We start from the raw sequence: 144,179 nt of genomic DNA on the forward strand, positions 1-144,179 counted from the left end.
ATTAAGCGAGACCTCCATGCACACCAACGAATGCCCTAAAGTGTTCTCGCAGTCAGTCCCACTAAGAAAGACTTCAGTCTCGCCATTCCTACAGAAAAATCTAGAAGGTAACATCCATGACTCATGCACATATCCTTCACCTAGAGCTTCATATCTGCGTGCTTAATGGTGTTGTAAACAGTATTGGAAGTGAAATGTCAAAATTGCCAGAGAGATAAATCCGTGGGTTATGCATTTCGTTGAAGGTATTTCTGCAACAGTAAATGGTAGTTTCTCCAAATTCTCTATGTGTAACATAGCGTATGTCGCGTCTTTTCTTGCCCTGATGGTTTGCCGTTTAGTGGCATAAAGGTGTCTCCATGGAACAAGACCAGCATGAACTGTCTGAAGAGTCCAGATCAGTAACAAAATTGATCTAAGTTGTGACTGTCCGTGTTGTAAAGAAGACATATCTTTCTGTATGATGTATATTGCAGATGACACAATGTTACCTAGAGAGTATATCCTAGAGGACAATGTAGTCATACCATTACCAACTACAGCTAGAGCCCTTTCTAAATTAGCCCTGTCAATTTTGCGCAGTCCCTCAGCAGCCTCCTATTGGGAAACTTTACACACTTCATTGTATATTGCATACAAGAAGCGATTTTGACATGGTTTTTGAGGACCTTGTAAAACGTCCTATAGTCCCATGCCATCAGAAAGAAGGGACCTGTGTTGTTTCGCTGGGACAATTTTAAGGTTTTTAGCCAATCAAGGCACAACTTCCCAACACAGTAAGTTGTTACCACCCCCGAGTTTTGCGTCTGCGCGTAACATGGGTTGGGCCTGTTGATCTTAAACCCTGTTGTGTCACCCAGGTAACTTACATGACATTCGCTAGTGTCTAACAGCCACACTAATCACCCCCCCCCCGATTGGTCCCAGAAGAATGGTATGAACCATTGTGAAGCATGGTGTGTAATATTTCCTCAGTGTAATTTGTGAACCGCTGCCAGTTCACAAAACATGCAAATGTGCGAATTTCTGGTGTATTTAAACATTTTATTTTGGCCAGGACAAGACACGATGTTTGCTGCACAGTTTTGGTCAGGAAGATCAATTGATGTGGTATCTGGCATGCCCTAAATAATGCCTCGTTCCCCTGAACCTGCCCATCTTTAGTTCTCCACATTGATTTTAAATCAACTGTGTTCCTCCAAAAGTCAAACCCTTGTGCAGACAACTGGAAAAGAAAAGATTCAGAATATATCAGCTTTGTATCAGTGATTATATTCTTCTTTGCTGGTGATGGTTTGAGCCTATAAAAATAAAACACTGGGTCAGCTGGATTGTGCGCATAGAACTATGCAAACGTCTGTGCCAACATTTGTAAGCTACCACGAGGTGGTATAGGGCAGTGTACCCTTTGTATGTAATTAAATACTGAACATGGAGTACATGTTTAATGCAAGAAGTGGTGGCCATAATGCTGAAAACAGAATATCTCATCATAATCAGGCCCGGGCGGAGCAAGCATAGTGCCTCTACGCGGAGTTCCACAGAGTTGGATAAAAACTCCATGGAACTCTGCTCTGCTCCCTCCTCCCTCCCAAAGTAATAATAATGTTAAAAAAAGGCACTTACCTGCCGTGGCTGCCTCCTCCTCGCTATGGCCACTCGCAAGATGTACAACGTAGGGGTTATCAAAGAAGAAGGCCGGCGAGGACAAGGAAGGAGAGCGGCCATGGCGAGGAGGATGCAGCCATGGCAGGTAAGTGCCTTTTTTCTTACATTATAATTACTTTGGGAGGGTGGCGGACCGGCTAACTCTGCTCCGCCACAGAGTCGGAGTTTTGCGCAAATTCCACGTTCGTAACGGAACGCGGAGTATGCAAAACTCTGTAAACTCTGCTGGCGTAGTGTTGTTACCTGCTCGGGGTTAATCATAATAAGTCGTACCATCATACATTTCCTCAGAGTTAAAACCTGCAGAATACTCAAGATCTAGCATTTCATGCATTGTATCTATGTCCCAGTCATCGGATACAGTACTAGCTATGATTATGTCATTTAAAGAAATGCAGACTATATATGGTATTTGCAGAAGGTCAGTTGGACCAACTATATCATACGATACTCTATCCCAAACAATTCCATCGGGATTCGTGACAACAGAAATGTTCACCAGGAAAAGGTCTCCATTCAGAAGCAGAAAAAGAAGACTGTCAGAAAACCAGTCCAAAGAACAAGGAAAAGTAATTAAACTGTAATCCATAGGTATAGCCATGGAAGAACAAAGTATGTCTTCTTCAGCCAAAAGTAGAAAACACACAATCAACCTCGAAGAGGTAGAGGTGGGGGTGGGTCAGATGAACTTGAAGAGAAATCATCCAAGTCGACAAATTAGCCGGAGGCTGTTTGATCTATTTTTGGCAGCTCTGCAGGTTTTGTAGAATTTGGAGTTGACTCGAATTGTGGTACATTGATATAGACACCATCCGTGTCGGGTTTCTGAATAGAAATCTGTGTTTCTGCACAAGTTGTTTGTATAGTAGTTGCTGATGTAGCAGGTAGAATATATTCTTCATTGCTAGCTATCCCCAGCTGGGGAATAGAACCTTCCTCGCTGATCAAAGCTTCCAACGGGACCTCCTGTGTAGTAGTGAGATGGAACATGTAACTTCTTGGGATCCTACGTGGCCTGCTGTGTAGAACAGACCACATAATGTGATTTGATGAGATCAGCTGACACAAACCTCTTGTTTTTGCAACCAGCAAGAGGCGGTAAAAGTACAGTTCTGGTACCTTCAACAGACAGGACAGGTACAGGCTCTGTATGATGGCCCAAATTCTTTCTTGTCCACTATTTTCTCCCAGACCAGTTTACCGATCTTGGGGATCCAACCAGGAGCTGCTGTTGCTTCCTTCACTTCTTCAGTGGCGGTGCATTTTACTAAGAAATTGCTTTGTGCGTCCCTGCAATACAGTCAATTGTTCATTGATGTCAAAAGGTGTTTCTGCCGCCACTGTGCTGACACTGTCAAGGTCAGGTACCCGCATCTTAATCCCAGAAAGGATTTCATAGGGAGTCCGACCACCCAGACATTTTCTAGGCAGATTGTTGAAGGCTCTCTGGGCCCCAATTAGGTGATGGACCCAACTACAACCTGAGCCTAATATCCTTTCTGTTAAAGACTGCTTTAAGTCCCGGTTTTTCCTCTGCACTACTGAACTTCTCTTAGGATGATAGGGCGAAGAATACCGCATGGTCACACTCAATTTTCCCATGGTGTCTTTGTCAGGCTTAGAGGTGAACGCCGGACCCTGTTCCGAATGCAATGTGTCAACTGTGTATGTAAAGACTTGGAGATCTTTTTAACAGTTTGGGCATTAGCCGATCGCTGTGGCCAAATCCCTTGGATTCGAAGCAGGAATCCACTGCAACCAAGATGTATTTGTAAGCTCCATCCGACTGTATGGGGCCACAGTGATCCAGAAAAATGCAGGCGAGGGGCTTGTTTGTTTTTTAAAGCTTTATTAAACAATTTTCAAAAATAACGATAAAGAAGTAAAGAAAAAGAAAAAATAAGGTCAGTGAGATCATGGATTTTGCATATGATTACAGCTTGACATAGTTGCATTATTAAGCATTGATACATATCAAAGTAATTGATGATTGACATTATACGGAGGCAGAAGAATAAACGTTGGAAAAAGCAAGAGGTTTAAGATCCTATGTAGATTGAAATGCTGGTGTCTTGGCTAGAGTGACACGAGGATAGTGCGGTGATAGGTTTTTGGGAAGTTGGCACTGGGGAGTGCGTGTCTAGGGAAAGTAAATAAGAGCTGAGAGGCTGCCAAATATCTTTTGGTCAGGCAGAGGGGTTGTAGTGTGGAGTAGACCTCGTTTGTTACGTCGCAATACGGCATGCTTTGCAGCCAAGCTGTACTGGTGGGGCGTACAGCATCTCAGTGGATGGCAATCTCTCTTTTTGCTAATAATAAAGCAATTGCGGTGGATCTGCAGTAACTTGGTGGAATGGCCCAGCAATACTAAACATGGAGAGGGGTCTAAGGTTAAGGAAATCATCTGAGAAAGTATGTTGAACACTGCAGTCTAGTATGCGGCAATGGTAGGACAGTTCCAAGTTAGATGTGCAAAGTCTGCTCTTGTGGACCAACACTTAAGACAGAGGGATGACCTAGAAGGGTCAATCTTAGCGAGTTCCATAGGAGTAACATAGGATCTATATAAAAAGCGAAAATGAAGCAATTTATGGCGATGATTGGGGATACCTGTTTAGTCTGTGTGCAACAATAGGACCAGTCTTTGTTGATGATGGGATGGCCCAGATCTTCCTCTCAGCACCGTCACACCCTGCTACCGTGGGTATGTTTTATGTTTAAAACGTTTTTATTGAAACAAAACAAACCATGGGGAAGGGGGATAGGAGGTTAGGATACATAGAATACAATCAAAGAAAAAGGGGTGCAACTCCAGAGGGTTGGCAATGGATAGCTCGGTGGGCCAGGGGAAAAACACAGTAAATGCAAGGCTAGAAATACAATCTGTGGAATCCCCGCATGCATATCCGACACCCCAAATCTAAGCATGAAAACCAGCAGCAACTCAACAAAGCACAATCCCCCCCTCCCCATCCCCCATCCCCCCAGTAACGAAAAAACAACACCCCACTCCCCCCGTCCTATGGTCCCGCACCAGATTAATCCTCACCAAGAAGCCCCGCACCCCCCCCACCCCCCGGGAGGCCCCCGTCTCACATGTGAACTAGTCCGCTGGGGTCACCGGCGGCGTCAACCTAAGAAGCCTAAGATACCTCGGGCAGGTGAGCTCCCGGAATTCAGTGGACAGCAGCGCTAGAAAGGGTTGCCACAGCTCTTCAAATTGGTCTATCTCCCCCGCAACCGTAAGCGACAGCTTCTCCATCCCCAGCACATGCCAAAGCCTATGCAACCAACCCGTGATGGAGGGGACGGTGGCGGTGCGCCAGTGGATAAGAATGTTCTGAACCGCAGACCCCAGCGCAATCGTGATCTGCCTACCCCTGCGGGACTTCAGTGGGTACATTAGGTCATTGGGGAGGCCCAGCAGGACATACGCCGGGAGGCGCGGCAGCTCTATCCCAAAGTGCTTATCCACCTCGTCCAAAACTTCCTTCCAGTAGGCGGTCAGCGCTGGGCAATCCCAAAGAATGTGTGAGAGGGTACCTTCCTGCCCGCAGCCCCGCCAGCACCCCTTGTCAGTGTGTTTATGCATTTCGTACAGTCTCTCCGGGGTGTAGTACCAATATGTGGACACCTTAGTAAAGGTCTCCGTAAGGCCCGTGTGGTATGCAGAGTGCCGCGCCCGATACGCAATTTTATCCCATTCCTTGTGGCTGAGTGTCCTACCCAATTCCCTGTGCCAGCGCTCCCTCCCCGGGTTGTAATAGTGAAACGGCGGGGGTTGTAGGTACTTGTACAGATCGGTAATTAGCTTGGGGTCGGAGGTCCGAGTAGCCAGCCACCTCTCATACGGTGTAATTTGACGGGCGGCGGTGGCACGCACCTGGGGCTGGAGGGCCCAATGCCGAACCTGCATGTAGCGCAATCTGTCCAGCTCCGTCAGGCCGAACTCCTGGCGGAGTTGCTGAAAAGGAACCACTCCCTCCGGGCCATAGATCTGGAAAAGTGCCCTGCAGCCTGCCTGCACCCAGTGGGAGAAAACCCCCGGCTCCATCCCTGGGGAGAAGTCCGGGTTGCCCACTATGGGCGTGAGCGGCGAAGGGAAGGTGGTGAGGCCCCGAGCCTCACAGACTGCATCCCACACACGCAGGGGGACCCGCGTGACAAAAGAAGCGTAAAGATTAGGGGGGCGATGCGCGCGGCGCAAGAATGGAACCTCTTGTAAGGTGCGGCCCGCCACTGCCTGGTCTTGAAAGAGCCAGTGTTTGTCGGACTCCCACCTGCTCCATTCCACCAGATATCGCAGCTGTGCCGCCTGAAAGTACTTACGGAGGTCCGGGATACCGAGACCCCCCGCCTCCGGAGCAAGCGTGGAGAGGACCCTCTTCATTCGGGGCTTGCGGCCCTGCCAGACAAAGCGGGAGATGTCCGCCTGCATTTGATGTATCCAGCCCACCGGGGGCTGGAGAGGTAGGGCCCGAAAAAGATACAGTATCTGGGGCAACACCGTCATCTTAACCGCCGCGATTCGCCCCAGCCAGGACAGTAGGCCCTTGCTCCAGCGACCAAGCTCCTCCTTGATCTTCCTACTGAGGGAAGCATAATTGGCCGTAACCATCTCCGGCAATGTGGGCGCCAGCAGAATCCCCAGGTATGGCACCGTGGACGAGGACCACTGCATGGGGAAGAGCCGCTGAAGGTCCCTCCTGGTATCCGCAGCCAGGGACACGTCTAACGCCATCGACTTGCTCATATTCATTTTGAAACCGGCCACACATGCAAAGGCGTCCAGTTCCCGGAGGCAAGCAGGCAGCGACCTCCTAGGGTCGTCCAAGGTCAACAGGACATCGTCCGCGTAGAGACTGACAGTGTGGACATACTGGCCCATCCGGACCCCAGTAGCATCCGGGTTATTGCGAATCCTCTGAGCAAACGGCTCCATGTAGAGGGCAAACAAAAGCGGCGAGAGGGGGCAGCCCTGCCGCGTGCCGCGTTCGATAGCAAATCCACCGGAACTACACCCGTTGACCCGCACCGACGCTGAAGGATGCTTATAGCAGTTGAATACCATGGTGCGGAACTTATCACCGATTCCCAATTTCTTGAGGACCAGCTCGAGATACGGCCAGTGAACTCTGTCGAAGGCCTTCTCCGCATCAACAGACAGCAACATCCGCTCCCCCGGGATCCGCGAGGCCTTCTCCAGAACATGCGTCACCCGCTTGGTGTTGTCAACCGTCTGTCTGCCTGGTACGAAGCCAGCCTGGTCCGCCTCCACCAATCCGGGGAGGTGTGGACCCAGCCTGGACGCTAGAATCCCTGTGTACAACTTGAGGTCGACATTTAAAAGCGAGATGGGTCGATACGAACCGCAGAGGGCCCGGTCCTTCCCAGGTTTCGGGATTACCGCGACCGTCGCCCTCAGGAGATCCGGTGGGATGGCTCCCGGTTCGGAAAAGGAATTAAATAGCCGAGTAAGGACAGGGGCCACAGCCGTGCAGAAAGTCTTGTAGAACAGAGACGTGTACCCGTCCGGGCCCGGAGCCTTACCATGCTTCAGCCGCGCAATAGCGGAAATCACTTCTTCAACGTGGATATCCCGCTCCAGGTGGTCCGCCTGAACCGGATCCAGCACCGGAAGGGTCACCGACTCCAAGTAGCCTTCGGCATCCCGTGGCGAGGAGGGCTCTTCAGCATACAGCGCCTCGTAGAAGCCGCGGAAAGATTCCGCTACCTCCGCATCCCCAGAGACGACCCCCCCGTCCGTGTCCACCAGTTCTCTCACAACGCTACGCTGTTGCGTGACCCGGAGCCGGTGTGCTAGGAGCCTGCCACATTTGTCCCCCCCAGTGTAGTAGGCATGTTTCAAGCGCAGGGCTGCATACTCCGCCCTGTCAAGATCCAGTGCCGACAGGAGCTTCCTCGCTGCCTTCAACTGCCTCCACACCCTTGGCGCCCCCGTACGGCGGTGGACCTGCTCAAGCTCCCGAACCTGAGCTGTCAGCTCGTCCCTCTTCCGTTGCCGCTCCCTATTTTCGGCTGCGGAGATAGATATAAATTCCCCCCGGAGGACTGCCTTCAATGCCGCCCACTGTGTCGCCTGCGAAGTGTCGGTGTTGCTATTGTGAGTGAGGTAGTCTTGTATGACCTCCCCAATGCGCTGCACCACCGACTTTTTGTGTAAAAGGGTATCCCGGAGGCGCCACACCCCCCGAGAGGGGGCGTGGGTATGTTTTAGAGCCATGCAGGAGCAGTAAAGCTTAGTGATCCAGTGTGACCCATCTCGGTTTGTTATCAAAAGGGTGAGTGGAGGGAAGCCTTCGGGGGGCAAAGGGGTAGGAAGGTATGCGGGACCGCAAAGTAGTCAATTAAAAACAAATTTGTCCATATATGTAATGTCTAGGGAATATAGAAAATCGAAACCTCGTGTCCCACAAAGTTTCTGCCATGCCCAACAGGTGGTAGGGAGAGTTTGAATGTCCATTGGGTCCAATTTAAGGCCCTGTGGTAATAGAGCATTTAAGGGTATGGGCTCTGCTAGATCTATTCTGCTTTAATGTAAGGCAGACGGGCATCTGGATGAAACCAATAATATGCAAAGTGAGTTTGGCCTACCAAGAGATAAATACGCGATCATATGGGAGAGTGAGGGTTTCCCAGACGACCCGGGATCTACAGCCTGCTCATACTAGTTTTAGGATTGTGTCGATTTTACTTATTTGAATAGTTACAACATGTTCATTCGCCTACATCCAACGGCTTGCGATGAGAGAAGGAAAGCGAGACAGTGAAGGAAGAAACCAAAGTAAAAAATTTACAGATATTCAAGATAGGCAGTGTAACCAAACCATGCTCAGGCATATGATACCCCGAACAACTATTGTCCTTCACCCACCATGTGGAAGTGCTATGGGTTGGGCTCCGTACCTGTCATCAGACATAGCACCTGCAAGTATATTGGGCAGGAGAGCTCTCTAAAAGTGGTAGACAAGTATTTCAAACAGGTCCCCCACATTTTACTCAAAGTTATGTAGTGTATGGTCTACAACCGCCCCATACTGAGCAGGTCCCAGAGTTTGTGTGTCCAATCTGCATGTGTGGGTATGATACCTGTGCTCCATTTTGACAGCAAAACCTGCTTTGTGGTGCACAGTGCCAGGGTTATGGCCCTCCCCCTAGCAAGTGTAATGGGTATGTGAGGGTGTTGGGAAGTCCCAACAAAATATAGCTGGGGAAGCGGGTGGTTCAATTTAGGGCAGTGCCACAATAAATGGGATAGTGTGCTGGAACGATTGCAGTGGCGCCAACATCTGTCATCACTTCCCTTCTTCCACTTAACCAGATGGGAGGGTCTATAATACCAGTAGTGGGCAATTTTAAGGAGAGTCTCCCTGCCTGAGGCGCTACAAGCCGAGGTGTGAGTCCGCCACAAGATGTCTGACCATTCATTGTTGAAAATTGACGCTCGCACTCTAGCTCCCACCGTGTCCTAGCTAGGGAAATCAGAGATTTAGTCGAGGTGTTCAAGAGGGCATAAATGTCCGACAGCAGACGCCGACCATCCCGCCTCGATAGAAGCCATCTCTCAAAGGGGGTGAGTGGCCTGCTAACATGTGGGCATATAGACGGATGGGTTACCCAATGGTGAATAGCAACATAATGCCAGTGTTTGGACTCCGGCAGTCCAAAGTCCAAATGTACCTGCGGAAACTCTAGCAGAACCCGTACATCAAACAGATCCGACATGCATTTGCAGTTCGCCTCTTGCCACTGACAGTATGCCGTGCTATGCATTGCTGGAGGGAAATCTGCATTCCCTATGATTGGCGTGAGGGGCGAAATGGGGTTTGAGAGTTGCTTAGATACACTAAGTTCATCCCAAGCCCCAACCGTGGCCCGAACCACTGGAGAGACATATACTCCCAGCAGACGGTTTCTTCGTGGGAGCAATGGAATCTTCCAAATATGAATTCCCGCCACCGCCAAGGAAGCACCAGTGTGTCTCTGTATATAGGACGTTGCCATTCCAACAAAAATCGCAGCTGAGCCGCTTGGTGGTAGCGCAGGAGGTGAGGTATGCCGAGTCCACCCTTGGCCACTGGGAGATACGCACAGTCTCGTGCCATTCTGGCGCGCTTGCCACCCCAAATGAAGGACTCCATGGAGTGTTGTAGTTTGGTCAACACGTAGGGAGGCGGTTGCAGCAGCATTGCCTGCATGCAGTATAAGATCTTAGGTAATAGGGACATTTTTATAGCAGCTGTTAGCCCAACAAAGAAATCGGACCCCCATGCCAGGATTGAATCAGTGAGCGTGCTGTATCTACCAGGGATGCATAGTTGTGTGTCACAAATCTCTCTATAGTTGGGAATAATTGAATGCTCAGATAGGAGATTCAGGGAGCCATTAATGCGTACAAGTACCACCGGGTCCGAATAGCTGTCCCATATCAACTTATGGAACCGGGGTCCCAAGCCAACAGCCTCCAGGACCATCTGTAGGAAAGGCCAATGCACTTGATCAAACGCTTTCTCAACATCGATTGAGAGAAGCATTGTGGGAACCTGGGATCCTGTAGTTTTATCTATTAGGTGGAATGTGCGCTTAGTGTTATCACCGCAAGTGCGCCAGGGGATAAAGCCTGAATGATCAGGGTTCACTAACCGGGGCATAAGGTGCCCCAGTCTATTAGCTAGAATCCCGGTAAATATCTTCGCATCCACATTTAATAAGGATATGTGGCGGTAGAAGGAGCAGAGCTGAGGGTCCTTCCTGGGTTTGGGTAAAACCGTGATGATGGCCGACTTCATGGTCTCTGTAAGCGCACCCTGGGTCCTAAAGGAGTTGTACAGCCGGGCCAGCACAGGCGACAACTGCGCAGCAAATATTTTGTAGAATGCAGCTGTAAACCCATCCTGGCCAGGAGCCTTGCCTGACTTAAGCTTCCCTATTGCTTCGAGGACCTACTGCGCCATGATATCTGAGTGCTGCTGTACATTCCGTAAGTTTTGTTATGGGAGCCTGTTCCAGGTATGTGAACATTCTGGATGAAGGAGGGGTTCTGCGCTGTAAAGCTGGGCATAAAACCAACCGATTTCCGCTGCAATGTCCGTGTCTTGGGTTAGGAAGTGCTGGGCATGACCTAATATACGAGGGATGCGCTGTGTGTGAATCTTCGTATGCAGCCTATGTGCCAGAAGTCTTCTGGTTTTGTTGCCCCCTCCCCCCCCTAGTATTTTTGTTTTGTGTGGAGCAGGGTGTATTCCGCTCGATCCATATCCTGTTTTCTAGCTATGGTAAGTTGCTGCTGTATCCTATAAGTGCCTACCTGCCTTGTGACTCTTCCAACTCACTTTCCCACGTCCCCAATTCTAAACGTTTCGCTCTCCTCTCCCTATTAAGCCGTGCCACTTAAGTCCCCCTCACCACCGCCTTAAGGGCGTCCTAGGGAGTTACCATCAGAGTGTTGGGCATATCTCCAAGTTTTCTGTGATCGCCCTCTTCACCTCCTCAGTTATAGTAATTTAGGATTAAGGCACCACATCTAGATCTCGGGCAGTTATTGTGCTGGTGCAGGTCAATCGTGATAGGGGAGTGGTCTGATGTGGAGGCTACCTCAATGTCTGCATGGATCACCTCTGGCAGGAAGTAAGTGGATGCTAAGAAATTGGCAATTCTTGCATAAGACTGGTGTACTGCAGAGAAGAAGGAATAGGCCCTTGTGGTGAGGTTCAATGACCTCCACACATCAGAAAGCCCTGCATCTGAGAGCCATTGAAGTCCCTGCTGAGAAAATGCTCCTGTTGGGCCCGCTCTTTAGGGGGATCAATCTAAGTGAGCGTTGGGCAACAGGTTAAAATCTCCACCTATCAGGACTTTAACGTCCGGGGAGGTAAGAACAGTCCCAACAGCCTGGCGAATAAAGAGCTCTTGGTGGTCCTTGGGGGCATAGAGACATGCAATTGTGAAAGTGTGTTGATGGAGGGATATTCACATAGTGAGCCTGCGGCCCGTGATTTCAGAGTGTACCTGTAGGACCTGCCCCTGCAAGTGAGTAGACACTAAAATCCCCACCCCTCCCCGCCTTCTTTCCAGGACCCGAAGACCAGTATTGACGAACAAACCACTTAGAACACATTCCGCCCAAGTTCTTTTTGGGCAAGTGCGTCTCTTGTAGAAGACATATGTTGCACTGGGCATGCCTTCAGTTGGGACAATAGTGCTATTTTCTTCGCTGGGGGATTAAATCCCCTGACATTAAGGCTAACTATCTTCACCATGAGCAAAGGGGGAGAGAGTCAGCCATGGAAGCCTGCTGGGGGATGAGGTGCACCAGCATTGCCAATAAATATGTTGAGATGAAACAGTGTCACATATCAATAGAGCATGGAAACAAATGTAGAAGAGACATAAACAACCAAGACACCAACTGGTGTAAAATAGTGAATAATGTAGATTGGGTCCATGTCGTTGGTCATCCGCGTCGGACAGCAGAGGGGTATAGAGTTTGCGGGTTACCTCCGCTGCACCCTTTCAGACATACTCCAAAACAGGACAGATTTAGAGTTCATGCAGAAGTACCATTGTTGGCAGGGACATCCGGAGGGCCATTGTAGGCAGACACTAGAGATCCACCATCGTCCGAGTCAGATGGGGTCGCTGAGGGACTCCCATCTGTGACCAGATCACTCATCTTCTTGTTCCGGGGACTGGACCTGCCAAGTGAGGTGCTGCAGAAGGGCTGATTTCTTTTTAAGGCTCTCCATTGTGGTTGGCTTGCACAGCCTTTTTTGGGACCGGGATTTAGATTGCTTCCGTGGATCTAGCCACTGGGAGGGTGCCGGGGAACCCCAGAATCACACAGGATCGTCCTGCTCCAGGTCCAGTCCCAGGGTCGTCGCCACCTCCGACAGGGTGCGAACTATGTGTGTCTCTCTCTCCCAAACAAAGACAAGACGGAAGGGGTGGCCCCACCTGTAGCGGACCCCTTTATCTCTCAAAAATGTGGTCACTGACTTAATGGTTTGATGGCATTGTAACGTGATAAAGGAGAGATCCTGGTAAAGGCGCACTTTGATCCCCGCAAGGAGGGTATGGGGTTGATCGCATACCTTGTCCATAATGAGTTCCTTCTGGTGGAAGTTGTGGAGACATGTAAGGATGTCCTTTGGGGTTCTGGGCACCCCAGAGGAGTGGCCTGCCATATGCATGCGATCAAGGAGGAGTTCCTTCTCCGCCACCTCTGGAGTGATATGGCAGAAGAGCTGAATCTTCCAGTCTGCCCGCATCTGAGCTAATGTTAGATCTGTGAGATCTGTTTTGCAAGTCCTCCAGATAATAATTGAGATAAGTGTTGCGGTCTTTAAGTTCAAGGATGTCGCTGCAGCATGCTTCCAGCTCTTCCTCCCTAGCATTGCCGCTCTTGTCCACGGTGTACACTTGCTGCTCCAGTTCGCCCATCTTGCGCCGAAGATCCTTTACTTCCTTCATAATTTACATCTTTAGAGTAACTGTGTCATCTCACAAGGTGCTGAAGAGGGATTCTATGAAGCCGTGTGTTACCGGGGCCTCTTCATCTGTGTCCTGGCCCTTGACTGGCTTCAGCAGGGAGCGACTAGGTGAGTCTGATTCCTCAGTCGACTCCGCCCGCTTGAGGGAGTTCTTGGTGAATAAATCCTTAACAGTGAAATCCTTCTTCGTTATGGTGGACGTCATTTTGCTTGCCCCCAATAACTCTAGTGAAATATGTCAAAGAGCCAGGTGGTGCTCCCCCCTCACCAGTGAGAAATCGAGATCCTCCTGTGCGGTCAGAGTGTCCAGGTACCAACAAAGTATCCCGCTCCTGTCCCGAGGCCACCAAGCAGAAAGAAACAGCTGGACTATGGGGCACATGCATCAAATTCCACATTTACGATTACCAAATAGAGATTGTTAAGGAATCGCTATTTGGTAATCGCAAATGCCTATGCATGTAGGAATCACACAAAAATTTGCCATTTCTTAACATTAGCTAGTAGCGATTCAGAAATTGCGAATCACTATTAGCTAATGTGACTCCATTCATGCCTATGGGCCTATAGGCCTATAGGCTCATAGGAATGAATGGTAATCCATTCACAAATTGCGGTTACCAAATTGCAAATCCAAGGGTTCCTGGGGGCCTAATGCCCCCCTGAAGCACCCCGCCAAAAAAGGTAAGTGTGCACATGTGAAGCACACACATGCCTTTAAGGGCATGTGTGGGCTACATGTTACTTTGAAAAATGCATTTTTCAAAGCATGCACAAATTACCAACAACTTGAAGTTGATGGTAATTAGCATTCCCTAAATGCACAGTATGAATTTAGGAAAGGCCCCCACACCAGCGTGACATGGGGGTAGGGATGCCTGCGCTCTCTCCGTGAGCCCCCACAGGCAACAAGCCAAATGCCCAGGATCACTGTATGGGCTAACACCAGGAGGGCACTCCCGTAGTCGCTCTGCCTACCTGCGGCTCACTGCATGTAGGATCAGGCCGTCATCTCCACCGCCGCCATGGACGCAGGTAGGCCACGCTCTCCTCTCCTGTCTGCCGGGGCCCGCGATCCACCTCTCTTGATCCCCCTCAGTAGCAGGCCGCTTCCCCCTTCGTGGTGAGCCCAGCTCCGTTCTCCCCGGGTTCTGCCAAGTGGCACCCCTTTGGTTCGATCTTCGCCGGTGTCCGGGTCTCCCCACGCAGTCAGACATCACAGCAGGTTTTCCAGGCCTCGACCACTGACAAAACAGTGCCGCCCCCGACCGGGGTCGGAACACTCAGCCTTCAGGGGCGGAAAGACGCCTCTCCATCCAGGACTCTGGTAGGCAGGCCCGCGGCCTACACCGCTCCGTCCGTGGCGTACTCCCTCAAGGCGTCTCATCGTTACACCTCATCGAGCTGCAGAGGCCTGCGTCTCACTTCCTGGCAGCGACAATGACGACCAGTGCCCCTCCTCATGGCCTCTCGACTCCTGCGCCCATGGACCGGTCCAGGCCCCCAGACCTGCCGTTCCTTGAGTGGGTGCGGCGGGAACCATTTTGGACAAGCCCCCCTCATAATAGTTTTAAAAGAAGGCTAACACTGTAAAGAACACATTTTTTAGAGGAATAGATATATTTACGAATAGGTACAAGAAACGAGGGAGGACAGTCATCTTTACAAGGCCAACAAGGAGAGGGGACGTTGTATTCAACGGTCAACTTATGTTGAGAGTCTATCCATGGCAGGACCTTAAAGTTTAAGCTAATTATTTTTTCTTGTTTCTATGTAAAGCAATACCTAAATATGTGGTGATATCAGCGCTCCATTTAAAAAGATATTCACAAGTGGGGGGCTGTAAGCATCACTAAGAAAAAACAGCTCTTACTTTGCCCAATTGAGGCACAAACCTTAGAGGCCACCAAAACTGACAATCTCCCGGACTACAGGGGTCAAGTTGTCTGAGGGGTGCCTGATAAACAACAGTATGTCATAAGCATACATGGACAAGAAGAGTGGCCCGAATTTAAATTGAAAACCTTGGTGCATGCGGTACTCTTGAAAATGATATATTGAGGGACCCATGGCTATGATTAATAATAGAGGTGAAAGCAGGCAACCCTGCCTGGTGCCTCAGGCTATAGAAAAGGATTCACAAATGGAGCCATTGATTCAGATGCAAGCTATGGGGTTCCAGTAGAATAAATAAATGATAGCGCTGAATCTTAGAGGAATACCGAGCTTTTGTAATGTCGCGTGGAGAAAAGGCCATTCGAGAGAATACAATGCATTCTCGGGATCCAAAAGTGCAACCACCGCAGGTGTTTCAGGAGAAACCCTGTTCAGAATGAAAAAGACAGCGCAAAGATTAAGTGAGGTGGATCTATGTGGTATGAACCCAGTTTGCATGGGAGAAATTATTTGCTCAAGCAGTAACTTAAGTCTATTAGCCATAGCTTTGGCTAGAATTATATTCTCAAAGTTTAGTAAGGAAAGCAGCCTGTATGATGAAAAGAGTAGGGTCCTTAATGATAATAATAATAATAATAATAGCATTTGTAGAGCTCAACAGCTACCTAAAGCAGAGGTGTCCTGGCGCTTCGCGGTCAACAGCAGGTGAGGGAGGTCCAACCGAGAAACTAGCATTGGCTGAAGAGCGAAGTCTTGAAGGTCTTTCTGAACTCACGTTCGGACTTGATCAGGTGCATATGGGAAGGCAGGGAGTTCCAGAGTCTGGCCATCTCCACAGTGAAGGGCCTGCCTCCCATAAGGGACTTAGCAAAACGAGGTAAACAGAGCAGGTGCTGGGAGTTAGAGCTCAGCGTGCATTCTTGTTGGTATAGGCAGAGCCTATGCTTAAGATAGCCCGGGCCACCATTTTGCAAAACCCGAAAGGCCAAAGTCAGGGACTTAAACTCTATCCTTTTAGCTACAGGTAGACAGTGAAGTTTTCTGATGTGCGGAGAGATGTGGTGATGGAACGGGACTCGATGAATTAATCTCGCTGCCGCATTCTGTACCATCTGTGGTCTATTACTCAGATAGGCAGGCAGCCCAAGGTAAAGACAGTTTGCGTAGTCCAGCTGAGATGTCACAGTAGCGTGGACTATGATCCTGCGACAATCCTCTGGCAATAGATGCAAGAATTTCCTCAAACTTCGCATTTTCCCACAGCATGAGGCTGATATATGATGGACTTGGGCCGAGAAAGAGAGGTCTGTCTCCCATTTGACACCCAGGTTTTTCGCAGTGTTTCTTGGTAAAGGTGGCAGCCCCATTTCTACTGGCCACCAAAGTCTGGTGGGGGAGGAGATGTTTGGCCAAAGAAGAAGACCTCCATCTTGTTTTGTTAAGTTTTAAGCTGCTATTATTCAGCCAGCGTAAAATGTCCTTCAAACACCCCTAAATCCAGTAAAAGAATCAGCAGAGTGATCCTTAAAAGAGAACACCAGCTGAGTGTCATCCACATAGGAGACTGCCTTCACTTCCCAAGAAGCAATGTGAAAGAAGAGTTGCACCAGATAGGTGTTGAAGGGCAATGGGCTCAGGGCCGAGCCCTGAGGCACTCCGCACCACAGTGGCATGTGTTCTGATTGATGGGGTTGGAGAAAGACCCTTTCAGAGTGGTCTTTAAGATAAGACTGGATCCAGGAGCGTACTACCCCCTGTAAGCCCAGCTGTTTGAGTCTGTCCAGTAGCACTTGGTGCGCAACCATGTCAAATGCAGCGGACAGATCTAAAAGGACCAGCATCGCTGAAGCCCCTGTGTCTACCGTCATTCTTACAGAATCCACCTCCTCCACCAGTGCAGTCTCTGTGCTAATCCTGACTGGAAAGCGGACGAAGTGTCATGCAGGATGTCATGATCTTCTATAAAATTGGCGAGTTGGCGTTGCACAAGTTTTTATAGCATCTTCGTGAGTGCTAGCAGTAGTGACATTGGGAGGTAGTTGCTAAGCTCCATCGGGTCAGCGTTCGGCTTTTTTAATAGGGGCAGTAACAAAGCATGTTTCCAAATATCTTGGAAAATGCCAGTGGAAAGCGAGGTATTCCAAATGTGATTTAAAACAGGGTAAATCAAATGAGCCAATGTCCTGAACAACTTCGGGGGCATGAATCCTCAGGCGAACCAGACTTGCATTTCATGATTTTAGCCAGTGATTCCTGCTGGGAAATAGGGAGAAAATTTGAGAGGGTGCCCTTAGTATTTAGGATTTCCTGTGATTGTGGCTTAGCCATCTCATCCCCTGCCATAAATGTGGCATATACCTTCTGTATTATGTCCTCAAAGAAGTCCGATAGGTTCATACACAGAGAGGGGGAAGGCTGTATATTACCCTCCAGCGCAGAAGGCTTGGTGAAGGAGCTGACTATCCTAAAGATCTCTTTACCAGAGTTTTCTGCGCTATTAATGCGCTTCTCAAAGTATTCCCTTCTAGCCTCCCTCATCAGTTTGCGGAGCTTTTTCAAGGCTTCCTTATAGGCCAGTTTAGCCGCCGCACTATAATCTTTCCTCCAGAGGCGCTCCATCCTTTTGCACCTGCTCTTTTCTGCTCTGAGGTCAGCCGAAAACCAGGAGGCAGATGGGGATTCTCTCGGTGACCAAACTGATTTCACAGGTGCCACTGTGTCCAGGGCGGTACAAATCCATGTATCAAGTGCGGACGAATCGTTGTTGGGATTGCTAGTTAACTGAGGCAAATTCACTGATAGCACTGAACCTAGGTTCTCAGCTGCTAACTTTTTCCAGTTCCTTTTTAACATAGTGCATATACCTCCACTTGGTGGAGTTTTCTCCAGGTTGAAAGAGAAGGGGATCAGGCAGTGGTCAGTCTAGACCAAATACCGGGGGGCCTCTGCTACCATGGATGGAATGTTCGAAAAAAATTAAATCTAAAATATGACCTGCACTGTGAATGGGAGCCTGTGTTAGGTTGGCACCATTAAGGGACATAGTTAGCTGAGAGGCCTGGGTACAGCTAGGATCACCTATGTGAAGATTAAAATCTGCTAAGGCCGTAAAGTTAGCGTATTGCAATGATCTCTGACCAATGAAATTGCATAGTTCGGGGGTAAAGCTGTGTGGGCAGTCAGGTGGTCGGTATATCCATAACCCAGCGAAGGAGAGAGTTGGAGAGATCTTTATACAGAAATGTAGGTCCTCCATAATACCCAAATTTCTCAATTCCGTTGTAGAGATCTCCCACGATTTCTTCAAAATGATAGCAACCCCACCCCCTCTTTTGTCGCAGTCCCTGTTGGCACAGTTGATTCGGAAGCCCGGGGGGAGGTGGGGGGTGGGGGGGGAAGATAGCCAGGGTCAGTGTCGGCTTAGATTCCTCCTTAAGCCACGTTTCTGTCAGGAACATCACATCTCAGTTATTGTCCGACAGTGATAACCAGATATCGTCTGCATGTTTGGGGAGTGATCTGTAATTGATCAGTCAGGCTCTAATTCTGCCTGCCAACAACCTCTGAGCACCGGGAGTCGTGCCCTTGCTCCGGGTTGTCCCTATCCGTGACTCTAAGGCGAAATTGCAAGCCTTGTAGTGGTATGGGAAACCAGTACTCACTAGGTTAGTGCCCTGGTCTCCCAAACACTGGCTCCCCCTTAAGGCCAGGATGGAATCACAAGGACAGGTAATCAGTTTACCACTACCTATTTGAGCAGCGTAGCTGGAGCTGGCCGCTAACGGGACGCGGACGGGCTTGTCCCTGGCACGCCTTCGGTTCTGGGTATGAGTAGCAAGGAGATCGTAGCTTCATGCACAGTAGTGGAAAGGACCCCTCTGTCTAAGGCTTCAGTATGGACTTCTAGCAAATGGGGAATAGGGAATCAAGATGTTTTTATATGCTTTATAAAAGGCGCCTGTATGGCCATCACGGCCAGGGGCTTTCATGCCATCCAAGGAGTCAATCGCCTTTGCAATTTCCTCAGCAGTAAAATGTTCATTTAAAAATTGAGAATGGCTAGTAGTAAGCCAGACCATGGCATCCTCTTCAGGGTAAGTTTGGCGTGCTGTGGAATACGACGACAAACAAGTACTATATAAAGATTTATAGTAAGAGACAATCTCATGGATTATATCTTCATTGGTTGTGACTCTGGTACCATCTTCGAGATTAAGTTCAGATATGTGCCCGAGTCATGGGGAGGACGCAGAAGGTGCACCAGAGTTCATCCAAAGCATTCGCCCTCACCGTATCTATGGGCCGCAGATTATTTACTAAGAAAAGTGACCTCTCTTTAGGCAAGATCACAAAATTCCTCTAGAATAACAGAAATTTGATGCAAAGATGATGGGGAGGGATGAGGAGTATTCTCCCTATCAATGTCCGTGAGCTGGGTTCCACTTGTGATAAACTATTAGGAAGATCACACAGTATCCCAGCGTGTTTCGAAATGTAGATCATGTGAATGTATGCCTTGAGGGCATCCCAGAGTGTAGCATAATGACTAACAGTCCCAGTGTTTATCTCAAAATAATCAATTATGGCATCTCGGAGTTCAGAACTAAAGACCGTGTCCAGCAGGGCAGTCGTGGGGAAGGTCCAGAGACTCTCCCAGCCCCCACCATATGGAAGGGTGAGCAGTAGCCTATCCCGGTGCATGGCCAGAAGTGTGTGTGGTAATACCTATATGTCCCAAAGCCAGGGGCTACTGTCCACTGACAGAAACCAGTAATCCAGTCATGTCCACACTGCGTGTGGGGCAGAGTGAAAAGTGTAGCCTGGAATAGTGGGACGACGAAAGCGGCAAATGTCTTTGCGGGTATGTGTGTAAACCATATCCTGAAGTATACATAAGAAGCAGGGTTTGCCTCCTGTACAAGAGCTGGAGGAATCCAAGGCGGGGTCCAGAAGTAAATTCAAGTCGCCACCTATTAGAATGACATCAGTGTCAGTCTTATCTAAAAGAGCGGATATATTTTGGGGAAAAAGGAGGTATTTGAGGCAGATATGTTTAAGAAAATGAGTTTCCTCCCTAGCATCGTCCCTGTCACCTGAAGGTAGCGGCCCTGGTCTTCTGCAATGGTGTTATGGAGTATGAAGGGAAAGCTTTTATGTATAAGTATGCTGACTCACCTGGAGCAGGAGCTGTAACTGGCAAAGTAACTATGTGGGCCCTATGCCATTGCAAATGTGGGGGGATGATTGTGGAGGGAGATGTGTTTCCTGAAGAAATGCAATCTTGACATTGTGTCAGTTGAGATATGATAACACCAGTTTGCACTTTCAAGCATTATTAAGTCCACTGACATTCCAGGTAAGGAGTGTCAAATCTCCAAGTCGCCTAGTGTCTCTCATCAATGAAGAGTAAGATAGTGTCAATCCTGCCAAGTCTTACAAAGGAATTACCAATTGGCCTCGTCCAGTCTACTATAAAGAAAGAAAATGAAAGGAAAAGGAAGCATAGAGCAATAACAATCACCATGAAACCCAGAGAGACCAACCCTCCACCCACACTAGGTGAAGAGGACCAAGCGAATCCCTGCAGAACCCAAACTAGTGACAAAAATCCCAAAAATGAAAAACAAGAAATCATCCTTTGGGGGCGAGCAACGCTTCAGAACTCATTGCCCAATTCGGAGGGTAATAAGTAACCATTTAATGATGGTAAAAATAGAGAGAAGGGGTTACATGTGGAAGGAAAATGGAAGAGAAGTAGACAATGGAGTAATGACAGCATTATTGTATAGATACAGCCGCCTGTAACGATGACTGTAAGATGCAGCCACATCGGAACAGCTCAGCCGGGAGGAAAACGATCAGCACTGGCTGAAACATTAAGGTTCGGAGAAGAATGTTAACAAGGGGCTTGTTTGATATTAATACGGGTGTCTGTGGTGGGTGTGCTATGGTGGCACTCTTCATCTGCTGGTAGATGTCACAAGACTGAGGGCCAGATGTACGACCTGCCAATTAGCGAGTCGCAAATTGCATCGCATTTGCGACTCGCTAATTGGGGTGCACAACAGTGTCTGAGACACTGTTTGCGATTCCTAATGGGGTTGCAAATTGCATACCTAATGCATATTAATGAGGCTGTTGCAATTTGCAACCCCATTGTGAATGGGGTCCCGCTTCGCTCCTGGTTGCCTGTGTTGCTGAAGTATAGAATTATCGCTGCCCTAGGAGGAGGAATAACTGTTGTCGCTGCTGTTGCCACCAGTATAAACGCCACTGAAAACCTTGCGGAACCCGCTGGTGCGGGTCCCGCTTCGTCCCTGGCTGCCATTGTCTGCGGACTTACCGTTGTCCTAGAGGGGCTGCATCTGTTGTTGGTGCTACTGCTTGCTGGAAGTGACGCTGCTGGGAGGAAGGGCGCCGCACGGGACTCCAGCTACCAGGAGCCCGTGGGGTTTTGCAGCTGTGTTCCTCCCCGCCCACCTGCATCAACGCCTTAAAAAACCTCGCGGAACCCGCTGGCGGGGGTCCCGCTTCGCTCCTGGTTGCCTGTGTTGCTGAAGTATAGAATTATCGCTGCCCTAGGAGGAGGAATAACTGTTGTCGCTGCTGTTGCCACCAGTATAAACGCCACTGAAAACCTCGCGGAACCCGCTGGTGCGGGTCCCGCTTCGTCCCTGGCTGCCATTGTCTGCGGACTTACCGTTGTCCTAGAGGGGCTGCATCTGTTATTGATGCTACTGCTTGCTGGAAGTGACGCTGCTGGGAGGAAGGGCGCCGCACGGGACTCCAGCTACCAGAAGCCCGTGGGGTTTTGCAGCTGTGTTCCTCCCCGCCCACCTGCATCAACGCCTTAAAAAACCTCGCGGAACCCGCTGGCGCGGGTCCCGCTTCGCTCCTGGTTGCCTGTGTTGCTGAAGTATAGAATTATCGCTGCCCTAGGAGGAGGAATAACTGTTGTCGCTGCTGTTGCCACCAGTATAAACGCCACTGAAAACCTCGCGGAACCCGCTGGTGCGGGTCCCGCTTCGTCCCTGGCTGCCATTGTCTGCGGACTTACCGTTGTCCTAGAGGGGCTGCATCTGTTGTTGGTGCTACTGCTTGCTGGAAGTGACGCTGCTGGGAGGAAGGGCGCCGCACGGGACTCCAGCTACCAGGAGCCTGTGGTGTTTTGCAGCTGTGTTCCTCCCCACCCACTTCCCAACTGGTTGACGCCCCTTTAAGTTTCAGCTGGTACCCGCTGCACGGGACGTGCGCGGGACGTGCCGGACGAAGCCCGGACAAAGGGCGGGCCGTCTACGGCCGTCAGAGGCCGGAAGAGGCTGGGCTGGGCCACTTGCTGTGCACTTCGTGTTAATTGTCACCGGGTTGGTGAGTGGCCCACACATCTTGAACTGTAGCCTAGGCTGTTTTTCTGTACTATATTTAAAAATGCCAAAATGGAGAACTGGGGATAAGGTGGTGGGCACCTTGGACGCATTTTTAGTACGAGCTGAATCCTTGCTGGTCCACGAAATCGAGGCTACTGAGAGGAGACTTTCTCTGGACCCCAGATTGCTAGGGGGGGGTTTCACCTGCTGCTCCCCTATATGTTCCCAGTCCGCCACCCAGAGTCACTGAATCTATCGACCAGTCCCGGCACTCCACTCATAGCCTAGTTTCCACTTCATTTGACCAACTCTCCACTTCTATCACCCAGAGTAAACAGGTCAGTCCCGTTAGGGTTAAGACTAGGGGGATGAAAGCGGTGGGAAAAACTGCCAAGGATCCACTGAACAAACCAAAGAAGGGCCGCAGTACTATTAAAACTAAAGCTAATGCTACTGCCACCAAAGTTCCGACTGAAGCCCCTGTCTGTGGTGGTTCTAATACTCTAACGTACGAAATGCACCCTAGTGATCCTTCTGTTGTAAACTGTTCATTGACCAAAAGGGATTTCATCACCTTACTAGAGGAAAACTTAGCAATTATCCTCGAGCCGCTCTACAAACGCTTGGATGTGGTAGTCCAAAGGTTAGCTAAGATAGAGGAGGCATGTGATCGAGTAACCGCAGTGTCTACGTCACAGCCTACCATGCAAGCTATAGTAGGGGCTTCTTCTTCGGTGAGGGCTGATGATATTCGTAGCGTACAGACTGGGGTTACTTCATGCCCAAATGGAGTGGGGGATGTGGCAAGGAAAGAGGGGGAAGCAAGGTCCATTGTACCTACAGTAAGTTCTAATGTAGAAGTACTATCAAATCAAATACCTTTGCCTCTTATGAACCCCCGAGGGCAGGTTGCCAACACTAATTTGGGTGATCATTTTAAGCATCCCTTTCTTCACCTGCCCTCCCCAAGCGACTCCATTATTTTGGCAAATGTTCCCCCCCTACCAGTAGATAGCCAAGAGCACTGGTCGTCCCTTAGAAATAAGGCCCTACACAACCTGAATAAAAAGACTGGCATTGGCGATAGGTTGTACAGGGACTTCAAAATGGCTAGACGGATAGACTGGGTAGGCCACTCAGATAAAACCTTAGCTGGGGATTGTGTGGTCTTAAGTTTTAGGTCACCTGAACTGGTCCGTCACATATTCGAGATTGTTGTTAATACCCCTAATGACTGGCTGTCTATTAGCATTCTACCACTAGGCTATTTTTATAAACAGGATTTGGCAAGGCAACAAAGGGGTATCCGAACCTATAGGGGGACCGCATATAGACCAGAACAACGATTCGAGTCTATTAATCGTTTTGAGGTCCTGTCCTCTTTAGAAGACATTGATTGACAGAGGTTGGGTGTTTCAGGATACTCTGTGGAAGGTGGTATTGGTATTATTGTAGAGCCTGCATCAGCTAGTCCACTTAATTGCCCAGAGTCTGATGCTCAATCTAGGGTAATCACTCCGTCGCAAATGATCCCAGGTAGCCCTCTTGTTGAGTCATTAATTTCTGCTGGAAGCCCGATTAACATAGGTTCGAGGGAATCCATGGCTATTGCCTCCTGGAATATTGCTGGGCTGGAATCCAAGGTTGGAATAGCAGACTGGTTATTATTAATTAATGAAGTCGACATCTGGGCATTTCAAGAAACATGGGCTGTGGAGAACATCTTTCACGTTGGATACCTGAATTTCTCAAAACCTGCAATCAGGGGACACAGGGGAAGACCTGTGGGGGGGTTTGACGTTTTGGGTTAGGCAAACCAAGGGGGTCACCGTAGATGTGATTCCCATCCACAACCCGGATATCTTGGCAATTAAAGTCATATTCCAGAACGGCCCCAACTTATTCCTGTTTAATATATATGCTAGGGGCCAAGCGGGTGGCAAGAGTTCACAGGTCATCACAGCATTAGAAACCTCTTTAGTGGAAGGCCCCTTCAACAACAACTTGATTATTATGGGGGATTTCAACACATGTTTTGAACCCCTGGATAGCGATGATGGCAGATTGAGTGAGGAGGAGGATGCTTTCTGGGGCGTGCCTCAGTTGAATCTACAACCCATAAAGAAATGGACTGAGGTAGCGCTGCAGGTAAAAGGCATGTGTTTGGAATGGGGCCTTAGGGCAGTAAATGGCAGGACCAAATCTGATGCCCTGGGTGTAGCGACGTTTGATAACGGTCGCACCAAAAGCAGGATCGACCATATTTTAGTGAAATTGGAAATCTGGCACACCGTGCTAGATATGGTCGTACAAATTCGCGTTGAAAGCGACCATAAACCTCTGGTCCTGACATTGGATATTCAAGGTTTTAACCCTATGGTTAGCGGGAACACAATTAGTTGTGGTGCCCCGATAATTTTGGGTAATGACTTCAGGCGGGTTAAATGGGCTAAGGTGGCACTCGATGAGACAAAGGTGCTAGAAATTAGGGCCCTGGTAAAAAGAGCACTAGGAGAAATTAACCAATGTAGTTCACAAGAGACCCTTAATGACAAACTGCCATTGATCCACTTGGATCTTATAAATAGGTTAAAGACTTATTTTATTAACTCTAAGCCTATAAGGAACAACCGGAAGCTGGAACCTACTTCCTGGTACAATGAGCTTTGTAGGTCCACACATAAAGCCCTCTTGTCTGCTATTAAATCCAGGATTCACTCATCGATTAAGCAGGCCCGGATTTTGTACAAATCCACTCTAAAGCAGGCTAAAAGAGAGTGGGACGAGGGACGTTGGAAGGACCTGCTGGAAGCCTGCAAAGGCAGGAACATGTCCCACTTTTGGGACTTAATAAAGTGGGGGAATGAACATAGGTCACCAGTTCCAAACAATAATGTGGAACCACATCGTTGGGTTGCTCATTTTGAGGCCCAATACCAGCAGGGCCTAGAACAAGTGTCCACAGTCCCACCTATATCCATAGAGGTTCCTTTATGGTTTAGTACCAAGGAGGTTGAGGTGGTCCTGAAGAACATCCCGAGTGGCAAAGCTCCTGGTCCTGACTGCATCCCAGCGGATTTATTCAGGCAGGATGGTGATCTTTGGGTCCCATATATAACAAATCTGTTGAACTCACTGGCAGGGGGAACTCCATTCCCCGATTCCTGGTCCGGTGCAGAAATAATCCCGATTTTTAAAAAGGGAGATCGTTCTGCACCGGGCTATTACAGGTCAATTAGCCTCATCGATGCGCTGCAAAAAATTATTGCCCGTGTTATCCTTGGTAGAATCCAAAGTTGGATGGATGACAAAAAGATATTATCAATCCTCCAAGTTGGGTTTCGGGCCCACATGGGGACATTGGACCAGGTTTTTAAGTTTGTTCTACTTTATTGGAAGGAGGTCCTCTTGGGTAAGGGGCTTATCTTTGCAGCATTTGTGGACCTAAAATCCGCATTTGATCTTGTCCCCAGACCCAAACTATGGGATGTTTTACTTAAGTTAGGGATGCCCAAGGAACTAGTTGAATTTGTGATCAAGCTTCATAGCTCCAATTATGCACAGGTTCGTTGGGGGAATCCAGGAGAGGTTACCGAAAGATTCAAGGTTGAGAAAGGAGTCCGTCAGGGGTGTGTCCTGGCCCCAACATTGTTTTCGCTGTTTATTAATGGGGTCGTACAGTACTTTGATGATTACCCCACCGATGCACCAAAGCTGGCTGGCCAAAGGGTGCCCCTGCTCATGTTCGCTGATGATACCTTGATATTATCTAAAACACGGCAGCGTCTGCAGCGGGCTTTATCTCGCTTTGAGGCCTTTTGCAGCGAACATGAGCTAGGGGTTAATGTGGAGAAAACAAAACTTATGGTACTCCATGGGACAGGAGATGTTTCGGCTAAAGTTTTTATGGGTGGGAAGCCATTAGAGCAGGCCAAGGTTTTTACTTATTTAGGTATTACCCTCGGCGAAAAGATGAGTTGGTCCCCTCAGGTGAAGCTTTTGGCCTTGAAACATTCACAGCTAGCAGGAGCCCTATTAAGGGAACATAGGCTCTCTCTAAACAAACCACTGGCCCCAGCAATTAAGCTGTATTCTTTGAAAATAATTCCTGCTACTTTATATGGTGCTGAAATTTGGGGTTATAGTAATCTGTCCGATTTAGTTCAGGCCCAAAATAAATTTTTAAGATCAATTGTGGGCCTTCCATGATCGACTCCACGAATCCCTCTACTGTTTGACCTCGGTTGTAACCCCATCGAGGATATTGTAAAGTTAAAAATGTTGTACTTCTGGAGAAGGTTGTGGTCCACCCCGGAATTACATCACTTCGCTAAGGCCTTACTTGAAGTAAGGGGTTTGGACCACCTAAACAAGATTTTATGGCTAAAAACTATTAAAAGCCTTCTCATCGATATGGGTATGAGGGACTTCTGGATGTCCCCTGAAACGGCTGCTGTACCTACAAAAATAGATCTAAGAGCAGCATATTGGAGCTTAGTAAAATCTAGAAGATACTCCACATTGGTAGGCTCTCCATTGACTAGAGTTTTTTGGGATCTCAAAGATGAACCATCTCTCGAAACCTATTGGGATCTGATTTCCAAACCTAGAGATCGTAGGCTGTATCATCAGTTCAGGGTAGAAACGCTCCCACTAAGGAAATTTACCAGTAAATGGAAAACTTGCATGGGAGACAGGTGTCCTTTTTGCCCTGATTATATTGAAAATGTAAGCCACCTTCTCTATGTTTGCCCAGCCTATCACTTACCTAGGAGTATATGGCTTAAACCGTTGAGTAGAACACTTGGCACAACTTCCGCTTTAACTGCAAAAAGGCTGCTAAAAATTGGTGACAATGAAACAATCATTGTAGGGGTAGCCAAATTCTTAAGCTGGTCTTGGGCTATTCGTGAAAGGAATGGAGGACTGTAGTAACTTTCCTATTTTATTCTTTTAGACGGATTTTATGGATATTTTAAACCACTTAAATGAATTGTTGTTGTGTAGGATCTAAAATATTTTGTGATATCTAAGTCATGGTTGTGGTATTTTATACTGTTTTATTGTACATTTATGTCTTTTAAGATGAATAATCATAATAAAGACTTTTTTGAATGAATGATGAATGAATGGTTGGCACTTCCAGGGATGGTGGCCTGTTGGGGTCAGCAGACCTCCATTTCTGGGACTGCTTTTAAATAAAGCAGGTTTTTTTTAAATCCAGCCCGTTTTCCTTAAAGGAAAACGGGCTGTATTTACAAAATAAAAATGAAACTTTTCAGTTTCATTTTTTAAGGACAGGCAGTGGTCTCTGGGACCACTGCCTGCCCTTAAAAAATATTTGTGCATGCATTCACAAAAGGGAAGGGGTCCCCTGGAGACCCCTTCCCGTTTGCTAGTGCTTTACCACCCTTCTGAGAAGGGTAGTAAACTGCAAATGTTTGTGGTCGCAAAACATTCTTACATGGGTGTTTGAGTCGCTATTAGGAAGGGACGCCTTGGCATGCCCCTTCCTAATAGCGAGTCACTAACCCTATTTTGCGAGTCGCTAATTGATTAGCGACTCGCAAAATAGGGTTAGTACATTGGCCTGACATTTTTTGCGGTCGCAAAGGGGCTGAAATCCCCTTTGCGGCCGCAAAATTCGGTCGTACATCTGGCCCAAAGTCCCTAGTCTTTTTATAAAGACCTGGCCACCAATAGCGTTGCTGCACTAGTGAAATTGTAGCTGCCATCCCTGCATGTGCTGATGCCACGCCTTGATTTGTTGCTAAATTTAAACCTAACCTGCGATCTGAATTTGGTATTACCCGATCCTCCACTCTGGGAATACGAGCAAATGGTATGTTTTGTGCACTTAACTGGTAGGAGTACTTTGCTGGAAAGCCTTTCGACAGGTGTGTGTCATCGCGCGCAGCATTGACAGTCCCCATGCTGTCTCTATCTATCCTCGTACTGGAACGAGTGATCGCAGCAACAGCAGTAGTTTGCACTTTTGCTTTTGCTGCTTCCTCAGCCTGGAATTCGCTGCAATGTGTATTCCTACATGTTGATGACTCAAGATGTGAATCACATGAGTCTGTGGTAAGCAATCTTTCAGCTTAGCCACTTGTACCCAAAGCACTTTGTGCTTTAAAGTGTACCCTTAGGAATCTCTCAATCCATTCTGCTCTAAATCCATTCTGGCTCCAGTAGTGTAGATACTCATTGTAAGACTGGACACAATAATAGAAATCACACACTATAAGTGTGGGGAATCTGGGATTTGCATTTAGAAGTGCCGGAATTAGAGCTCTCAGTTCAGCCAGCTGCGCTGTGCAGTCACCAAGTGAGTGTGTGTAGGTTTTCTCAGGGTGGAATTGTCCATACTGCATGCAACCTTTCAGGGTGGCGCACGCTGCTGAGTATTGGTGCTTTTTACCTACCGCAGGCTGGGCAGAACCATCAGTATAGTCATACGGATAAAGAGGCATAACTTCATTAGATAGAGGATATTTATTTTCGTACTGCAGGTATGCTTGTGTTTGTAATGTAGAGTCAAATCTGTAGTCTACATCTGTTGCATTGAGAGAGTGAGCCCACTGTATCCATCGTGGATGTAATGCTTTTGCGAACACTGGCTTTCGTGACAGCCTCTAAGGCCGGCACTGGAGTCACAACGATTATTCATTTCCCCTGAGCCAAAGCTCTCTCTCTCACTACAGCAGTCTGTACCGCCGTCAGGATTTTTTCTGTGGGTGCAAAACACAACTCAGCACTGGTGTATAAATGCAATTTATATGCAATTAGTACAGTGTCATCTTCATTGAATGTAACACAGGTTTACCCTGATGCCCCTGCAATTATTCGGATCACCAGGTTTGTTGTCTTTACACATGTGTGTACGGGGATGATTACGACTACAGAGGTCCATGGAACCACCGTAACCTTGGTGGCGGTCTGAGCTTTTGCGCTCTGGTCGTCCAACCACAGTATTACAAGTGCAGCGGTGGGACTGGCACAGGACCGCCGCAGCTGCTGGGGATCATGGATCCTGCAGCGGTAGCACAGCAGTCTGAGGCTCCAATATGCTGAAGGGAACGAGATGAACGTGGATCAGTATCTCGATACCTGTTAGGCGTTCTACTATTACCGCAGTTCTGCAAATTATATCACTTTTCAGTGGTCTCCTGTTGAGGAGATCCACCGCATGACTTAGTCTTTTCTTTATGTTTCTTATTATCCCACTTCTTCTAGTTGAAGATTTGGGCGCAAGCTAAGAGTTATCCTTTTCAGAATTACCCTTAATTTGTGGTTTGTTAAGTCTGGCTTCCAAATTATCTCTACCCACTGTTGAGTTTGCTTCCTCAATAATTTTAGGTAACTCGCGTGCTTGCTGTCCCGGAGCCAAATCCTATAGGCGATGGTGTATAGCCAATGCTGCTGCTTCCCCTTTAATATCACTCAACATAATGGCGGATACTGCTGCAAAATTGCCTATCAGTTTCATCACCAAATCCAGGGCAGGGGCTACCCCGTACTCATTTTGGATCTGTTTATTCACTTCTGGTAAAAACTAATGAGGGGTACCATGAGTTCTCGTATAAACAGCAGCAAAGACTGTTCCCCATGTGGTGCAGTCTTCTACTTCGGGAGCCATCCCCACTGGCAAGCATATTGTAAGAATTCTGTGGTTTTCCTGGGGTCCCGTATGGGGAAACACTGCTTCAAGCTGGCTTGTTATTTGTGCAATCCAGAATGGAAATTCCTCCTGTCTGGTGGGAATTTTACCCATAACAGCATTTGTACTCTGGGGACTAATGCCTGGTGTAGCCCATTGTGGTAGTGCAGCTTGAGCAGTCCTCACAGGATTGACTGTCATTGATCGCATGACGAACTGGGTCAGGTATCTATATATTTCAACTAGACCCATATATAGTCTTCGTACCTGTGCTGCTGTCAGATTTGCTACGTAGAGGTGTGGTGTGTTAACAGCTAAGACTGGCCATGTAGCTCCCTCGTTACTAAAGGGACCTAGTCTGACTTCTTCTGTAGTATGTGGTAAATCCCCTTCAAACCAGTTTCTGTGTTCTTGGTACGTTAATAGTATCTCAAGTGCTTCCTAAGCTGTATAGTGATTTGGATCATCATCGGCAGTGTGATTGTGAAACAGTTTTGTTTGGTAGTCTGCTTCTGGAAATGTAACCCATGAGTAGAATACCTCTATTCTAAATGCTTTGTGAGCCTCATCCACGAGGGTAACGTCCCCACCAGCAAGAATGAGATCATGTTGTAGCAGTTTCTGAGTAACTGCATGTCTGCAGGTTTCAGGAATGCTCAGTGCCATATGAGTATGTGGAATTTAGAGAGGGTACCACTATGAGGTAATCCTTTGAAAGGTTCAAGCTTAAGCAACCTACAGCCGATACACAGGGTTAACTTACTCAGGTGAGAAGGATTTTTCCCTAACACTAAAAATGTCTCCTGTTAATAGGTGAGTAGGGGTCTTCGGTATACATAAGCGAACTATTCAGGCGATCCATTAAATAAAAACCCAAGCTAATACTTTGGTGGCGCGTTTTAACTCACCAGTAAAAGTGTGCGTTGTTGGATAACATAAATGTCAGGATTGTGCCAGACTGATTCGTACACACCCTCAGAATATGTTGGCCTGTAGTCCTACTAACCCACAGTGCACCATCCACACCCCTAAACTTATAGGGTGACAAATGTCTGCGCAACTTTAGAACATGGTAACCCTGATCCCCCAAGGAAATCATGGTAACAGATCTAGAACCTTAGAACCTTTTCATTTGGACTCTCATCAATACCCAAAGAAATACACAAGAAATACTTAGCAAGGTGTTTCAATATTTATTGAAGTATCGTGATTCTTGTATAAAATATGTGTGCTGCGATAATTAGTAGAATGAAACAGGTCAACGTATAGCAATATATGAACAGTGAAAAGGATGAACAATTTGACCACTGTGCTAAGACAGTGAATATGTGTGGGCATATATGTGCTGTGTATAGTGTACACCTACCTAGCGCTCCCTAACCTAGTCTTGCCTAGGATGGGTGATCTGCCAAATCCCTGCCAGGTGGGCTAATTGCCCATTACCTGTGAGTAAGTTTCATCAGGCTGTCTCAGACTGTCCATCTTGGTGTAAAGCTGGACATCCCTCGTGTGGGTAAACAGGAATCAGCTGAGCTGGAATTCTGGCATACAGTGACCTTGCAGCATCAGCTGAGTGCCCCTCCATATATAAAGAAGTGGTTCGGTATATATAATAAACAGAACTTATGTGGCCATGTCGCAACCCCTATCAGACCACAATTGTTTATTCTAGTTGGTTAGTGTCATTGCCTACCGGTCAATAACAACATTTGCGCAGTGAACTTTATCTCTTGTACTGAATTTTTAAGGTGACGTGATAGTGTACCTACGAAGTAGAAGTGCAAGCAATGCCGATTCAGAGAATGTTATTTTGCATTGTCGTGCACGCAAATGTATGTCAAATGTCATTGTGTGTAAAGAGATGGCAACTTAAGAAACGTGAACATGTAAATGGTGGTGTTCATTACCAGGTCTATCCTGATCACGTGACAACAGATTGCAGTCTTATTGGACTGGGAGTGGTTCCCAAAGCGCTGCCATTAAGGTGGTGGAAGGCTACTGCCTTCACAGGAGTCTTTTGCTCTATTGTGTGTCTTTTGCTTTTCCACCAGGAGTTAAGCAGCACAAGTGTGGTGGTAGCAGCATACCATGTAGTGATCAGAAGTAGAGAACAGGACCTTTTCACCCTGTGTCACTGGAGTGAGGCCTACTGGCTGACTCACATTGTTAAAAGTTCTATTGTAGTGTGCTTAACTCACCCTTGGCCTCCATCAGGTAGATGTGAAGTGCTGCATAGCGCAGGAGTGGTGACTCTGCATTGGTTGTATGCGTGCCTTGGAAGGGTACAGTACAAGGATGGTGCAGTACTGTGCAGTACATGTGTGGTTAGTACATGTGCTGGGTGTATGATTGTCTGGGAGGAATACATTACATGACTTCAGGGATGTAGTGCTGTGCAGTGCATGAGTGTATGTGTGCTTGCCTGGAGTACAACACATGAAGGGTGAAGTGTTGGCAGTGCATATATAGTGAATGTGTGTGCTGGCAGTATGAGTTTTTCTAAAGAGAACTCCCCGGTGGAATATAGGAGAGCTTCAGTGCTGAACAGTAGGGGTAAACGGGTTGTGTGTGCTGAATGCATGTTTACATGGGGGGTACAATACATAGGGGCAGTACTGCTGAAAAGAAAGTGTGCAATGAATACACACTGAGTAAAAGTGCCTACCATGGTACATTGGATGGAGGACTGTGGGTTCTATTTTGGGAAGTCTAGGCCTGCCTGGTAAACTCAAGAGGATGGTGTTGTTGCATTTAAATGTCGCATTTCATTGCCTGTGTAGAGTTAGTAATAAAATACTACTTTTTCTTATATAAACTAATATTTGGCTGGATATTGATTTATTGTTCGTTCTGTTTGCATTTTGAGTTTAGAGTCGTGTTCACTGACCTGTATCTACATCCCTACCGAGGAAGCCTTAGCTGCTTGACCACAGAGACCACAAAGAGTAAAGTGCAGAAGGGTTACCTGGCCCAGTTGAGTGAGATCCATAGTAGGTTGGGCCCCGGGATATCAAGAGTAAAAGGCCTCAAACACCAGGGATGGGCCCTGTAGCCCCTGCCTGCCCTGTGGCCCTCTGACAGGGGTTCTGACACATGGTAAAGAAGGATCAGGAAGGGAAGTTTCAAAATTGGTCCTTAAGCCTGATATGAGTCGAGATATCAAGATGATTCGTTCAAGGGGGAAGATGTTAGGTAAACATTAAAGTCCACTGACTTACTATGGGACCTTCCTAAAGGTTAAACTCTTAAAATGAGCTGCACAAAGATCTTTTCAGTTTGTGATACAGAAAAAAATGCCTAGCAGTGTGACACATTAATTACTCATTGTCCTTTCTTGAAAATAATTCTGTCTTGTTTTTGTATGTACACACGTTTTTTGACAATATTATCAATTGCTTGGTTCTCCTTGTTGGCAAGATTTGCTCTTAATATTTTTTTTAAATATATGCATAAAAAAATAAATGCATGAACCTGCGTGGAAACATGTTGTTCATCCTCCATCTGAGGAGATCCATATTATGTGGAAAACATTCGAGAGAAAATGAACATAATAGCAACTATGCGGCTGTGGCAGGCTCCAGACCATTGGAGGAAGTACTATTGTGCTGAAGAAGACGTGGAAGCATACACTCATACAAACATGGGTGAAAAAGACAGGTATATCTGTCATAAAAAAAGAAAATAAATCAAACTACAGATTCGTGGAGGTCTGCCCTAGTTTCGATCACTAATTGTATTTTAGATTGTATGTATTAAGTCAAAACGACCCAAGTCACTGTAAAGCATACCCCAGGGTAATGGAAACAGAAATAGTGAAGTGAAGATCCTGATATGAAATGCGTTCCTGAAATGTCAGTCTCCCCCTTCCTCTGACTGCTCAAGATAATGAATCTTGATGTATGTGATGCTGCACCTCGCCTTCAGCTCAGAATGGATTACTACCAACACGCTCCATTATCTAGAAAGCAGAGCCCACAGTACTGAGGGATACTGCCTCAGAAATAACGCTGTGATGTCAGAAGGCCGGCTTTCAGAAGAACAAAAGGGGCCTTGGTATGAAAGGAATAATTCTGCCCAGCCTACTGTCTAATTGCCAAGGATGTTGCCTCTCAATGCACATCACCTTTAGCTGAACTGGAGCCCCCACCTCCAGCTGACACACACCTGTGCGCAAAATGTCATCTTTCATTACAGCGCCAACAATAACAAGAAGAAAACAGTACCTGAATAGGGGCACGCAACGAAAAGACCCTAATAATGCCATTAATCAGTACTTGGTCCATGCTTCAGACAAAAGAAGAAGTGCAGCTGCAGGTGTTGTCCAATTAGGAGGCAGCAAATGAGAGTGACAATGAGCAGGCTCCAAATCCCTTGACTTCAGTGGAGGCATCAAGCACAAGCACTGACCTCACCCTCATTGGAACCTCAGTTATGTGAAAATATTCAGAGGTGAGAGAGTGGGATTTTCTGTATTTCAGTGCTCAGGTACAATCATTAATGAAACCCCGCCACTGGTCTTATGGACTTTTGTTGGTCGACAAAAAGAAATGAAGAGCAATCATCTACATAACAATAAAACATTAAAGACTTTCAGTTTAGTCAATAAAGAGAATTAAGGGGTTTTCTTTTGCAAATCTTTTTAGTCTTCCGTCCTTTCATTCATTATGTATTATTCTTTAGAATTCAGCATTAAGAGTTAATATAATCCATCAATCAATATTTTATTATAAAATGGAACAATATGTTTGTTAGAATCACAGTCAATGTAGTAATAATACAGCATGCATGTTCCATAAAAGAAAACCCCTAGTCTAAATAAGCTGGCATAATGAGAGAAAAAGATGCCAGTTCAGTTACCCATAAAGGGTACTGATGCGAGAAATCAGTGTGGTAGCATAAAACCTTTGCATTATAAGCTGGAAAGTATTCTCATCTCGAAGATATCAGCAGACAATTCACGCAAAAAAATCTAAGTAAGGCAGCCTCTCGTGAAGAAAGGCTTCAGGAACTCAAAAGACGAGCCTCCGGTCAGAGAATTAGGAAAGGAATCCGCTAGCTACTCTAGGAACAAGCACTAATATAAACTAGCAAATTCACTGTTGCAACATTATTTTCTTTCTTCTCCTTCATCCTCCAATAGAATCTCAGCAAACTCCTGGAAATAAGCAAACTCCTAATTTTCTCAGGTTACAATAAGCTTTCAGACATTGAACCTTGAAAAGTTACATCATTGATGACTTGTTTTACAAGCAATCTTCTCATGAATCATTTTTCCGATCTCTCAGTGAGAACTCGCTATCAGTTGTCTAATAAATAACAAATGACTATTCACTAGCTAACAGAAGACTTCTGGAAAAGTACAGCATTAGAAAAAGAAAAGAAAAACATTGTGCGCAAAAAACGATTCAATGAGAAAAACAGTTCGTTCAGTGTTAAGACATTATTTTTCATTCATGGCACAGTTAAATCAGCCTCTTTATTTGTTTGAAGGCTTACAACATTTAAGTATCATATTTGCCAACTATCCTGTTTTTGCAGGGACAGTTCCAGCTAGTTGGAGATTGTCCCCGGTAATATTGTTGCAGAAACTGTTGCTCTTTATTACACACAGGTACGCAAACAAGAGCTTTCTATCTCCAACAGCCCTGTGCTGCAAAGTGTCCCAGAAATTATTTTTCAAATATCCTGTATTTGTAAAGCTCGAACTACTCACCCATAAGGGTCTCAAGGTGCTTGGGGCTGTCAGGGAGATTGAGGGGCCCATTATGATGTTGTGACATTTGCCACCGCCAAGCTGGCGACCTTCACGACAACGTAACGAGTGAAACCCCCACCATATTACTATGGCGGGGGGTTTTGTAGCGGACGCAAAGTACGTCTGCCGCTTTTCCGCCGGGCGGCAATCGTGCCGGCCTGGCGGAATTGGCCCCTAATACGGTGGCGGTGCCGGCACCGCCATCCATTTAAGGATGTATTTCTGTTAAGGCCTTTCCACGGCGGCGAGGCGGTGAATTGCTCTGGGGGTCCGTTGCAGGCTCCCATGTGATGAGGGGCCTGCACTTTGGGGTAGCTATGGTACCCCCTACATTGCCATGCACAAGGTGGCAGGCACTGCGCGGGGTGCCTGCCGCGTTGTGCATGGGAATGCACGTCATTTGGACATTGCGGCGGGTGCTGCTGGGGGCAGCAACCGCCACAATGTTAACTTGCGGAATGCAACCGCCAGGGTGGAGGTCGCATCCTAATCAGGGCTGCAGGACCGCCTCATATCTGGCGGCCGGCCCCGTTTCCACTGGGATGGCGGGCTAATCAACCCCTAAGTGAGCTACAACCCAGAATCACATGATGCTGAGCTCCCGCCCTCGCTGGGACAAACCGTGAACCTTATGCTCCAGAGTCAACCGCCCTGGCCACTGTGCCACACCTTTCCCACTCCCAGATGTTGGCAACTATGAAGAATAATTACTACAAATCCTGCATTAACTTTAGCATATGATTTACTTAAATGTGAACTTTGCACATTATTAAAGTAAGCATTTGTGGTTATTGAATAAAATTCGTATCTGCAGTGGTGTGCCACAGCTTATTGTGGACGTCAATTAACTCGGTGTCGTATGCGAGCTAGTGTGGGCTCTTTACAAAGCGCGAACTAGAACCGAAGGGCTCAGAGGAGCGCTATACATGAGCACCAGTTGCATTACAGATAGATACATTAATTCTTAGGCACGGGGATATTAAGTGATTTACTCAGAATCCCAGGATGTTTGAGTCTCCCGCCACACACGAAACTGGTTCCCTACCTTCAAGGCCACCCGCTCTAACCGTTATGCCACACCCTATCGTTTGTTTGAGTTGGCCGCAGCTCGAATTAATAGTCATTCCAGTTTACTTGATTTCAAAGCTTTCAGTTGGAGTAAAGAAAATACGTAAAAGGTCACCGGCATGAAAAAACAGCCATACTGCGTGACCGAAACCACTTACATGTGAAAACGGAGCATATATTGACCAATAAAACGAGGACGCGCAGTGACCAATCGCCAGCTGCGTGAATTGACCAATCACAGAGTTACTTACATTTGTTTCCCAGGAACTGTATGTTACAGCTGGTCCATCTGTTCTGCACACAGAGGGGCTGTCCTTAGTACTGTGCAGAGATATCTTAGTCTGTGCCCAGTTGCAGAACACCCTAGGAGATAACCAGGAGACAGAATGGCAGCGGCAGAGGCTCAGAAAGTGCTTGTGTACGGTGGAAGAGGAGCTCTGGGATCTAAATGTGTGGACTATTTCCGATCGAGGAACTGGGTAAAATGCTTAACACCATCAGTAACAGGCTGTATCTGTTTCTCATTTAATCGTAACCATCTGCTGCATGCCATTGATTAGTTGGAAAGTAGAGCGCGCGGCTGAGGGTCAGCATTGGAAATCTATAAACATTTAAATGCAGATTAGATTTGCAAATTTGTCATATCTCTCCCAGTGGCAATTCTTTTGCTCTCAGTGTTTAGAAGCAGCTCGGAATCATGCGTGTATGTTTCATATGTGTATTACTGAAAGTAAGTAACAACGATACTTCACATTGGCGTATTTTTTTCTCGTTTGCCCCGTTCGTTTCTTTCCATGTTTTATATTGTTTACAAAGTATTATTCTTTACTATTTCAGTTTTATATATGTAACTCCGTTTTCAGTTTTGTGGCATTGTTTAAACGTTTTATATAGACCCGCATGTCTGAGGGAGGTGTATGCGTTGGCAGGTCTGTGACTGATTTGCTGCGCGTGCTCTTGATAGTGTCACAGCGAGACTTGGCGTCTCTCACTCTTTCGGGGTGGATGGGTCGCACCTGTTCACCCACTGACCCAATATACAGAAATATTTATTGTGAGCCTTTCGGATTAGTGGCCTCTTGTACTTGAAATTCACTGTGTTTCTGCTAAAAGTCTTTTTTTTTTTGTTCGAAATCTTCATGAGACATTGAGATACAGCTCTGTTAGTAATAACCTGGACTTTGAATTCGTCACGGACACTCTAACAGAGGTCGGTTCATCAGAGGAGATTGAACCATCGTTACACAATTATGACTACACCTTGTTGTAAAAGTAAAAACAACATTCAGCTCTTTTACAACTGATATGAAAGGGAAACTAATCTCACTTTGAAAATATATTTCCAAAAGGACTAGCTTAGCATTTACAGCACTAACGTTAAATATTCTTCGTAAAAAAGACTTTTTACTTGCATTGATGACAATCCTCCTCAAAATAGAAATGTAAAGTTTGCCTTGATTTATTTAAACAGTCACATACATACATTAAACATACGGTAGTTGTGTTGAGTCTTACATCGGAAACGTTTTTTCTGACTTGTTAGAATTCACTTTCAATATTCTTGTAACATAAGCGACGTTGCATTTTATTCCATATAATTTATGGTCTTACTTTTGCGTTTACACCCAAACTGCTTCAATCTATGGTCTTTTACGCATACTTTTTTGTATCTTTGATTTGGCCTTTATTTTTTTTAATTTTACATGAATTAACATTGCAGCGGTAACGAGATCAGACATAGGAAGCAGACAAGGGGAGAACACCCCAGTTCATAATGAGCAAATTCAAGCCATGCCCCGGGAAAGAACCACAGGAGCACGACATTCAGTGACAAACACCCACACCCCGTGATCCGATCCAAAGATGAGCCAATTTTGGGGGCCATCGCTGTCCTTACTGCTCAGTGCAGACCAGGGGACATGAGCTCGTCCCCCAGCTCCCGCCACACAATGATATCCTCCTCCACGTTTTCATCCGCCTGTCAAGCTTCATCTTCTGCTGACCACCATTCAGCTACATCCTGCTCTTACTTCTAAAGGAGCCACTATATGGCAGACATGTAGAAGACCTGTATCTGCATAGTACAATTGGTTTCACATTATGCATAATGAAAGTCTATCAATAAGTCACCTGTACAAGCAGCTGTAGTTCAGGAGGTCTGGTAAAAAGCAGATATGTCTGCTTTCCTGTAATGAACGGCACCACTGCAATGAACATACTGCCTTAAGCATATAAGAAAGCGCGGACAAGTTAGTTTTACTGTTCATTGTTTAAAACGTAATAAATCTGATCAATGACTTGCCTTTCTCCCTGGCTGTTGACCTTGGGAGAGGTACTAAGAGGTCACAACTAAACTGTAATACATACGTTTATTCTCACAGGCAAATAGAAATGTCACGATTAGCTTGTAGTTACAAAGTGTTTTTTTTAATGCAGTTCTTGCAGAATTACTTACGTTGCGCATATATTTATTTCGAGCAGTTTGTGACAATGTAGGACATGATCTAAATCCCACCGATCTGAAAGATAGACCATTAAATATTCTGTTTCCAACCACGGTGCCCGGTCGTCAAAACAAAGAACATAAAAAAACACTGCTTTAAATCTCACTGCTGGCGAATATTTCTGCACTGTAAACTGTTTGAAGGTTACATATTTTGAGATGCTTTTCTCATTCAATTTAAGAGCAAAACGTGTATTTTTTAGTAGGCAGTGAATATTAAGAGTAATGGCTATCTTTTTCTTGTTTGCCAGTGGGTTGCTTCCATCGACATGGTAGAAAATAAAGACGCCAGCGCGAATATCATTGTGAAAATGTCAGACTCTTTTACCGAGCAGACAGACCAGGTAACGTAGTTTTGATTACAATTTGGACTGCAACGATTGTTTATTATATTTTTTGTATTTGTGCTAAACGTATTGCCATGTGAACAGTATGGTTGCTTCAGGCATGCTGCACGCTGCAGAGTGTTACCATCAAGTGTAATTCTTATTTTACATCCATACATTTAAATAGTCGGCCATAGCTGTGCACTGAGGCATGTTGTAAACTGGCTTCGATATGAAGAGAAACCTTCCGATTTAGGTGCATGGGTGCCTTTTGACTCGCAGTATCGTGTTCCTATAACTAAGATTAACTTATTGTTTATTATATTGAACGTATTATCGTCATTCACGACTATTTGAGAAGATATGACTTTGCTTTACATCAAAATATTCTGCCCAGATATTGTGTAGACACAGTTTCCTCTTGGAAAAAACTTATAACCAAATAACATGTAAATGTGCATCAAAATGTGACGTGGTGGGCTAAATACAGACTGTGGCTTGATTGTAGGTGAGGGGGAACTTGTGTCTTAATTGACTACATTGTATGATCCCTGGCATAGCACGTGCTCAGGTTTTGAGTCAGTCCCTGGATTTACAAATACGTAGAGTATTTACAAAGGTCCTAGGCTATATGTTGGTATTATTTGCAAACTAAATGTAAACCAGGCATGCACCTGCTTTATTTGGAAGTCTTCCTTAGTCCTACAATGTACGGTTTTACTATAGCTCTGGTGTTCAAATCTGCAGTACCCAACATGATTGTATAATTGCTTGTTACATCTTCAAGGTGACAGCAGATGTCGGGAACCTTCTAGGTGAGCAGAAGGTGGATGCCATCTTGTGCGTTGCAGGAGGATGGGCAGGTGGCTCCGCAAAGGCAAAATGTAAGTCTTTTCTTAACACCATCAATGTTGTGGTGGCAGATTTGCAAAGAAGCAAATAGAAATGGAGATCTGGGGTATGACTTCACGCTCCTTGTTGGTGCTTCAACAAAGTGAGCATGTTTGGGAAAGTAATGCCACGCTTTATTGCCCGTGTACATTAGTCTCCACACTACTGTATGCCATAAATGGAATTTGAGAAACTCGCTCGTTTTTCAGAAAGATCTTTGATTTGTGCCTGGGAAAATTGTGATAAGTACTTAGGTAAACTATTCTTGATGAACAAGTAGTGAAATGTGTGTGCAGCTGGAGTCTCCTTGTACGTACTGTATGCAACTCACGGCCACTGAGGGCACAGTTTAAAGTCCTTGGCAATCAAGTGAGGTGATGGTTATGCTTGGGTGGGTCAGGTGTAATTGGTGCAAAAAGTGAAGGAAGGCGCAGAACATGTTGCATTGCAATACTTTAACTTGTAGATCAAGAGAAACTAAGTAATTAGCATCATCCTTTCATTCAGAAATACGTTATAGACAAGTAGATCATTAAACATATTTACTTTTCAGCTTGATACATAATTTAGGTGTAACTTATTGTTTCCTACTAAGCACAATATGGCCACCCATCATTTGGCAATCCTGTCCATGTGGTCGTGTCGGGCTTCATTGCTAGCAGTACTGGAACGGGTACACTACCTGGTCCATGTGTTCAGGCATGACATATCAGTGTAGGTCCAAATGCCTCCATTCTGGTATGTGGGCCAAAAACCCTCTTCATCCATCTCCAAGTGAAATGCATCCACTAGGTGGATTTGTGGCCTACTCTGAAGTTTACATCTAGCATTCCCTGTCGCAGCAGGGTGGCATAAGGAAAATCACAACTACTGCTATTAAGAAAGCCTGGTACATACCCACGTATGGGGTCATATGCTTAGAGAAACTTGTCCTCAATTGTACCCTGGTGGCTTTTTCAAACTAGGGAGGTAATTACTCTCCTTCTGTGCAGCACCCCAGGCCTCCCTGAATGTCTGTTTGTCCCAGACGTGTACGAAGCTACTCGGGGAAGTGAGAAAATAAATATTTATATACAACCTCTTATGCGAGCAGGTGTTGGAATAGGGACATCAGGCGAAGCTATCGGGTCTACTTAAGATTCCAGCTAATGCCAATTGATCATTACTGAGAAAAACAAAGGTTTCAGGCTGTTGATGTGGGCCAAAGTGTTGGGGAAATATCCCCCTATGTTGAAGCGTGTGCTCTGCTCAATGTCCAATAAGTTACCCCAGGAGTTAATAGCCTTAGTAGAAACTTACTGCATGTCGCTCTCTTGTTGCTCACTAGTCTACTGACGTTAAGGTCCTGCAATTCCTCTTCATCTTTAGTGCTTCTGTGCCTGGGAAAGGTTGGATCTAATTCATGGATGGCCTCTGGGAATCTGCCCACGAGTTGCTTCACTTATTCTAGGGTTTGGCCTCCAGCTCTTGGGAAACACAGAATCAGGTTGGGATTTCTGCACTAAACGATTATTGCTCCTTTCTGGGGCATTGCCTGATTCCCAACACTTATGCCAGTCACTGCATGGCTAGGGCAGTGGCTCTGTGGCTCTGCATTGTCTGCAGTTCCCAAAGCCCCATTCTGTTCTCCTCAGGTATGAGCTTTACAATTTAACACATTCATCTGTTTAGTCAACAAATATGATCACAACACCCCCCATGTATACAGGAACCCAGTACGGTTCACTGTTTTTGCATCTCCCCTTTTTACTGGATATACTTTGCTTCCTTTCAGGCCTCCAGACGTGTCCGTTTTGTATTTGTAAAGCGAGACATTCATCCAGAGGATATCACGGCGCTGTGCTAGGACTGCTGGTGTGTAGCTGAGTGGTTCATCAGTTTGGCCGTTATTTATTTTTCAGAGAACAGATGAGTCTTAAGTTTTTTTCTGAAGACAAGATAGTCGTCTTTGAGGCGGAGTTCTTGTGGTAGGTCATTCTAATGTTTTGCTGCCAGGTATGAAAAGCTGCGACCCCCTGTTCTTGTTTTCTTAATGCGTTTTGTTCTTGCTAGAGCTAGGGACCGCGATCTTAAGCACCCTGTGGGTACATAAAATTCAACTTTCTCCTGTAGGATGAAAGGCCCCCGTTGGTGCAGGGCCTTTTGTGTGTGTAGCTGAGCAGCTTAAATTTCGCTCTTTGGTGCATTGGCAGCCAATGAAGTAGTTTCAGGCACTCGGACGATGAACTGAGTCTGTCTTTTTTACATACCATTTTGGCTGCGGCATTTTGCACCACCTGTAGTCGTGTGAAAAGGTAGTCTGCCATGCCCACAAATAATGCATTACCATAATCCAGTCTGCTGGTAAGTAATGCCTGCGTGACAGTTCTACAATCTTGCGGGATCCAAGGAAATAGCCTTCTTAGAAGCTTCAGCATCGCAAAGCTTCTTCCACACAGAACCCGCACATGGTCCTGCATGGATAGGGTATTTTCCATGAGACCCCACACATTTTTTGTGCATTGCTTTGGAGCTGGGGCATCCCCCAGTGCCTGGGGCCACCAGGTGGAGTTCCAGACAAGTTTGGCTCCTCCAAAGAGTAACATTTCGTATTTCCCTGCATTTAATTTAAGACAGTGTTCTGCCATCCAGATTGTCTCTTGTAGATGGCAGTTATTTAGTTTTAGTCTTGCGTTCTCATGCTGTTCTTCAATGGTTATCAGCAGTTGAGTTTCATCATCATAGGAGTAAATATCAAAGCCCCACTTCTCACTGCTTTTTGCCAGAGATGACACATGGACATTAAAAAGTGTGGGGCTCAGGGATGCCTCCTGTGCAACACCATAACTGATGGGTTTTGGTTATATGAGAACTCTCCCATTTGTACTCTGTATTATATTATTCAAGAAGGAGCTCAGCCATTGAAGGGCTTTAGCATAAACTCCTTTTCCATGAAGAATCTCCAGTAGGCGATTTTGTGAGACAGTGTCGAACGCCGCCGCTAGGTCTAATGAAATCAAGGCGGCGGCTGTCCCTCGATCAACCAGGGATCTTGTATTGTCTGACACGGCTAGGAGAGTTGCTTCTGTGCTATTGGTGGCTCTAAAGCCAGTTTGGGAGGGGGCTAGTAGATCGTTTGACTTGCGATAGTTTGACAGCTGTCTATTAACCAATTTTTCCATAATTTTGGAGAGGTACGGCGGTTGGGAAATAGGTCGGTAATTTGGCGGATTACGCACGTCTGTTCCTGCTTTCTTCAGAAGGGGGGTTACTACAGCCTGTTTCCATGTTTCTGGGAATACTGTGGTATCCAGCAAGTTATTGAATAGCTGGGTAACATATGGGCAGATTATAGGTATGAACTGGGCATAGACAAAGGGCCTCATGTAGGTAAATAAATTTTACCGGTTCTTAAATACCGAGCCGTACCGAATCGGTAAATTAGAATCGGTAAGTTATATGTAGGTAAAAATTCGGTAACAGTTACCGATTCGGTAACATTCGGTAATCATGAATCGGAATTCACCGAATCGGTAAATACCGAGGTGGTATTTACCGAATCGGAAAATACCGAGGTGGTATTTACCGAATCGGAAAATACCGAGGTGGTATTTACCGAATCGGAAAATACCGAATCGGTATGTACGGATTCGGTAAATAAAATCACATGACTTGACGAAACAGCTAATCCTGTGCAACGACAGCCCACCCAACCAGGAAGTGCCCACACCCAGGCAGGTGTACATAATTAGCCGAAGTGGCCACACCCAGGCAGGTGTACATAATTAGCTGACCCTGGAGAGGCTTGGAGTGCAGAGGAGAGGCAGGGAGCCGTTGCATGTGCGAGCGGGTAAACGAACAGCATGTCCAGCCAGAGAACACAGAAAGACGGAGGGGAAAGGAGGAGGAAGCTGAAATTTAGCCCCAAGGAACTCCAGGTGCTGGTGGAGGAGGTGGTGAAGCAGCACCAGAAGCTGTTTGGAAGGCAATCCCTGCAAGTGCCTGAGGCGGAAAAGCGCAACATATGGCTGGCCATCCAGGCGCAGGTCAATGCTGTGGGAGTGACCCACAGGGACATTGAGGTCCTCAAAAAGCGCTGGTATGACCTGAGGATTGTAACCAAGAGGAAGATGGGCGACTTCCAGAAGGAGGCCAGCCAGACCGGAGGTGGAACCAACAGGGCACCTGCCCTCACCGAACTGGAGGAGCTGGTGGCGGCCACAATCGAGCAAGAGAGCGTCGTGGGTCTTGGGGACGCCGACAGCTCTGCCAGAGCCGCAACACACCAAGGTAAGACGAAAGCACAGCAATGTAGCCCCCCCTACCCCTATCCCACATCCCCCATTGTGAAACGAGAATCACACTGCAGTCCACACATGTCAGTGCAGACAGGCAATGCATTCCGGGAGATGTAGTCAGGGCAACACTAACCATGACGTAAATGTTACAGGGCAACAAGGCATGTCACGCACTCGAGGCACAAGGAGACAGAGGACATATTGGAATGTGAAATGATTGATTGTGACGCTTGCAATGCAGCCCTTCGGGGACACTGAGCCAATGTTGTATTTCTGTCCACAGATGTGACATCATGCAGGACAGGGCATGCTGCAGGAGAGACGGCACACCGGCCACAAATATCACCTCTAGCCAGCACAAGTTCAGACCAGGGAGCAGGCCCACTGGCAGCCGCACCACCAACACAGCCAGCCTCGCCGCACCCAGAGCCAGCATCACCTCACCGAGAGCCAGCATCACCTCACCGAGAGCCAGCATCACCACAACCAGAGCCAGCATCGCCACTCATGTTCGAATCACCGGCCACATCTCCGCTTGCAGGTGTGAGAATGAGGAGGCGTCCAGCAGCCAGGCTACGAGCCTTAGACACCTCGTCAGACGACAGCATGGGCCCAGAAGACCGCACCGGGCCCCAGGAAGGGAGCCATGCCACTGTGCCCCACACCTCACAGGCAGCACAGACGGGAGCAAGAGGGCGCCGCAGGTCGCGTGTCCAGAGTCCACCAGCACCCACTGACGGCCATGGTGTCTTCTTGGGGCTCGAGGGCCAAATGTTGAAACAACAGCGCCTGCAATCAAAGGCAGTCATGTCAGTCCAGAGGCACATGCGGGTGATGAAGACAACATTAGTCAACATGGACAATAACATTAGCGGCATGGCTGCGGGCATTCGGGACATGTCCCAGTCAATCCAGCAGTTGTGCAGCAAATTAGATGCTGACATCGAAGCACGGCGCCGGGAACGCCAGAGAAGGGACACTACCAGCAGGGCACTCAACCGTCTGGCAACTGCGACTTCTCTACTGTGCCGGCGCTCTGTGACGATGCAGGAGGGCCTAACACAGTGCTGCAGCGACCTGTCTCGGGGGATGGTGCAGGTGACAAGTGCACTAGGGGTGCTATTGACTAGTCGGGCGTCGACAACTGCTGCAGGGGATGCTGCGGAGAGCATCGACACCAGCAGCAGCATCACACCCCCCGTCCCAGAAGCACGCAGGAGCAGCAGGCGGCTTGGGGTTGGCTCTAGTGAGGATGCACAGGCCGTGCAATCCACCACTGCAGCGCGTATGCGCAAACATTGATGTAGCCCTGCTAAGCCACTTCCCATTGGGTGACGTAACCCTGGACATACTCCTTGTATAGATGGTATATTGCCTGATTGGCCTGTTCATGTGTTCATGGCGTGGTGCCACATTAAAACTACGTCAGGACTTCTCACAACTCGCTGTGTCCTCTCACTTACTCAGAAATAGTTGCATGTGATCTCTGCCCGTCTCTCTCTCCCATCGATTGCAGTTGGCACTCTAGCTGCGTTGCCCTCTGGCTGGCCTGACTCATCCTCGTTGTCCTCAAAATATGTTAGTTCCACATCTGTACCTTTTTTCGTGGCAAGGTTGTGCAGCATTGCACAAGTGGCAATAATCTTGCAGCAGGTGATGGGTTTGTACTGGCGTGCGCCTCCGCTCTTGTGCAGGCAGCGGAACCTGCTCTTCAGTAGTCCAAACGTGCGCTCCACCACATTGCGTGTTGTTTTATGTGCCACGTTGTATCGTCTCTCACTCTGGGTTGCTGGGTGTAGGTAGGGAGTGAGGATGAATGACCGGCATGCATATGCACTGTCGCCTGGATGAGTAAAAGGGAACCATCAGTAACATGCCTCTATACACTATGATTTGCAGGTTTCAAGGGGCGTCACTGTTACTTACCTAGCAGGTATCCCTCTCCGAATTCTCCGGCACTCAGTCGTGTGTAGATCCCACTATTCTGGAAGATGTAAGAGTCGTGGGTGCTCCCAGGAAACTTTGCAACAATATCTGTGATGATGTTCCCTGCATCACAGATCACCTGCACATTGATGGAGTGGGTGGACTTCCTGTTCCTGTAGATGTGCTCTGTATCAGCTGGTGGACAGATTGGGATGTGTGTACCATCAATACAGCCGATGACATGGGGGAACTGTGCCATGTGATAAAAGTCTGTTTTTGTTTTCTGCAGTGCAGCCTGTGTGTTTGGGAAGCTTATGTAGTGGTGCATTCTCTGCATCATGGCATCCAGGAACTTCCTGAAGAAACGTGACAGGCAACTCTGGGATACCCCACCCACCGCAGCTGTCACCACCTGATAACTGCCGGATGCCAACAGATGTAGGCTGCAGAGCACCTGCACATGTGGGGGTATGGCGTGCGCCCTTCTTATTGGATGGTCCAGGAGTGGGTGTAGGTCCCTGATTAAGTCCATGATGGTTTCGGGGTGTAGCCTGTACCTCTCATGTATCTCTGCATCAGTCAGCTGGAATAGTGTGATGCGCTGTCTGTAGATTTGTTCCTCCCGTCGCCACACCCTCAGTCCTGCTGCCTGTAGACGTAGGCGCCTTGCAATGACGTACATGGCGGCCATGTTGTCCACGCTGTTGCATTTTGGGATTGCCTATATGCATTGTTGATGGTTACCACCTGCTTTCAATCCGTGTTAATTACCGACTCTTATTTACCGATTTTCCTGGATTTCTTAATTACCGAGTGCTCCTACATGTCATTTTAAATTTTACCACTTCATATTTACCACTTCATGTTTACCGAATCGTTAATTATGTATTCGGTAAATCTGATTCGGTATTTTGGAATTCGGTAAATATGAATCGGTATTTACCGCCTCATATTTACGGAAAAGTGGTTTTTGGACTCCTACATCTCACTTGTCTGAATACCGGTCGGTAACGGCATATTTACCGAAAATCGGCCGTTACCGACCGGTATTTGGCTACCTACATGAGGCCCAAAGTGAGGAAAGGGGTCGAGGGGAGACCCCGACTTAACTTCCCCCGTTGTTTTTGCACCTTCTACCTCTGTGAATGGGGAGAAGTTGCCCATGCAAGCAGATGCATTGGAGGCGGGGTTGAAGTTTCACGGTTGATTGCTAGCAGCGAGGGTCTGGTGTTAAATGTGGAATATATTTTACTAATTTTGTCTGAGAAGAACTCGCTGATTTATTCACAGCCTTCTTCTGAGGTTGACAGAGTTTGGGATAGGCTAACTGGGTTGCATAGCTCCCTTACTATTTTGTACAGCTCCTTGCTTGAGTTGCAGTTCTCATTAATTCTTCTAGAAAAATAGGACTTCTTAGCTTTCTTAACGGCGTTATTGTAGTTCCTCAGCTCTGTCTTGTATGCCTGTCTCTCCAGTAATGCTTTGTGGTTTGGCACTTTCTTTTGAGTGCCTTGAGTTCATGTGCATACCACTTTCCTTGTTGAGATTTGTTCGACACCTTTAATGGCAGCTTAGGTGCAAGTAAAACTAGGGTTTTAATGATTTCTTTTTCGAGATTCGCTGTTTCCCTATTGGCTTGGAGCATACTTAAGGCCTCTGGGTTCTTGGGGGGGAAAATGGGACCGAAAGGAATCTTTGGTGACTAACCTCCATGCTCGCCTTGTCCCCTGTTAGCACCTCGAGGGCTTAGTAGGATGTGCTGGGAGCGTGAGTACGAAGGATAGAAGTGAGTGATCTGTCCAGGAAAGGGGTTTGATATCCTGGATAAAGATTGAGTCAAAGTTTGAAAAAAGCAGATCCAAAGTATGCCCTGCAATATGCGTGGGACCTGTGACCCACTGCTTTAGCTGAAGAATCTGCATATTGTTCTCCAGGTGCAAGGCTGCAGAGTTGTTGTTTTTCTTGAAATGGATGTTAAAATCCCCTATGACCAAATAATGTTTATATTTCAGGCAGGGGGGGAATAATTGAGTTAGTAAATGGGCGCTGAGTTCAGATTGATGCCCCGGGGACTGTAAATTTCAGCTCCTCCGAGCAATATGTGACCCTCTGTGGCCACTTGAAATGATAATACCTCATGCTTCCCTGCTTGTGCCACTGCAACATGGAGGCAGGTGAGGTAGTTTTTAAAGAGTACAGCCAGACCCCCCTGCTTTCTGTCCCTGCCTATCTTGTTTTAAAATGTTGTAGTCTGTAGGTAGGGCCGTAGCAATGACCGGAGAGTTACTTTCATCCAGCCATGTTTCCATTATAAAAAACAGATCAGGGCGCATTTCGTTTATGGTGTCCCAGATATTGAGGGAGTGTTTGGGTACAGAGCGGGCATTGAAGTAAATGCATCTCAGTTTGTACAGGTCATCCTTTTCTCTAGAAGGCCGCTCCGACTGTGTCAAACTGCACCATTTACAATTCAGGCATGACAATGGGCCTTCCGTGTGCCCGGGATGAGCTTTGATACAATACGTTTCATCGCCTACGTCCTGACCTGCAAGTGCTAAGTGTGTCTCTCTTGAGTAAACTTGAGTGGGGGCTGTGTCAAGAGGAGCAGGGGTCCTGGCCCCGGCCTGGCCAGGCGCGTACGGGCGCAGACTGGCTTGCCTTTGGTGCTGGCCCATCAGTATTATATAGAGAGGCGAGCGTGAAGTCCCTCTACCCTCTCTCCAACCGGAAGTGCTTCGTGGCAATCCTTGACCCTACTAGCCACGCCCTCCACACAAACGGCACTTCCGCCGCGATGGACCGGGGCAGGCGATCAGAAAGGGTAAGTGCAAATAACAAATTTGTTAAAAACAGTTTTTAAAGTGCCCGTTCAGCCTCCCCTGTAAAAACGTCGTATTTGTAGTTTAAAACACAAGGGGCTTAAAACGGACTAAAATACAATCATATCAATTCGGTAGCGTAAATTAGCGTAGTTTAAAAAACAATGAGCACACCGACAGTCTCACCAAAGTCTTGCTGCGCGGGCGCTGGCACATCGGTATTGTATAGAGAGGCGAGCGTGAAGATTTATGCTGAAGTCCTCAAGTGCTAACGTTTACTGTCAAACATACCAATAACTAAGATAGCCCTATTATAAACTGATGTAATCAGTTGTATTGTAGACCATTGCAATTGCGAACAATGAGCACATCTTACACACAGAGAGTTAATATTCGTAGCATGTGTTGACCGACAATGCATATACTTAGCATATCCTGCCATCTTGTGTTGGTCTCAGACGGTTGCAAGTTGTTTTTCTTCGAAGAACTCTTTGAGTCACTAGGTATTGTGACTCCTCCTCCTTTGAGTATTGCGCATGTTCCCCGGCTCCTTTGTTAGATTGTTTTTTTCCGCCATCGGAGTCGGATGTCGATATCAGCTCCAGGACCAAAGCTCGATTCCAGCATCAAGGCCATTTCTCGGCACCCTGTTTCCTTCAACAACGGCATAAACAATCCTATACACCGGCAGGTGTTAACTGAAGACTTCAGTTCCCCTGCCTGGGCTTGGACCCGGCCTTTCCAGTATCTTTTTTTTTTCCAGTCAACATATTCCATTCACTCCACGACAACGAGGTATGTAAAAGACTCCCCTCAGTTTCTGCCCCAAGTGTCATGCCAAATATTCTAAGAAAGACCAGAACAAAGTGTGCCATCTGTTTGTCTCCAGTACACAAGAGTTTGTTTGAGGTGTGCCTGACGCTTCGTTCTAAGAAGACACTTCGGCAGCAAAGAGAACGTCGTTGGGCACACTGCACCATGCAACGACACACAGAAGATATACCTGACATTTTCGGGGGACAGTCACCAGACACCGAAGATGAACCGGAAGATACTGAGGCACAGACTGTCCAAACAGACACCCCCAAGCAGCCTACTAATCAATTTGAATTTTGGTACACTGAACACTATGGAGTTTCTATTTATAAACCTATGTGTACACCATGGCTCCCTGTGCTGGCCTGGGGTTGTCTGGCGCTACAAAAGACTAGTGTGAAACCTTTTGTGAGTGTCTTGAGGATCAACCTTTGTGATGTGTAAGTGTGGTAGGTGAGAACTATACGCGTCTATCAAGTCAGAAAGGGCACGTCCTGCCAACACCTATGCCTCCTTTGTCTTACTGTCTAGGAGCAATGCACAAAGACCGACTGCCAGTTACACCTACTCACGTGAGCCAGGATATAGACTGCAGACACCAAATGGTTGAGACAAGAAAATGTCAACTTTCTAAGTCACATTTTCAGAACTGTGACTTAAAATCCAACTATACCATTAAAGAGGGTTTTAAAGTGGGCGTGGCCAAGCAACATGGCCTTCAGGACGTGCGCTCCTAAGGCTCCTGGCCGGCCTTCCGTATAATCCTGTCAACATCCGGCACTCGCGTACTCTTGTTTGTCTATCAATGCCTGTGGGATCCCCTGATGCTCTGGGGGCCCGATAGAAGAGTCGGGGACCCTGGACGCACATTTTCGCTGGAGAATTAGCCAAGGAGAGCCGTCAGGGATCGGGAGGCCTATGCCAGTTCATGCTGCCTGGCGGGTGCCAGACAGGCCCCGCACATGCCGAGGGAGACCTGACTGCTGAGATCCTTCACTCTGAACGGAGGTCCAGAGACTGGGATGGAGCTGTGAACGAGCCAGCTTCCTCCAGCGGTGGCCCACACTGGTGCATTGCGGGACAGGGATCTCGTAGGCCCGTCCGGTGCGGAGGTGAGAGGCTTTGTGGTGACGCCAGAGTCTCGGCCCAGGGGGTTGGAGACTGTTCTGCGTCTGTGTGCATGGGACCTGGAGGGCTGATATCGCCGGAGGCCGCAGCTCACTTGGAGCCCGGAACAGAGACGGCGGTGCGGAGCGCTGCGGCCAACTGGGCGCGGCCGATTGAACCCATGAGTGCTAGCCTTGAGACTGCGGGAGAACATTGAGGAGGTGAGCGACCGGGGCCCCCAGCTGGGAATTGTGGGGGCCCCCTGCCTGCACTGTACTAGGACTAAGGAAGGAGTGCTTGACTCTGCTTGGGGAGCCTGCTGGTGGCCTGAGAGCCACGGCTGTGTCCTATCTGGTGGGTGCACCCCGCCGTCAGGTAGCTGAAGAGGAACTGTGAGGGGAGCAAGGTGAACCCCGAACTGAAGACCTGAGGAGGCTCGAAACCTGCTCTGAGCCTACAGCTGGGCTCCCTCACGGATGCATTAGCAAAGGCGAGGCGGAGAGGAGTGATCCGGGGTCCATTTAAGGACAGCATTTGGGGATCCTGCGGCACACTGGGATCTAGGAGGGATCTGCCTGCTGAAGCACCTCACCTCGCCCCGGGCCTGTGTCTGTAGGGTCCACATGGTGGTGACGCCCAGGAATTCACTGATGAGAATCCCTAATAGGGGGAATGATCCCCCAGGAAGTTGACGTACAGGCAAGAGGAGACACATAGTGAAGTGGAACTCCACATATCAGTGAGCCAATGCAGGTACTCTGCCCAGACATCGGTAGACCTTGTGGTTGGGCAATGAAAGGCCACCATCGCTAGCAAAGAAAAGCCTGTGAAGTGGCTGGGGCCTGTATCTTCCTGTCTGTGTTGGGAATCGTTGAGAGCCGAGGAAATCAATAGATAGCTGGGGACTGACCTGCTTATCGCCCCTGCGTTCAGGAAGAGACGAGTAGAGGACAGGAGTAACCCTAAGACTGGGCCGGAGTGTAGAAGAGGACCTGAACGACACCATGGGCCTGGAAAATGGGAAAAGACGAGGCCACTCGCGTGTCTAACCCTAACACGATTACGCAGTATACCACCCAGCGCCTTCCTCCGCACCGGATCACAAGGCAGTCGGGACAGGATGGGGATAGTAAGGCTGGCAAGGAACCGACTTGAGCGGACATTCTGGTGGTCATCCAGGGGACTAGAAATGCCCTGGAGAAGCAGATCGAGACGGTATCAATAGATCTAAATCTACTCGGAGCTGATCTACGAAAGTTCGCGGACAAAGTGTCTACAGCAGAGGGCGACATTGTGCAGCTCCAGGGCGAGGTGGCAGCCCTAAAGCAACAGGTGACCAAGCTGATCAACACCACAGGAGCGCTGGAGCACCGAGCTGAGGAGGTGGAAGGCTGGGTCCGTCGCAGCACTATCACTCCTGGGGGTCCCAGAGTGTGCAGAGGAAGGCAAAACCAAATGCTTCCTATAAAATTGGATTTGCACCTAGCTATGCCCAGGGGGCTCTTTGAGGTGTTTGTAGTGGAAAGGGGACACAGGGCATTGATCTCCCCTCCCCTGCCACCCCCGGGGGCCCCTGCCAGAGCCATAATGGCCTCAACTGGGCCAAGTACCCCCTTCTGACTCTCAGTTGGGTACCGTAGTATGAGCAGTCAAGGCTCCTTTAGGGGGAAGCGCAGATACAGATCAGTGAGCACGACTCATAACTCACTGTGTAAGTACAGCGAACAATAAACTAATGTCCAGTCAAATACTTGTTTTTATATAGAAAGAAGTATTTTAATTTGAACTCTATGCCTGCAAACGTAAACCACATTCAAAAGCAATAACACAATGCTCCTTGAGGTCGGGGCTCAGGTAGTTGTCAGGCCTCTTCCTGTCCTGCTACCTCTAGTGAAATGGGTTTAATGTTATTCCTCATTCACTTATGACTGCGTCCTGGGAATGTAAAACTATTTGGCCATACTCAAGAGTTCTCCCCTCGGACTCTGTTCGTAAGTTCAGTCACCTGAGTGTATGGTGTTGCAGCACCAATGGCGGTATGTCCCCCGGGGGGGCCACCAAAGCACAGTTCTTTGCTTCGTGCGCCAGCAGTATGGAACCCTTCAGCAGTGCAGTCATGCTCTGGATCGGCAAAGAATGGCTGCGCGCTGTCACACATGGCAGCATCTTCACTCTCACTCTCTCACACTCTCTCACTTTCACTATCTCCCATTCCACTCCCCCACTGGTTCTGATGATTGGGGTTGCTCCGGTAATTGTGTTAGAGCTGTAGCATCTGAGAATAGGTGTTAAAAAACGGATGTTTGGGTTGAATGAGATGCGTTAAAGTGTTTGTGGTGGTGTAACTGTATTATCTGTGAGTTACAGTTGGCTGGCACAGATGTGGTTGGACCTGAGATGAATGTGGTTGGAGCAGATTAATTTGGGAAGAGTGAGAGAGGTTTCAACCAGGTGGTTACTATGTGTCCTCGGTTTGACAATAAGACCTGATTGAGTTGTCTGGCTTGTCTCCCTTTTTCATACCCTCATCTAACCTAAATGTGCTGGTAAGGGAAAACTAAACCTGGCAGGGCTCAGTGGTAAAGTAAGTGTTGACATGACCAACCTGGGCTATTAAAACCTGCAGATCTCATGATGATGTAACTCTCTCTTCTAGCACCTGGTCCCTGTGTGTTTACGTGAATTGCAATGAGACTGTTCGATCTAAATATTATGGCAACTATATTCTCTAGGTTTTTGTTGTCTAGTTATGAAAGGTAAAGCGGACTAAAAAACTGACTTTATTTTAGGTTTGGTTGGTACGATCTTGGTGAGCAATTTTGCAGGGGGTGTCAGGAACTTCTTTGATCTGCCATATAATTTACACCACTTCAATGCCTTGTGATGCTTTAAAGGTGACTGATAAAGATAGAAATATTTTTAATGCTCTGTGATTAGCTTTTTTCGACTCAGTGCCTCAATCTAGCTGCAAGATCAATAAAATGTCCCCAGAAGAGGAAAGCTGCCAATTTGAAAACTCTGTATGCATCTATAAGTAGGCAAAATAGGGAGCTTGTGCGCAGTGTGTCACAGTTAGCGTTCATCGCAATATAATCGAATATAATGTCTGTGTGTCTTTAGTGTACAAAGAAGAGCTCCAAACCTATGCATGGAAGTTCTCTTTTTGCTTCATTATGTTGTACTGTTGCAGAACCCAAGAAAGAGTTTTGCATTGTTAAAATGTGGGCACTTTCTAATACATGATGTATTTATTGACAGCCTTTTACAAGAACTGTGACCTGATGTGGAAACAGAGTGTATGGACGTCGGCAATCTCCAGTCACCTGGCCACAAAACATCTGAAAGAAGGAGGCTTGCTGACTCTGGCAGGAGCAAAGGCTGGATTAGCAGGAACCCCAGGTACCTGATAGAGAGACAGTTTAAGTTGTTCAGGGACTATGTAATTGTTGCCATTCATTTAAGACATGTTTATCATCTGTTTTGGTGAAATTATAATCTGCAGTTGCAGTCTATCACAAGGTAAAATTGCTAGTTAGCTTCTTGCGTGACTTGCGGCTTCTCATTCGATGTAACCAAACCATCCTATTACCTACACAACCAGCCTCTGAGTCCTTACACATTTCTTTGTGCATTTTTAACTTCTGGCGCTCGATCAGGAATTGATCTCTATGGCATTTTGTTCTCTTTTTAAAATCTCCTTGCGCTAAAGGTAGCATTTATTTGCTCTGTTGGTCTAATTCAAGATGTCTATGTCTGAACTGGGTTGCAGTTTGCACTTCTTTTCTGTCTCGCCATATGGGTGCAGGCTCCTCACTGAAGCAGTAAATCTGAAGTCAGAAAGGACTATTTTGATTTCTAAGATGCCAGTCCAGAAATACTAAATTATTTTCTATGATACTCGTGGTTTCTCACCACGTGGTTTATGCAGTTCCCTCATTCATGCAGGGGAGGTGGCTGCTCTGCTGCTTGACTCGCCTCTTCCCCATCAGCTACAAGGTGCGCAGAGGGGACAGACTGCACTCCCTTCCTAGCTCAATCTTGTTTGACATTGATGTGTTCTGAACTGCATCAAATCTGTCAGTAGTTTTGAATAAAATATGTGTCAGCTCTCCCTCACGCATTCAAATGAGGATTCTTGGCAGCAGCCTGACGTGTGTCGCTTGAAGTTGGCATTGCCAAGTGCGAGGGACGGAGGCTGAGTAGATGATGTGGGGATGAGTTGTGGAGATTGCAGCGTTATTAGAGCTGCAGTGACGGTTTCTGATCTCTGTAAGACGGGCTGCTCACCAGTGGGAATGAGGGAAGATGGAATTGGGCTGACAGCTGTGTGACATCGCGCCTGATGACTCTAACCTCATGAAGGATTTGGGAGTGAAGAGAGAAAACCTCTGCTCCATGATGGCCTTCCAGCTTTCGTAGGAATTCTGATATCCTGAGTTGGAGATCATCATCATCCTATCTTTCTACACAGCTGCTGGGTGACTATGGATAGTGCATAATGTCCAAAAAGTGCAGTAAAAAGAGTGTTGGGTTGGACTTGTTCTTTAAGCCATGTTCCTCCATCCCGAGAGAGCTCTTCCCCGAGGTGTGATCAGTGTGGAGGAGATAGAACAGACCAAGGTTGAGCGATTAGAAATGGGATTCTTCAACTCGCTAAATACAGACCTCCATGCTAAAGCTAGTGATGAAGCAGGTGTGCTGACCATGGTGGAAGTGAAGATCAATTTCCTAACAAATAGGGTTAACTCCAAAGAGCAGAATTTGTAAAGAGGAGCTGTAGGTTGATTCTTCGGAGCTTGATTGTATTGACACAGAGGTCACAATGAGAGTTCTAGTTAAATTTCTGAACTGGGTGATCCACAAGGAAACACAGCTGGAAGGACTTTGGGTCTCAGATCTGTGTAGTGGGACATACCTTAACAGGCTCGTTTAGAAGTTCAGGAAATTGTATCTGCAGTGTTGGGAAAGGAGTTTAGAAGACCAAGGAGGCACTGTACCTGCTCTTAGATGAGGCCCTTAGGTTCCCAACCAAAAACTCCGCCAGGGGAAAACGGTAGAGGAAGTAATCAGCCACCCTGTCAAGCTTCCGATGTGCCACAAAAGGAAAACGGGCACCTTGACTCATGAGGTGCGTTCACAGCCCTTCCTGGAGGTGTCTGCAAAGTGAAGGGCTTAACTATGGCTGCGGACTCGTACCTTCTCTTCTACAAGCTGTTAACTGTGAGAAAGCTGATTTCCATACCTCAAGTGGGCCTTAAATATCACGAGGTTAAATGACACAATGTGTGTAAGTCGGTATTACCCAGCCATGTGGATTTTAGAAACGTATACAATCAAAAACGTATCTTACTTTTCTCCTCTTTTCTTAAACATATTCATGGTAAACTATGTCCAACGGGCTAATGAGCATTAATTAAAACAACTAAAGAAAATGGGTTCACAGGAGGGGATTTGAGTGGATGGCATGCTGCTCTCTGTGCTAGTAGAGGAGAGGCAAGGGCTGAGGGAGTGCGAGTGGTGGTGGAGGGAGGGTGGATGGTACCACTACGTGACTAAGCAGATTCATTGTGTGCTGTAGAGCTGGCTTTGTTCTGATGCCGATCGCTCACGGCTGAGGTTTAGATATATCCGCGACCTTTGGCTCCAACATGTGAAAGCCTTTTCAGCTGACGCTGCTAAGTCCGCTCGGCCGCCTTTGATGTCGCCCACATGTGGTTGCTCTGTGCAGCCTTTATGAACCGAGAACTGTCTGGAAACAATTACCCAACCTCGCGACGGGTGTAGATTAGAACATTTCACGCGAGTTAGAAAAAACATGAAATCTTTTTCATAGTGCCCAGTTGTAACTTTGTTAGACAAACCGTAACATCCATATGCCTGTTATGCCATAATAAAGCGAGAAGTGTAGCTTTTCATTTTCATCCTATGTTGCATTAATCAAGAAGTGACCCGCTGCTTCCGTGTAGTGATATTAAGGTTGCTGTGCTTTGCTTTTACATCATTCCTGGTTCCAAGGATTAATTGGCAACTTCACAAGGCACGTATTTTGCCATCGTGGAAACGGGACAAGAGGCCCACAATATAGAGCCTCGTGTTTTTAATATATTAATACATGGCTCTGGAAACACCATTTCTTATTCAGTTTTTTCGTGTGTGGATTAACAGCAACGATGGTAAAGTTTATTATCAGATAGAAAGAGACTTTTCTGCCTCAAAATCTGGGCTACTTGCCCATGTTATGATCTGATCAAGTGAGCCCACAAATGTGCCTGTCCGCTTTGGTCAGGTTGATGCAAGATCCCAGAATGTCTTTGGAAAAGGCAAACTACTGGGTGTGATTTCAGCCTGGAAAAGTGTGCCTTGCAGCACTACATGATATCCACAGCTTTACAGAAATCCGATATTTTTAGGTCTTGCCTATAAGTAGCTTTTTAGCTGTCTGTTGGGAACAGACCAATTGTATGAGGTATACTTGGATTGGGCTTTGGGTCGGCCCCTTGCTCGTGATTCGACTGCGTTCTGGTCTGTCCCAGTTCCCCTCTTCCTGATTCGATGGCTTTCTTCCCTGTTCTTGTACGAGTTCTTCCCCGAAGAGCATTTCAGTCTCCCTGTGCTTCCTTTGAATGAGCTGAATCCTTCTATTCCTAACGTCGGGCCTTTACCTTGCAATGCATGAGGAACTATTTTCCATCCCGTTTCCCTCTCCTTGTTCTCTTCACACAGTGACCATCTTAGAGTGTTTTTCCCATCCTTTATGAAAAACCATTTCAAGAATGCTGCTGTGCACGTGCAGGGTACACCTATAGTGATCTTTCTCCATAAAGCGTGACAAAAAGCATCCCAAGATATCTGCCATAGGCATACATGCAAATGATGTCCCTTCATGCGTGCGAGCTCATGGTGACCATCTTAGAATGTTTATTTTTTATAGAGGATAACAAAAAACATCCCAAGGTGGTACGTGTATGTGTTTGGTTGTCATGCTTGCCAAAGCATGGCTGCCATCTTGGAATGATTTTTGTTATGCTGTATAAAGCAATATTCCAGGACACTGCCCATGTGTGCAAATGCGTTGGTGGCCACTTTACAATGGTTTTTGCTATAAACAATGTCAAAACCAAAGCAAGCAACGCCAGTAGGTTTGTGCCTTGGTGTCAGATGTGAGACCTATAGATTTTGTTGAAGCTTTTCCTGTTTTCAATTAAGTGTACCATGAATTTATTTGTCTATTTTGACATTTAACTTGTTTTATTTCACACATTTGGACACAGGTTCCCTACCCCAAGCAGCTGTGATCGGTTTCTGTGGATAAGATAGAAATTAAAAAGTTCTCCTTTCAATATACCTCTTCATCTGCCTGCTTTAAAAATATAGTTTTGAATTAATTTAGTGCAATATGCTTCTACAAACCTCTTTCTTGTGTAGAAAGCTGATGTTTTCTTACTAAAATTAGCAGCGTTTGGTAGAGTTGCAATATTCATTAAACGTAATGCAGCTTCAGTGCAGTACCATCTAGGTAGCACATTGAGTGACTTCCCCTCTACTTGACACCCACCAAATGCTTATTTTTAGGTCGTGCCTAGGCAGCGTGCTTGCGCTTCTCTGTAAGGCATGGTGTATTCCCTCTGTGGGCCTTAGCCACGCACATCACTTGTAACTGTTTTTTTGTAGTGCCCCTTGCAACATCTTTTTCCCGCCTTTTGGCTGTTAGTTTCTGCCCTAGCGACTGACCCAGTTACATGGATCATTTCACTTTTAACCACTGATGCTCTTTTGGTGCAGTTCTTTTTGTTTTGCCTCTGCTTGTGTGCCATCCTACACCACCTCCCGCCTGTTGCTGCCTGTAATTCTCTGACTTTTTCCACAGTGGAAAATGCCAGGTGCACATATTGCCCCAAATTGACCCCCTGAGCACACAAGCCGTAGTCTGGTCCGTCTTGTACTTTGCTGGCTCAGGTTTGCAACATGCATTCTTTTCACCTAACCAATTTCAGGGACTTTAATTGTAGCCCAATACCACAATGGCTGCCCCACCTCGTTTAGCTTTCCCGATCCTGTTTACATCCCGTGCCCTCGCTTGACACATCCTCCCCCTGTGCCTATCCCTCTTTTCCTTCCCTTCCCAGTCATTGCTTGTTTTTGCCACGCTCATGAGGTTTGTTTCTTTGAAGTATTATGCGGTTGATTTATTTTCGGGCCACATTCAAATTTGCGCAGGATTATAAATCTAATTGTGTTGACGGTGGCTCTTCACAGTTATTGCTGTATAATTTAGTAATAACACAGCTTCTTTGAAAGGCCGCAGGGCATTGTGGGGTGGGTGTGGCAGGCTTCAAAGCGTCCGGTTGTTGTCGTCTGCCGCCCCACCCTGACTCAACCCATCGTCCAGTGGAGGCTCGGGCCCTCAGCTGGATGGGTTGGCCTGCCACACATCTCTCAGACTCCACTCGTTAAAGTACCGGTACTCGCGGCTTCTAAGGTGACTCCTTCCTGCTAATCGCCCGCAGGACAGCCCTCAGCTTGGCTCAGCCCATGGCTTGCTCCTGGGCTGCACCGCAGGACAGGCTGCTGTGTCTTCAGCATCACATTATTGCAGGTACTTCAGATGTGTCTGCACATGTGTTTGTGTTATCCGGAGCTGCTTTACTGACGATCACCGGCCCTCTGGTTATGGTGAAGCCGGAGCCTGTTCGTAGTCTCCAGAACTGTGTGACCCACTGCTGAAATTGAAGCCTTGGGAGCACACTGGCAGTGCTGGGTGTTAGTTTTAAGCATGTGTGAGTTAGGAGCGCACAAAGACTTTATAGTGCAGGCTGAATTGACTCCAAAGGCTTACATAGGTTTTCCTCCATCGTTTCTGTTACTCATTTTGTTGACATCACAAAGCTGAGACAGTATAACCTCTTGGGGTCCAGACCTTTTTGGTGGTAGCTGTCCTGATTGAGACGTGAAACGTGGAAATGGTATTGGCTCATTATTATAGAAAGCATTATAGTAGCATGATGTTGATCCAAGCATGCATGGCTGTCTCTAATGACGTGGTTAGGATTGCTGCATTGGTATTACATATATCGACAGTCGTGTTTCTCTGTGCAGCGTAATAGATGCAGGGGGTGGCTGGACAGTGTCAGGCTTGTGTGGGAATTGATGCAGCACAGCTTAGTGTGTGTAGAGCAGGGCTGTGTACGGGACACATAACGGATTGTGTAGTTGTAAGATGTATGTATGGTGCTGTGTGTGGGTGTAAAGGCTGGAATGACATCTAATGTTGAAGGATGATGCTATAGGTTGGGTATAGGATTTGCACAGTTGGGGCATGGCTGGCTAAGATTATACACGTTCCCAACAAAGTGCACAACTGCTCAGTGGTTCGGTATTGTTATGCTCAAGCAGAGATGTTTGCAGCACAAAGAACTCAGCTAAGTGCTGCATGTTAGAATTGGGGTACGTGGGCAGAGTGCCAGTACCGAAGGCAGACCAGTGTTCCTGCGATGTTTTATAAAGAGTAGGCTGTGTTTATACTCCATCAGCCATCCGTCACCTGGGTTATCAGACACAGTACATATGAATCGGGATTGTTGGTTCAAAAAATTACTTTCAGTGGGTGGAGAATATTAACTTCTTTCCTAAGGTCTATTAGAGTATTCTAGGGGATGTGGACTTTATAGAAGAGCCCCTTGCCTCGTCTGAGGTGGAGGGGAGAGAAGGGCATTACCACAAGCCAATTTCAAGATCCAAGGGTTTGATGGTTCAGGAGTTTATTCTGTCCAGTATCGCGGACGTATTCCCGCCAGGGGCAAGCCAGGCGTTGAAGACTTGCCTGCAATCAGGAAGATGATGCAATTTGGCATCCTAGACCGGTATTATATGAAACTTTCTTGAAGACTGACATGAAGGCTGTTTCATGCTCAACCAACAATAACAAATAGCAGTAACAAAGCCCCCGCATTTTAGGTGGTAAGTTAGTGTTCTTGGCTGCAGGTTTGTTAGTCTTTACGAGTAGAGATGTCTGTGTATGTTTTTATTTTTTAAAATTTTATTTCTTTAGCATATATACATGTTTTTTCAGTGTCCTTCCTTGTATGTATGTACTGCATGGCTAAACACTTATAAGGTCCAAAAGGCGAGACCTATTAGCTATGCCAATGCTTGTTCATTACAGCAGAAAACCCCCATGGTAGGGTTGCTGGATTAGAAGGTCCCCTGCTGCTAGACCTTTTCCAGGATTGTCCCTAAATGTGGGCATCAACCGGTAGATATCAAGGTCGTCTTCCTGAGCATTGTTGTAGGTGCGTCTCTTTGCCCAGTCCCTACAGGTTATCAGATTGCTTTTTCCCCTTGATGTGCTGTGCATGCCACGCACTGATAGGTCCGCAACAGGAGAGAGTATGCCTGAATGTCCTGACTGATGCAACCTTCTGCAAGAATATGTAAGTCTCCACTTCCAAAACGATCAACAAGCAGATGGCATTTCAAATGTAACGTGGGGATTTTTAGAAAATTATTTTGGTATCTGTTGTTTTACATTTCTGTAATTCAGTAATAAATTGAATTAAATGATCGCACCTGCTGCAGTCTTACAATTCCTGTGCTATGCTTGCTTAGGAAGAAATTGTGCAAATGCCTGTCGTTTGTGTTTTGTTCAATTCGCGAGTCACGCGTTTTAATACAAACGCAATGCAACTTGAAGCAAGAACATGTATGTCTTAAGAAGAGTCCGTATTCTTCTCTGGAATAGTGAAACCGTGCTCATGTAATGGAGAAAAAGAACAAAAAAAATCTGTTCCGTGCAGTTCCATGGCGCAGGAGATCAGAGAGCTGGCCTAATTGCTTCCATGTTGTCTGCCTGATGGTTTCAGTTCTGGGGCTTTTAAAATGAGCCCCAGGCCTCAGTGCCTCACACGTGTCAGTTATTTATTAGGCATGCTCGGGCCTTGGATGGTTGTGCAATGCCTGTTGCGCAAACAGAGCGCTTTTAAACCGGCCCGGGGCCTTTTTTGTGTTAAACACACAGCAGGCAGACGTCAAAGGAAGCGCCATCGACTCTGTTATTTCAGGATCGTCCTCCTCATCTGTGTCTACGCCATGACGTTTCAATTGTCAGACGTCCCAGGACTTTTTCTGTGACGCTGTCCTTTGCACTTCGCAAACCTTCCATTTCAAATTCTTTCTTAACTGCATTCACCCTATGTGAATCTTTTAAGCTTTCAAATCATGAGCCCTTCTCTTAGGAACCCACCATCTCTAAAGCGCCCACTAGAGTGCCTGCACCCTCCATGACTATGAGTTTTACGATCCTTCCATTTCCCTCCAGAGTTCGCCAGTGTAAGATATTGCCTGTTTTTAATCATTTTAATAGTGTACGCTAGCCATAAGTTTACTTGAATTTCCCTGGGCGTCTTTCTATCAGCAAGTATCAATCCTAAAATAGTTTTTTCTAAAAATAGCACCAAAAAAAAGATTGTTTGTATAACAGTATTATTTGGTTATCAATACTAAGGGGAAGGTACAGTCCTAGTATCCAATCTGAATCCAAAAATAAGTCGAAACGTCCATTCAAACAGTACTGTTCCTGTGTGGGACTATTCACTTCCGCTAGCACCACGTACTTTATTTAATAAAAAACGATCTTTTCTTTTATTATTCATATAAAAGCGAAAACTAAACAGACCAATCAACGTGTTCCCCTCCTTAAATGGAAATATTTCAGAGCAACTTCACTTTCCATTACTTACATCAATGAGAATAATTTAGCTGGCGTCAATGAATGTGTCCATTACACTTCAATTCTAAGTTCGAAATTATTTGCGTTTCACATATGCACCAATCTCATTCAAGACCAGTGCAGGGGGGTCCACAGCTGTTATTGAGCCGGATTGGACCCCCCCCCCCCCCCACACCCCTCAATGAAATATACTGAAATGTCCTTTCGGATCAGAAACCTGCAGAGAGTGAGCGGGCGCAAAACAAAGGCCTCATTTGAATGACCATCAGCTGTCACTGATTCTGTCTGGGAATTACCTGGAGCCCAATACCTAGATTACAATGCAATGGAATGAAACAAAGGTGCACAGCTTGTTATCACTTAAGAAGGGCTTAACAGACACTATGATTTGGAGGCGGGTTTTTGGCTTGTTATTACAGTGGCTGGGAATAATAATCCTTGATTACCACCCAAAGTATGCTTATTTGGCTTCGGTTCTAGAACCCATGACCTGGAGTTTGCATGCAGCTCCTTGACGTTGCTTCATATTTCTGTGTGCTGTATTGGAAGGACTGCAACTTTAGAACTGCAAATAACAAAAGTAACTTTGTGCAAGATCAGCTTCTGACTGCTCTTTCATTCATGTTGTCTCCTTTTGTAGTTTTGGCATGGTAGCCAGCTCTTGGCTTATTTAATATATTTTCTGCATCCGTGTCAACAATAATTAGCGTTTTTCATTATGAAACACCGGTTTCAGCAATAGCTTGCCTGCACTGACTATGGGGTTGTTGTATATCCGATTCATTTTTCCTAATTTCAGCATCAGGACAAAGGCCTACTAAACTGAACAAACCTTTCTAAGGAAGATGCTCTACAAATTTTGTGTCAGTGATGTCTTTTCCCACACATCTGCTCCTCAGTACTCTTCAATCCGTGGATGTGGCATGCATTTTAACATTTCTAATTAAATACTGCCTCACTTTTCTTCTAGTAAGATATTATTTAACCAGTCCGTTTGCTGTTTGCCTTTGGCACAGGCACTTCTTCAGAAGCATACAGGTGGTCATTCCCATTTTTTTTTTTGTGCCCCCTCCTGTGGCTAAGTATTGTCACAGCCTGCTGCAGCGGATGGTACCCAGTCGCTGTGAACCCCTCAAACACAAACAAAAGGCCTCATTTGATAGCCGATTGGGGGCAGGTGGGACATTTTGACTGCTTGTTTTAGGGCCCGTGATGTCTTTGCTATGCTACATTTGAATGGAGTACATCATTTCAATGATGCCAGCACGCTTTGAACCCAAAACAAGCATAGACAGATGCGTTCTGAGCCAAATAAAACAGCACCATCATTACGACCTCTCATTAGACACTCTCCTCCACTTCCAAGCCCACGAGTGAGGCACACTGCAGAGCAAAGGCTTGAAATAAATTTTTCTCTTCAAGAACACGCGCTGTACATCATCATCGAGAAAATCCAGGTACTCCCGCTGAGCTTCCCGGAGCTCCTGGTCATCAAAGCCCACCACATCCATTGCTAGAGAACACGACAAAAACAATCACGCTTTGTAAACCGTTCTCAAATGCTCGAGGTGAGCGCGAGGACGTAACGCTCTAAGTAGGCCCGTGGGTTGCGCGTGCTTATGTGGGTCAACACGGCATTAACTCTAATTGGCCGTTTTGCACCTGGATCACACCATTTTCATTCCTTGCTTTTTTAACCATCGTTGTTTTGCATTCTGGGACTTGTAGTTCTATGTTGCTATTCCAGAGACAAACGTACAAACACCATAAATGCGTTACAATCCTTAGGTGTGTGAGCTCACTGCATTGGAACCAGTCGCACTATGTGATTGATTTTCCCCACAGTTGAAATGGTTCTTACTTGTGGGTATCCATCCATAGCTCAAATATCCTGGCACGTACGTGTTATTTGGCTGTCCCTAGGAATGAGGATATAACCCCTCCCTATCCACCCCGCTCCCCCTTATCCAGGCCTTTTTTTTTCTATTCAACATTGATTTGAATTCTGGGTACTGGAGTTTCAGATACGCCTCTTTGACTTCCACCAAGATAAGTGTTCTTGGATTATAAGCCTGCACTAGCTGCAGGCGTCACACTAATATGGAATCACATGGAAGACATTAGATGAATGGAGGATACATAATTGTAACTGCATTATGGTACCATTATGTAATGGAAAGAAAGGTTCTGCTGATAAAATAAGCCACATGGCAGAGGACAAATTAGATTGTAAATTGCACAGGAACCCGAGGAAGCTTCATTTGGCTATAGTTGACATAATAGTTATGGGTTTTTAAAAATATTTCATATTTATTTTGATGTAGTTTGGAATAAAATAAGACATATTTCTTGAAAACAGGGAAACACTGAACATGCTGTTCAGTTGTCAGAAATAAAGGAAAGTGTTATGTTAGTAAGGGTTTGGTACAGACAAAATGCTATTGTATAGTAAGAAAATGTGATTTTACCTATGAACTGTAGTACTACATGTCTACATTTATTTGACTGTTTTGACTGCACAGCTGTCTGCAGCAAATATTGTTGGCAATTGTATAAAATATGTATTGGCTCCATCCTAAGGAGTGTGCCCTCTCACCTCATGTTGTTGACTATTTGATATACCATTCCACCTTCCAGGAAGTGATTCTATTGCATAAGGGCTATTTTAGATTTGAAATCAGCATGCGGTTTGATACATCAAATTCTGTACCTACTACAGACATTCTGTCCAGAAAAACAATAATTTTTACTGCTTGCTTCCCAGCACTGGCAAAGCCAGTAGCGTAGGCTTTAATGTGATAAACAGCATTTGTGCATGCAGTGCACGTAAGCGTCATACTCTATTATGGTGTATTTTTTTGTATGTGTTGTCTCTATGGCCTACTTTGTAATCACATATCTTTTGTTTTTGTGTGCATTTTGTGCCATAGTGGCATACTTGGGTCTCGCATTACTGAAAATTAGAGCTATTGGTGTTGCATTATTATTTGCAACCCCAAAAGCTCAAACTTTAACTAATGCGAGACCTATTGCATTGCAAATGCTTGTTTTTCTCCTCGCAATGCCATTTATACCCACTGCAGTCTTCTCATTGCCCCAGATCGAAATCAAGGTGGATTCTGATGGGGAGGATTAAATGTAGTTTGCACTACAGAGAAGAGACCTCACTGGGATGGGGTAGGAGAAGGTTTTTTGAGAAGCGGTCTTATCTTGTTAACCGGACAAAAAACAAATCTTCATTAGCCATAGTAAACCGATTTCTTCAGGTGTACAAATAGTGGTGAGATCCAGTTTACCATAACAGTATTCCCTACTGGCTGCAAGCACATCATTGCAGTTAAAGTGCTGGATTTGTGTAAATCTCTTTTCCTCACCGATAGACCCAATGACTCTGCTGCTAGTAGAAATCTTAGAATCCCCTCTCCATTGGGCAGTATTGTGTAAATATTTGGATATTAGGCAACCTGTTGACCAAGTGGATGGAACTTATCACTGTGTGCAGAGTGCATGCGTTTGCAGTGGTAGTTGAGGGGAAGAAGAAACACAAATTAACTTGTTCACAAGACTAAGCAATGATGTTCTCTTTTAATTGTAAATCTTGGTGCTCCGATGAATGGAGCACAGCGTGTTTGCTTCCAGCCAGGTTTGCTTTTATATTCAAACACTGCCCTGTTTGAACAGGTAATCGTTTAGTAAAATCCACACATAAATTACCCAATTACTCTAAAGCTGTTGCTTCATCTGAAATGCATTTCTTATTTATAAAAATAATGCAGATTCTGGCTTGATTGTACTATATAATTCATTCTAGTTAATAAAATGTATCGTGTTAATTTGTTTATAATGCTGCTTTGATTGCTCTTTTAGTGTGCATTTGTTACCTCTTTGTCACTAATGGAGCAGTACAGTTGTATTAGTCCGGTGATTTAATCCTTTATAGTTTTTTTTCTTTTTTTGAATTAATTTTATAGTCGTGGTTCTCTGCATTGTGAAATAATAACATGCAGCCAGAAAGAGGGCTGTTTGGCAAAGTTTTGGCTAATCATTGATTGACCTGTAACTTTTCCTGGTACGTAATTTACAGATTTTTTTTTTTTCATATCGCTGTATGCCATTTCTGTTATTATTTTAGTGTCTGTACAATGAATAAAAAAAACTTTGGCACATTCCTTGTTGTTTTCTTACCTGTTTTTCCCTCTTTTTCATCTCTATGAACTTTGTCAATGAATTTCTCCCATCTCATTTAATTCTTCTTGGCCTCAACTCCTTTGTTTATATGTGAACCAAGCTGATAACCTCATCTTCTTTGTACTCTTTACCTATATCCCTTAGAGCAAATGGTAAAGAGATGTGAGTCTGCCAGTGCTTTACACGGACTGAACCCACTTGTTTATTTAGATGTGACTCTATCTCTCTATGGCTAGATCACCTTACAAGGACATTGTAGTAAGATCCTTTGGTAAGGGCTATGAGGGGTACAGCTCAGTTAGCTGCTTTTCTCTGTGTGAGTAGCACCTACATAGGTAACAGTAAAGAAAACCTCAGTGTTCATACCCACTCACAGGGTGGCAATTCCTAAAGCGGTGACTGAGACATGCTGGTGTACTTCTCCTGCAAAACCAAAGGAAATGATGGACGGAGTGTTGAACATTGCAAGCACTCACCCCCAGTCAACTGATCTGGGTTTAATCCATCACCGTTCTTTAGCACACTCTGCCACCCCAGTTCAGACATGGCCATATGCAAATCAGTCTGACCCTGTGCCTCATGGGAACAGTCCAGCCCGAACTGCCAAGCCATGTCTTCCCTGGACCGGAAACAAGCTTCCTAGGACCGCTTTCTGGCATTTCAGCCGTCTTCAGCCAGGCTTGCTTGAATCCAGTGGCAAAGTGAGCAAGGGACTCACGTCTGAGCATACCCTGCCAACTTATGGCGAACAAAGCAAAAACCAAAGGAAATGATGGACGAAGTGTTGAATATTGCAAGCACTCACCCCTGCCTTATATACCTACTGCATCCCAGGTATAGCCTTGTATGTCAGGTGTACTTTAATTTTAGAGATTTCTCCTAATTTTCCTTAGAGTGATGGGGCAAAGGAGATTGGACATGGACAGAGTCTCATGTGCTGGTCGGCTCCTCCCCTCAGCATTTACATTATCACACCCCCTGCTTCAGTTTGAGCATCACCTGGGAGAATGACATCCTCCTTAGTGCAGTCTAGCGGGAGGCAGAAGAGAATGAACTCCACTGCACCAACAGAGAGGAGCCTTTAAAAAACCAGGCCGCTCTCCCCCTGACTCTGTTGGAGCACAGTATCCACCGGGAATCGGGGAGGTTATCCAATTCCTTGATATTGTACAGTACTCCACTGCCCTTTGGCTACGTTCGCATGATAGAAATACCATATTCATACATAGTAGTGTCCGGCTCCTTGGTGGGCTTTACTCAGACTGATAGTTCTGGTGAAGTGATCGGGAGAGGAAATGTTTGCACCTCTTGTCCCTACTGCATTCTTTTAGCTTCAACATTTTTTCTGTCGTTAGTGGTTGTGAAATTGGTTGCTTTATCTAGGAAGTATACACTGTAAAATAGTTGACCTATTTATAGACTATTGCAGTGTTGAAGCTTGTTCATGATGATCGGTGTAGTTTTTCAAAATATTGCCATAGAGAACATATTTAAGTAGCACTGGTGGTGGAGATTCTAAATATTTCCTGCACTTTCTGAGCTAAATGGCAGACCTAGGTTTTTAGTAGAATGGGAGGGAGACAGTTATCCGAGAAACATGAGATGTTGACAGTTGGAGTAGGCCCCCAAGCTTGTGTAGATGGCCTGTAATTCTGTGGTGCAAAGATAACCGATACATTCTCACCGACCTATCCATGGGCTGTTACACAAGAAGTGTGAATCTGGAGAATGAAAAGACCTGCCCAAGACCCTAGCAGTTTAACTTTAGGTGGGACATTGCACTTTAGTTCTGAAAAGTGAAGGAGTATAACAATAGGGGATCCACAAATCTTAATTATTTACACTCTACTACCGTACAGCAGAATAGTAAATAGAGTATTAGCACGGGTGAAAAATCAGAAAGGAAATGCAAAGAATATATTTAAAATCTTAGAAAAACAGTCTAGCATGATATTGTCTTGTTTCCTGCGATTGTGTTGAAATAGAAACTGTCCTATGAGTGCAGCCTTCGCCTTTGTTCTAATCAGTGGGCTCAAGAGTCTAATACTCATTCTTCACATTTTCCACCAGCTTATCCATGCTCCTGTCTAGCTACCAGCAAACAGAGAGAACTAGCAAAAAACGCGGGCACAGACTGCACACTCGTTTTCCAAGATGTTTATGAGAATAAGGCATGGAGATAATACACTTGTAAGGCACAGCACTAGCTATGAGAGTTCAGTCCCACATGACCAATGCTTATTACTAATAAACAAAGTAACAATATATAGAAGCTCCCCAAGTATAATCAAATAACCATACAACCCCTTATAGCATAAAGTTATTATGAAATAAAGAACCCATATTATGTTACCCCTTGTAAATGGAGACGCCTGGGATCATATCATAAACCATGAGTTGAAAGTGAAAGTCTAGAACAGGATGTGCCACAGAAGTATATATTTTCTGTTTGGGGAGTTGAGTATTAGTGAATAGAAAGTCATCCACTATCTTATTGCTGTAAGACAGTGAATAACTGTAGAGCGGATGAGAAAATGTGCATGTCCTTGTCATACATATGGTAGGAGAGCGATATGAAATGGAAGAGATGGTGCAAGTGACTGTTTTGAAAGCTGCAAGGATACTAAGGAGGCTAAAATTATATTGAAGGAAGGTGATCAGTAGTAGCAGAGGTGGTAAAGTTGGAAATGGTTCAATGATGTCTCGGGGGAGTAAAGTTTGTGGATGGTAGCAGATTGCAGTGGATAACAGTTCATTTTTTTGTTTTTAGGGAGGTGAGGTAAGTCGCTTTATCATTATGGGGCATCAACCATCTTTTTGTAATATTTAGTATTGAAGCTAGAGAGTAGGAATCTGGTGAGGTACAGGATAGATTAGTTGCTCTAAGTAGGTCAATCGGTCCTGCTGGTGAGATCTAGAAGGAGACAATTGGGTCTGAGAGAGTGGTTTTGGTGTGGTGTGCTTAGAGGTGGAGGTGAATCGTCGAAAGTGTGCATTGTGTGTTAATATTGATGGCTATTTTAGAAAAGCAGAAAAAAGAGAAGATTAGATTACATAGGTTGGTGGTAGAGCCGGAAAAGAGTAAGGAGTTGACAGTGCAGGATATTTTCTGCAGAGCTCTTTGGCTGAATCACAAGGTGAGGTAGTAGTACCAGAAACGTCTTTTTATAGCCATGGAATATGGGATTTTCTACATCTTTGATAGGAGTGCTTGGAGGAAGAGCCATCGGTATGAAAAGGGGTGGGGTGGTGGGTGGATGGGTGGGTATATGTGTGTGGGTGTGTGTTGGCAGCCGAAAGGCATTGAAAACATACAACTGAAGGTGTGGAAGGTTTTGCTAGCTAACATGAATCAGATTCTTATGTATTGGGTGTAGGTAGTTGATTATCGCGACAGGAGGGATTCCTTTGATTATCTTTTAGTAATAAGTGTAGGATGTTGATGGTCATGTAGATTGATTATAGGAGAAGGGGGCTGAGGATTGGGTGACCTTTTCAATGACTATGAGATTGAGATGCTAGCAAGTGGTATTCTACATGAGTTTGAACAGGATTTCACTGGCCTCACACTGCAACAGGAATTGAATGAGTGGATGCAAGTAGCATTATCAGTGGGCATGTATGTTCAAGTGACAGTGACTTTTTGTTTAATCATTTTTCTGAAATGATTAAATGGAAAGAGGGTTTTGAGAATTAAAGCAGTCGGCGATGTAAATTGTTTTGTTACGGATACATCGATCTTATTTTAGGCAATAATGCAGTGTCGTTGATGAGTTACTTGTGAGTAACTGTAATGTATCTTGTATGTTGAGGCTAGGGGATTAAGTAATATTTAGTGGCGCAACATACTGGAACGCTTATGCGCCTAAGAGAACAAGCACCTGGTGGTCGATGTAGATATGTTGGTTAGTCCTAAATTTTGAGAGACCACGAGAGGCTAGGAGCTCCAGTGAGTAGCATGATAAGAAGGACAAGTGTAGTAGTTGGAGGGAACATGGTTTGCCAGTTATTTCTGTACTAGAAGGAGAAAGATTGAAAAGGTGCGGCAGGTCAGTTACAGAGTCGCATATCAAGTGGGCACCAATTGATGAAGGAATGGTGGTAGAAAATAGCACCAATCAGTTAAAAATGCTCAAACTTTGACGGTGATAAGATTGACATGCAATTATAAAAACATACTAAGATATTGACGTGACATTTGCCTCAAAAGAACCTGGAATTAGAAGAGTAGGGCAATATTATGTAAATAATTATTCCAGTTATTGGATTCAAGATTTTTATTGCCTAAGCCTTAAAGTTTTAATTTCCACATTTTACCATCCAAAGTAAGACCTAGAACTTCTTTTTCAGGTAATTAATCTGACTAAAACAGGATTTTCCCCGCCTTTGTACATAGAACACTGTTGTAATTGTTATTCATTAATTGGTATTTCCTTTTTTTCCTTCCCCCCCCCCTCCTTTTCTCCCTTTGTTATCACCCATGGAATGTTGTCAACGTTCTTAGGTAAGCGCCTCTCAACTGTCACTGAGGCTATGGAATTCGACAAAGACAGAATAAACTTGGTTACCTGTGACGGGGTCTGTCTTTATTACACTGGCGACGAGCTGTTGCGGGAAGGGCAACGTGTCGTTTTCCCCTTCATTGGTGGCCTGCAGTCAGCGTAGGAAGGTTTCATGAAGCATAATTCCGGAATTGGAGGAAGTGATTAGGACGTAAGATTTCGACGGAAGGTGCAGGAGAATTGCCATCGCGCTGTGTCAGGCATCCGGACTGAGGAATAGGAAGAAGGAGGAGTGTTGTATCACGTGAGGCAGGTTGCTGATCACGTGTGGAGAAAGGCGGATCATCGACACGGGAGGCAGTGTTCCGGTAGGAGGAGCGTCGGACCGGGGTGTTTGAGCATCGCGCATGAGCCCTGAGGGAAGAGACGCGTTCATCCGGATTAAGGAAGTTTACGGAGTGGCACTCACGTTGAAGTAGGCGGATTTCGTGGCAAAGTGTCCTGGTTTTGAAGCGATCCTGTGGGTGGTCAGGGGATTGAGTGCTTACAGCTCTGAGGAGGCTCTGGTGAGTCTCGTGTAGGAGCGGAAATAAGTACGCTGAGGGTATTGTTCTCCTTGTGGCCCCAGGGGATTAGCTGTGAAGGTCTCCGCGCTTGACTTTGTGAGGCGCAGGGTTCAGCATTTGAGGATTCTCTTGCTGGAGGGAGGCTTTTAGGGCAGTTTCGGAACTCGTATAAAATTCGACGTGTGCCATCTAACTGTCTTGGTGATTTTTAATTTCTCAAAACCTCTGGAACTATGGCACAACATTGACTATTCAGTCAGAGTGTTATCAAAGAACTATATGAAACATTGAGACTTAAGGGACTTTACATTAAGTAAATAGTAGTTCTGGCAAAAGTTGTACCCTGGGATTTTAATTGTTCTTACAAAAAATTATCAGGGGGTACTAGGAGTTTATAAAGGATCAACTTTTTGATTAGCCTTTCCGATAACACTCATAATGGCAGCGGCAAGTATGAGTCAACCGCCTCCGTTTTTGTCAGAAGCAGGGGAACCGAGCATGACCTGGAAGAATTGGAGAAAAGGATTTGAAACTTATTTGATAGCTATAGGTGCAAATGGTTTTTCTGCATTACGTAAACAGCATATTTTATTACATAATTTGGGGGCGGAAGGGAGGAAAGTGTTTGACAGTTTACCTGAGGTAGAGGAGGGAGATGAAGAATTAGAAGAAAGGGATGTGTATACTGTGACTCTTAGGAAGCTAGAATTACAATTTGCAGATGAAATAAATGTGGTCCTAGAAAGGCATACATTTTATGGTAGAACTCAAGGGAAAAATGAGAGTGTAAGTAACTACATTGCCATTTTGAGAGGCATGGCTAATACTTGTGAATTCAACGAGTTAACAGATTCTCTAATCAGGGATCAGCTGGTTAGGTGTACAAATAATAAAAAAGATACAGGAGAAGTTACTAGTGGGGAATCCTGATTTAAAAAAAGCTATAGAGATCGCAAAAAGTATAGAGCATACAGCTGTGTGCATTAAAGAAATGTCAGTTCAGAGTGATAAGGAGGTGAAAGAAGTAGGCGAGGAATTTAATAAGGTGTGTGCTATCAACAGTAAAAAAAAGTATGATGGTATCAATGAGCAACAGAAGAAGACCATGCCTCAGGAGAACAGAATGAGATGTTTCAGATGTGGAAGCTCAGGACATTTAGCTAATAATATGGGATGCTGGGCTAGAACAGGGTTGTGCAGAAAATGTAACCGTAAGGGGCATTTTGCACGCATGTGCAAGGATATGGCTGAGAAAAATGTGAATTCTATCGGCAGCTATGAAGAAAGCAACAGTAAATTTGTTTTACAGGTTGATGTAGTTGGGGAAAATGGTGTACATGTGATTGACTTACCCAAATGTGAAATAGAACTTGAGGGACAAAGAGTAGAAGTCTTTGCAGATTCTTGTTCCCCGTTTACCTTTATAAATAATGAAACTTTCAAATCGAAGTTTGAGGAAAATGCTGTAACACTGGAGGAACCCGATGTAGTGCCTGTGGGGTATAATAAAGACCCTATACCATTAGTGGGGATGACAGTCATGAAGATAATGTTCAAGGGAAGAAGCACGGTGGGTAAGGTATATGTAGCTAAATGTGGTTCAAACCTACTGGGTTGGGCCCATCAGAAAGATTTAGGCATCAAGCTTGACCCCAGTGCTGAATGTCCTGTTCTGTTAGTGGATAGATCAGTGTGTGGAATGGATTTGGTTAAGGAATTCCCTGAAGTGTTTTCTGAGAAAATTGGGTGTCTTAAGGATTTTCAACACAAGATAATTTTGAAGGAAAATGCTAAACCAGTGGCGCATAAGTGTAGAAATGTGCCAATATTGCCGAAAGAACCTTTAAAATTAGAATTGGAGAAATTAGTGAAACAAAATATAATAGAATCCATTGAATGTGCTGATTGGGTAGCACCCATTGTCATCACCTCTAAACCTGATAAGAAAGCTATCAGGTTATGCATTGACTTGAGAGTTAAATAATAGTATATGGATTGACAGACATCCCTTACCCAATATTAATGAAATGCTGAGTCAGATTGGGGATGCGGAAATTTTCTCCGTGATTGATTTGTCATCAGCATATCACCAAATAGAATTACACCCCACCAGTAAACATTTAACATCTTTTATTACACCATTTGGGGCATTCAGATTTTGCAGGATGCCATTTGGCATGGCATCTGCAGCTGCAGTTTTTCAAAGAGCTATGCAGAAAATTTTAGATGGAGTAAAATGTGTATTATGTTTCCAGGATGACTTACTTATTTTTGGGAAAAACGAAGAAGAACATAACAAGAACTTTAAAAATGTATTAGAAAGATTTAGAATGGCAGGATTGACATTAAGGAAAGAAAAATGCCAAATTGGAGTGAAATCGGTTACATACTTAGGTCATGTAATTTCGAAGGAGGGTATCAAACCTAAAATCAATTTGGTAAATGCGATCAAATCTGCACCAGAACCTACCACCAAAGAAGAAATTAAGTCTTTTTTATGTTTGTTGGAATATTATTCCAAATTTGTAAAGAATTTTGCGGAAGTTACTTACACTTTAAGAGCATTGTTAAGGAAGAATGTGAGATTTGCATGGGACAAAGATTGTGAAAAGGCTTTTAAGGACTTAAAAGAATGCATAATCAATGCAACTTTTTTAGGAAATTTTGACACATGCAAATCAACCATACTCACAACTGATGCCAGTATCAAAGGTTTGGGAGCCACACTAAGTCAAGTGGTTAATGGAGAAGAGAGAATCGTGGCTTTTGCGTCCCGATCCTTGACAGATGCAGAGGCAAGATACTCTGTGGTTGAAAGGGAAGCGTTGGCATGTTTTTGGGCAGTGAGGCATTTTAGGGTGTTCCTATGGGGAATTCCTTTTGTCATAAAAACTGATCATAAACCTTTGACGAATGTCTTTTCAGTGAAAAATATTGAAAGAACCACTCCCAGAATTTCAAAGTGGTTTTTGGGATTAGAAGGGTACAATTTTAGAATTGTATACATTCCTGGACCCAGCAATCATGCAGCAGATTTTTTATCTGGATTACCTTTAAAGGTTAAGGGTGAGGACAATTGTGAACCGGATGAATTTGTGGTGGCAACCATCACGGAGGGAATACAAGAAGATGAGTGGAAAATAAGTGTAGAGAATGATGCTGTGTTCAAAAATGTAAAAGAACTTATAACAAAAGGGTGGCCTAATGAGTGCTCCAAGTTGGAGAGTAACATTAGAGGTTACTGGGATGTGAGAAATGAACTTTCCTTACAAGATGAAAAGGTATTTAGGGGAAATAAACTTGTACCCCCTGAGAATCTTCGAGAGAAAATAGTGCTATTAGCACATGAAGGACATTTAGGCCGCAGTTTAACAAAAAATAAGATTAGGTTACATTATTGGTGGCCAGGTATGGACTCAATGATAGAAAGGAACCTTAGACAATGCATAAGTTGCGCACAAAGTGACAACAGTAAACATGTACAGAAAGGGAAGATATCAGCGGTGGAAGTACCAAATTCTCCTTGGAATAAACTGGCACTTGATATCATAGGTCCTATTGATGTCAAAGGTTTGAGTGGTAAGTTTATCTTAACTTTAGTGGATTATCACTCTAAATGGGTTGTGATCAAGTCAGTTGACAGTGTGGTTACCAGCACTGTGATCGCATTTCTACAGGATGTATTTAGAAGTGAGGGTGTACCACAAGTTTTAATAACAGACAATGGGGTACAATTTACGTCTTCTTTAATGAAAGAGTTTTTACATACTTTCTCTGTAAAACACCAATATTCTGCTCTATACTGTCCCAGAGCCAATGGTCTGGTAGAACGGGTGAACAGAATGATCAAGGATTGTATTCAACTGAATAGTTTGAAAGGTACGGATATAAAGAAAGAATTAGATAACATGATTTGGTCATATCTGATAACACCTCATTCTGTTACTAAGATAACAACGTTCCGAGCCCTTAAAGGTAGGGAACCTGGCACTAAATTGAGTCCGTTATGGTTGGTAGGTAATCATGCGGAGGAAGTTAATCGCAGAGAGATGATGGAAAGAATAAAAGACCATCAAGAACGTTATGTAGAGAGGTACAATGCCAAGGTATCTGAGAGAGAGACTAACTGGAAAGAAGGGGATTGGGTAAGAGTAAAGTTACCTACCTATACACCTTCTGGATCTTCGAAGTTTTCAGAAAGAAAGAGGATTTGCAAGGTTTTAAAAATGTGGTTTGCCTGGATGATGGTCAAAGGTGGAGCCAGGACAGAATTGCCAAGGATAACAGCATTGGTAGTTTAAACTCAGGTGTCACACCTCCAGCAAAGGTCTCTGGAACAGAGAATTCTAAACATGATGGTAGATACTTGAGAACTCATTGTAAAAAACCAAAATGGCACAGAGATTATAAACTGACATAGATGCATTGTAAGAACTCTTTAAATTTTCTGCATGGTAGGAAGATGTGTTGTAATTGTTATTCATAAATTGGTATTTCCTTTTTAGGTCTCGGCTAGCGATGGCTGCGCTTGCGCAGTCTCGCTCACGAGAGATAATGACTTGGGAGAAGAGGGGCTTAAACCCGCCCCTCTTCTACCCTGTTCTCCATTGGCTGGCCTAGTAAATGCTGGCCAGCCATTGGAGAAGAGGTCCCGTCACTCCAATCATGCCCCGTCCTTTTCGGATCGGGGGGCGTGTTTTTTGCGAAAAGTCTCAGGGAGGAGACAACAGCAAAACACGCCCCCGAATCCGAAAAGGACGCTCCCTTTCTCCGAGGCATTTCTGCTGTGCCTCGGAGAAAGGCGGTGGTGTCTTTCGGTGCCCTCCATTAAATTCGATCATTTATGTAGCAAAGAAAATAAAAGTAATTGTCGCTTGCAGATTTTAACTCTCAATGTCTTCAGTCTCTCACATCAACATTTGTGCACGCTCTCTCGGCTCGCGGGTCATCGTTACACAATTCAAGCTGTTTTACCGAGCGCCAGGCACGTTTTACGAAAACCACCCCCTCCCTCACGAACATTTATTTTATAGAACTCTGGTTTCTCTGCCACAATGAACCGTGCTTGGACTATGGTCTCCGCTCTGGCAAACAGTACTTCGACCTCCTTAACTTCCTTTTATGTTGTGGTGCTACAACTCGGCGTCTTGCCTCATTTCCGGTTCTAGTTTTGCGTCGAAATGAATTTTGATGGCAAAATGTGGCATGGAACATTCACCACTCCAACTCGACAGATTAAGAAATATATCCCAAATTATATATAACAGTCGGTAGACGCATGCCTCTACAGTGTTCTCTTATATTTTGAAACCAGAATTGGTCAAGTTCGTATCCTTTCAAAGTTCCCTTTTCAAACAATCATTATCAACGCCAAGTCTGGCCCTGGCACGGTAGTGCGATTTTTGTTTAGTATTAATAAAATTTGACACTTCAGACAGCAGTTTCAGCAGAGAGGACAAAGATGGAATGGGCATGGAATCCACATACTAATCATGCATATTAGTCTGGGCCACTGGCATTTTGCGATGCTGCAGCGTTTTCCTCATAATTATGGATTTGCCAAACTTCCCAAATAATGCTCGCATAATAAATCTCGCTTTTGAGTGATTAAGCTATTGACATTGTAAATAACAATGCCGTTTCTTTAAATGTTTTAAAAACAAACAAAAATAATGTCACGAGCAATGCCAATAGCTCTAACTTTAACAATGCCGAGACCGTTGCATTGTAAATGCTTGTTTTCCTTCCCCCCCCCCTCCTTTTCTCCCTTTGTTATCACCCATGGAATGTTGTCAACGTTCTTAGGTAAGCGCCTCTCAACTGTCACTGAGGCTATGGAATTCGACAAAGACAGAATAAACTTGGTTACCTGTGACGGGGTCTGTGTTTATTACAAACACAATATGCGTATTACTTTTAAACCTTATTATTGGAAATATCTACATACAATAGTGAGATTTTGGATTATTAATTTGAGAGTGTAGTATCTGATCTACTCGAAACAGTTTGCTGAGAAAACCTTGCTCAAGCCCTATTGGCTATTGCGCAAGTAGCAAGCTTTATTTCGAAGAAATATTAGTTAATATCAATCAGAAACCACGCCCATTAAACTCACAAATCAGTTCAATAATAAATACCCAACCAATCAAAATAAAATACAACACTATTTAGTAAGCAAATCGCCTTCCACCACCTTGCCTCCCCCTACTCCTCCCTCCCCCCCCCCCCCCCCCAATCCAGAATTTGATTAAAGGAGGCAGAGATACGTTTATGTTTTGAGGCAAAAAGCTAAAAAAACACACAGTATTTCAATAAAAGTGAATTATTGCAAGACCCAGGTGGCAATTTTAGGTCGATTATGATGAAGCCTGGGTCAGGTAAGCTTTGCAGGATGAACTCAGCACATGTTTAACTTGGGAACTCGTTTTTTGGGGGGGGAATCAAAATCCTGCTCTGGTGCAAGGTAGTGTGCTGTTACTACGGAGTGCTCTCAAAGCCGTAGACCAAACACCTAAAATAGCTTGCAGGTACTGCGTTACCGGTTATGGTACCTCGGTCCATGGCTGCCATTTTAGGTGTTCAGGATTATCAAATCAAAAATCTGAATTGTGATCCCGAGGCAAGCTTCAGGGTGTGAAGCTTACATCAGATTTGTGAATTCTGTTTTAGATGGACGAATCTGAGGGAAAAAAAGGTCTGGCCAGATTTCAAAGACTATGACTCTAACCATGCGCATCTACGAAGGCCAGGCCCTGTGCCCATCACCTTTTGCCGTGCGCAGCGGGATTGGGGACCCAAGTCCAGTTGGGCACAGGGCCTCACGTATGTTGTGTGCGTTAATCACCATAACTGGCAAAATTCATATATATAATTTAATACCATTACATAAAAGCTTATATGACCTATAAGCTTGCTTGGTAACATCAGCATTGTAAAATATATATTCACTTAAAAAACCATAGGTTTCACACATGTTATAGTTAGCTGGACATTTCACTCGTAAAAAAACAATTAAATTCCCCCGTTATAGTTAGTGCAGGCAACTATAACTCACGCGACCGCAATCCTCTGCTGATGACGTCAGATATTACATCACTGATGACATATGTGTCTTTATGAAAAATAAATATTTGTAATATATGTATAGCTAAAGATTAATGGAAGAAGACATGGGTAAATAAGTGTCTAAATACAGTGATGTAATATCTGACGTCATCAGCAGAGGATTGCGGTCGCGTGAGTTATAGTTGCCTGCACTAACTATAACGGGGGAATTTCATTGGTTTTTTACGAGTGAAATGTCCAGCTAACTATAACATGTGTGAAACCTATGGTTTTTTAAGTGAATTTGCAAGGTTTTTTAAATGCTAATTCGTAACTATAACGTGTGTGAAACCTATGGTTTTTTCAGTGAATATATAAACATATAAATATAATCTGCATATCTATATAAATATAAATTCATGCAAACATATACATATGCATGGTATGTACATGAAAGTTTGAAAAACTCTAATACAAGCAAAGCTGAAAAGCCACCTAATTACAAACAGAATTGCTTTAACTTAAACGAGAGCGAGACCTATTGCATTTTCAATGCTTGTTTACTTTGATTCCTCAAGAAGGCATTCAGATGTGTCTCACATTTTCCATAAATTCTGAATGGTAGCACTCTAGTTGCTCATTAGATCACTGTAGTAAAGCTACTGCTCACCAGGGAAGTCTGCTGCTGGTATTGAAAGTGCATGTTTCAGTCTGCATGTCAGAATTTTTTAATGAAATAGAAGAGGATTTGATAAGTCACTCAAAATGTGCCCTAATTTTTCTTTTTTCCTCACTAATCATAATTTCTATGGCAAAATGAACCTCCTCATTGTGTTCCTTTTAAATTAAACTACTCACTCTCTACTACTCACTCGCTACTACTTTCTACTACTCACTTTCTACTACTCTACTACTCTCTACTACTCTCTACTACTCACTCTCTACTACTCACTCTCTACTACTCTCTACCACTCACTCTCTACTACTCTCTACTACTCTACTACTCACTCTCTACTACTCTCTCTACTACTCTCTCTCTACTACTCCCTCTCTACTACTCTCTCTACTACTCACTCTCTACTACTCACTCTCTACTACTCACTCTCTACTACTCTCTACCACTCACTCTCTACTACTCTCTACTACTCTACTACTCACTCTCTACTACTCTCTCTACTACTCTCTCTCTCTACTACTCCCTCTCTACTACTCTCTCTACTACTCACTCTCTACTACTCACTCTCTACTACTCACTCTCAACTACTCACTCTACTACTCTCTACCACTCACTCTCTACTACTCTCTCTACTACTCACTCTCTACTACTCTCTACTACTCTCTCTGCTACTCACTTTCTACTACTATCTACTACTCACTCTCTACTACTCACTCTCTACTACTCTACTACTCTCTACTACTCACTCTACTACTCACCCTCTACTACTCACCCTCTACTACTCTACTACTCTCTCTCTACTACACACTCTCTACTACTTGCTCTCTACTACTCACTCTACTACTCCCTACTACTCCCTACTACTCCCTACTACTCCCTACTACTCCCTACTACTCCCTACTACTCCCTACTACTCCCTACTACTCACTCTACTACTCACTCTCTACTACTCTCTACTACTCACTCTCTCTACTACTCTCTCTCTACTACTCACTCTCTACTACTCACTCTCTACTACTCTCTCTCTACTACTCTCTACTACTCTCTACTACTCACTCTCTACTACTCACTCTCTACTACTCTCTACTACTCACTCTACTACTCATTCTCTACTACTCTCTCTCTGCTACTCTCTCTCTGCTACTCAGTCTCCACTACTCACTCTCTACTACTCTCTACTACTCACTCTCTAATACTCACTCTCTACTACTCCCTCTACTACTCCCTCTCTACTACTCTCTACTACTCCCTCTACTACTCACTCTCTACTACTCTCTACTTCTCACTCGCTACTACTCTCTACTACTCACTCTCTACTACTCACTACTACTCTCTCCTACTCTCTCTGCTACTCTCTCTACTACTCTCTACTACTCTCTCTACTACTCTCTCTCTACTCTCTACTCTCTATTACTCATCCTCTACTCTCTACCTCTCTACCTTTCTCTACCTCTACCTCTCTACCTCTCTACATCTCTACCTCTCTACCTCTCTACCTCTCTCTACCTCTCTCTACACGCACATATATGCATTTATGTATGTGTATATACATATATATAATCTGCATATCTATATAAATACAAATATAAATGCATGCATACATATACAGATATGCATCTTATTTACATGAAATTTTGAAAAACACTAATAAAAGCAAAGCTAAAAAGCCACCTAATTACAAACAGAATTGCTTTAACTTAAACGAGGGCGAGACCTATTGCATTTTCAATGCTTGTTTACTTTGGTTCCATCAAGAAGGCATTCAGATGTGACACATTTGCCATAAATTCTGAATGGTAGCACTCTAGTTCCTCATTAGATCACTGTAGTAAAGCTACTGCTCACCAGGGAAGTCTGCTGCTGGTATTGAAAGTGCATGTTTCAGTCTGCATGTCAGAATTCTTTAATGAAATAGAAGAGGATTTGAGAAGTCACTCAAAATGTGCCCTAATTTTTCTTTCTGCAGCACTAATCATACATTCTATGGCAAAATGAACCCTCTCATGTTGTTCCTTTTTAAATTAAATGTTTTAAATGTTACCACTTTATTCCAATCAAGATGGCTTCAGGTGTGCCATACCTTTGTCATAAGTAAGACTGTTAGCGCTCTAGTTGTTCTTTGGAACACTCTGGGAAGCTGCAGTAGAACACAAAGGAATCAACTGACAGTCTCTGCCCTGGATGTACGTGTTTTACTGAGAATGTCAGACTTCATTCTCACATGACTGAGAAAGATAATGTGAATTTACAGAAAATATGCTCTCAGTTTAGCTTATAGATCACCTTCCAAACCTCTGTGGGAAAAGCATGTGAAAATAGTTTCTCTCAAACATGATTCATGATATCCCAGCAGAAGGCTTTTTCACATGGTAAAATCACCTTAGAACATACTACAATTCCTAAAATGAGTATGGTACCATCAACAAATGATTTATAATGTAACTAAGGTCTTAAAACCTTCTATTAACTGCAATGCTTTTTAATGAGGTGCTATCATGTATATTGATCCCAAGATGGCTGCCAACACTTCTTGGATGAAGTGCTGACAGCCAATCAGATCTCACAATGAGATGTGTGGTTAGGCTCCGCCCAGATATGTATATGATTTTACTTTTGATTTTCTCAGGAACTACTGAACGGATTTACACCATATATGCAAAAGGCACATGCCTGACCTGAGGACTACCTCTTTGCCAAATTTCAAGTAATTCTGTTCAGCCGTTCTGGCTGTAGCTGTGTCTAAAGGTCCTACGGAAAAATGCATGGGGAAAACGCATTTTGGGACCCCCCTTTTTTCTCGGTCCCCGCTGGACGAATCACCCCGAGACTGTCAGGGTAGGAGCTGAACGGAGCGCCCCATTAGTTTTGAAAATTTCGCGAGGATTCGTCAACCGGCGCCAAAGTTATTCAAAATAGAATGTTGAGATTTCCTATGGAAACTAGGTTGTAACTATAACTATCTACTGGCGACCGCCAGTAGATAATATCTATATCTATCTAAAGCAATTTTATTGCATAATGTTTTTTGGGTTCTAAAGTCTTTATAGTCTATGGAGTTGTAGAACGCTGCAACTAATGGAATTAAATATGCTATTTATATTGTTTTTCATTAGGTATGATTGCCTATGGTATGGCGAAAGCAACTGTACATCAGCTTTGCCAGAGCCTTGGTGGTGAGAGCAGTGGCATGCCAGCTGGATCTGCTGCTGTTGCTATATTACCGTAAGTGAAAAAGGAATTACATGGCCTTCTTTGTATGACTAAGTAAAACTGCATTTGGTGGGTTAGATAATTGTATGTGGCATGTTCTTAAGCCTAATCATTGTGATGCCAAACCTCATAGCTTCCTGCAACATTTCCTTTATTGCTGTTCCAGTAAAAATGCCAACATTGTTTGGACAGCTGTTCCACCCTGCATTTTCTTTCCACTTTCTTGAAAATCAAATATTTTTCCCCAAGTGGACTAGCTCTCTGTGAGCTTTCTGTATGTGCTACTTGTGTTTGTTTCATTTAACAAAGTTTCGTGCATTTGGTAGTTAAAACAAGCCACCTAATACATTCACAATCAGTTGTTCATTATTCCACATTTTACATGATTTGGTGCAATTGCTAGCATCCCCACTCCCCCGTTTATTAAAGCTTTAAGTGTAGACGTGTAGCTCACAGCTGTAAATTAACCAGGGGAAACAATAGAAGCTGAGGTGGGAGTTATCAGCTCAAGCCACATCATATTACAAGCTGATGATCATGGACCCTACCATACATAAACTGTTAGTCCAACCCCCCTATCCCACACCCATAGGCGTGCCGTAGCTCTTTTAAGTGTTGGACTTGGTAAATAATTCAGGCAATTCTCCACTGGAACTTGATAGAATTTGGCATGCCATGTGCTTCTGTGTGTCGGTCTGCGACTTTGAGTTCTCGTACTAGCAGGTAGCAACCACTTAAACTTCTCAAGGTGTTTTAAATCGGGATCCCCGTCCCTTGTGGATGTAGTCAGGGGGGGGTTTAATCCATCTTCCTGGGAGGGGAGATCAGAGTGCCACATCGCTTCTACCAGTGCTTCCTATGCCCTGGCTGTCTCCATTGAGCTTTGACCCCTCCTGGCCTACCGCATTCGGACTGCCTCCTCATAATCCGCCAATCTTGTAAGCTCCTTCTTCCACATCTCAATTCTAGGTCCCCTCTGAGCTTTTCAATTCCTGGCTATTTCTCTCTTTGCTAAAAGTAGTGCCAAATACTGAAATGTACTCGTTACCTTAGTCTTAGCAGTATGCAGGAACAAATGCAGTAGGCAGTAGCTAGGTGTACAGTAAACCTCCCTTTCAATGACCTCCACTAAGGTGCTCGCGACAGTTCCCCAGTAAGCTGTCAGTTCTGGGCAGCACAAAAAAATGTGGAGAAACTCAGCCCATAGTTGCCCACAACGGGGGCATTTTGCCTCGTTCACTGCAAAATGTCTGTTTATCCTCCCTGGTGTCCATTCCGCCCTGTGTAATCCGTAAAAATGAATAAAATCAACAAGAAACAGAGCAGCCGGGTTATAGAAGACTGCATCACCTAGGTCTGTTACGTGATGTAAGAATATTGCCCACCTCAAATGGTCAGCTGCCACTTGACCACAAAAATATACATGTACGGGAGGGAGATGAGTGGCAATACTAGTTGATAATAGGTAAAGCAATGTAATGCATATGGATAGGAAAACAAACAATAGTCGTATTATTGTAGTCTTTGTTGGTCTTTATTGCAGATGCGCTTGGTTTTTGTCTTTGGAAATAGCCAACGCGTTTTGCCCAGATATGGGCTTCTTCAGGGCAATGAGTGATGTAGATTGGGTCTTGCCATAGTAATGAGCATCAGGAGAGCCTGCTCGTAGTGAAGCATCCAAGGAAGGACGTAAGGTGAGAGTGAAGAGGCCTCCGGTCACGGGACCGCCAGTGTGTCCAAATGTTGGAAGAAACCAGGCCAAATGGTGGAGTAAATTGTCAAAGTGTCTTCAATATAAACTCTTTGTGTAGTGTATCTTCGCAGTGTTGCGCGAAACGATCCGTGTCCGGCTGGCATCCACGTCAATGGCAACTATTGACGTGGATTCTTCCAACATTTGGACATATTGTCGGTCCCTTGACCTGATGCCTCTTCACTCTCACCTTACGTCCTTCCTCGGACGCTTCACTACGACCAGGCTCTACTGATGCTCATTACTCTGGTAAAAATGAATAAGCCTGAATCTGGCGTTTCTAGATCCTTGGACATGTGGGCCACAAGCATTCCCCAGTCTTTCTCCTCCAGGGGAATCCCAAGGTCCTCCTCCCAGAGTGACCGGAGGCTGTCAAGAGGCAGCATCACATCTCCCCTCAGTCTCCTATATAGGCAGGTGACTGCCCCATAAGCGTCCGAAGATGTGATTATATACTTTCATCCAAATGTATGAGGTGGCTATGCCAGTCCTCCCTTCAAATGTTTACAGACCGTTGACGTAAGCGCTCTATGCAGAAGGAAGTGTTCCTGCAGTAAGTTATATCGCTCTCAGAAATCGGCAACGGGAAGCATGAGTTCAGCCTCCAACAGGGCCCTTATCGTCGCTGCATCTGCCGTCACCCACTCCATCAGTCCTTGTCATTCACCTTTGTGTGGGAGTTCTGTCAAGAACATTGGGATGTCCGGGATGTACTGCTGCCACACTTTTGTCTTATGTAGGCTCCTGGTCCAGCACTTACGCAGCACTCAAAATTCAGTACTGTCACCAGCGCTTGGAGTGAGTAGCCGTAGTAAAACTTGTGATAAGCGGTGACGGTCCAAGACAGCTGGGCCTAAGTTGCCCCTCCTTGTAACTCTACCCGCCACCCATTGCATGAGCCACTGCAATTGTGCCGCCAAATAGTAGATCTCAAAGTGCGGGAGGGCCAAGCCTCTCCTCTTCTGTCTGTCGTTGCATCGTAGTTAATGCCACTCTTCGCCTGCCCGACCCCCCCCCCCCCCTCCCCCCAAGAAAGCCTGTGGATAGCGAGGTGAGGTCCTGGAAAAATCTCAGTGGAATCCATACCTGTAGGACCACAAAGTAATACAATAATTAGCACAGGGCTATCATTTTCAATAAAGCAACCCTCACCGCCACAGATAGGGGAAGGGTGGACCACAACTCTGCGCTTGATCGACCTCCACGGACACCCTTCCCTAGTTTACCCTCTAGGAGACCTGCTGGGTCATGAGGAATCTTCACCCCGAGGTACGGCAAACCCTGAGAGTCCCATGTCGGACTCCTAAATCCCACCGGACTATCTGTGTTGGATACAGACAGGACTTTTGCCAATTAACTTGTAAGCTTTTTCACTCCTCTGAAATCCCCCCCTGCCCCTCCTCCCCACATCTCATAGGAAAAGCAGGAGATCATCCGCATGAAGCGCAATATGGTGCTAAGCCCTGATAAGTGGTTACTGCCTTGGCATTAAAGGCTAAGGGCTCCATGGCCAGGGCAAACAGTAAGGGTGACAGTGGGCACCCCTGCCTGGTGTCATGTCCCACTCTGTAGCTCTCCAATAGTCTAGCACATGTTCGCACCCTGGCCGAAAAGTCTGCATATAATAAGCAGGTCCACGCAACAAATCTCGGGCCCAGACCAAATAGTTGCCTGGTACCATAAAGGTAGGGCCATTCTATTCTATCAAACGCCTTCTCTATGTCGAGCGCAAAAATCAAGTCCATCTCTTTGTCGTATGTGTCGGACTCCAAAACCCAAAGCAGTCTACTGATGTTAAGGGTGGTATTGCAACGGGGTATTAACCCCACCTGATCCCGGTGTATGAGTGTGGGCATGTGTAGCAAAGGGCAGGTGGCCAGCACTCTACTTAGGATTTTATAGTCTAGATTTAGCATTGACAACCGCCTATCGGCCTTCTGGTCGTAAACCGGTTTTCCGGGCTTCAGTAGGGGCACAATCAGGGATTCTCATGTGGCTGCAGGGAGTATTCCTGTGTCTACCACTGCTTTACACAAATTCACTAAGCGGGGATCTAGCTCCTCACATAAGTGGAATAAAATTCCACCTGCAGCCTGTCCATGATGGGGATCTTATTTCTAGCTATGGATTTTATGGCAGCTTTAATCTGAGCGTGATGTCTCCTCCCAGAGTATCCACCTCCTCCAGGGTCACAACAGGCAAGGCTATGGGCTCCAGAAAGACTTCATTGTTAACTGCAGAGCAGGCCACTTTGCTGATATATATATATATATTAGTGTAGTAGATATGGATGCAAGGTTAATATCAGCTTGACAGAACAAGATGTTGCCATTGTCTCCCTGAAGTTCTAATATCACCGAACCCCACTTATTGTCAAACCACACTAGTAGTGCGCCTATGCGGTCCCACTCTGCATGCACTCGTAACATATAATTCATATAGTCAAAGCACCTCAATCGCTCAAGCTCTTTGCTACTTTTTCTTTTGCTTCCAGCAATGCTACCTACTCTTCTGGGTGTCCGGGTCTGCGCTTCTCAGTGTCTGTTTCGTCTCCATCAGTAGAGTCCTCCAGATTCCCACTGCATCCACAATGTACCTACCCCTGATCGTCACTTTAAACGCATACTATTCCCCCTGTGGACTCGAGGTCGAACCCGAATTTTCAACTAATTATTTTCTGAGGGCTGTCACTTTCGTGTCCTTAAAAACCAGGTCGTCTAGGGCTTCCGGTTTCAGTCGCCGCATCAGTATTTACTGTTCTATACTTTAAGGCTCGCCCTCAGCCTGGCCTGCATTAATATATGATAACGGTCCCTGTAATAGAGGAATCTGGCTACTATAGGATGCAGGGCACCCCTGGTCAGGGCTGGCGAGCCCGTACCCTATGTGCTCTTTCTAGAGCGTAAAATGAGGAGAGCCCATTTGGTGCCACTTCCTTTCGCAGCCATCTTTCCAAGTAATCCATCATACTAGCACCTTCAGTGCGTTCTAGCAGGCCGATAATTCGTACATTAATACATCTTGACCTATTTTCGGTGTCCTTAGCTCGCAGCTCCAGCATTCTGACTTTTTGTTCCATAGTTATCAGTCTATTCCACTATGCGGAGACCTCTGGTGTCACCTCTGCCAGTGTGCGCTCGGCAGTCATGACCCGTTCTGTAATGCGTTGTTGGTAATCTTTTAAGAGGCTCAGATCTGTCCCTATGGCATCAATCTTTGTTTCTAATCCCTCAAGAGACGCAGTGATAGCCTGCATAGTATCACAGATCGTGAAGCGGTCCTGATTACCATCTGGTGAAGGTAACCCTTCTCTCCGTGCCTCTCCCGTTGAGTCCTGCTACTGCCATCTGGCTAGGTGTGTTCTGATCGTGCCGACAAATAATTTTCTCCATTATAATCAGTGTGTGGTTCTCAGCTTCTCCGTATTCGTGATCCCAGCGCATCTCCTGTTCATAAGCTGCAGCTTCTCTGTCTGGCTAGTGTATCAACCCCGCTCGGTTCCGCGGAATTTGTCCCTGTGGCTCGTTCGGCATCACTCTCTCCTGTTGCACAACCAGACAAGCTTCTCAGGGCCGGTGCCTCCGCTGCCAAACCAATGGTCCTCCCACATGAGAGAGAGAGAATCCCTCACTATCAATCGTTCCAGTATGACCCCCTAAGATGGACCAGTGTTTGATTTTGAGTGACCGTTTCAGACCGGGGTCCCCGGGCAACTAGACGGTGTACCTCTCTCCCCTGGTGTTGTGGCAGAGGGCCCCCCGGATGGTTTGCGATGTTAATGGGGTCAGTCTTTCCCATCCAGCACTCCCAGGGCCTCCAAACACCACAGGCTCCCTCATAGCGCATTCCAGGCTCAGCCTTTATGCTCCTTTGTAGGCCCTTTCTCAAAACCGTGCGGGGTGGTGTGGCCCTGCCAGATCTTCTACCCCCTGCCAAGACCACGGTTCTATGCAGCCCCCCCCCCCCCACTTCACTGATCTGATGGGAGGCCCTCCGTTTGGCAAACAATTCATGTTCTATGGGGTCACAGGGTTTCCAACAAGCGCCACCTCCTCCATGCTGTGGCTCAGGCCTCACCCCAATAATTCTGCTGCCTCGTTTTGAGGCCTGTACCATGGGGTAGGGTGCTCCTCTTCCACTCTGGCGCTGTATTAGCAGGGCCCCAACATGTCCTGCGATGGGAGGTCAGCTGACAACCCCCTCCTCCATCTAACGCTCTCAGAGGTCACCTGGACTCCAAATATTGCTGACTACCCCTCATCGCTGCCTTGCTCTCGTCTCTATTATGTTGCACTCCTGTATGGAGGCCCTTTCCCAGGGCCGTGTGGGGTTGTCAGGCCCAAATAGTTCCTCTGTCTGCTGCCAGGTCTCGCCCTCCCCGCAGGCCCGCTACACTTCTTCACTGGCCCCGCGGGAGGCCCACCGCACCACACGGAGTCTCCTGTGGCATCCAATCCATGACTATTGCTCCACTTCACTGCCCAGGCCGCACTTTGTAACAGCCACGATCCCAGCTGCAGGTCCGGGGGGGTCACACGAGGCCCAGACAGTCCAGATGGGGGTTCGCCGGGCGGGAGCTCTGCATTTCCTGCCCTACTGCATCGGCGTTCAGCCACGCCCTCCCCTACTTGTGTGTGCTGTTTACTAGTATGCGCGCGTCTCTGAGTAGGGTTTAGGGGGATACTATTATTTGAATAAATCTATAAATACTACGAGCCGTAAAAGCATCGTTGTGAAGGTTTCCTTTACTGTGTGTGCGTAGAAGTTCAGGAATCTCCCTTTCCTGGCCTCCGACCCTCCTTAGTTAGGGGTCGAGTGTCGATACAGGGTATGGCAGACCCTTGTCTACCAGAGGGGTGCATTACATGCTTCCGCTGTGGCGATGGAGTGGCCTAGGGTGGGGTCAGTCTCATCGTGCACTCTCAGCCCCCTTTATGTATATCCATGTGACTTTACCATGTTTTACATGTCCCCGATCCTGGTATTTTCCCCCAGGAGTGTAGGACTCCCCTGTGCCACAACTATCCACATATATTTTTCTTTTCAGTTAGAAACATTATTAAAATGCTAGATTACCGCAGAGTGGACCCAATTCCTGTTCTTTTTGGCGGACTTGCCATGCATTCCTGCTCTGGAGACTCCTAGCATTTGTTTACTGAGAGGTGCTGTACAGTTTTCAGCACAATGCTTGACTGTTATGGCAACCCTGGTGCAAGGTGATTGGACGACGGGCACCAAGTGTCACTCTTTCTTCATGGATGGCTACAGTGTCAAGACCATGATAGACTGGTGGTTGATGACAACTAACTATGGTTTAATGGTCCATCCCTTTATATCCTTGTTGGGGAGGCTGCCTCCTCATCTTTTGTGGTAAAACCAGTGCATGCAGTCAGACCTGGGACTTTACAACCCCCCCACCTCTGCCCCCCCCAAGAGCGTGTAATATATTATTACTATCATTATTTGGTTTTTGTAGAGCGTGCAGCTACTCAATGAATATCGTGGCGCTTAGGTCCGATGTCCGAGATCAGATAAACTGATAATAGAAAGGCAGTTTGAACAGCCACGTTTTTAGGGTCATTTTAATAGCACTCTCCTCTTTGGTGGCCCGCAGATGGAGAGGGAGGGCATTTCAGCTGGAGGTGGCGAGGACTGAGAAGGAAGAGCCGCCCCATTTCATCATCCTGGTTCTTGGCACAACAGCCAACATGGCATCAGAGGAGTGCAGAGTTCTCATTGGTAGATAGTGTGTGAATCTGTTGGTCAGGTAGCGGGACCTGCCTTATAGAAGGCTCTGTGAGCCAACACCAGCTCCTTGAAGTGCACACGTTCACGGATTGGCAACCAGTGAAAATCTTTGAGGTGCAGGCGAACATAGTCATGTTTCTGGAGGTTGAGGCAAAGTCAGGCAGTGGCATTCTGCACCAATGGAAGTCTTTTGAGTAGGTATGCTGGGATGTCCCCGTACAGCGCATTGGCGTTATCCAGCCGTGATATTATAATCGCATGGATAACTGTTTTCCAGCAGTGAGAGATAAGCAAGAATTAAAATGTTTTTAGAGTTCTTATGAGGCTGAAACATGCACCTACCACACTGTCAACCTGTGGACGAAAGGACAGTGATTTATCGAATTTTACCCCCAGGTTACGTGTGACTGTAACCGGGGTAGGGGGAGAATGAGTGGAGCTGAGCCAGAAAGTGCCACCCCAGGATGGAGGGGGAATGCCAAAGGCTAATACTTCGGTCTTACTGGGCTTGCATTGAAGATTGCTCTGGCCCATCCAGTGAAATACCGCTGATAGACACGTCTCAAGTCTTTCCTGTACTTTGGGAGTGTTACTGTCCCAGGTATGGAGGATTTGGGTGTTGTCAGCGTAGGACACAACCTGTAGCCAGTACGATTCTATCAGAGCTGCCAGAGGAAACATGTACACGTTAAATAGCTTAGGACTCAGGGCAGAGCCATGAGGGACGCCATGTCTTAAAGGTATGGAGTCAGATGTGAAGGGTGTCATCCAAACTGACTGACTTCTGTCCAATAGAAAGGACCCATGCCAAGGCGGCGCCACCTATCCCAATGTTCCGCAGTCATTGCAGAAGAATGGGATGGGAGAACGTATTGAACCTCTGCCAATAGATCTAAAAGCAGGAGGGCCTCCTGCTTTGCCTGGTCTACTGCTAGATTGATGGTATTGGGTATTTCAACCAGAGTGTTTCCGTACTGTGTCCAGGACGGAGGCCCGACTGAGAGGGGTGCAGCAGCTGATGTGCGTCCAAATATTTGGACAGCTGGATGTTAATCAACTTCTCCAGAATATTGGGGAAGGCTGGTACTAATGCAACAGGCCTATAGTTGGCCAGGATGGATTTGTCTGCAGCGGGCTTTTTCAAAAGTGGAATAGGCTTAGCTTTTTTCCAGCAGCTGTGCACAGTGGCTTCAAGTATGGAGGCATTTAAGAGGGAGTTGAGGGTGGGATTGATTGCCACATGATTGGCCGCTAGAATATGAGGAGGGCAGGGATCATCTGGAGAGCCAGATTTGCATTTTAAAGCTTTAACCGAGTTCTCCAGAGAGATGGCAGCAAATTCAGTCAAGGCACCAGATCATGAAGTAGTGGCAATTGATGGCAGGTTCTCCGACCAATCGATATCCGAGGTGTTGATGAAGCCTGTGATATCCAAGGCCTCGACAGTACCTTTGATCTTATTGTCAAAGAAGTTTGCGAGTTACGCGCATAGTTTAGGGTAGACCTCTAGGTTCTGTGTGGAGGCACTAGGATTAGAGAACTTCTATGCTATTTTAAAGATCTCCCTAGGTTTGTTGCTGGCCGTTGCAATTTCGCTAGCAAAACAATTCACTTGGGCCCTCTTTATTTCTTGGTGGTAAAAGTTGATCTCTTTTTTATAGAGATCATTGTTGACTGGTAGATGGAGCGTTTTTTCCTAAGCTCCCCATTAACCAAGGAGCTGTGGAGCGTTTTAAGAGGCCGGACCCAGCCTGCAAGGGTGCAGTAGTGTCCGCCATATGTTTTAGCCAGGTATTAACCGCCTGTACATTCACTTCAATGGTTCTTTCTAGAGTGGGAACGCTTTTATTAAGTAAGGAGAATGTATGTGATAATCAAGCTGTATCTACGAGCAAATAGTTACCTCTGTCAGATGATGCCAGCAAATATGTGGTGGTTTAATCTGAAGAGTGATATACACTTTGCTGGGGTATGTCTCCCTTAATTGCAAAGCTAACTGTAGTGGTAATTCTCAGTGGTTTTAGGCTTTGCATTGTAACAACGTTCTTTCAAATTAAGTTTTTCCAGGCAATTTTGTGTTTTACTAATAATAATAGTTACTAATCTGAGTTGACGGTCATGGGTATTGTTATTTCAGTTATATTATGCCTTTTGCGGTGATATACTTAAATACCTGTGCTTCAAAGTGCCTGGTGTTTCTTTGGCATGGCCAGTGGGCACAGAGCACAAGTTGGCAAGTTAGGTTTTTTCCTATGATCCATCAGCACTAATTAATTCGCCAGTTAAGGCGAATACTATTATTTCTGGAGGCTGATAGATATTTACCATTTAAATAATTTTCAATTGTTTAATTACTGATAACTGTGTCTTACAATCTTTCACTTGTAATTTACGTGCTATGTCTGTTCAGAAGCAAAAAACCGAGTGTTCCATGTAGAATGGTTTCACGTCTATGGCTTTTTTCTGCTGCAAGAAGATTAATGAGTCAAAGAGATTACTTGAGATCTGACGTGCAAGAAAGCATTCTGTTCAAAGGCTTATCTCTCTAAATCACAGGGTTACCTTGGATACACCTGCTAACAGAACATCAATGCCGAACGCAGACTACACTTCCTGGACGCCATTGGATTTTGTTGCTGAGTAAGTATGGAAGCCATTGATAAACTTGACAGCTATTTCGATGCACAAGTACTAACAACGGATATGTTTTGTTCCTAAATTCATTCTTGGATGCTGCTGTTTCTCTGCTTCCCTAGAGAGATTAAGTCTATAATTTCTGTTTCCAAGAGTTTGACCAGTTTGACCTATTGACCAGTTTCATGCAGTGGGGCACAGCTCATTGTCATTCGACAGTGTTGTGCGTGGCTGTTTCATTCCATGAGACCTGCTGCCCTCTTTTAACACTGCAGCTGGTATCCAGTATATTTGGCTTAGTAAGGCTAGTTCCACATTGCGACCTATATATATTGGAATCCTGTTGTAACATGCTTCAAGAGGTGGCTAAAAGATGGTTCCCACGACAGTCACATCTAATAGGCCCTGTGTATACTTATAAAAGATTCAACACGTCTGACTGAAAGCCCTGGACAGAGGAGGTGGGAAAAAGTACAAGGGAGAGAGCTCACTGATGAAGAATGGGCGAGGCTCCATGATATGACCTGAACATCCATATGCAATGTTAAGGGGGGGGGGGGGGGGGGAGACAATCAGTGCAAACTACATACATAAAGCTATCAGAAAAGCTAGCATGGGACAGACAGAAGAATGACAATTGCTGAACAAGGTGAGAGGCGACATGTACCTTTGCTATGGCATTGACCAAAACTAACCATATACGAGGAGGATGTTCTCAGAGCTGGATGGGATGTTTTTGGTCCAGAGTGAATTGGGAGTGGTCCTCCTGCCATTATTATTCAAGGGTGAGTGGTCCTACAGATCATTAAGAGGCAAACAGTTCAGCCTCGCCCATGTCCCAGCAATCCATGCTATCCTGGCCTTGTGGAGGAAGTAGAAGGTGCTGACTGAGAGGTGGGAAGACGCAACTTTACAACATGGTAGCCATTCAAAATTTAACACTTGCCCTAAAGCAACGATTTCAAACTTTTGAGGGAAATTACTGCCCTTCCTGATGTTTCTATTGATAGAATTCTGACAACTCACTGGTCTTCGGCCCCTCGGAGTGCTTTCCTTAACTATCGAGGATCTTTCTAAATTTAGCCCCACTAGATAAACGTGGGTAAATATGAAGGGGAAAACTAACATTGGCAAAGCCAGTAGGTCCCACCTGTACAAGATCTATTGGCTTTGCCAATGTGTTGTAGAGTGAAGTGTCATGGAGTGGTGTAGAGTTGTGGATTGGAGGGGAAGGTTGTGGAGTGACGTAGAATGGAGAGAAGTGTCATGCAGTGTCATAGAGTGGAGTGCCCTCAAGCAGAGTGGAGTGTTGTCAAGTGGAGTGTCGTGAAGTGGTACAGAATGGCATAGAGTGGAATGTTGTGGAGTGGTGTAGAGTGTATTGGATTGTCAGGCAGTGTCATAGAGTATAGTGGAGTGGAGTGGCATACAGTGGCATAGAGTGTTGTAGACTGGGGTGGCATAGGGTGGAGTAGAGTGGAGTGGTGTAGATTGTAGTAGTGTGTCGTAGATTAGAGGAAAGTGGAGTGGCGTGGAGTGAAGTTGCGTGGAGTGTCATTGAGTGGAGGGTCCTGGAGTAGAGTGGCGTAGGGTAGTTTGTCATATAGTGGAGTACAGTGTCATAGAGGGGAGGAGCATAGAGTGGAGTGGCTTGGAGTATAGCAGAGTTACATAAAGCATAGCTGATTGGCATAGAGTGGAGGGGCGTGGAATGGAGTTTGGTGGACTGTTATGGAGTGGAGTAGAGTGGAGTGTCATTGAGTGGTGTGAAGTGTCATTGGGTAAAATGGTGTAGAGTATAGCAGAGGGTTAAAGAGTGGAGGGCCATATTGTGAAGTGGAGTAAAGTATGTTAGAGTGAAGTGGCGTAGTGTAGAGTGGAGTAAAGTGTCAGATAGTGGAGTGTCGTAAAGTTTAGTAGATGACCTAGAGTTAAGTGGCACTGTTGTCATAGAGTGAAGTGATGTAGAGTGGAGTGCTTAATGTGGAGTTTAATAGAGTAGAGGGGGATGGAGTGGCGTGGAGTGTCGCAGAGTATTATAGAGCATAGCAGAGTGGAGGGGTGTAGAGTGGAGAGGTGTATAGTGAAGTAAAGTGGCATAGAGTGCAGGGGTTTAGAGTGGAGTAAAGTGTTGTAGAGTGAAGTGCCTACTGTAGAGAGGAGTAGAGTGTCAGGGTAGGGGGGCGTAGAGTGGAGTAACTTGTCTTACAGTGGACTGTAGTAGTGTGTTGTAGATTAGAGTGAAGTTGCGTGGAGTGAAGTTGCGTGGAGTGAAGTTGCGTGGAGTGAAGTTGCGTGGAGTGAAGTTGCATGGAGTGAAGTTGCGTGGAGTGAAGTTGCGTGGAGTGAAGTTGCGTGGAGTGAAGTTGCGTGGAGTGTCGGGTCGTGGAGTGTCGGGTCGTGGAGTGTCGGGTCGTGGAGTGTCGGGTCGTGGAGTGTCGGGTCGTGGAGTGTCGGGTCGTGGAGTGTCGGGTCGTGGAGTGTCGGGTCGTGGAGTGTCGGGTCGTGGAGTGTCGGGTCGTGGAGTGTCGGGTCGTGGAGTGTCGGGTCGTGGAGTGTCGGGTCGTGGAGTGTCGGGTCGTGGAGTGTCGGGTCGTGGAGTGTCGGGTCATAGAGTGTCGGGTCATAGAGTGTCGGGTCATAGAGTGTCGGGTCATAGAGTGTCGGGTCATAGAGTGTCGGGTCATAGAGTGTCGGGTCATAGAGTAGAGGGTCATAGAGTAGAGGGTCATAGAGTAGAGGGTCATAGAGTAGAGGGTCATAGAGTAGAGTGGCGTAGGGTAGGTTGGCATAGAGTGGAGCACAGTGGCATAAGAGTGAAGGAGTGAACAGTGGACGGCCATAGAGTGAAGTGGTTTAGAGTATAGCAGAGTGACACAGAGCATAGCAGATTGGCGTAGAGTGGAGGGGCGTGGAATGGAGTTTTGTGGACTGTTACGGAGTTTAGTAGAGTGGAGTGTCATAGTGGTGTGAAGTGTCATTGGGTAAAATGGCGTAGAGTATAGCAGAGTGGTGTAGAGTGGAGGGCCATATTGTGGAATGGAGTAAAGTGTGTTAGAGTGAAGTGGTGTAGCACATAGTGGAGTAAAGCGCCAGATAGTGGAGTGTCGTGAAGTGTAGTAGATGACCTATAGTTAAGTGGCATTGTTTTCATATAGTGTCAGAGTGTAGTGACATAGAGTGGAGGGGCATAGATTATCGTAGCGTAGAGTAGAGTAAAGTGACGTAGAGTGGAGTGGCTTAATGTGGAGTGTAATCGAGTAGAGGGGCGTGGAGTGGAGTAAAGTGTCATAGAGTAGAGTGGAGTGGTGCAGAGTATCGTAGAGTATAGCCGAGTGGAGGGGCGTAGAGAGAAGTGAAGTAGCCTAGAGTAGAGTGTCATAGAGTGAAGTAGAGTGTCAGAGTAGAGGGGCTTAGAGTAGAGTAACTTGACTTACAGTGGAGTGTAGTAGTGTGCCTTGGAGTTTTGTAGAGAGGAGTGGCATAGAGTGCTGGGGAGTGGTGTACAGTGGCGTGTCATAGAGAGTAGAGTGGCCTTGAGTGAAGTGGCGTAGAGTCGTGTGGAATGGCATAGAGCTGCGTGGATTAGAGTGTCATTGAGTGGAGCATTATAGAGTGGCCTGGCATAGAGTGGGGTACAGTGAAGTAGAGTGGAGCTGAGTGTCAGTGAGTGGAGTGTTGTAGAGTGGAGTATGCATGGTGTCATAGTGCACATCCATTGCAGACAACATATTTTCAATTGAAATGTCCATTACGTTTGTACAGACTTTCAGTTTTGCTGATTAAAGCTATACCACGCACACACGCTAATGTGTGCAAATGACATTACCTAGCATATTAATTTGTTTTGATCATATTCAAATATATTTTTCCAGCACACTTCAGACTTACACGAACATATGCTTCATTTGTGCTTTTCTAATTCTGTAATGAAGTATTTGCACAGTTCATTTACAGAAGTTAAAATGTTGTTGTGTGCTAGAAAAAAGCCTGGTAAGTAAGTAGAGTGGAGTGTCATAGAGCGAAATAGAGTGGAGTGGCATAGAGAGGAGTAGAGCACGGTAGAGTGAAGTGTTGTAAAGTGGAGTGGAGTAGAGTACTGTGGCATGGAGAGGAGTGGAGAAGAGTGGCGCAGAGTAGCATAGAGTGATGTGACGTACACCGGAGTGTGTGTTGTGGTATGCACTGCCATTACAGACAACACATTTTCAATTGAAATGACTGTTACATTTGCACAGACATACACTTTTTGTTTGGTTGTGGAGTGACGTAGAATGGAGAGAAGTGTCATGCAGTGTCATAGAGTGGAGTGCCCTCAAGCAGAGTGGAGTGTTGTCAAGTGGAGTGTCGTGAAGTGGTACAGAATGGCATAGAGTGGAATGTTGTGGAGTGGTGTAGAGTGTATTGGATTGTCAGGCAGTGTCATAGAGTATAGTGGAGTGGAGTGGCATACAGTGGCATAGAGTGTTGTAGACTGGGGTGGCATAGGGTGGAGTAGAGTGGAGTGGTGTAGATTGTAGTAGTGTGTCGTAGATTAGAGGAAAGTGGAGTGGCGTGGAGTGAAGTTGCGTGGAGTGTCATTGAGTGGAGGGTCCTGGAGTAGAGTGGCGTAGGGTAGTTTGTCATATAGTGGAGTACAGTGTCATAGAGGGGAGGAGCATAGAGTGGAGTGGCTTGGAGTATAGCAGAGTTACATAAAGCATAGCTGATTGGCATAGAGTGGAGGGGCGTGGAATGGAGTTTGGTGGACTGTTATGGAGTGGAGTAGAGTGGAGTGTCATTGAGTGGTGTGAAGTGTCATTGGGTAAAATGGTGTAGAGTATAGCAGAGGGTTATAGAGTGGAGGGCCATATTGTGAAGTGGAGTAAAGTATGTTAGAGTGAAGTGGCGTAGTGTAGAGTGGAGTAAAGTGTCAGATAGTGGAGTGTCGTAAAGTTTAGTAGATGACCTAGAGTTAAGTGGCACTGTTGTCATAGAGTGAAGTGATGTAGAGTGGAGTGCTTAATGTGGAGTTTAATAGAGTAGAGGGGGATGGAGTGGCGTGGAGTGTCGCAGAGTATTATAGAGCATAGCAGAGTGGAGGGGTGTAGAGTGGAGAGGTGTATAGTGAAGTAAAGTGGCATAGAGTGCAGGGGTTTAGAGTGGAGTAAAGTGTTGTAGAGTGAAGTGCCTACTGTAGAGAGGAGTAGAGTGTCAGGGTAGGGGGGCGTAGAGTGGAGTAACTTGTCTTACAGTGGACTGTAGTAGTGTGTTGTAGATTAGAGTGAAGTTGGGTGGAGTGAAGTTGGGTGGAGTGAAGTTGGGTGGAGTGAAGTTGGGTGGAGTGAAGTTGGGTGGAGTGAAGTTGGGTGGAGTGAAGTTGGGTGGAGTGAAGTTGGGTGGAGTGAAGTTGGGTGGAGTGAAGTTGGGTGGAGTGAAGTTGGGTGGAGTGAAGTTGCGTGGAGTGAAGTTGCGTGGAGTGAAGTTGCGTGGAGTGAAGTTGCGCGGAGTGAAGTTGCGCGGAGTGAAGTTGCGCGGAGTGAAGTTGCGCGGAGTGAAGTTGCGCGGAGTGAAGTTGCGCGGAGTGAAGTTGCGCGGAGTGAAGTTGCGCGGAGTGAAGTTGCGCGGAGTGAAGTTGCGCGGAGTGAAGTTGCGCGGAGTGAAGTTGCGCGGAGTGAAGTTGCGCGGAGTGAAGTTGCGCGGAGTGAAGTTGCGCGGAGTGAAGTTGCGCGGAGTGAAGTTGCGCGGAGTGAAGTTGCGCGGAGTGAAGTTGCGCGGAGTGAAGTTGCGCGGAGTGAAGTTGCGCGGAGTGAAGTTGCGCGGAGTGAAGTTGCGCGGAGTGAAGTTGCGCGGAGTGAAGTTGCGCGGAGTGAAGTTGCGCGGAGTGAAGTTGCGCGGAGTGAAGTTGCGCGGAGTGAAGTTGCGCGGAGTGAAGTTGCGCGGAGTGAAGTTGCGCGGAGTGAAGTTGCGCGGAGTGAAGTTGCGCGGAGTGAAGTTGCGCGGAGTGAAGTTGCGCGGAGTGTCGGGTCGTGGAGTGTCGGGTCGTGGAGTGTCGGGTCGTGGAGTGTCGGGTCGTGGAGTGTCGGGTCGTGGAGTGTCGGGTCGTGGAGTGTCGGGTCGTGGAGTGTCGGGTCGTGGAGTGTCGGGTCGTGGAGTGTCGGGTCGTGGAGTGTCGGGTCGTAGAGTAGAGGGTCGTAGAGTAGAGGGTCGTAGAGTAGAGGGTCGTAGAGTAGAGGGTCGTAGAGTAGAGTGGCGTAGGGTAGAGTGGCGTAGGGTAGGTTGGCATAGAGTGGAGCACAGTGGCATAAGAGTGAAGGAGTGAACAGTGGACGGCCATAGAGTGAAGTGGTTTAGAGTATAGCAGAGTGACACAGAGCATAGCAGATTGGCGTAGAGTGGAGGGGCGTGGAATGGAGTTTTGTGGACTGTTACGGAGTTTAGTAGAGTGGAGTGTCATAGTGGTGTGAAGTGTCATTGGGTAAAATGGCGTAGAGTATAGCAGAGTGGTGTAGAGTGGAGGGCCATATTGTGGAATGGAGTAAAGTGTGTTAGAGTGAAGTGGTGTAGCACATAGTGGAGTAAAGCGCCAGATAGTGGAGTGTCGTGAAGTGTAGTAGATGACCTATAGTTAAGTGGCATTGTTTTCATATAGTGTCAGAGTGTAGTGACATAGAGTGGAGGGGCATAGATTATCGTAGCGTAGAGTAGAGTAAAGTGACATAGAGTGGAGTGGCTTAATGTGGAGTGTAATCGAGTAGAGGGGCGTGGAGTGGAGTAAAGTGTCATAGAGTAGAGTGGAGTGGTGCAGAGTATCGTAGAGTATAGCCGAGTGGAGGGGCGTAGAGAGAAGTGAAGTAGCCTAGAGTAGAGTGTCATAGAGTGAAGTAGAGTGTCAGAGTAGAGGGGCTTAGAGTAGAGTAACTTGACTTACAGTGGAGTGTAGTAGTGTGCCTTGGAGTTTTGTAGAGAGGAGTGGCATAGAGTGCTGGGGAGTGGTGTACAGTGGCGTGTCATAGAGAGTAGAGTGGCCTTGAGTGAAGTGGCGTAGAGTCGTGTGGAATGGCATAGAGCTGCGTGGATTAGAGTGTCATTGAGTGGAGCATTATAGAGTGGCCTGGCATAGAGTGGGGTACAGTGAAGTAGAGTGGAGCTGAGTGTCAGTGAGTGGAGTGTTGTAGAGTGGAGTATGCATGGTGTCATAGTGCACATCCATTGCAGACAACATATTTTCAATTGAAATGTCCATTACGTTTGTACAGACTTTCAGTTTTGCTGATTAAAGCTATACCACGCACACACGCTAATGTGTGCAAATGACATTACCTAGCATATTAATTTGTTTTGATCATATTCAAATATATTTTTCCAGCACACTTCAGACTTACACGAACATATGCTTCATTTGTGCTTTTCTAATTCTGTAATGAAGTATTTGCACAGTTCATTTACAGAAGTTAAAATGTTGTTGTGTGCTAGAAAAAAGCCTGGTAAGTAAGTAGAGTGGAGTGTCATAGAGCGAAATAGAGTGGAGTGGCATAGAGAGGAGTAGAGCACGGTAGAGTGAAGTGTTGTAAAGTGGAGTGGAGTAGAGTACTGTGGCATGGAGAGGAGTGGAGAAGAGTGGCGCAGAGTAGCATAGAGTGATGTGACGTACACCGGAGTGTGTGTTGTGGTATGCACTGCCATTACAGACAACACATTTTCAATTGAAATGACTGTTACATTTGCACAGACATACACTTTTACGGCTAAAACTCTACAGCATACAAACGATAATGTGTGAAAACGGCATCACCGAGTGTAATGACTTGTTTTGATCTTATTCAAACATTTGTTCCCTGCACACTTCAGATTTGAAAAACAATGTGCTTCTTTTATGCTTTCCTAAATCTGATATATTCTGAAATATTTGCACAGTTAATTTACAGACATTTTAATATGATAGGGTGCTAGATAAAAGCCTTTACTAAGTAATTAAAATTAATTTGTGGAGCGCACAGTACCCACATGTGTCACGGCGCTAGCAAACCCCAGAAGCTGTGACAAAGGCAGGGAGAGCATATGAAAAAGACAAGAAAACCCTACTCGGAAACAAACGGAAAAAAGTCACCCCCATTCACACCCCCAAATTGTCAGATATAGCCTCTCACTTTGAAGTCAGAGAAAGAAAATTAAAAACCATGCTCTCTTGGAAGATCGAGCCTGACATTTGACCTCTTTCTTTGAATGCACAGCAAATGGGACCAGATAAGAAATAAAATGTAGGTCTGTTTACAGAAAGCAAGCACTTTGGAAAAATACAGTAAACAGGCTATGCTCCACAGGAAGAACTAACCTAAGGTGGACAGCCTTAAACAAATAAAGCCAGCAAATAGAGAGCAAGCAAATGTGAGTTACATAGCTCAAAGCCAATGATAAGCAATGGGCAGAATGCGTTCCTAGGTCAGCTTTCCAAATGTCCCCAAGATGTCTTTAACACACCGGACAGCTGTGCTCTCTAGTAGGCTTCGCATTAAAAATTGCACAAGAAGAGCGTTGCACTTTTCTACAGGAATCACAGCTTCCCGGAGTGAGGGGGAACAGGGAATGGGGCTGTGGAGTGTTATTGCGCTTAAGGGTTGATGGACACTTACCTCTTTTTTCTATTGCAGTACTTCCCCGCTGGCCAGACATTTGTAGGCAATTAGTTGAAACAAATAAATACAGTTAAACATAAAATGCTGCTGTTAAATATTTATACTCCCTTTATGAGCTGGTGGTAATACCAGTGCCAGAAGCTCTACCATTAATGCGCGGTATTGTCACTAAATTTGCCGTCCATTACAAGCATGAATAGCATGCAGGACCTGGTACTAATCAGTCAATTTAGAGCATGTTTTTAATAAATTCCGAGCTCTTTCTGCTCACACACTTCTCCTGCTCTGAGCTGCTTGACCTTGTGACCGAAAAGCAAGTGGTAATACTCCATAACATTTCTAATAACATGAAATGATATTACTAATGAAAAACGCGCGGTAAAACCACCTTGCACAAGCCTTTTGGGGGTTACTATTTCTAATTTGAAAGTCTTTCCAAAATCTAGGCTGATGATCTCCATTACAGTAAGAGTTTAATATTTGAGACCTTTCGATGCTCAGTGTGTGTAAGCTTATTGTGAGGTTACGGGGACAGGCCGTTCAATCTTGTTTCTGGAGACCGAAGCTCCTCGTGATGTGCTTGTATAAACTGTTTTAATGACTGCCTGTTACTTCATTTGCTTCAGTCTGTATAGTTCTTGTACATCTCCTCTTGCAAGCAGCTTTCAACAGTATATACTTCTGTTTTACAGAACCTTTTTTGACTGGACCACAGGGAAGAACCGACCAAAATCCGGAAGTCTAATCCAGGTGATAACCACAGCTGGGAAGTCAGAGCTGGTTCCGGCACACCTTTAAACTACGACAGTCACTCAGACACGGCAAAGCTTGAATCCTGATTTCTGTACCATGAATGTTGTGATGTATGTGGCTGCAGCTGCAGTGCGTCAACAAGTGCACCATCCAATCATGCTGAGTGGTTAACTCGTACTTCCTGGTAGCGCTGCCACGCACACGAGCTAAACCTCTTCCACTGCCTTATTTGTTTGCCATTGAGAGCTATACACAAGTTCCTAAATCAGTTCCAAATAGCCTTTTATGAGACATATTCCATGTTCATGGAGTCTGCTCTTTAGAAACACGAATTTACAATGATTTGAAAAAAAAAAAAATCCACTCTGTCAGTGGGTGACTGGAAGATGTGCCATCATTAAGCACAATCCTGTTTTCTGGGTTGGGATTTTTTGGACTTGTACAAATAAGTAAGCGTAGACATGTTTTGGACTTGTACAAATAATCAAGTGTAGAACGAAACACGCTTTTATTTCTGTAACCTGCACCCCTTTGTTTTCTTAGAGCCCATTTCATTTAGCAGGTCCATGGTTCCCACATTCATTATCTGGGAAATGGCAGGCAAGCCTTTGTGTGGAAGTGTATGTGAGAAGGGAGATGTGGCAAGAGATCACAGACATGGACGATGAAGAACTCACAGCGGTGGCTGGCGCCAGCACACAGCGGAAGATGCTTGGTGAGGAGAGCACATCGGAGGGTGGGAAGGTGGGGACCACTTGAGGTTTAAGGATAGTGAGAGGAGACCAATCATGAGACGCAACAGTAGAAAACAAGAGCCGATGCTGTGATCAAGCTGTTTAACGACAGGTCATTAGTACAGGGATGTCGAAACAATTATGTTCATCCAGTTTAATAGACTTAGGGTCATGATTGATGTGGAATGCACATCTCAAGGCTACAGGACAATCACCTGTGTAAATTAGCACCGACAAGTGACCTTTGCAAGGATTTGTGAAGCCGTGCATGTGAAGCTACCTGTCCGTTTTGCTGAAATCTAATACATACGAGTCTTACTCTTAAATGTACACTGTGATCGCCACTGCTGCCTTTATGAAATCATTCAGCTGTGGCAGGAGAGTTTGCAGCTGCAGTACAATTGTGTGTATGATGCTGAGGTATCTTGCCAAATTGTTTGGTAAATGTTTCATTGTCTTTACTAATGTTTTTATGGAGTTACCACACCATGACATGGAACGGTACCACTTAAAAGTTGTAACTTTACAAGTGTTGTTTACTCAATAAACATGCATTTTGTTGCGTGTAATGTACCAGAATCTTTGGGCTTAAGTATGAATGAATCTCTTTAAAGATGGCTTCAATGCAGGTGAATGAAGGGGGATGTCTCTATGCAAGAAGCTACTATTTCACATCTGGACCTTTGCAGCAAGATCCAGATGGCCGAACATTACTATTAAACAAAAGGACTTGACTGTGGCTCTTCTGAAGAGAACCATCTATTATGTGTGCCCTCCCTCGCAATGCCAGTGGAACACTTGGGTCTCTGTGAGAAAGACATCTGGTTTTTATGTTTTTGAAACCATAAAGCCTCTGAGAAAAAGTCCCCCAGCAGCCATCTTCACTCTCCTGAAGAGCAGCAGCAGAGGTGAAGTAGATTTCAGTGGCACAGGTCATTCCAGCCGAGACCGCCTCATTGCACCTTCGCTGCGCTCAGAAACACTTTCATCTACTAAATGGAAGCCTTGTCAGTGCATAGTAATAGCAACCACTACTGGACGGAGGAGTGTGCGAAAGGCCAATGTGTTAAATTTTATGTCAAGACAGGAGGCTAGCATTATGCATTTAACTTTTATTTCCCACTTCTAAGCAGCACTATTAAAAGCTCCAAAAACAAAAGCTGTTACAGCACACCCATTAATACATGTATCCATCCAAAAAACAGTCCCATAAATGCCTTGAAAAAGTCTAAGAGTAGACAAAACACCTGTCGGCTAAATCGTGTGCTGGGAACTGTTTGAGAAAATAATAGAGTTAATGAAAATCAACAGATGACGTCTTTGGACTGCTTCCATGTTCAGTACACCTGTGGTCTCATCAGATTGTTCATGTGAGATCCTGCCAAGGACTGTATCAGGAATTAGACCTTATTCAGCAGTTATCCAAGACTGTTTTTTGGATGGATATATGTATTAATGGGTGTGCTGTAACGGCTTTTGTTTTCGGTTCATTTGGATGCCTATTAATTCTTAATGTGCTAACAACACCTTTTGGTAGTAGGTGTATTAGGCTACTTTAGCACCCCGAACAAATTTCAGTGACAAAATTATTCACACTCAAATTGTGGTAAGGTGTACAACATAGATTAATATTGATTGTGCTGTATCTTTCCCTAATAGGGACCACTACTACCTATTTCTCCTTTTTACTATTAAAAGCTCCTAGAACCTTAACACATCACAATCAAAAAGAATCTTCATGTCCATAAATAACATGTGGCCACCATCTTCTTCCTCTTTTGTTTGCTGCTTCTGAGCAGATAAGTATTGGTCTGTTTATTAATTTTGTTAATATATTTGTAGAAGATTAGGTGTGTACTGATTAATTCTTGGTTGTGTGGAATTTGATGTTGTGAAAACCCAATTTATGGGTGTGAGATTGTATGTTTAGGGTCTTATTTTTAGAGGATTTGTTTAATAACATTTAAAATGTGTCATTTTTCTTTATTAGTACTGGTTAAGGATTTGGAGTTTAGCATAACAGTTGTTTTCAATCTGGGATAGATTTAGGCATGATATTATGAATAAGTGAGTGCGCACGCATTTGTGGATCGAGTTACAGTTTTTAAGTATATTTTTTTAAAGTAGCTCGCGCTTACCGTGTATTTAGCTTTCGAGCCTTGCATGGTGTTGAATGAGGTTGGGAGAGCGAGATGCGTGACGCGCGCGCGCAGGTAGAGACGCTCTCCCATTGGCTAACAATGGAGATGATTTTTAAGGAAGCTAGGGCTTGTTTTGCAGCCTAGGCTTTCTCTCGAAGGGAATTGAATCTACAAGGCTCGTTTCCATGGAAAGGAAGCTTTGTGTGGACTTCGTTGTTGAGAAAGCGACAGTTGGTGCTGCAAGGAGCCTAGAAAATGGATTTTGAAAATGAACAAATAAGTTTAAACGAGTTGGTTTTGAGGAAAGAGAAGGAGATTAATATATTTTTTTGATTAGAAATTGATATATTTAAAGGATTTTGAAAATGGAAAATGTTAATGAAGAACATGGTAAGATTATTAGAAAAATAATAAATAAAGAGTTAAAGCAGACTATACAGGAGACAGTAAAGCAAGCTTTAGGGAAAAGAAAAAATACTGAGGAAGAGGAGTATTTTTCAGTATCTGAGGAAGAAAATGAGAGAGGACCAGGAGGGAAGTGTTTAACTAAGAGGAAACATTTAAATGTTAAGAAGGGTCAGACTGGAGTCCCAAGCGGTTCAAATTTGAGAAGTATCCGACGCGATACAGAGGAGAGCCAGTTGCACACTAGAAAGAGGGGAAAAGCTTCTGGTGATGTTTATAATTTAAGTGATTTGGATGAATATGTTTTGGACCTTGAATATAAGGATGGATTAGGTGAGGAGTTTGAAGAGAGCGGAAAAGAGAAAGTTAAGGATTCGGTCGTTGATCCTTTCGGTAAGCTTTTGTTTAGCCCGAAGGACATAAAACACCCTAGAGGTAAAGATTGGTGGCCGCTGCAACATGTGATAGAGTATAGATTAAGGAAACCTCTGGAGAGCGAGGCGAGAAACATCATGCGAGCTGAATGCTCTCGACCTAATATAGAGGAGAAGGTTACTTTAACTCCTAACATTGACCCAGAGTTGATAACATACCTCTTTAAAATGGGAAAGGATCCTAGAAAGTGTTTAGACACGTCGTTAAAACAGTGTCAGGATAAAGTGCTTTTTTGGAGCCGTGGCTAAAATTTTTGATGCTGTGGAGGAGGCTCATCTTAAGAATTTAGATGTTGACTTTGCATTACTGCGTGGGTGGTGCCAGAGGGCAATTTGCTTTTTAGGCAATGCTAATGCAGGATTATTATCCGAAAGAAGGAAAACTATCCTGATGATGATTAATCCAAAGTTGTGTGATTTAGCTGTTAAAGAGTCTAGTGAAGAAGCACGTGGATTACTATTTGGAGAAGGAATGGTTAAATCTTTAATGAAGTACGTGCGTACTTTTACTAGTGTAGACAAGGCACATTTCAATAATAGTAGTTTTTATGGTCGGGCCGGTAGAAGAGGGCAAGCTACCGGACGTGCTCATTTTAGAGCCCATTATCAAAATCAAGGAAGTGGATACCCTAGAGGACAAGGAAATGATTTCTTCCCACCAAGGGGAAGAAGCCTGGCTCGTGGCACAAGAGGAAGAGGACAAAGCCAGGGCCAAAATCAGAACCAGGGTCAGAATGAAGATTGGTTCTCCTTTTATCCCGAAAAGTGTAGGAGGAAGATTGAAGTATTACAAAGGAAAATGGGAGGAAATAACAAAAGATGCATGGGTTCTAAAGACAATAGGAGGTTTTCAAATAGATTTCGATTCAATCCCTATTCAGGTGAAGGAACCACACGAGCTGGCTTTTCGAGGAGATTTGTTACTGATAGTAAAGAACAAGGTACGTATGATGTTGGAGAAGGATCCTATTTTGGAAGTAGGAGAGGAAGAGAAAGGTTTTGTAAGTACGCTATTCCTAGTAGAAAGGAAGGAGAAAGGATGGAGGCCGGTAATAAATCTGAGGACTTTAATCAATTTGTGACTTATCGTCATTTCAAAATGGAGGGCATTCATCTTTTAAGGGGTGTTCTTCAGGAAGGAGATTGGATGGTGAAGATGGATGTGAAGGATGCATATTTCTCTATTCCAATAGTAAAGGAAAGTCAAAAATGTCTACAGTTCAGGAGGAAGGGTCGGTTGTTTCAGTTTCAGTGTGTTCCATTTGGACTATCCTCTGCCCCTTGGTGTTTTACCAAGGTGATGATTGTCAGTGGTAGGTTACTTCAGGGAGAGAGGTATAAGGATGATAATTTATCTGGACGCTATTTTGATAATGTATCAAGATCTGGTGATTTTAAAGGAACATTTGTATTTTGTGAAGAACACTTTAGAAAGTCTAGGTTTTCTAATAAAATTAGAGAAATCAGTTTTGGAGCCTATAAGAAAGGTGGAGTTTCTGGGGTTTGTGGTAGACACAGTTGCATGTCAATTGTGTCTACCGGAGAAAAAGGTGAAGAAGATAAAACATGAAATACAGAAGGTAATAAACAGGGAGAGAGTTTCTTTGTGAGATCTGGCAAGAATAATTGGTCTTCAGGCTGAAAAAGTCAGGTTTGTCAAAGGGATTGTGGTAAGGAGACATGGTGGATGTTACTTTGGAAGCAAAGGAGAAATTGATTTGGTGGAGAGAGAACATGGATGCGTGGAATGGTCGGGCAATTTTTGGTGTTTGCCCAGAGTACGTTTTGTAGACGGATGCGAGCAATCTTGGGGCACATTTGGTCTGGGAGAAGAGACAGGGGGAATGTGGCCCCCTTGGGAGAAAGGGAGTCATATAAGTTGTCTGGAAATGAGGGCAGGCTTATTTGCCTTGAAGAGTTTCAAAGGTGGTTTGTTGTGCAGGTCAGTACTGCTCAGGATGGACAATGTATCTGCTGTGTCTGACGTAAACAGACTGGGTGTTACATGGTCAAAAGGACTAGCAGATTTAGCAAAAGATATTTGGGAGTTTTGTCTGGAGCACAAAATTGGCCTGAAGGCAGAATATTTACCAGGTGTGAAGAATGTGTTGGCAGATTGAAACTCGAGGAATATGATAGATTACAGCGATTGGAAGCTAAAAGAGGAGAATTTTGTGGAAGTATTGGAGAGAATGGGTCCTCTAGAAGTGGATCTCTTTGTGTCGAGGTTAACCTTTCAGTAGGAAAGCTCTGTGAGTTGGAGACCGGATCGGGGAGCCATGGCAGTGGATGCGTTCGTTCAGGATTGGGAGGGGTGAAAGGCTATGCTTTTCCCCCGTTCTCTATGATTCAGCGGGTTCTAGTTCAGGTGAAAAAGCAGAGATGCGAAATAGTTTTGGTAACTCCTTTTTGAAAGAGTCAAACTTGGTTCCCTTCTGTGATGGAGTTAGCGGTGACAGATCCTCTTTTGATTTGTGCTTTCAGGGGTCTTTTGAGAAAAGTGGAAAGAGAGGAACATCCTTTGGTGGAGTCGGGTTCTCTCAGCCTTCTAGTTTGGAAGATATCAGGGGTTCAAGAACATTCATAGATCTTTCAGGAACGGCTGCGGAATTATTGTTTGAATCTTGGGCTCCACGAACAAGTAAGAGATATAGAGCAGCTTGGAAGGTCTGGTTTTGTTGGTGCATGGAAAGGGGTTTGGATCCCTTGGAAGCCATTGACGTTCAGGTAACTAATTTTCTGGCTGGTTTGTTTGAGAGGGTTATGTCTTATAGGACTGTGAACTGCTATAGATCGGCGATTTCTGAAGGCCATTCTTTAAGTAATGGTGTGCCCATTGGAAACAGTCCCTTAGTTTGTACAATTAAGAAGGGAATTCGGGTTAATAGGCCTCCGGAATCTAAGTTTAAATCTTTATGGGATGTTGACTTGGTGCTGAAGTTGTATGTAGGTTGGCCGAGTAATACATTTTTGGATTCCAGGGAATTGTGTTCGAAGTTCGCTACATTTTTGTGTCTTATTTCTTTTAGGAGAGTTTCGGACGTCAAGGCTTTGGAGATTTGTCAAAGGTATTATCAACCTAATGGTGTTCTTTTTGAGTTATGCAAAAGGAATAAGACTTATGTCTAGAGCCATTTATTATCCAGTTTTTGATGAGTGTCCTAGTTTGTGTGGTACGTTGTTTAAAGGAGTATGAGAACAGGATGTTGGAGAATAGGGGAGATGGTGTAGATCAGGTTTTGATTTCTTACGTGAAACATTATAAGGCAGCTTCTTGTGCTACAATTGCTAAATGGGTTAAATGTTCAATGAAGGAAGCAGGTGTGGATGTGTCTAAATTCACTGCGCATTCTGCGCGTGGAGCAATGGCTAGTATGGTGAGTATGTTAGGTGGAAGATTAGAGGATATTATGAAAGCAGCAGACTGGTCTTCTGTTTCTACATTCAGGGTATTCTATTTTAAATCGGTTGAACATGTTTCAAAATGTGTTTTAGAAAAGCTTTGAAATGCACAATGCTAGCCTCCTGTCTTGACATACAGTTGCGATTCTAATAGGTTTACTGTTTATAGAATCGGGATTTTATTAAAGACCAGGAGGCTAGCATTATCCCTCCTACCCTTCCCTTGGGTGTGGTTAAGATATTTTAATGATTGAATTTTATTTGTTTGTTTCAAGGAACTGAAAGTTTTATTATACTTATTAATATTGTTTATATGTTTTGTTGTATAGAATTAATTTTGGTTGACTCAAGTTGATGGCGAGATGGAAAGCTAGAAGAAGCGAAAAGAGGAAGATGTTATTTGTGGACTTGAAGATTCTTTTTGATTGTAATGTGTTGAGGTTCTATGAGCGTTTAATCGTGCTGCTCAGAAGTGGCGAATAAAAGTTATATGCATAATGCTGGCCTCCTTGTCTTCAATAAAATCCCGATTCTATAAACAGTAAACCTATTAGAACCGCAATTGTTTAACTCAACTGCGTGCCTTGGAATCCAAGTAATGCACGTAAGTTTGCTGAAAGCAATTTATTAACAGTTAAGTGCCTACCTGCAGAGTGTTGTAGTGGCAGCAACTTCTTTTAGCACTCGTGGAAAGCAGGTATTTTTTATTTTTTTTGTTCAAGAAAATTTCATAGTTTTTTAATTATGGAAAGCAATACAGAGGAAATGAGGGAGAAGTAAAGGTTCCACATCTGAAATCCGACAGTTGCATGATGTGTACATTAATGTGATACATACAATCCCTATCAGGGCGGCGGTGTATTATTATTTGTAATTGCATGAGCTTTTATCTTCCTGTTCATCTGAATTTCACCTTGTGCTCTGTGTATGTCTTCGTCGTATCAGACACTGTCTTTCACTTACCTTTGTTTGAACAATTGTCCGCCTGGTTAACTGTGCAGCCAGGACAGCAAATGAAAGGCATCTTTGTGTCTGGGGGATCCTTGATGCCCTGATCCTCGTTGTGCAGCTCTCCAAGCCTTCAGTGAGCTTGTCATCGGTTTCTGCGCATTTCATTTGCTCTTCTGCCTCGATGCCCCTCCTCAGCGCGTCTTTGAACTAATTGGTCAGCAGCAGCACACTAGCTCTCATTCAGCGGATTGTGTTAAGCCTTCTAGCTAAGATAACTCTGAATATTGCAAATTTAAACAACATTTTTCATCTCTTGGGCTTGAGGACTAAGCATAGTTTCGGAAAGTATGTTGAGATCCTCCATAATACTGTATACAATTTATCAAGGGTTTACAACCATGAGCCCTGTATTGATTGCCAAGACCACGTCATGTGGGGAAACCTAGCATTGACCTCCCCACATTTTGAACCATTTTTGGGGTACACCAAATGTATGTTAAAGCTTCACCTGTGTCTGGTAGGTTCTATGTAGATAGTTAAACTCAACAAACGTAAATCTTTCATTGCTCGAGATTCATTTATCTCTTTGGCAGACCGTGTCCCAGTTGTCTGAATTTGTCACATGACATTCCTGTTGCCATTATTGGGAGCTGTCTCCCTCCCTTGTTCTTCTTCAATTCAGCATACATTTTAGAACCAACCTTCCATCTGCTGTTAGTCTTCACATTGTTGCCAGAGTTTATTACCTCAGGTACTTTTCCAAAACCCTCCCACAATTCATCAGTCCTTTGAGCTAATTTTGGATAATGCAGGAGCACCCAGATCTAACTCAGAAGGCCTCATTTTCCTCCTGAAAGCTTATGAATATATTAGCGGGATATAAACCCCACACAGTTTCATATCTGCCCACTGTTCTACTGACATGTCAAGTTTGAGCTTATAAAAAGGATGGAGAAGCCATGGCTGCATATTTGGCAGCAAGGGAACCTTTTTATAATCTTTTGTTACACTCATTCTCAAACCTTGCTCACCTATGTTATTATATTTGGGCTTTGCTCAGAGGTGAGGTTCATAGCATGGTGTTCCACCATTCCACTAAGATCTTGGTCTGTATGTCAGTCAGAGGCCTTGCAACAACTACTGTCTGATCCCAAATGTGCAACATTGAAAAATCAGAGATGGTTCCCCTGCTTGTTGAAGAAAAAGGTTCGGTATTATGCACATAGATGTAAGAGGGTACGTGTAAATATGGAGACCATGGCAGTGGATAAAGTTTGCCAGAGGAGTCATGAAACCATTGAACTGGCAGGCGAGTTGAAAGATTAGGACCCCGCAATGAATGTTTAATCTGTCTTTTGCAAAACAAATTGAAAAAATACATTCCTTGTTGTAACTTGAGATCTAGGACAATGCTGGTTTGGAAACTCCTAAAACCTGAATGACTCATTCTGGTGGCAATGTTTTTTCTGTGTGCAATGTGAAATACTGGAACTCTGCACTTAAACAGATTAAAAAAGAAGTCATTCATGTCAAATTTAACTAGTTTTTTAATATGTTTTTATTTGGTCAACCTTTTTAATGGCCCACTTGTCCGTGTCTCTGTTAGGTTGGGGTCTCTTCTTCTATTCCTTTTTAGCTTCTTTCTGAGTTTCGCCAGCACCGGGATGTCCTTAATGGTGGCTGATGCGATTAATAAATTCCATTTTCATTTTCTAGGGATACCACAAAGGGTCCATTGGACAAAACAAAGAACTGAACCAGAGCAGGGTCATCCCACTCATCCTAGTGTCCTATAATCTGCCCAGCATAACACTGTGGTCCATACTGTCAAATGTCACTAAATTGCAAATAAAATCAGGATATTAACAGTCTTTCTCTTCTGCTACATGCAAATGATCTAAAGTATTGACCGGCACAGTATCTGCTTCAGGGAGATAGGAACATGTTCTAGGCATCAATATTGATATTTTTCCCTGCTAGGTATGTAGCAGTGCAGTTAACTGACTACATGATTTTCCATACTTTTTGCTGCTACTGAAGGATATGTTTCTACATATATAGCTTGCCATTGAGTGACTGCGACACCCACACTCTGTAAGCCACTCTTTTGAGTTTAATATTAGCCAAGTCCTCTGAATAGCAAGTCGCAGGGTTGTGAGTAATGATTTACTTCTGGTTGTACATTAGCCTAAACCATTTAGAGCCACCAAAATCCAGTTGACAGAAGAAAAGTGCCCTAATTATCCGAGAGATCACAGATTTGGTTTTTTTGTTTCACTATTTTTTATTGAGAAAATGAAGAAAAACATAACAATACGAATGATGCACAGCATTACACACTCACTGGGGTCTAGTGTCATTACAGGTACATCTGTACTGTTGCAAAGGAAATCTGAGCAAAAGGGAAGGGAGGAGGTAGAGTGTAGAGGGATGCAAAAAGGAATGAGTAAGGAGACGAGAGGGAAGGGTGAAATGGGGAGGTTGTAAGGGGGTACATATCTGCATAGAGAAGGGATACACCATACATTGCATATGACATTAAGGTTGATTATACAGGGTTGAATCCTAATATTATGATATGCAGCAGGCAATAGACTAGTTTGGCGTATTGAGTACTGTTGTGTAGTTCTCAGGAATCCCCAGGACATGCACATTTTGGATGATGTAAACTGAGGGCTTGGTGTCCCAACCCCTTCCAGGCACCCCCACAGGATATGTCCGCTGTTAGACCAGCTAGCTCTACAGTGCCACTACCACCCCCCTGTATCTTACAGTGGTGTAGGTAGTTTCTGGCAACCACTGAACATGACAACCCTGATTCCTCAGGGATCGTGGAAAACAGTACAGCACTTTTCGCTCAGTCACTCGTGCTTGCTTACTCTCAGAATAATGTCGGGATGGTGATTAGGACGTTTCAATAAGTATTTATTAGTCCAGCATCAATCTTGTGTAAAACATATTTGCTGTGATAATCAGGAGATAGAAGCACACAAAAGAAATCGCAAGTACTAATATGGTAAATGGTAGATACATTTCTACCATAGTGCTAATAAGATGAACCTAAGCATTTTAGATAAAAAACAGTAGCATTTGCATTTTCTTAAAATGCGCGTCTTAAGTATTTTGCCTAAATGTACCTAGCCTAGATATGTAGGTGTAGCATGTATATGTGTGTGTAGCCAAAAATCCCCTAGGGAAGAACCAACCCTCTCACCTGATAGTTGAGAGTGAACGACCCAGTCTCTGCTTCAAAGTGTGTCGAAGATTCAGCATGGAGGACCCTGTGTCAGCTTGGAATGAATTCTCCTCTAATTTGCAGGGGGGAATAAGGGTCTTGTATACTAGTGTTCACTCCAGGGTTTCTTCTAGAAACAGTATGTCATGCACAGCTGGCTGTTGGCCAAGGATGAAAAAAAGCAGTGACTCTTATACAGAGTAATTATGCCGTGACTAAGGACATGTTTTATGTATGTCAGGTACAGGGATTAGGATAGAATACTAAGAGCTGGTGTCGAAGAGACCGGAGTAAGCTACTAGGTAAAAGGTCACCTGTTCAGAACCGCTATTGTCGTGTGGATGGGACAATGTATGTAAAAAGGGGTATACATGATAGGACTAGCCTAAAGGACATGACACCCACTCATCAACAGATCAACAGGGTCCACTAAATAACAATAAAGCTAAAGCCATAAAAAGCATAATCTTTTATAACTAAGAGCCTTAAAAACAAATCTTTAAAAAGCTGCTAAACAAAAAAAATAAATGTCCATAAGAAAATTATTTTCTCTAAAAGCGTTCATAGGTCCTGTAGACTGATATATGAGGTTATTATTTCACTGAGCACCTTGAAAGTCGCTATGCTTAGTTAGAGCAGAAAAGGAAAAACTAAAACAAAGTCAGTTTTGACCTTCACTTTGGTAAATGTTTAAAAGTTGCCAAACGGTTCCCAGCACAGGAGAGGCCAGAATGTTTATGAATCCTGAGCTGAAGACTCAACATCGCTGAACATCGTATCTGCAGGTGGCAATCCCTCCAGAACTTCCAGTATCATGTCGAGCAAAGATGGTCATCTCTTGTTCCCACAGCAGCCGCCGGGGAAGAATTAGATTCCTGCACGCCTGGAACCGATGCCTGTACCTCAGGAGCAGAGACGATTTCCCTTCCAACAGTAGCAGAAGCATCCTGTGGAGGCTCTAGAAATGCCGTCATCAACATGGAAATATGCTGTGGACAACTGTACACGTGAGCCGGCAAGGGCATCAGGAGCACTTCTATGTCCGGCAGCACAACTGATGGAAGTGTCAGACACAGGTCCAACATGCAGCCAAATCTGCAGAAGAGGCAACAGAATACAGGCAGGACACAGTCTAGCCAGACCGGTCTATAAGACAGGGACCACTGCTCACTCAGCTCTCGAAGCCAAGGCGTACCCAGGTAGAACACCATACGCTCACGAAAATGTCGTTCCATGTCTTGAGGGATTGAGGCATCCGTTGCGTAGCAATAGGATTCAAATCAGGATGCCGGCTACTGATAGCAAGACCAAAGGAAGCTCTCCAAAAACGCTTCAAAGTACGAAGTGTATGAAAGCTGGAATTACTCCGAAAACTGTGTGAAAGGTGGTTAAGAAACCTGTTCCAAAACGCTTAAATAAGTGTACGATCCCACTTGTATCAGACATGTTAAAGATACGATGGACCATTTCTTTGAAATCGATCAGGAAGTTCGTACGGGCCAGGGCCTGTATCTCTGCCGAAGATCTTGCAACCTGGAGATCAAAAGTCTCCCTGGCTGAAGTTAAGGCCACATGTTGTTAAACAACATGGCTTTTAGTCTTCTCAGCTAATCAAACCTTATACTGCTAATATTCAGTGAGGGCCACTGCGGTGCCTTCCTAACTGTGTGAGCCCGGGGGAAACAATACTTGCTTACAACAAACAACCCTGAAGTTTACTGTGACTAGATATGTGATGCCTGGCACCATCCCGCAACAGCCTTGATAGTTCAGCATTAAATAACTCCCATTTGAGAGCAACTTGAAAACTGGATGAACCACTGCAGCTGGGAAGCCCCTTCAAGTAGCAAGATAAGTTCGCTTTTGAAGCATTACATGCGCCACAAAGCGATATTTTACACACTAAAGATCCACTTAAAGCCTTCTCACAGTCTGTTCCACTTAAGAAAACCTCAGTGCCCTTATTACTGCACCTATATACGGTAACTCCCAGGTTTCTTGTATTTACCCTTCATCCAACGCTTCATACTTGCCTGCTTGGATGTATCTAAGGCAGTATTGGAACTGGAATGTCGCGATTGGCAGTGTGATATAGACATGAATTAACCATTCCATAGACGGTGACTCTGCTACTGTAAAAGGTAACTTCTCTAATTTTTAGCTCTGGTAGTTCAGTACGGAGAGAAGCTTCGCCCACTCCCCCGACCTTATTTTTTATTGGCTTGTGTGTTTGTCCTTTGTAAATGCTATCTTCTGATTCATTATAAGGCTTGTTAGTCCCTCCTTAGTACAGCCATGTCGTCGTTTGTATCCTCCCATGGCTACTGGTCCCTTTACTTGGTTGTTACACTGTACGCGTTCTATTTTATTTATTTACTTTCTCCAATGTTAGGCACGACGCTCGCCATCCCTGCTTTTACTGTTCTATTACGGACAATGATGCACACAATAGGAATATTCCATGTACTGTGTTTGAAGAGCTGGGGTAGTACTGACACCCATGATTGACTCAGGATGGAAAACTTGTCGCTACTGTTTCAATTACGGTGGTAGTATTGACACCATGATGTCCAGAGGACGGGAAACCTTCCTGTACTGTGTTTAAAGAGATGGGGTACTAAGTACGGGCACAGTACTGCACTGAGGAGGCATGCATGTCTGTAGTAGTATGCTACATTAGATTGGGTACAGTGGTAGTAGGGACCAGTCAGTGCGAAGAATTACTGTTTAAGATTTTTGAGGTGGTATCGGTTCCACACAGGTTCTTGAGTCCCTCTTCCAAGGCCGGTTGATGCTGTATGTCTCGCTGAGGACACTGAACCACAGAAGAGTCTGGCGTATGCTCTTGGCGGGACGCCAGAGGGCTAATTAACTAAAAGCCCCAAGGTCATGAGCAGCGGCTCCCCTAATGAACCAGAACCCTGATTAACTGGGAGGCTGTGGGGCCAGTGACAACGTAATAATGCAGCACTTCATTTCATGTCTAGTAAAACAGAGCCAAAACGCAAGGAACAGAACGCAATAGATGTGAAAAGCCAGAAAGCGTCTTGCGGTACTTGCGTTAACACAGAGGCGCTATATAAAGATGCATTTGCAATGCAATAGGTCTTGCATTTAAGTGAGTTTGTGCTATTGGCATTGTAAATGACAATGCGTTTTATTTATGTTTCAAAAACCAAAATGAAATGAAATTAAATAAATTGTTATTTGCAAAGCGCGAATCTGCCGCTCTGGAAGGAGCATCCTGGTGCTGGTATGGAAGTGTGCGGCTGTACAGAAGATCATTAGATTAGAGAGAGGCACTGTTCATCCGGGGCTCCGAAAAACCAGGTCTATAGTGCTTTCCTATATTGTGTTCTCAAATGAGGTGGCAATAGGTTCCCGGCCTTGGTGCCTAATGCGGTCAGTGTTTTTCCTCCCCTAGTTTTACATCTGAAACTGGGCGGTTTGAGAAGGTTGGCTGATGATGATCTGAGGGTTCTCGTTGTATTATAAGGGGTAAATCTTAACATAACATAAAAGAAATTGTCATCTACAATGCCAATAGCTCAAACTTGCGTAAATGCGAGACCTGTTGCATTGCAAATGCTTGTTCAATGAGCAGCATGGTGTGCTTTGCATCTCTGTATGCCATGGTCAATTTTCTGTTGGTCAGATTATAAGCTGAAAACAAATTTGAGACGTTAACGTACAGCCCTGGCACGTGGCCAGAACGCAATTATTGTAGCGTCCAGCTCAAAAGCAAAATGATGCCCATGTTGTAGAATAGACAAATCTTGTTCCATTATGTTGATTGCTGAGGGCACAATGTTGCCCAGTGAAGAAAGTGTGGTCATACCATTGTCTACCACAGCCAAGCCTTTTCTAGGTTAAGTCTATCAATCTCACATAATCTCTCAGCAGCATTCTGTTGGGAGACTTTTCACAGTTCATTATAGATGGCATATAAGAAGATTTTTTTTACGCTGTTTCTTGGGACCTAGCAAGAAATCACTAAAATCCATATTGTCAGCTAGAAGGGACAAGTGTTGTTTCACCTGTAATAGTGTTGAGATTTTTAGCCATTCTAGGCACAACTTCCCAACACTATAAGACATCACTACCCCGGGTCGTCTGTGTGTACGTAGTGTGGGTCAGGCCTATCAATACTAAACCCTCCGGTGGTACCCTTGGATCTTAATTGACACCTATTTGAGTCAATAGGCCAAACCAACCATCCCTTCCAATTGGGAGCTGAGGAGTTCTATTTACAATTCTGTATCGTTGCAACAGGCATCTCCTCACTCAGGGCCTCATGTAGGTAGCCAAATACCGGTCGGTAACGGCCGATTTTCGGTAATTATACCGTTACCGACCGGTATTTTGGCTATTGGTATGTAGGGGGTCAATTTCTGAAATCGGAATTTACCGATTCGGTAAAACTACCGAATCGGTAAAATTACCGAATCGGTAACGTTACCGATGTGGTAATTTTACCGATTCGGTAATTTTACCGAATTGGTAAATTCCGATTTCAGAAATGATATGTAGGGGAAGTGTGTGTGTGTGTTTAGGAGTCGGTATTTACCACCAACTTATAGTTGGTGGTAAATAATTAATGTATGTGTGTATGCATTTTGAAGCGCGTAGCAGTGTGCAATGTGGCATACATACATGCCCTTAGGGCATGTATGTGTGCCACATGTGCACACATGGCCGAATCAGGGGTGCAACAGGGTGTCAATGTGACACCCTGCCACCCTTGCATTTTCTCCACCATTACCGAATCGGTATTTACCGATTCGGTAATGAGGCAAACCTTCCCCTCAATGGGAAGGTATGCCTCATTACCGAATCGGTAAATACCGATTCGGTAATTACCGAATTGTAACGAATCGGTAAAAAATACCGACTCATTACCTACATACGAGTTACCACTTCTAAAATACCGATTCGGTAACGTTCGGTATTTTAGAAGTGGTAACTGGTATGCTACCTACATGAGGCCCTCAGTGTGTTGTTTTTAAACCTTCAATAGGTGTGTGTAAGGGGATGCTTGGTGTTTTCAAGTCTTTTATTTTTGCAAACCCGTAGCAGGTAGTCTGTTGCACTGTTCTGTTCGGGAATATTATCTGTAATGGTATGAGGCAAGCTGTAAATAAAGCCTCTATTCCTTGAACCTGCCAATCTTTAATCCCCCAGAAGGATTTTGTGTCTAATGTGTCCCTCCATTAGTCAAAACCTTGTATAGACAGTTGGGAGATAATAGGTGCTGAATATATGAGCTAGGTGTACGTCAGCATCATTTTCTTCACAGTTGCATTCGTCTGTACTAACTTATAGTAATATGACATTGGGTCTGATGTATTGAACCCTGAAAAGTATGCAAATCTCATTGCGAATGAGGCAGGACTACCTTTCGGTGGTGTCGGGCAATGTTCCTATTGATGGTAACTGTTAACAGTGCGTGGGACACTAGCTCTGTGCAAAAAGTGATGACCATAATGCTGGTAACAATACATACTGTCGAAGTCAAGTGTATCTTCGTACAATTCCCTGTAAGAAAATGTAGCAGATTGTTCTAAATCGGAGAGCATAGTATTTACAGTCTCAATGTCCCAATCATCTGAGAGTGTACTCAGGGTAATGAAATCATTGAATGACATTTTAAATACATGTGGAATTTTCAAATGTTCATTAGGACCAAATACATCATATGAAACTCTATCCGAAACTATACCATCCGGTACTGAAACTGCTGTAATGTTCACTAGGGACAGGTCTCTCTGTTCACGGTGTGATGATGTATGAGGTTTCAAGACCAAGTTCACGGGTAATACTGCAGAGAGTTGTGGGAGGTAATGTCCATTCAGTAGTAGGAAAAAGACAGTTACTATACCAATCCAAATTAACAGGAACAGGATCCCTAATGCAAACCAAAGATGCAAACAAGGGGACACAAAGTAAGTCTATTCAGACAGAGATAGAATTGTCAGATTTTTTCTTTTTTAGAAATGCGTGGCGTTTCCTCAGGTTCACCTGGATCTGAAGAAAAGTAATCGAAGTTGATGAAGTAGCCAGACGCAGTTCGATCTATCTTTGGTAGCTCAGCAGTGTTTGTAGAACTGTTGGTTGCTTCTTGTGAAGGAACATTGATATAAATTTCATTATTGGACCGAATCGCAATTTGCATTTCAGTTGTACTTAGATGTTGGCCTTTTTCAACGGGTGTAATTTGCACTCCCTTATTGGCTACTCCGGCACCTTGCGCAGAGGAACCCTGGAACGTTATTAGTCTTTCCATCTGAACTTCCTGTATAGTAGCGAGAGGAAATCTGCGGCTACTTAGGATTTCATGTGGCCTGCTGTGAGAATCGGCCACATAGTGTGGTTTGATCAGATCAATGGAGACAAACATTTTTTCTTTTTTGCCGGCAAGAGGTGGAAGAAGTACTGTTCTTGTTCCTTGAACCACCAGGACAGGTACATGAGTTCTGTAGGATGGGCCAAACTCCTTCTTGTCCACGATGTTTTCTCTGACCAGGTCCCCAATCTTTGGGACCCAGCAGGTCTTGCCGGAACCGGTTTCACTGCCCCAGTGGCGGTGTGTTTTACTTGGACGTTGCTTTGTAATGCCCAGAATTTATTAGTTCCTGTAAAACAGCCAAATGATCATTCAATTCAAATGGTTTTACATCCGCCACCGTGCTGGCACAATCGAGGTCAGGTACCCACATTCTTGTCTCAAACAGGATCTCATAGGGGGTACGTCCTTCCAAGAAATTTCTTGTTTAGTGCCCTCTAGACCCCATATAGGTGATAGACCCAAGTACCGTCCGCACCTAAATACCCTTGCTGTTAAGGATTGCTTTAGGTCCCGGTTTTTTCTCTCCACTACTGACTTTCCCTCAGGATGGTAGAGGAGGAGTACCGCAAGGCCAACGGCCACGCCCATACTTTCGTCGGCTTCCTTGTAAGCCTGTGAGTTAAATGCAGGGCCATGGTCGGAATGTAACGTGCCAATTGCATATGTGCTTATGAAGACTCACGAGTCCTTTTATAACAGTTCGAGCATCAGCCGAACGCTGAGGCCAAACCCATAGAAATCTAGAGCATGAATCGACTGCCACCAAGATGTACTTGTAAGCCCCGTCTGAATTTAAGGGGTCGCAGGGATCCAATTAGACACATACGAGAGGTCTGTCTGAAATGAGTAATGGTGTGTATGGTGGCCGTGCTACGGCGGAACCTTTTATCTGCTGACAGATGTCGGACTTTAGGATATAACCCTTGGTATGTTTAGACAAACCTGGCCACCAGAATCGCTGCTTTAGTAATGAAATTGTAGTGACTACTGTGTGTGCCGAGCCCAGGCCCTCGTGTGAAGCTAGAATTAAGTCTAATCTGCGATCCATGTTTGGTATAACTCTATTCCATGTTTGGTATAATTCTATCCCCCACTCCTGGAATTTGAGCATATGGTGTGTTTTGCGCATCTAATTTATAGGAATATTTAAGTGGAAAGCCCTTTGGAATGGCAGATCCGTTTTTTGAGGCGTTGACAGTTATCAGAACGTCTCCGTCTATCCGTGTGCTAGAACGAGTGATAGCAGCAACGGCAGCAGCTTGCACTGTCACCATCAGCCAGTGAATTCCCTTCAACATGTACGCCAACATGCTGATGATGCATACGTCCCTTCACTATAGCACATGCTGCGCTATACTGTTGTTTACTTCCTATGGCAGGCTGAGCAGACCATCAGTATAAATGATGTATTCATATTTTTCTAGAGGCAAGATTTCATTCTGGAGAGGGTATTCTTGTTCGTACTGCTGGAAAGCTTGTGTTTTTAATGTAGAATCATATTTGTAATCTACATCTGATGCAGTGAGAGAATTAGCCCATTGTATCCATTGTGGATGCAGAGTTTTTCGCATTTGGAATGCTCGCTTTAGTAGCAGCTTCTAAAGTCGGTGCTGGGGTTACAACGATTATGCGTTTCCCCTGTGCTAGTGCTCTTTCTCTCACTACAGCCGTCTGTAATGCTGTCAGTATTTTTTCTGTGGCCGCAAATCGCATTTCAGCATTTGTGTATAAATGTGATTTGTATGCCATTGGGACTGTCTCACCTTCGTTGAAAGTGATGTATGTATATCCTGATAAACCCGGGACCACCCGGATCACCAAGTTGGTAGAATTCACACGTTTACAAATGTTTAGATGCTATCATGTCAGCCTAAACGGAACAGAGAGTATCTGTATGTTTCTGTGTCCATTGAGGTGCTGTGAAATCAGGTCTTATTAAGTCCTAGAAAGCTTTTACTCTTTCTGCATAATCCAGAATGTATGTTTGTTGGAAACGGCCCTCTTTGCAGGATTATCCCCAAACTTTTTGCTCTTCCTCCTTTATTTTTTCTGACCCGTGGTTGTTGGCAATAAGACTCTGGGCACTTTACCACTGCTGATCAGTGCTAAAGTGCATATGCTCTCTGTATAAATTGTGATATTGATTGGTTATCCATGATTGGTATATTTGTTTCACCTGTTAGCCTCTAGTAAAGTGCACTGCGTGTGCCAGGGCTGGTTATTCAAATGCTACTAGTGGGCTGCAGCACTGATTGTGCCACCCACAGGAGTAGCGCTAAAATGATGTCTCAGGCCTGCTTGCAGTGCCTATGTGCAGTCCAGGACTGCCATGTCGACCTGGCCAGTGCACCCACTGACCAGGCCTTATCCTTCCCTTTCTGTACATGTCAGGCATCCCTATGGTGGCCCTAGGTACCCCCCTGGGCTTGGTGCAGTGTATCTGAAAGGTAGGGCATGTACTGAGGTGTGTAACATGCCCTGGTAGTGAATTACAGCCATTTTCGTTTTTCACTGCTGAGGCTATCTTGCCCATAGGATAGAATGGGGGAGGCTGTTTACATGCCTATCTTCCCATAAGGGCAACATAGAAAATCCAAGTTTGGTATCTTTGTGTTCAGAATTTAATTATACATCTTTTTAGCAAGATGGTTTTTAAATTCACTGTGTGAGAATAGCACTTTTTAGAAAGTAGCTATCCTCCTGTTTAACCTTCCTGTGTGCCTGTGTGCTGGTTGGCTGACTGGTGTCATGTGATGGGCTAGGTGGCTCCAGGAGCCTGGATCAGTCAGTAGCAGGGTGAATAGGGAGATCTGCTTTAGATGGGTGGGAGGAGTAGTCCCTGGGTTTGAATAGGGCTGCCCCTGCCAACACAATGCTGGCTCCACCCCCTGCTGGCCAGGCTGAGGACTCTGCCTCTGCTGGCACAAAGAAGGCTCCACCTCCTGCTGAGCGTCTAACAACCCTGCCCCTCACTCTGAAAGGAACCAGGTGCTCCAGAGCAGAGCACACCCAGGAACCGGTTTGAGCAGGGGAATCCCCCCACTGGAACAAAGAGAGACAAAGACTTGGAGGGGTATAAGAAGAGGACCCCAGACACCTAAACTTTAGATCACTTTGGAACTAAGAAGAAACCTCTGCCAAGGAGAAAGCTGAAAAGAACTGAAGAGGAGAAGACTGCCTGCTTGCTGTTTTGCTTTGCTGCCAAGGAGAGGGGAAGGACTTTGCTGTGTCCCCTTCTTTTGATTCTGATCTCCAAGGGCCTGAGAAGAGCTGGCTCCCTGTTAAGAAGTCCCAGGAACAAAAGGACTTCACCACCAGCTCCCCTGGAACTCTGCTGAGGGAGTTCTGACCTGCCTTGGAGTGCTTGCCCAGTCTTGGGGCCTCAGGAGGTCGTTTTGCTGTGTTTTGGGAGCTGGGAAGCAGAAGCGTGAAAAAGAGTAACTGGTACCCAACGCATCATCCGATTGCGTGTCGCAAGAACAAGAGTGCGTGGAAAATTTAATCGCGGCACCATCGCAACACGCAGGGTCCCCGCATCGCCGAGTGCGTCGAGCATCGTCCCGAAGCGTGAAGATTCCTGACATTGCGAGGGTCGTCGCAGAACCAGTTTGCGGGCCGCACCACTGCCGGTGCGTGAAAAGTCTCCAGTCATCGTGTGCTTCAACGCAGAGTCCCGTTCCGTGGCGCATCGAGAGTTGCGGCGCCGGAAGTCAACGCTGCGCCGCGCATCGTGCCACATCGAAGCGTGTCGCATCGAACCTGTGCGTGAAGCTTCCCCCTAAGAAACCTACGCAACGAAGGCCAAAGTCATCGCATCCTCCCCTTACAGATCGGAGCCGGCGCATCCACCTCTGCTGCGTGAAGCAGGGCTGCTGCAAAGCCTCCCCAGGATCTCAGGAGTATCGCATCGCCTTTGCAAGCTTCCTTGTTATAGCTTTTGGGAACCTTATCGCAACTACAGGTACTGTTGGGCACGAAAGTGTCGCATTTTGTGCATTGAGAGTCGCATTGTGCAGGACACTGACTTTTACATCCTGGAGTACTTTCTGCAAACTCTTGAACTATCTTTAAAGTAACCTTTTTGAATTATATGTTGGTTTGTCTGTAGTATTTGGTCTTGTGAAGTTTTTAGTAAAGATACCTTATTTTTCTAAAACTGGTGTGGAGTAAATCTGTGGTGTTTTCACTGTGTTACTGTGAGTGTTGGTACAAATACTTTACACATTGCCTTTGATAGCCTAGACTGCTCAGGCCAAGCTACCTAGAGGGTGAGCAGGGGTTATCTTAACAGTGTATCCCCCTTTCCCTGACTAGAAGCAAGGGTCCCTACTTGGAAAGTGGTACCTACCCTGCCAACTAGAGACCCCCAGATCTAACAATGTTCTGCCAACATTTAGAAATCCTAAAATGTATTGCAAACTCTTCAGAGTCTTTGGGGGTTGGAGCAGCGCACACTTTTCTGAAAGGTTGGCTGCGAGACTCTTGCCTTCACTTGATTGCTCATATCCCAAAAATAGGACATTGAGATGAGCAATTTTTGATTTCTTGAAATTAAATTTGCAGCCCAAGTTGGCGAAACCCACAATTATGTTGTTCACCCTGCTCAAGTGTTCAAGTAATTAATCATCCATCAGATAGATGTCATCTACAAAGGACACAGCCTCCTCATCGCAATGTTTGTAATATTTCTGACACTCTTGCCGAGAATAGCCCTGGGCTGTTCTTATACCCTTGGGGCAAACGACGGAAGTGATGCTGAGTGCCGAGGGCAGAAAATGCTGTCAATTATCTGCTTTCTGGAGCTATATTTTGGCAGAAGAATCCATTTGAGACATCTAATGTTGTTTTGTATTTCCTCCGCACAATGTTATTCATTAATGCAGCACTATGTTCATTTTGAACTGCAAATGTTCATGTGTTTAAATGTCAGTAACCCAAAACTAGACCACATGAGTTGTCAGGTTTCATTATGAGAAACAAAGGATTGTTCATTGGGGCGGTGCAAGTTTCAATCACACCTTGGTATTCAAGTTGGTCTAAGATTTCTTTGACCTGTCTTTTTGCATCATTTTTCATAGGGTACTATCTCTGTGGATTTGAAGTAGATTTTAATGTGATTTTTTGGTGAGTAGACTCCACGTCCCACCCTACATGGTTGCAGTATAATGCCGGAGCTAGCGCCCACTCCTGCGCGTATGAATGTTTTAGAGATTCTGGAACGAGGTTGGAGAAAGCAGGCAAAATTATGCTTTCCCCTTTTGGGCAATCCATCATAAACTCAGGCAACCAATCATTTTCTGCTAACAGGTTGTCATATCCATATGTTAAGTTCTCCCAAAAGAGACCAGTAACTTTTCTTGAGATGTCCCCCTCTATTTGGAGTGTAAATTTGTAAAGTCTATGTGGGACACTAACTCTTGTATCAGGTGTTTCCACCGTGATGTGTTCATTCAATACTGCTATCACCAGAAAATCCTTCAGGTTCTGGCGAGCTATTGTTACTTCCTCCATGCTGTCTAGCATCGTCAGAGCCCATTCCTTGTTCAGAAGCTGAGTCCTCAGTAACCTGGGCATGTCTAATTTTTAAGCCAGCTACTTTCTTCTTTTTGAATTGAGGTTTAGTTTTAGGTTGCTCTTCCTGTTTGATAATATAATCGGAAGTACGATGTGTTTCTCTTTTTGTCTTTGGTCCATCTTCAGTCTGTTGTTTTGATCGCCCGTCCGTCTCCAAGTGTTTTGATGACCCATGAAAGGCACGAAAGGAACGTGTATCAGTGTCCTGATACCTATCAGGTTTCTTAATGTTATCATGAATCCTAAGGTTATACCTCTTTTCAGAGGACTCCCGTTGGGGAGACCCACCCCTTGATCGTGAATTATTTTCTGTATTTTGTTTTTTGGATTGTTTGTTCTCTCATTTCTTTTTAGAAGAAGTGGGTGCTTGCTTCGAATTGTCCTTGTTGGGACTAATCTCTACCTAATGCAGCATAGGTTTCTTTGATAATTTTTGGTAATTCTCCCTCCTTATTTATAGGTGCTATTTCCCTTAAGTGGCTGCGTATTGCCACTGCTGCTGCCTCCCCCTTTATGTTGCTCTACATGCTTGTAGAGACTTGGGTAAAATTACCCATCAGTTTCATCCCCAAGTCCAGTGCAGGTCCTGCCCCGCACTCATTCTTTATCTGTTTCAATACTTCTGGAATGACTGTTATGGAAGGGGTACTGTGTATTCTGATGTAAACAGCAGCAAAGCTTGTTCCCCAAGTAGTACAATCCTCAATAGAGGGAACCATCCCCATTGGCAAGCAAATGGTTAGCTTTCTATGTTTTTCCTGCGGACCCCCATGGGGAAATACTGCTTCCAGCTGTGCTATTTTTTGTGCAATCCAGAACGGAATTTGCTCCAGTTTGGAAGGTATTGTCCCTATTGCTGATTTCAGTGTATGTGGGTTAGTTGTTGGTGTTGCTTGATGTGGACAAGCTGGAGCATTTCTCGCAGGTTGGACTGTCAATTTTCGCATGGCAAACTGGACAATGTGTCTGTATAGCCTGACTATGTCTTTGTATATTGTACAGACTTCATCCACTGGTAGTGTATCTATCTCAGGATGTGGAGTGTATGTCGCTAAGACTGGCCAGGTCGCTCCTTCTATGCTGAATGGACCAAGTCTCACGACAGATGTTGTGTGTGGAAGGGCGCCTTTATACCAGTTTCTGTGTTGTTGGTGAGTTAACGGGACTTCAAGGTCTTCGTATGGAATGTATTCATCTGGAGGTTCAATGACACTGTATGTGTGGAACAATTTAGTCTGTGAATCTGCAGGTGGGAACTGAACCCAAGAATCAAATATCTCTGATCCGAACACCTCGTGTGCCTCACTCACGAAGGTAACACAGCCACCCGTTGCAGGTACGCCATGTTAAAACAGCTTTATAGTTATAGTGGAAAACAGTACAGCACTTTTTGCTCAGTCACTTGTGCTTGCTTACTCCTTTTTCTCTCCTGAAAGGTTGGAAAGCCAACATCAAAAAGTAGGTACCACTCAAAGGGCACCACTTTTGAAAAATTTGTGGGGTAGGAAGATTCATTCATGATTCCTGTCCTGATGAAGCGCCACGGATCCTCTAGGAACGCGAAACATGTTGACTGACTAGAGTTGAACCCTAAAGAGGGAACTCACCAGGGTGCTTTATGACCTCATTGGTGGCATTTACCTATATAGGTTTATAATCTGACAGGGAGATCCAGTTATTAAACATAGTTGGTGGCCTCCCTGACCAGTTTTAACCCACATCATCACACGAGATACCACCCCACCTAGACTCTACCTTGCATTAATTATTTGGCATACCAATAAAAGATCTCTGCCAAAGTGACCCTTCTGGGGTCCCATTGGGCATCACAGCACCAGCCCAACGAGGAGCAATAGCTCTATGATGAAGCATGACATCCCTTTTTAGATGTGTGAGGGCAACATGAAACAGTCCTGCTAATTGCTACCGCGCATTTGTCCGAGTCCTGCGCAACCTGTTGATATCTCCTCTTTCTCTTTTGGAACAGCAGCCTTAATTTTTATTTGTGACTTAAACCAAGGATCACGGGTATTGGACCTCTCATCCAGCTCCTAGTACCCCACCTTCTCTATCTAGGAAATCCTTTGATACAAGAGCTTTTGGTATCCAGTGTGGTAAATTATTTAAAAGGGATTGCAATGCCACATCTGGAGGGCTGCTTTTTGTTACCTGCCCTGACCTGCCTGTGGAATAGTTGATTGAATTTCTAAACTTTGTTAGAAAAGAAATCGGCAAAGAACTCTGCTGAATGTAGAAATGGAATAAAGTTTTTCCGTGGGCATGGGTGGAGCGAGGAACCACCTGGTTTACTCATCACTGTGAGCTTCTCATACTCTCGTGAAGAAATGCACTTAAATGGCTCAAGAAAAGCTTGCTGTTTCTTGCCCTTTCCCAGCATTTATATTCCGTACAGCAGTGCTTTCCAAAGTGTGTGTCCCGACACAGTGCTGTGTCGCCTCTAGTGTGTGGGTGTGTCGCGCTGCGATGACGTCGGCCGGCATATTCAGGCTAATCCAGCTTGCATGCAGTGACGCAGTACAGTACAGCGACGACGTAGGGAGAGGAAGGAGAAGCGTTAGGCGAGCGTGAGGCCTTGTTCCCTTTTTCACAGAGACACCACGGAGCTGCCTCTGTTCCCCAGGCACTCGGTAAGTGAAATCTTTGTTATTTCGAAACTCCATTTAGGCCTCCCGGGATTGCAAGTGGGTCGGATTTCAGAACACCCTGTAATTATAGTGTTGATTTAAAGACCGAACGACCCCCACCCCCTCCAGCGTAGATTTATGCAGGTCAAAGCTGCTTGGCTCCTGGGTATTTTATCATTCTCGAGCTAACGATGCAAATCCAGCTTTTTTAGCCTTTGAAATGTAATTGTAAAGCCACAAATAAAATACATAACGAGTCTCCGGGAATTTTCTACATTCTTCCGATTTTAACTTGAAGTGTGGAAAGGGAGTTACCAGGCCTCACATAAATGTCAAGGAAACTCGTGATTAATTATCTTCCTGGAGAGAGACTGGAGAGAGATCAGCATTTTGTATAGTTGAGGTTTTGACCTATGTTAAGTTAGTGCAGAGGGTTAATATGCCTGCTGCAAAGAACGTGTACCAAGTAGATTACAGAGTGCGTATGATGTAAACAGATCAGCAGGTTACTGCTTTCAAAAGAGGCATCCTTTTGTTACTTGCAATTTATAACATAAAGTCCTAATATAGAATAGTGAGCTATTAACTTTCATCCTAGAACTGCATACACACTGCAAAGTATACATTATTAGAACATTGATTAATGTAGCAAAAAGGGTTAATTTGGCGAGAAATCGATTTCATATTATTAAACAAAAACTCCTAACTATGCTGTTTCTTTTTCGACTGTGCGTTTGTGCTTCTCCACACCAAGCAATCTTAAACTATACTGCCTACCAGTATGGATGACATGTGACTCCTACACTTTTAGTCCTTTGGCTTATGTAACATTTCCTATGCACTGATTTACACACGTTTGATTGAGTGTCTCTGTGTTATGTGTGTGTGATGCAAAGTGCTCGGACACCCTACACTGGTATGAGTGGCGCTATATAACGAATTCAATGCATCTGAGAGAGTGTGGTTATGGAGGCTTAATCACTGTTAAAGGGTGCTAGTGAGAGAATCCGTGGTGGAGGTGATCATTGGGGGGCGCCAACAAACATTGTTGCACAGGGCGCCACCAGCACTAAAGCCGGCCCTGGAGCCCAGAAGACTTGACATAAAATATTTATAAGTGCCATAATCTGGTCTGTCCAGAAAGTTACATTTTGTGCATGGTCGACGTTTTTCCCAGAAAAGTGTTTCAACCCTCTCTCCGTAATCAAAGGGTGGAGCCTGGCAGGGTGTTCTGATAAAGTCAACGAGAGAGACTAATCACGGCGGTAATTGTGCAGGGATGTAAAGTTACTTGCCATTGGAGTTTAGGGCTGTGAGATGAATGAGATCATTGTTTTTGAATTGGAGCATTTATATTTGATTTGATAAACAAAACCAAGGCTCTTACTATGCAAAGCGGCAATATCACTTTAACAACAGAACCTTGCATATTACAGTAACGTGATCTTTCTTCACATTCGTGCTGGCAGCGCCTTAGTACAGGTCAAATTTAAAGAAATGGACCATGAGTTTGACTCAGAGTAGCTAATGCTTAGTATACCTAACAGCCCCCCTCCATGAGCACAAATGAATATGGGTCAGTGGAGCCTCTGGTCTAAAACCATGACTGCCCTGAAGCCACTGTAACCCAGCAGTAAGTAATTAGCCACCTTTCAGAAAATAAAGTCCTTGCGTCGCGCAGTGGGAGACATGCCCCACTGCCAAGAAATACACTCTTCTGCGTGGCACTTTGCTGTAGCGAAATCACTTCTGCGTGTGCTTCCTGGAGCCCAAAATAGAAAACGAGGAGCATTTCGAATTTAATTCAGTGGATAAGTTTAATTTAATTTTCTGTGCTACTGAAGTAAACTTCATGCAACTGGAGAGCTGCCACCATAGTTGAATGCAGGATTGCAATCACTAATCAAAATCCTGGGCACAATGGCAACAATCACTGAGCAACCTGCCAGCTCACATAACTTTTCTTCTCTCTTTACACAATAAACCGTAGAAAATTAATATTAAAACTAACAAAACCCACCACATTAAATATCCCCCCATAACACCTTCCTCCTACATAATAAACGAAACACATCATTTAATTACACAATATTGAAACCTGGCAGGCGCATGATGTTGGCTGCATCCATTATCCCACGAATCACCAGCTTAATGTTTCTCCCTTTCCACACTTCTCATCATGCCCTCCATCACTCTGCCATCCACTCCATTCTTACAACACCCCGCGTTTGCCATTTCCGTATCATCCATCAACATAAATCTGCTGCATCTCTGTTCCCCTCATCCCTACCGTCCCATTTTTTCCTCACTACATCATTTCTTTCACAGTACAGTGCCACCCTTCTTATATTCCTTCATAGCGGTGCAGTTCCATGCACACACAACAGCCGGGTCGGACTGGGCCCGAAAATAGTCCTGGCATCAAATAAAAGTGACCCCCCATCAGGCCCGGCCCCAGGACTTTTTATTTGGGTGGGCCAAGGGTGCATTCGGGTGGGCCACTGCGGGCCCGATTTGTCACATATATGTCTAGCCAGGCCTACTCAGGGCCCTCCTTTATCTCTCCTTAGTCTTACAAGGGCCAGGAAAACGCATTATTTTCTTTCCAAATCTCTTTTTATATGTTATCACTTTATAAAAGTGTTTTTTTCTATGTAATGCCCCTTTGATGGGAAGAGGAGGTTTCTGAGGTGGGAGTATAAGGCAAGTGACACTTCTCGGGCTCTCCCTCATGACCTCTTCCTCGGATTCCCTCACTGCCGCCCTCCTCCGGTGCCCCTCATCTCTTCATAGCCCCTCCCCCTCATGGCCTCATCCTTGAATTCCCTCACTGCCACCCTCCTCAAGTGCCCTTCATCTCTCTGTGGCCCCTTCCCCAATGACCTCCTCCTCGGATTCCCTCACTGCTACCCTCCACCAGTGCCCCTCATCTCTCCATAGCCCCTCCCACTCATGACCTCTTCCTCGCATTCCCTTACTACCACCCTCCACCAGTGCTCCTCATCTCTCCGTTGCCCCTTTCCCAATGACCTCCTTCTCAGATTCCCTCACTTGCTGGGCCTGCCTTGATTTGTAAAAAGAACAAATAGCCACACATTCTCTTACCTGCTGGTTCCTCCTCACAGCCATCTAATAAGCAGCTGTCAGGCCAGGAAAGGTGAATCAGGATGAACAAACTTTTTTCTCCAGCGTGGAATCGAAAAGGAAATACCCAGGCCGCAGAACGGGTAAAGTTACAGTTAAGGTTGCCCGGTGCCAAAGAAAGGATGTGTCCCCTTCCAGTGACCCAATTGTACGTGCACGAGTGGACGTACTTTCTAAAAGGCGATGCGTGGTTGGGGGTGCCTGTGGGAGAGCCCAGGCCCAATCACGCAACTCCTAGGAATAAAATCAACCTTCGGAAGAACGTTTTAAATTGAAGTGGCCTTTTACTACTGGCCTTCAAGACTTCACTGCCAGGGCCAGTCTCATGTTTGGGTGGGCCTGGCCCACCCGGCCCACCCACTAGAACCGGGCCTGCCCCCCATTACTTAATTATACAGCTAGTAAAGTGGCCAATGTTTGAAAATGAGGGCAGTTGCGACATACCGAATGAGTGATTTGTAAGGTATTCACTTCTTTGGGGCATATCTGTGTGTGTGAGTGTGTCTATGTGAGAGAGTGTGTGCTCGAGTCTGGAAATGTCACATATTTGTATGCACATTTATGCCTAGCAAACCCTAACAGACCTGGGGCTGACCAGGCTTCTCCAAATTTCAGAAGATTCTTTACCATTAGTGTGGATCATGTAGTCACAGAAGCAAGCTGCCTCAGTTCAGCTTCTCTAATTCTAATCTAGATATGCATTTTTAAAGCTGCGCACGTGAAAAACCATGTTCAAATAACCTGTGTTACATGCTTACCATCCTATGACTGCTCTGTTACTTGTGCACTAAAGTGAGCCTTACTATATGCTGGATTGTGATGTTTGTGTATAGAACTGTAAAACTAGAGTTGGTCAGTTAGCTATCAAGGTAGTGTTGCACTCTGGTTGTTTGTACATTCCGAAAGTCACGTTTCAAGCAAGCTGTTTTTGTTTTTTTTGCTGTTAAGTAAATGCTTTGTTTATATTTCTGACTTTCAAAATTGGTTGAGATTCCAGCTTTGTGTTTACTGCTTGCTCTTCCAGTGTAAATTCATTGTCATATAGCTGGGTCTGAACTGAGGTGGCACAGTGAGCTAAAGAATGATTATGGATTAAACCCAGATCTGTGACTGGGGGTCAGTGTCTGTAAAGTTTCAGCGCTCCGTCCATCATCTCCTTGTGTTTGCTTCGTTGTGTTCTAGACCAATCTTAAGTGCTTTGATATTATTGACTAGATTAGAACTAGATTATTGAAAGATGACAACACAGCTCGGGCAACAGTTTGATTTCCTAACCATTTTTGAGGTTTCAGAAACATGGTTCTCCAACTTAATTACAATTTCCAGTGGGCAATGTTGGCGTGGCTCTTCCACCTTCAATGTCATGTTTTCCGCGTGCCGCACTGCTACCTCATTTAGTTTGCCTGTCTCTGATCCAGTCAAAAAGGCTTCAGGATGATAGCGGAAGAATATGTGGTTGTTTATGTGATTATCTCTTGATTGCTTCCTGTTCAAATAGGTAGATTAAAAATGAGACAAATTGTTTTTTAGGTAAGTAAGCAATCTAGTTTGGCGGGGAAGACCATGGCATGGAAATGTAAAGGCCTTCTGATAAAGGATGGAATATAATTGTGGGTTCGGGACAGCTCACTTGGCATCCTGAGTCTCTCAAAGCCAGCGTCAATGCAGTTATTACTTCTGTCACCCCTATGCTGTGAGCTCTGATTTCACATGATTGTCTACTACTCAAGGATACTAGAGAGAATGAGGACTGTAAGCAAGGCGTAAGAATGTTAAACTCCGTGTCTCATGTTCTTCCTATCTCTAGCTTTCCACATTTCTTCATATTCCCGGAAGGCAAACAAACTCCAAATGGATATGTTTATAATTAGGAAGCGAAAAGCTGGTGAAGATGGCGTTTGCGAAGAACAACATGTAGCAGCTATTGAACAAAGTACCCAAGAATCAACTGAGCGGTCTGTCTCAGCACGTAAGAAGTGTAAGGGGAAAATCTCCAATCCTCGTTTATAGAACAAAGCTTATATGAAACTGGGGTTCACATTTTCTGGTAATGAAAACCATCCTTGCCCCCAGTGTTTAGTTTGTGGGGAAATACTTGCAAATGAAAGTATGGTACCAAATAAGTTAAAACGACATTTTACCACAAAACACAGCCATTTGTCAGAAAAACCAGAAGAATACTTTATTGAGCTTTCTAAATCTACAAGGAAGCAGTCTGCATCATTCACAAAGAGAATGAAGACATCAGAGAAAGCTCAAAAGGCAAGTTACTTGGTTGCTCAAATAATTGCCAAAAACAAGGAACCACACACTGTTGCCGAAACCACCATAAGGCAATCTTGCTGTGCTATTGTTCGAACAATGTTTGGGCCAGAATTTGAGATAGAAGTTAATAAAATCCCTTTGGCAGATAACACAATTGGAAGACGTATTCAAGATATGTCTGCTAACGTTAAGTTACAAATGAAGGATATTTTCCAAGACGATAATATGGTCTTTACATTGCAATTAGACGAATCTATGGATGTCAGTGGGTTAGCTCAATTACTGGTTTTTATACTTTTCATTCATAGTGACAGAATTATTGAGCAATTCCTGTGTTGCCTAGAACTTCCCTTGAGAACTAGAGGTGAGGATATATTTACATCTTTAGATTGCTTCATGAAGGAAAATAATTTGCGCTGGTTAAATTGTGTCGGGATATGCACGGATGGTGCACCCTCAATGGTCGGCTCAACAAAAGGTTTTATAGCTTTAGCAAAGAAAGAAAATGCAAATATCATATTTACTCATTGCTTTTTACATCGTGAGGCACTAGTCGCGCAAACCATTGGAAATGAATTAAGAAAAGTTATGGACAAAGTGATTCAAATGGTCAATTACATTAAAAGCAGACCTCTTAAATCACGAATATTTGCTCATATTTGTGAACAAATGGGGGCAAGGTTTAAAAAGCTCCTACTGCACACAGACGTTCGTTGGCTCTCAAGAGGTCGCGTGCTTTGTCGTGTATACGAATTGCGGGAAATGATGCTGAAGCTTTTTGAGAAAATCAGCAACACGAATTCTGCGATCTAATTCAAGACAAACTTTGGTGCACAAAATTGGCATATCTTGCTGACATATTTGAACATTTGAATAAAATTAACACCAGTATGCAAGGAATAGGAGAAAATATCTTAACAGCAGTAGATAAAATTTGTGCTTTCAGAGACAAAATAAAAATTTGGGAAAGGAAAGTGAAAGAAGGCAGTTTTGAAATGTTTTCCAAAACTGATGAGTGCCAGCTGAAAAATTAGATCAGCCCGCTGATTGTTGACCATTTAACATTGCTCGGAGAGAAAGTTTCTCATTACTTTCCAAATATTGAAATCCAAGACTATGATTGGATCAGAAATCCATTTCTTGCAACTGGGAACTTTTCACTAATTGAAGAAGAAGAATTAGCTGAAATAAAAAATGATCGAAGTATGTTCATGATGCATGCAGAGGGTGATTTAGACAGCTTTTGGATTCGTGTTACAAAAATGCATCCAAACATAGGTAAAAAAGCGTTACATGTTCTCTTGCAGTTTTCTACTACATACATTTGTGAAGTATCCTTTTCAACGATGACAAACTTAAAGACACTGAAACGTGGGTGCTTGAAAATGCTTGATGATGAAATGCGAGTGTCTTTATCAAATATTCAACCAAATATTGACCAGCTGTGTTCATCCTATCAGCCTCATATTTCTCATTAAAATAGTAAGACCAGTGCTGTTGGTTTTTTTTTTTTTTTTTTTTTTTTTTGAAAAACCTTTATTGATGTTTCAATCATTTACACGTATGGGCCTACAACCCCCCGGGGCCGGCCGCTAAGTAAGCAGGATAATAAAAGCAAATGTCAACACAGGCGGCACCTCGGAGAGCAAATTCTTCAATCCAATATAGTCTGGCCAATGAGCCGCGCAGGTAGGACACCAGGAGAGAAAGGGTTTTTCATTTTATGATAAGACAAAACAGTAGGATCAGGTGCCAAACAATTTCCCAACAGCGAGAAGGGGCAAGGATAAGAGACGTAAACAATAAGCAGCAATACATTGAAACAATGGCGCAGGCGCGAAAAAGTACGGATGTGGAGAAATATCAAAAAAATAATTGCGCCTGCAAGTCCCCGTACCTAAAGCCCAGCGAACCCCCCGGAAACTGTGGCACACATGAAAAGCAAACGATTCACAATCAGGGTAGTGTATCGCACTGATCCCAGAAAAATAAGCAAAAAGGAACAGAGAAAAAAGAGGAGGCCATGGAAAAAGAGATAAAGACTAAAGAGTCCCCTCCCCCATCCCCCCACCCTGCACCTCTGCGAATGAGTATGGCCCCACCCCCCAGCAGTGTGCCTGTCGCCCTGGAACTAGACCCGAAATATAGAGGAGACAGGGAAAAAAGAGAGTGAGAAAGAGCCCCCCCAGACGGGGGGGCGGAAAGAATATAATAAACTGGAGGAGGGCCTTAAAAACATACCCCCGGCTTCTCCCTCCCGCACGGTGAAATCTCCCCCCAGCAAGCAATTAGCAGCACCAAGTCGACATATCAAAAAAAGGGGGGGGGGGGGATGGGGAGCATCATACACCAATTATGCGAATAACCACGAGAGCGCGCAACCGTGAGTCCGCCTGTCTACTAGGTGACCACCCCCGAAGGATCGGCCTCAGCCTTGACCGCTTTTTGCGATTCTGCCCACGCCTGCCCCTCGACCCAGCACCATGTCCGATGTCCCAAGGTACAGGAGTGTCCAAAAGCAGTCGGGAAGCGCCGCACACGGGTGGGGTGGAAGTCTCTGAGCATCCGCACTGACCGCTTCATGGAGGGGTGTCTGTTCCAGTGCCGCCCCAGGATCTGCGCTGCACACAAGGTCCAGACAGGCGGAATCAGCCAAATGAGACACACGTTGCCGGAATTGTCCCCGGGCCACCGGAGACCGCACACGGGACAAGGCCACCATCTTCCGCTCAGGTCCAATACCTCCGGAACAGATCAAGTCCACAGTTAGCCGACCACACGGTAGCATATCGTCCGGAGTGTCCGGCTGTACACTAATCGCGGGGGGGGCCGCAACATCTTCCTCTTGTGTGCAGTGTAAAAAGCCACTGTGTACCTGTGGACCAGCATGCCGCCACTGTCCCAACGCTGTCACCACATCATCCAGCTTCCCCCCCAGGATCCCGGCGCCATGAGCCAAGGAGTAATGAAGGGCACCAAGGGCCTCCAGGAGGTCGCCGTACCCCAGAGCAGCTCCCTCCGATCGCTCCGCCACACTCCCGAAAGTCACACATCCCCTGTCTCGCTGCGTCCCAGCGGAGAGGAGGGTAGGCTGCATCGTGACAAAATGGCCGCTGGGAAGGCCCGACTCGTATTGGGGCCAGGACCCCGGGAACAACGCCTCAAGGTCCACGTCGCTGAAGACAGGGATCCTGGGGCAGGCACAGATTCAGCCGTTGCGCGGGCACGGGCAACAGTCGTCTCCGCCACGGACCAGCTCCCGCAGAAAGCCGGGAGCAGCCCCCAAGGATCAGGGCGAGCCAGGGACGGCGTCCGGGCAGCTCACCGTCAAAGGCAGGGGCAATCGCCACAGAATCCGAGAATTGTACACCCTGGCATGTCATCAGTCCGCAACAGCACGCAGGCCAAGGGGAGCTTCGCTTCGGTGGACCGACTCCACCCAGTCACCACAGGCCGCTGTTGTTCAACTGCCACCCGGCGAAGGCGTCCACTCGAGGTCCCGGCTTCGGGACCGCACGGGCCGCAAAGTTCAACCGCTGATTTCTCCGGTTGTACGGCAGTCAGAAACCTCGGAGTCACACGATCGGTTGCCACTTTCGTTCACGAACACGATTTCGTAGCGCAGAGTAAGGATCTCATGCAGGATAGCCGTGCGGGATGCGGAGGTTCACGGAGCCGGGAATCTACGCTGCCGTCCCGGTCGCCATCTTGGCTCCTCCTCGTGCTGTTGGTTTTTATTCAAATTTTGTAATTCTTGTGCTATGAGAGACAAAAGAGCAATTTGGAAAAGCAAAGCGCAAGGAGGAAATTTTGAAAGATTTTCCAAAACTGCTAAGTGCCTGCTGAAATGTGATATCAGCCCCCTGATTGTTGACCATTTAACATTGCTCGGAGAGAACCTTCATCATTACTTACCAAATGTTGAAACCCATGAAAATGCTTAATGCCGAAATGCGAAATATTGACCAGCTGTGTTCATCCTATCCACCTCATTCATCTCAATAAAATAGTAAGTGCTGTTTTTTTTTATTCAAAGTTTTTCATTCTTGCACATATTTATTTTGTTACTCATAAAGGACAACATGTTTTGGGAATATATGTGTGTTATATTACAAATCTTATTTTTTTCTTTTAAAAATCAGTTCAGATCAGTTTAAAAATCAATTAAAGGTTTTCGTGAGATATGTTGTGTCCCCATACATTTTGATATAGTTGCAATTTATATGGCATGTAAGTATTTATCCTTCTGTCTTATATCCGGTTATTTTTACCTCAAAGTACTGAATGGAAAAACATATCACTTGTCTTATTTTCTGTTGCCTTTTGGCACGCTGTAATGAGGAAAGCGGTCCCACCTGAGTTCAATGCGCAGAGACCGGCTGAGAGGTTGAATGATAGTTTTACCACTCGCAATATCCCCTTCCTGAACGGATTTTTGTATAACTCATATTCAGCAAGGCAACAGGTGGACTTTGTGCATGGTTGAAAGGGTTGGCAGTGCGTGCACCCCCCCACCTTTTTGTGCCGTAAATCACTGGGGCATGTGTCAATGTGTGCATGATTATATTCTTGTTTCAGGCACAAACCTAATCTTGCTTACACCCAGTTTTGCCAGTCACTGTCTTTGTTAGAACAGCTTCACAATTGCTTTATTAACCTTCCTGCTTTCTCAAATTTGCTTGGAAATGCACCATTTGGCCACTATTTTGTCAAAATTTTCGCGGGGGGAGAACCCCCCCCCGGACCCCACTGATGTGGTTTGGGCTCGCTCGCTGCGCTCGCTCGCATTACCATGTCCCTACTTGAAAATTCTCTAAAAGGTGTGTCACCAACTTGAAAAGTTTGGAAAGCTGTGCCGTACAGTATTCGATCAAATCTTAACAACTTTGCTGGAGAACAAATGGGAAGAGACTCTTTTACTTCTTAGAGAGGAATAACTTTTTGTTAGATGTTAAAGGGTTTAAGATGGAATTATCACTTTTGAATGAATCCCGTGCGGAGTTTTTAGGATTTAGGATCTGATAGGAACTTAATTTCTTCTTTCCAGCCCCTAATAGGTGGTTGTGTTTTTAGGTCTCACCTAAGGAACGCATGCGCTGTCTCTTTGAGACAAGCTGTATCCAGAATATGGGCTTGAAGCTCCGCCCATCCTTTTAATTGGCTCCTTTGACTGTTCTTCCTAAATGCTTGTTTTTCTTTGGTTAATGTGTTAATTAGTCTCTCCTCTTGTACTGTTGTAACCTCCCGTGAAGACTGGCCCGGTTACATGTGATCTTATGTTTTTTTTCACAGTTTTTGAGCACTTTTTACCCCTGAAGTTTTGGGAGCTCGTATTAGAGCCACAACAGCAACGCACTTCCTTGACTATAATGGTTTTATTTATTAGTGTGTCTTCTAACTGCTATTTTTGGGACCCATCAATATTGTGCATATGTTGTTTTTATAGGCATTTTTTATTTTGCTTGTTTGCACTTGACAGCACTCCAATTCCCACGCTCGTTGCTGCTTATTACTAGAGCACTCCGCCATTGCTCGTTTATTTTGAGGCCAGTCTTAATGCTCTGGGTGGTGTTTTCCTCAGTGCCGTCTCCTCCCCTCCCCTCTAGTGCCTTGTACCATGGGACGCCTACCTCGCAGCTCTGCAGGGCATGATATGCTGGCAGCCAGCAAAGTAGGCTCTAGACTGTGCTGCCAAGTGACCATCCTTGTGTGAGTAACGCTATGGGAGCTGGGCTCTGCTACGGACTGCTGCTTCATACATTGTGCCTGGCACTGGGGCTGGAGTTGTGCGACCATCGGCCTGGCTTGAAATGGCAACAAGAGAAAGATAGAAGCGTATATGGTTTTATACTAACTCCGTGGGATTCAGTGCTACTTGCAGCACAATATCCTGTCCGAGAAATGCAATTTAAAGTTAAAAGGAGCATTTTATAACTCTTCCAGTCAGCGTTGGCGCAGCACTGGGTGCGCTACATAACGGTTCTGGCGCTGTGATTGTTACTGTATCACTAACAATGTGACAAAAGGGGGCAGACTCCACTTATAGACAAGGCTGGCCCGGGTTTTCCATCTCTCCTGGCTGGATCTGCTCTCCTCCCTCTCAGTGTCTTCTGGGATCTTCCACCACACAGCTGTGGAGGTGACATGGCTATCTATGTGACTGCTAGCATTTGGAGGTTTCCACAGTGAGGTTTTGGGCATTTAAAGTGTGAGAGAAGATAAAAGCCTGTTTTTCAACCACATCAATACACATTCATGAACACACTCACCGTATTGTGTCTTGGCTGTAAAAGAGCGAGCACATCTGCGCTACATAGGTTTTTGGAGATACCACACAAATGCATTTAATTATATTGTACAGCTGAGTCCATAAGGCAAAGAGAGACTGCAACAAGAACTTTTGTACTCAATTCAAATGTTCCCTCCTTAGTTAGATACACTGTGCAACACTTTTCAGCACTCTCACTGTAAAATGTAGGTCAGCATCTCTAGTTGTGCTCTTGTCAGGTTAAATGAATGGCATTTCTGCTGTGACACTGGAAGCGTGTTTGAGCAGATTATTTATGAGTATTATTTATTCCACCATATGTCTTAATTCATTATTGCTCCATATATTTTGTAATCTATTTGATCCTTATTGGCAGACCCATGGGTAACCAGCGGATGGATTGTAGAGTGAGTGGCTATTAATCTGTCGTGAGGTCACTAGCAAACCTAGCTGGACAAGAGGGGGCAGGGGTTAGAAGGACTGCAGCGAAGCACTGTTTCTTTGTTAGGATATGCCTATTAGGTGCATTCCTAAACCCTACCCCACACCCCTCTAGCCTCCTACCAGGAATCTCTTGTGTGTGTATTGGTGGATGACTTCAGCTAACTGAAGTGTAAGTGCTGTTTGGAGTGGAATTAATCTAATTAAAAAGATGTCTCAGCTGCACCTTTCTTCAGCTTCATTGATATTTAAGAATGTTGGTATCCTAAGTTATTTTGATATCCTAGCACTCACTGAGTTGGCATGGGCTAGTGTTAGTGTTTACAATAGAACTCTGGCTTAGCCACACCTAAGGAAACAGTGAGAATCACAGTGCCACACAGTTACACGCTACACAAATAAACTACACATATTTGAAATACACACCACATAATTCCACACCAAACTACATATTTCAACTACACAACACAATTCCAGATACCTCCTATACACTCCACAAATTACCACATCATGCCACAAAAGTTAACAGCACACCACATAATCCGAGTCCAGAACATGCCACTACACAACGCACAATACATTTTTTTCACATAATTAACTCTGTAGCACAAAATTCTACATAATTCTAACACTCTACATAATTCCACTACAGTTAATTCCATTTAATAACTATCCACATAATTCCAAGGCACACTGAACCACATATTTCCACTACACAGCTCCACAGAACACCACACAATTCTACAACAAACAATTCCAAAACAACAGATCTCTAATTGACACTTCCACCAACCCTGTCATCTCTTCTCCACACACCCACTGCCCCTTTCTTCTCTCCCTCACGCTGGCACTACCCCCTCTCATCTTGAAATTCCATTACCCCTCTCATCCCTCTCTCACGCTCCCTGTCTCCTCTCTGTACTGCCTTCTTACACATTCTATCTTCCTCTACCACCTCACGTTGTACCAAAGTGTACCTCTCGCCCCACCGCCTAGGTGCCCCTACTGCTCGTCCCTCCCTCCCTCACTCTCTCACACACCTCTCTCAAGCACTCTTCCCACCACTCTCATATTAGTTCACTTCAGGTCTTCAAGAACAATTTATTTCCTAACCTTTTCAGCATTTCCGTCCCTCAAACCCCGGCTCTCCTCCTCTTCTTAGGGTCTCTTCTGCATACACAGGTGCTCTCTCTTTATACACTCTTTCTGTTCCTCTATCTAGAGTTCACTCACCACTTTGGGCACAAACTACCTATCCCTCTCTATCTTCCTTTCTATCTATTCTTAGCAGCTCTCACCCTTATCTATTCACCGTCACATAATTCCACTACTCAAATACAGGACACACCACACAATCCCACAACTAACAAATGCAATTCAGCCCACATAATTCCACTCCACACCAAAACACATAGATAAGACATCGTCATTTACATTGCTAATAGCTCTAACTCTCCCAAATGTGAGACCTATTGCATTGTAAATGCTTGTTTCCACTGATTTCATTTTAGAAATTTTCTTAAGAGTCGGAGTTTTTCAGTCTTATGTACTAGAAACATGCCCTGTTTTAAATCTGGGGTCAACCATTTGCATTTCCTGAATTCTTGCTTATAGATCTTCTCTTCAGTAGGTGCAGCGTATTGAGATAGTTATGTCATGGTTTGAAGGTGTAGCTAGGTCTGTGAGATTAGAGCCAAGGAACAATTTTGTTCAAAAAATTCATTTTAAATACTCAGAAAATAGGGTTTTCAGTTAAATATTTTAAATCCCCCAAAAATCAGATGGTGGTCTTACCAGTGATTCACTTTGTCTGGTGCGCTAATAAAGGAAGTCCGAAGTGTGACTGGATTTATAGAACGGGACGATTACTGCTTGTCTCAATTAAAGTTTTAATATTGTTAAGAAGTGCTCAGACTAGACCAACCTATCTGTCTTAGACCTGTAAATTAAAATCGCCCCCAAACCATCAATTCATCAGTTTGAATGATAATGTGAACTAAGAGGTCCTCTAGCTAACAGAAAACTCTGAAGTTGACTAGAGTGCGCTAAAGAAGAACCAATCCAATTTGTAATGCATTATTCAGTAAGGTTCAGTCCGTAGAACTCCTCACGGGAGATTTGCTTTCAAATGATTGCAACTCATCCTCCTCCTAGTTTATTTTTAAATTTGAATTTAGTGGGATGAAAAATGTGTGGGGTCCTTACAAGGCAAATGTCCTATGTAATTAAGGGCATGGCTCAAACATGCACATTACATTGATGTGATTCCCTTAGTATGCCACCCGACCAGTATTTCGGTTACAGTTAAATCCAGCCCGGACTATTGACATTGTCAATGGTTGTTAGCTGTTTAAGATACATGAGTCACAACAATGATTTTGTTGTGAATAACTCATATTTAAAATGTTTCAATTCTGAAATTGTGAGACTGTGAATTAAACACTACTGGGGCCTGCGGAGTGTCTCAATCACTCCTGTTATGTTCACTCTATGTTAGACATGCACACCCTTTGTTACTCCACATCTCGCCAATCTGCATATCTTACACCTTGTCTCTTTACTTTTCAGCACCCTCCTTTCACTCGCCCCTGAACGTACTTCCTTGCATCTCATACACTACACCACCCCCAAACACACAACGTACCACATCACCTGTAAAGACTGCATTTTGTTTTACTTTTGCTTTGTCAATATTTAACAACTTTATATCTCCATCACACATATTTGTTCAGAATCACAATTGTATGGCATTCATGTGTATGCTCTGCAAGGAGCCCAAGGTTTGGATGACCATGTATTCTGAACACCTTTCTGATACACTGTTGCTCACTGTGAGAAACTCGCACTGCCTTGAGCCTCAACTCCAGGGCTCTCAATTGTGGTTGGTTATAAACACCTGAAGATGACTCCGTTCAAAGTATGCACTATAGAAGAGTAATATGCTATACAGAAGAAAAATACTGAAACACAAATCATGGAAATAACTAACACTCTTAGGGAATTCAAGATTAAGTAAAACGTGAAATATAAACAGGAACTAATTCACTGACATGGATTATTTTACCATTTTTTCCATTAATTGTTCATAATTTGGATCGGTGTTTTGCCAGTGAAGTTAAGGACATGAATATAAAGGCTATTAGGGACCCGTTTCAATATCTGCTCTTAATTACTACTGGATTTAAGAACTG

The 144,179-nt window shown here is 45.0% G+C and overlaps 1 protein-coding gene across 1 annotated transcript; it reads left to right on the forward strand.

Annotated features, from left to right (window-relative positions):
• Window positions 1-37,178: 37,178 nt before the first annotated feature.
• QDPR (quinoid dihydropteridine reductase) lies at window positions 37,179-104,313 on the forward strand. Its single transcript, XM_085642375.1, has 7 exons — window positions 37,179-37,403; window positions 39,679-39,771; window positions 40,541-40,637; window positions 54,848-54,988; window positions 83,404-83,512; window positions 93,558-93,641; window positions 102,943-104,313. Exons 1-7 carry the CDS (start codon window positions 37,311-37,313, stop codon window positions 103,046-103,048), a joined length of 723 nt encoding a protein of 240 aa, XP_085498501.1. The 5' UTR covers window positions 37,179-37,310; the 3' UTR covers window positions 103,049-104,313.
• Window positions 104,314-144,179: the final 39,866 nt, after the last annotated feature.

This window comes from Triturus cristatus, chromosome 2_2 (assembly GCF_964204655.1).
Source record: "Triturus cristatus chromosome 2_2, aTriCri1.1, whole genome shotgun sequence".
NCBI lineage: Eukaryota > Metazoa > Chordata > Amphibia > Caudata > Salamandridae > Triturus > Triturus cristatus.

Coding starts and splice junctions, on each gene's coding strand:
- QDPR (XM_085642375.1), top strand. CDS start 37,311: ATGGCAGCGGCAGAGGCTCAGAAAGTGCTTGTGTACGGTGGAAGAGGA. Junction 39,772..40,540: donor TTACCGAGCAGACAGACCAG/GTAACGTAGTTT, acceptor TACATCTTCAAG/GTGACAGCAGATGTCGGGAA. Junction 54,989..83,403: donor TGGATTAGCAGGAACCCCAG/GTACCTGATAGA, acceptor GTTTTTCATTAG/GTATGATTGCCTATGGTATG.